General features: G+C 54.7%; 10 protein-coding genes and 1 pseudogene across 20 annotated transcripts; 3 read left to right on the plus strand and 8 right to left on the minus strand.

Moving 5' to 3' along the window:
• Positions 1 to 18,275: 18,275 nt before the first annotated feature.
• Positions 18,276 to 30,685, minus strand: LOC125113900 (40S ribosomal protein SA-like; annotated as a pseudogene).
• A 3,095-nt stretch (positions 30,686 to 33,780) lies between these two features.
• Positions 33,781 to 38,007, minus strand: ASGR1 (asialoglycoprotein receptor 1). Its single transcript, XM_047757701.1, has 9 exons — positions 37,441 to 38,007; positions 37,122 to 37,234; positions 35,454 to 35,570; positions 35,244 to 35,339; positions 35,094 to 35,165; positions 34,774 to 34,860; positions 34,527 to 34,678; positions 34,333 to 34,439; positions 33,781 to 34,196 (listed from the first exon to the last, which is right to left on the minus strand). The coding sequence occupies exons 2-9, from the start codon at positions 37,186 to 37,188 to the stop codon at positions 34,034 to 34,036; spliced, it is 861 nt and encodes a 286-aa protein (XP_047613657.1). The 5' UTR covers positions 37,189 to 37,234; positions 37,441 to 38,007; the 3' UTR covers positions 33,781 to 34,033.
• Positions 38,008 to 47,468: 9,461 nt separating this feature from the next.
• DLG4 (discs large MAGUK scaffold protein 4) lies at positions 47,469 to 72,270 on the minus strand. Of its 7 annotated transcripts, none has more exons than XM_047758855.1 (20): positions 72,230 to 72,270; positions 63,363 to 63,428; positions 59,644 to 59,697; positions 59,449 to 59,499; positions 59,118 to 59,242; positions 58,850 to 59,019; positions 58,599 to 58,735; positions 58,303 to 58,447; positions 53,892 to 54,187; positions 53,669 to 53,771; positions 53,412 to 53,526; positions 51,767 to 51,943; positions 51,458 to 51,494; positions 51,336 to 51,363; positions 51,157 to 51,204; positions 50,980 to 51,081; positions 50,503 to 50,675; positions 49,469 to 49,578; positions 48,572 to 48,663; positions 47,469 to 48,397 (listed from the first exon to the last, which is right to left on the minus strand). In XM_047758855.1, exons 4-20 carry the CDS (start codon positions 59,476 to 59,478, stop codon positions 48,291 to 48,293), a joined length of 1,995 nt encoding a protein of 664 aa, XP_047614811.1. In that variant the 5' UTR covers positions 59,479 to 59,499; positions 59,644 to 59,697; positions 63,363 to 63,428; positions 72,230 to 72,270; the 3' UTR covers positions 47,469 to 48,290. The 7 variants fall into 7 exon arrangements, with proteins under 7 accessions (XP_047614811.1, XP_047614809.1, XP_047614808.1 ...); XM_047758853.1 differs by lacking the exon at positions 72,230 to 72,270 and adding an exon at positions 71,193 to 71,703; XM_047758852.1 differs by lacking the exon at positions 72,230 to 72,270 and adding an exon at positions 71,193 to 71,384 and having other exon boundaries at positions 59,449 to 59,508.
• A 1,816-nt stretch (positions 72,271 to 74,086) lies between these two features.
• ACADVL (acyl-CoA dehydrogenase very long chain) lies at positions 74,087 to 79,301 on the plus strand. The gene is made up of 20 exons (XM_047758859.1): positions 74,087 to 74,256; positions 74,331 to 74,406; positions 74,661 to 74,717; positions 74,802 to 74,874; positions 74,964 to 75,028; positions 75,136 to 75,270; positions 75,635 to 75,779; positions 76,031 to 76,160; positions 76,256 to 76,381; positions 76,670 to 76,868; positions 77,128 to 77,232; positions 77,653 to 77,739; positions 77,824 to 77,886; positions 77,985 to 78,086; positions 78,161 to 78,258; positions 78,337 to 78,409; positions 78,513 to 78,585; positions 78,673 to 78,745; positions 78,840 to 78,915; positions 78,998 to 79,301. Exons 1-20 carry the CDS (start codon positions 74,195 to 74,197, stop codon positions 79,136 to 79,138), a joined length of 1,959 nt encoding a protein of 652 aa, XP_047614815.1. The 5' UTR covers positions 74,087 to 74,194; the 3' UTR covers positions 79,139 to 79,301.
• A 76-nt stretch (positions 79,302 to 79,377) lies between these two features.
• DVL2 (dishevelled segment polarity protein 2) lies at positions 79,378 to 88,064 on the minus strand. Of its 2 annotated transcripts, none has more exons than XM_047758857.1 (15): positions 87,573 to 88,064; positions 85,033 to 85,102; positions 84,569 to 84,714; positions 84,321 to 84,430; positions 84,060 to 84,195; positions 83,856 to 83,946; positions 83,671 to 83,740; positions 83,433 to 83,572; positions 83,256 to 83,332; positions 82,453 to 82,520; positions 82,119 to 82,247; positions 81,884 to 82,015; positions 81,578 to 81,757; positions 80,518 to 80,736; positions 79,378 to 80,414 (listed from the first exon to the last, which is right to left on the minus strand). In XM_047758857.1, the coding sequence occupies exons 1-15, from the start codon at positions 87,764 to 87,766 to the stop codon at positions 79,966 to 79,968; spliced, it is 2,211 nt and encodes a 736-aa protein (XP_047614813.1). In that variant the 5' UTR covers positions 87,767 to 88,064; the 3' UTR covers positions 79,378 to 79,965. The 2 variants fall into 2 exon arrangements, with proteins under 2 accessions (XP_047614813.1, XP_047614814.1); XM_047758858.1 differs by having other exon boundaries at positions 84,333 to 84,430; positions 87,573 to 88,015.
• A 501-nt stretch (positions 88,065 to 88,565) lies between these two features.
• On the minus strand, positions 88,566 to 92,976 carry PHF23 (PHD finger protein 23). Of its 2 annotated transcripts, none has more exons than XM_047757760.1 (5): positions 92,732 to 92,976; positions 91,113 to 91,144; positions 90,842 to 90,934; positions 89,471 to 90,308; positions 88,566 to 89,366 (listed from the first exon to the last, which is right to left on the minus strand). In XM_047757760.1, the coding sequence occupies exons 1-5, from the start codon at positions 92,763 to 92,765 to the stop codon at positions 89,152 to 89,154; spliced, it is 1,212 nt and encodes a 403-aa protein (XP_047613716.1). In that variant the 5' UTR covers positions 92,766 to 92,976; the 3' UTR covers positions 88,566 to 89,151. The 2 variants fall into 2 exon arrangements, with proteins under 2 accessions (XP_047613716.1, XP_047613717.1); XM_047757761.1 differs by lacking the exon at positions 92,732 to 92,976 and adding an exon at positions 91,700 to 91,757.
• An 891-nt stretch (positions 92,977 to 93,867) lies between these two features.
• On the minus strand, positions 93,868 to 95,925 carry GABARAP (GABA type A receptor-associated protein). The gene is made up of 4 exons (XM_047757769.1): positions 95,706 to 95,925; positions 95,085 to 95,163; positions 94,827 to 94,945; positions 93,868 to 94,357 (listed from the first exon to the last, which is right to left on the minus strand). The coding sequence occupies exons 1-4, from the start codon at positions 95,793 to 95,795 to the stop codon at positions 94,292 to 94,294; spliced, it is 354 nt and encodes a 117-aa protein (XP_047613725.1). The 5' UTR covers positions 95,796 to 95,925; the 3' UTR covers positions 93,868 to 94,291.
• A 1,035-nt stretch (positions 95,926 to 96,960) lies between these two features.
• Positions 96,961 to 103,585, minus strand: CTDNEP1 (CTD nuclear envelope phosphatase 1). Its single transcript, XM_047757766.1, has 8 exons — positions 103,042 to 103,585; positions 100,324 to 100,390; positions 100,111 to 100,229; positions 99,826 to 99,897; positions 98,763 to 98,879; positions 98,430 to 98,541; positions 97,860 to 97,944; positions 96,961 to 97,604 (listed from the first exon to the last, which is right to left on the minus strand). The coding sequence occupies exons 1-8, from the start codon at positions 103,141 to 103,143 to the stop codon at positions 97,544 to 97,546; spliced, it is 735 nt and encodes a 244-aa protein (XP_047613722.1). The 5' UTR covers positions 103,144 to 103,585; the 3' UTR covers positions 96,961 to 97,543.
• A 582-nt stretch (positions 103,586 to 104,167) lies between these two features.
• On the plus strand, positions 104,168 to 110,011 carry ELP5 (elongator acetyltransferase complex subunit 5). 2 transcript variants are annotated; one of them, XR_007131812.1, is made up of 8 exons: positions 104,168 to 104,418; positions 104,578 to 104,638; positions 104,725 to 104,805; positions 106,714 to 106,934; positions 108,152 to 108,333; positions 108,762 to 108,892; positions 108,993 to 109,093; positions 109,644 to 110,011. XR_007131812.1 is itself a non-coding variant. In XM_047757765.1 (8 exons), the coding sequence occupies exons 1-8, from the start codon at positions 104,373 to 104,375 to the stop codon at positions 109,756 to 109,758; spliced, it is 903 nt and encodes a 300-aa protein (XP_047613721.1). In that variant the 5' UTR covers positions 104,168 to 104,372; the 3' UTR covers positions 109,759 to 110,008. The 2 variants fall into 2 exon arrangements, 1 of the variants encoding a protein (XP_047613721.1); XM_047757765.1 differs by having other exon boundaries at positions 108,762 to 108,857; positions 109,644 to 110,008.
• Positions 110,012 to 110,274: 263 nt separating this feature from the next.
• On the minus strand, positions 110,275 to 115,887 carry CLDN7 (claudin 7). 2 transcript variants are annotated; one of them, XM_047757767.1, is made up of 5 exons: positions 115,814 to 115,887; positions 111,939 to 112,168; positions 110,952 to 111,116; positions 110,750 to 110,834; positions 110,275 to 110,656 (listed from the first exon to the last, which is right to left on the minus strand). In XM_047757767.1, exons 2-5 carry the CDS (start codon positions 112,159 to 112,161, stop codon positions 110,494 to 110,496), a joined length of 636 nt encoding a protein of 211 aa, XP_047613723.1. In that variant the 5' UTR covers positions 112,162 to 112,168; positions 115,814 to 115,887; the 3' UTR covers positions 110,275 to 110,493. The 2 variants fall into 2 exon arrangements, with proteins under 2 accessions (XP_047613723.1, XP_047613724.1); XM_047757768.1 differs by lacking the exon at positions 115,814 to 115,887 and adding an exon at positions 112,463 to 112,544.
• Positions 115,888 to 126,784: 10,897 nt separating this feature from the next.
• On the plus strand, positions 126,785 to 133,217 carry SLC2A4 (solute carrier family 2 member 4). Its single transcript, XM_047757762.1, has 11 exons — positions 126,785 to 127,044; positions 128,355 to 128,471; positions 128,584 to 128,756; positions 128,843 to 128,967; positions 129,079 to 129,194; positions 129,297 to 129,459; positions 129,548 to 129,735; positions 130,173 to 130,277; positions 130,416 to 130,517; positions 131,084 to 131,287; positions 132,101 to 133,217. Exons 1-11 carry the CDS (start codon positions 127,012 to 127,014, stop codon positions 132,302 to 132,304), a joined length of 1,530 nt encoding a protein of 509 aa, XP_047613718.1. The 5' UTR covers positions 126,785 to 127,011; the 3' UTR covers positions 132,305 to 133,217.
• The last annotated feature ends 283 nt before the right edge of the window (positions 133,218 to 133,500 follow it).

The raw sequence follows: 133,500 nt of genomic DNA on the forward strand, positions 1-133,500 counted from the left end.
AAAAAATTAAAGCAAAAAAAAATTCACAGACAGAGTTCCTGTTATGGTGCAGCAGAAACGAATCTGACTAGTATCCATGAGGATCTGGGTCTGAGCCCTGGCCTCACTCAGTGGGTCGGGAATCCAGCATTGCTCTGAGCTGTAGTATAGGTCGCAGACGTGGCTCAGATCCCAAATTGCTGTGGCTGTGGTGTAGGTCAGCAGCTATAGCTCTGATTCGACCTCTAGCCTGGGAACTTCCATGTGCCTCACGCATGGTCCTAAAAAATGCAAACAAAACAAATTTTTTTAAAATTCAGAGAACTTTTGGAAGATAAAATTTAGGAAATCATAAAAAAAAAAGGACAAAGGTTTTGTTTTGGATTAGGAGGGAGGGGTTGGCCATGCCTGCAGCATGCAGAAATTCCCAGTCCAGGGATTGAACCCGCACCCCAGCAGTGACCTGAGCCAAAGCTTTGACAACACTGGATCCTTAACACTGCACCACAAGGGAATTCCACAGTCTTTTTTTGTTATTATTAAATCAGAAAACAAGTTGCTAGGGCATTCCCTTCATGGCTCAGCGGTTAGCAAACCCAACTAGTAACCATGAGGATGCAAGTTCGATCCCTGGCCTCGCTCAGTGGATTAAGGATCCAGCGTTGCCATGAGCTGTGGTGTAGGTCACAGACACAGCTCTGGTTCAATCCCTATGCTGCAGGTGCGGCCCTAAAAAAAAAAAGAAAAGAAAACGCATAGCTAAATTGGGGGGAATTTTTCCCCTGGCCTCGTGTTTGCTTCTGTGTATATTTCCCACTACAGAAACCCTCCGGGGCTCTCTCCAGACACCCCCCCAATGCACTCTTCCCCAGGGGAGGAAGCTTGACTTAACTGAGAATGCCTGGCTCAGCCCCGTGGGGTTCTTCGGCATCTCCCTGCTCAGCTTGTAACCTATTTTCTGCCAGGTGACACTGAGCCCGCCCCTGCAGAGAAAGCCTGCTTTGCCCAGCTCTGCCTGTGACTGGGTAAACATGCTCCTAATTCTTGGATGAAATATTAACACATCCTTTTGATTAAAGGTTCTAAGCCAAATCCGGGGTTCCTATCATGGCGCAGTGGAAACAGATCTGATTAGCATCCATGAAGATGCAGGTTCGATCCCTGGCCTCGCTCAGTGGGTTAAGGATCCAGCGTTGCCATGAGCTGTGGTATAAGTCCTCAGATCCCTAGTTGCTGTGGCTGTGGCGTAGGCTGGCAGCTGTAGCTCCAATTGGACCTCTGGCCTGGGAACCTCCACATGCCGCAGGTGCAGCCCTAAAGACCAAAAAAAAAAAAGTTCTAAGCCAAATCCTCCTTTGCTGCTCATCAGCAATAAAGCTAATGTCCTAACATCCCTTATCTGTCTGCTCTATTTTGATTTTCAGTTGGGTTCAAACTTCAGAGGAGAGGAAAGGGCTCTTTCTGAGCAGCTTTGCAAACTCTGCACCAGTAGCGTGAAAAAGCAATTTGGAGAACCAACATCCAATTGATAGTTCTAGAAACAGGAAGTTAAAGGGAGAACGTTCTCAAAGAAATAACACAAGAATGTGACTTAGAATGGAAAGGACGAGGCTCCAAATTTTGACAACCTACTAATTGCCCAGCTTTTCACTGAAGAATGACAAAAGGACACAATCATGAAATTTCAGAATAATAGCAATAAAGATTCTAAAAGTTACTGGAGAGGGAGAGAAGTTCACCTGTAAAGAAACAAGAATGGTGGGGATCCCATCATGGCTCAGCGGTAATGAACCAGGCTAGCATCCAAGGGGATGCAGATTCGATCCCTGGCCTTGCTCAGTGGGTTAAGGATCTGGCGTTGCCGTGAGCTGCAGTGTAGGTTGCTCAGACACGGCTCGGATCCTGAGCTGCTGTGGATGTGATGTAGGCCGGCCGCTACAGCTCCGATTCAACTCCTAGCCTAAGAACCTCCATGTACGGCAGTTGCAGCCCTAAAAAGACACACACACACAAAAAAAGGGGGAAACTACCCAAATGCCTCTCAGCAATGGAGCGGATGGACTGGGGTGTCTTCACACAACGGGACAGCACACCGCCAGTTAGACTGTGCAACAATTCAGATGATTCTCACAATAAGTGAAAGAAGCCAGACTCAAATGAGCGCATCTGGCCTGCTTCCATTTACTGAAGTACAAAAACGAGCAAAACTAACCTATGCTACTAGAAGTCAGAGAGGGAGCCAGGCCTGGAAGGGGAAATAAGGGGATTCCGGGGTGCTATGTTCTTTTGAAAACCGGATTGCACTTTTGTTTTCGATTTGTGGAACTGGACCTATGCGTGTCTCTGGGAAACTTTTTTTCTTTTTTTTGCCCGGCCCATGGCACGTGCAAGTTCCCCGGCCAGGGATCCAACCTGCACCACAGCAGCAACCCGGAGCCACTGCAGTGACAAAGTGGGATCTTTAACCCGCTACCCCACAAGGGAACTCCTCTGGAAATTTTCTTTAAGTTGCTATAATAGACATGAAAAGTCATTTCGTTTTTGGAGGGTTTTACTTTTTCTCCATTGAAGAAGCTAGGTTTTTTCTTTCTTTTTTCCGCTTACGTTCCCAACTTCCATGAGGGCAGCGCCACCTTGTGGTCACACCTGCAGGATGCGCCAGTCTCCGAGAACGGAGGCTCCATCACTTCCACCGGATCCCCCAACATTTTTTTTTAGCATCCTGCCTCTCTCCAAATAACTGAAGCAAAACATTAAATAGTAAAAGGATCATTCTCTTGTTTTCAAGTGTTGGTTTTTTTGTTTGGTTGGTTGTTTGTTTTTGCCTCACGCGGAGGCACGTGGAAGTTCCCAGGCCAGGGATGGAACCTGCACCACAGCTGCAGCAATGCCAGATCTGCACAAGGGAAGTTCCAGGGGTCATTCTGCTAACTAAAGTTTTCCACAAATCAACTCCTAGGTGCAATTTGGCGACTTTTTCCTCTGATCATTTTTCCTTTATTTACTTTTATGAACTTATTCCAGCTTGACAACACGGTAAACAACTATACTTCAATTAAAAAAAAAAAATTATTCCGGGTCGAATCCTGTACACTTTCTGGTTATTCTGACTTTCATCTGAGAGTCAGTAAAGGCTTGCAAAGCCCCTGAAGGTGTCAAGATGGCATCAAACAGTGGTAGTTTCTCTCCGTGTAATGACCAGACCTATTGAACTCCAAGTTCAAAAGCCAGGACGCCTGCGTTTATAAGCCCCAGGTTTCTAAGGGCTGGGAGGCGGAGGAGGGGGGAAAGAGATGGGCCTCTCGAGTTTTACCTTCCACGAAAGCGTTTAACACACCGCGCAGCTTCTATCAGATCTCTGCTTCATTCCTCTTAGTCAAATTAGGAAATGGGGACAGGGAGGCGGGGGGCGGAATCTGCACAGTCCACTGTCATCTTATCCGCTTCTTGCCGAAAGCAGGAGAGAGCAGCGTGCTCTCGGGTCGGGCTGGAGGAGGACGGCCCCTCCCACCAGGCAGGACCACCCACCTCCTCCGCAGCCCAGGGGCCCCCGCCCTGCATCACCCGCGGATGTCTCGGATGCGGCCCGGCTGCGTGACAACCTGCCCCAAGGAATCCTCAAACTGTTCCCTTCAAGGTTAAATGCAAGCATATCTTCAGCGGTCGTGCTCTTTGAAACCCCCCCCCCCGCCCCCGACACACACACCCTTTTAGCAAGTTACTGACACGGAAGGCCCCTCCGATTTGGCGGTATGCAAATCCACCTGCAAGCGCCCGAGCCCCGGATGAAAAGGACCGCGCCCTGGGAGGCTCTGGGACCCTCCCAGGCAGGAGATGCCCTGCTTGCCCGCTCCGCCCACCCTGAAAGCGTGAGGAAGGGCCTGGGCTGCACCTGCCAGGCCTTCTGGGGCCGGCGGCCCACTCCCTCCATCACCGCGTTTGGCCTTTGCTGGGGTCCCTTGGTTCCCACCCCCCACCCCCGCCACCCCCGCCACCCCCGCCACTCCCGCCACTCCCGCCACTCCCACCCCCGATAAGCCCCGCCCTCCCCTCACCTGGGCCTCAGGTGGGGCCTGAGTCAATCTTCCTCCTGGGCCGGTTCTGCGTGTGTTCTGTCCTCCCGGCCTTCAGCTGTTCCGTCTGCAGTTCACGTAAGGTGAGCTCTCCCTCCTGGTTCTGTCTTTGACGGATATCCCAGGTGTTGCCCAATCGCCTCACACCACACACACCTCTAATCTCACCCCCACCCCACCCACCCTCTGGCAGCCCCAGCCCAGCCCCCTGCCTTGGCGGGCGCCCACCCCCCATCAGGGCCGCCTGGCTGCCTGCGATCCATCCAGGCAAGAGCTTTTTTCTAACTAACTATTGATGAAGAAAGCTGGTTCCTGATTCAGGTACCTGTAACCTTGTTTTGTTTCCCAAGCTGACAGGTAAAACTTGCTAACAATTTCTCTGCAAGTGACTTTGCAGCAGGCCGCTCTGCTAGAAGCCTTGCAGCCTCTCCTCAGAGGCTTCAATCAGCTGCGCTCCAGGGGAGGGGACACAAAGCCTGTCCCCGGGGCTTGGCCAAGACTGCTCCTCTCACAGGCCTTGGTGCAGGGCTGGCTGCTGAGAGGACCCGGGCCCTTTTCACAGGGGCCAGGGAATGTCTTTGGAATAGACGGATTTCACTGTACCTCGATCCATTAAAGAAGAAAGATCGAGAACCCCACCTCTTTCCTTTGGGGGATCTGACGTGACAAGGATCTCCTAAGGAGAGCCATGGCTCTGACTAAGGTCTGCTGAAAAGAAAGGGAACCTGAGGGCCCAAGAGGAAGCCATCGGGAGCAAAGAAAGAGCCAGAACAAGGGCCCCTGTGCCTTAGCTCGGCGGCTACAACAGCGTACCCCCCACACACACTGGGTGCCTTAGACAAGAGACACTGCTTTCACGCAGCAGACAGAGGGGGCGCGATTGCTTCCTCTTCTTATAAAGAGCTCCACCCTCGTGACCTGCTGACTCCCCAAAGGCCCCGCCTCCAAATACCATCACCCTGGGGCTTGGGGCTTCGACATCCAAATTTGGGCAGATGCACCTGGTGTCAGTGCTAAAGCCTAGAACAATTTCCCAGAGGAGGGCAAGCTGGGCACAGATGGAAGATGCCTCCTGACGGATAGATGCTAGAAGCTGTGCTTTGGGGACCATCGCTGAGCAGGTGCTACGAACTAAAGCGCTGTGCTGGGGGTTCCCGCCATGCTGCGGTGCCTTAAGAAGCTGGGTTTGATCCCCGGCCGGACACAGTGGCTTAAAGGATTTGGCGTGGCCGCAGCTGTGGTGGAGGTCTCAGCTGTGACTCGGATTCAGTCCCTGGTCCAGGAACTTCCCACATGCTGCGGTGCAGCCATTTAAAAAGATAGAAAACTGGAGTTCCCGTCCTGGCTCAGTGGTTAACAAATCCGACTAGGAACCATGAGGTTGCGGGTTCGATCCCTGGCCTCGCTCAGTGGGTTAAGGATCTGGCGCGGCTGTGGCTGTGGCGTAGGCCGGCAGCTACAGCTCCGATTGGACTCCTAGCCTGGGAACTTCCATATGCCGCAGGTGCGGACTTGGAAAAGACAAAAAATAAAAAGATAAAACATTTAAAAAAATAAAGGGTTGCCTACGAGCCCCAAGGACGCGGCACTCTTGGTCATCAGGACTATGGAGAGGGCAAGGTCGCCCAGAATGAGCCATGCATGGGCAACAGAAGAGCTGAAATTCTCACAGCCCAGGCATCCAGGGGCTTAAGGAAGGTGGGAGCTGAGCACGATGGGGTTGGATGGATGACACAGCCTTGAGCAGGGCAGCCTCAGGCAGCACAGGACCTGTCTTCACCAGCTTCTAGCGGCAACCATGAGCAACAAGGCAGGAGAAAACGGAGCCTGCTGGGGACAGAAGGCCCCTCCAGGTCTCTCTCTGCAGCGCATATGGAGAGAGGTCTGGCCCTTTAAAAGTGCCTACATCTAAATAAATAATTTTAAAAGGAGTTCCTGTTGTGGCTCAGTGGGTTAAGAACCCGGCTAGTATCCACGAGGACTCGGGTTCGATCCCTGGCCTCGCTCAGAGGGTTAAGGATCCATTGTTGCCCTGAGCTGCAGTGTAGGTCACCGACCTGGCTGTGGCTGTGGCGTAGGCTGGCAGCTACAGCTCCAATTTGACCCCCTAGCCTGGGAACTTCCATTTGCCACGAGTGCAGCCCTGAAAAAAACAAACAAACAAACAACTGTGCCTCCCTATGTCTCCATGAGTCCTCCAAGAACTTGGCCGAGGGCTTCCCACCCATCTGGCCTGCTGTGGTCTCGAACAATAACTTGGAATATGTACAAGGATGGTAACTTTAGTCGTACTGCAGGCTGGTGAAGCCAGTTGTATGGGTCGAAATAAATACGTTTTGTCTCCCCTCCTCAAGAGCCTGCGGCAGAGAAGCCCGGAAAGCCTGCAGAGGGAGAGCAAGCCCAGCCTCCCACTTTGGTCTCCAACTGGCTCCATCCAGCTCAACGACCTTCATTAAGTCACTTCCGCTCGCCAAGAGTTCTTCTGCCCTGTTGTGGCTTTGCAACCGCCAGCTGGGCTGCTCTGTCCCTTCTTGCTCCATCTTTGCTGCTCTCATTAACACCTATGCCAGGTGGGGTCTGTGTCCCCCTCAGCCACAGCACCCTGCACCCCCCCCAGGTGTCCTGCTCATGCTCAGAGCCTCCCTGGAGCCCCCCCCCCCCCCCATCTGCTTACTGTCACCACCAGCCAGAGTGTCCCGAGTCTTACAAAACACTTTTTTTTTTACTTTTTTTTTTTTGGCCAAGCCTGAAGCATGAAGAAGTTCCCAGGCCACAGCAGTAACTGTGCCACAGTAGTAAGCCAAGCCACAGCAGTGACAGCACCAAGCCCTTGACCACTAGGCCACCAGGGAACTCTAAGACTCTTTTTTTGTTTTTGTTTATTTTTTTCTCTTTCAGCTGGACCTACAGCATATGGAAGGTTCCAGGCCAGGGACGGAATCTAAGCTGGAGCTGTGACTTAGGCCACAGCTGCAGCAGCACCGGGTCCTTAACCCACTGTGCCACAACAGGAACTTTTTAAATTTTTATGTCTCTTGTCTTTTTAGGGCCACACTTGCAGCATATGGAGGTTCCCAGGCTAGGGGTCAAATCAGAGCTACAGCTGCTGGCCTACGGCACAGCCACAGCAACTGGGGATCTGAGCTGTGTCTGTGACCTACATACAACACAGCTCACAGCAATACTGGAGCCTTAACCCACTGAGCGGGGCCAGTGACTGAACCTGCATCCTCATGGATACTAGTCCGATTCATTAACCACTGAGGCACGATGGGAACTCCAGCAACTCTTTTTTTTTTTTTTTTTAGTGTCAAAATAAATTTATTTAAACTTAAGATGAATGGCTGTGCTTGAATTCCCTCTATAAACCTCCAAAACATTTTCTCTCTCTCCTATGAAGTTTATTGCCTTCTGCCTTCGATTAGTTATTTGTGCCATTCGATATCTGAAGAGGTTGCAAAATGATCATCAAAGTCTGGTGCACATTGGTCACCACACAGTTACAAAAACATGGCTTCCCTATACAAAGTTATAAGATCTAGTCTCTTAGCCACTTTCAAATATGCAATTCAGGTTTTTTGGGTTTTTTTTTGTCTTTTTGCCATTTCTTGGGCTGCTCCTGCGGCATATGGAAGCTCCCAGGCTAGGGGTCGAATTGAAGCTGTAGCCACCAGCCTACACCACAGCTCACGGCAACGCCGGATCCTGAACCCACTGAGCAAGGCCAGGGATCGAACCCGCAACCTCATGGTTCCTGGTCGGATTCATTAACCACTGCGCCACGACGGGAACTCTGCAATTCATATTATTAAGTACAGTCACCACGCTGTACATTAAGCCCCCAGGACTGAATTATTTTATAACTAAAAGTTTGTGCCTTTTGTCCCCTCACTCATTTCACTCCCTCTATATACAAACCTGCCTCCGGCAACTACCAATGTGTTCTCTGTACCTATGATTTCGGTTTTTGGTCTTGAGGGTTGTTTTTTTTTTAAGATTCCACATCCAATATTTGTCTTTGTCTTATTTCACTCAGCAAAATACCCTCCCTGTTGTTGCCAAAGGCAAGATCAAAAGTCTTGCTCTGTTTGAGGAAAGGATTGTTTTCTTAAACACACAGCTCAATTTCTTTTTTTTTGTCTTTTTGTCTTTTTTGTCTTTTGTTGTTGTTGTTGTTGTTGTTGCTATTTCTTGGGCCGCTCCCGCGGCATATGGAGGTTCCCAGGCTAGGGGTCGAATCGGAGCTGTAGCCACTGGCCTACGCCAGAGCCACAGCAACTCGGGATCCGAGCCGCGTCTGCAACCTACACCACAGCTCACGGCAACGCCAGATCGTTAACCCACTGAGCAAGGGCAGGGACCGAACCCGCAACCTCATGGTTCCTAGTCGGATTGGTTAACCACTGTGCCACGATGGGAACTCCCTCAATTTCTTAATTAAAAACAAAAAAAATGTCCGCAATGGAAGCCATGATATAGTTGGCCTGTCTGCATAGGTTGCACTTCTGCTGTGAAATTCATATTTTTAAGTGTTTCTAACAAGTTCGTTTGTTTTCACATGTGCTCTCTGCCCCCATCCCCAAACCCAGGAGGTGCTGATGGTTCATTTGTTCCTAAAACAAACCTGAGTTTTTATTTCCCCAGTGGGAACTGGATCCTCTGCTTTTTGAACTCCTTAAATGTTTGCAATAAAAATACAACTAGTGAGTATACCTAAGTGACATGTTTGTTTAAGGACCTCGCCCCTCCCTTGAACCACAAAACTTACTGTTCAATTGAAAACTGTCCTCTTGTTAAGGGATGTTGGAACATCTCGGTTTTTGTTTTGTTTTGTTTTTGGTCTTTTAGGGCCGCACCTGCGGCATATGGAGGTTCCCAGGCTAGGGGTCGAATCCAAGTTGTAGCCCCTGGCCTACACCAGAGCCACAGCAACCCAAGCCGCGTCTGCAACCTACACCACAGCTCACAGCAACGCTGGATGCTTAACCCACTGAGCAAGGCCAGGGATCGAACCCACCACCTCAGGTTCCTGGTCGGGTTCGTTAACCACTGTGCCACAAAGGGACCTCCAAGATCCTAATTTTGTATTTCAGATGTGTGAGTTGTTCTCTTTTCCTCCATAAAAAACATAAAGCACAGCCCTGCTGCGGTGGGAGGTGGGGGGGAGTGAATGTTGCTGGGAGGGCAGGAGGGTCTCCCCTGGCAATAAAGCTGCCAACCCCAGGGAAGAGAGAAGGAGCTTCCAGAAAAGGAAGGCTACCCAATCCACACCAAAGCTAAAAGCTGGACTTTGGCTCCTTTCACCCCGGAAATTTCTTCACAGACAAACAAACTACTGAAAATACCAGGCAAGCTTGTTTGATGGCAAAGCCCTGCATCCATCCATCCTTCGGGATGAGGCGTGCAGGTCGCTATGACGATGGGAGTTCAGCTTGGAGGAAAGAAGGCATTTCCTCCGATGCGCAGCCTAGAAATGGCAGAGGGGGCCAGAGGGAGCCTAAAAGGGAGCCGGGGTGGGGGGCCTGGGGGGTGGGAGAGAAGGTCAACATCAAGGTTAATGCTCCTGGCAGGTTTTTCGCTGCTCAAAGCAGTGCTATCCGTTTTACACTGGACTTCTTTGCTGATACTGAGGCAATGCAAAAGGAGGGAGTTTGCTTTGCTTTCTCTCTCTCTCTCTCTTTTTTTTTTTAAATGAGAGTTCCCTCTCGCTCTCTTTTTTGCTACACCCTGCAGCATGTGGAAGTTCTCAGGCCAGGAATCAAACGTGTGCCACACGCAGCGACCAGAGCCACGGTGGTGAAAACGCCGGAGCCTTAACCAGCTAGGCTATCAGAGAACTCCCAGGAATTTCCTCCATCACACTGGGATTCCAAAACAGGAACCCACTGGCACAAATCTCGCTGGAGTGCCTTCCTCCCCTGCAGGACTCGACGCCTTAATCATCCTAATTGGTTTGGGGAGAGATGGTCACGGGTGGCCTTGGTTATTTTGTCGCAGCACTGGTTTTCAAAGGGGACTCCGAATTTTACATGCATCCACCCAGGAAGGGAGCTGTCTGCGTGGGCTCAAGCAGCAAAAATTCATTTCTTGTCGTCCTGGAGGCTGGAAGTTACAGGTCAAGGTGTGGGCAGGGTCTCTTCCGGCGTCTCTCCCTGCCTTGCAGGTGGTTGTCTTCACCGTGTGTCTTCGCATCATCTTCATAATGTGTGTTTGGGTCCACAGGTCCCTCCCCGGTGCCGTGGATTAGAGCCTAGACCACATCACCTCTCTTCAACTTAATTCTCTCTTTAAGGTCCCTCTTGGGAGTTCCTGTCGGGGCTCAGTGGTTAATGAATCCGACTAGAAACCAGGAGGTTGTGGGTTCGATCCCTGGCCTTCCTCAGTGGGTTAAGGATCCGGTGTTGCCACGAGCTGTGGTGTAGGTTGCAACTTGGCTCGGATCCCCCGTTGCTGTGGCTGTGGTGTAGGCTGGTGGCTACAGCTCCGATTCGACCCCTAGCCTGGGAACCTCCATATGCCGAGGGAGCGGCCCTAAAAGGCAAAAATAAAGACAAAAAATAAAGTCCCTCCTGCCCAACAGGGTCACCTTGTGAGGTACCGGAGTTTAGGACAGTAACATCTGCATATCAGGGAATGCAATGCAGCCCATAAGAAGAGCAGAGCACAAAGCTGAGATGGCCCCCGTGAAGACTGGCTTTTGGGACACACAAAGCCTGCCTTTGGGGACTGTTTCCATATTTGTACGCAGGTATGGGCTGGCATCTCAGAATGTATTGTCCTTTCCGTGGCTTTACACCCCCAAAGAAATGGACCCCCCAAAAAAAAAGCAATTCATTGCACTTGCAATGATTGTGGTAATTTTTCTTTAGGGACGCACCTGCAGCATATGGACGTTCCCAGGCTAGGGGTCAAATTGAAGCTGTAGTCTCTGGCCACAGCCACAGCAATGTGGGATCCAAGCAGCGTCTTCAACCTACACCACAGCTCACAACTCTGGATCCTTAACCCACTGAGCAAGGCTAGGGATCGAACCCAAATCCTCGTGGTTCCTCGTCAGGTTTGTTACCTCTGAGCCACGATGCGAACTCCCTGATTGTGGTAATAATGACATTTGGTCTCTTGGGCTCAGGGAGGCCAGTCTTAATATCTCTGGTCATAAATGTCCAGAGTGAGACAGGACATCCCTGAGAGACGCACGCCTGCCTTCTCCCCGCCTGTGCCAGCCTCTCTCGGCATCCACGCTATGCTCCTCCCACTGCCGAGGCCCGCCTGTGACCACCCTTAGGTGCTCCGGGGTGACCCACAGCCAACACAATCTGTCCAGGAAGCTGTCCTTGGTCTGCTCAAGCTGGAGCATCCCCGGCTATGATCTGGCCAGGCGGCCCTTGGCCACACACTTGAGACTTAAACCATTGCCCATTTCCAGCCATAGGCTTACAGAGACAAGTCTCTGGGGGGAGAGGAGGACTGGGAGTTTGGGCTTGGCAGGTGCAAACAGGAATCTATAGGATGGATAAACAGCAAAAGCACAAGGAACTCTACTCAGTATCCTGTGCTAAACCATAATGGAAAGAAGATGAAAAAGAATATATGTATGTATAACTGAGTTGTTCTGCTGGACGGCAAACATCAATACAACATTGCAAATCACGTACCACGAAATTAAAAAGAAAGAGGTCTCTGTGACACCTAGTTATTTCACTGATGTAAATGCTTTTTTTTTTTTTTTGTCTTTTTGCCTTTTCTAGGGCCGCTCCCGCAGCATATGGAGGTTCCCAGGCTAGGGGTCGAATCGGAGCTGTAGCCACCGGCCTATGCCAGAGCCACAGCAACACGGGATGCGAGCCACATCTGCAACCTACATCACAGCTCATGGCAACGCTGGATCCTTAACCCGCTGAGCAAGGCTAGGGATCGAACCTGCAACCTCATGGTTCCTAGTCGGATTCATTAACCACTGAGCCACGACGGAAACGCCTATAAATGCACTTCTGAGAGGGTCTGGATTCACGGAGTCAAGCAGCTGAGAGCAGCTGTAACAATTTGGCTGACTGATTGAAATCTGGGTCCGGGAGTGGTCTGTACTGGTTAAGACTGGGATGATACCCAAACTTCCCAGGTATCATGTAGAAGAAAGAAGCTAGACCTCATGGTAGCGGGGTCGGGGGGAGGGATGGAAACCAGCTAATCACCCACCTCGTAGCAGTTTAGCAGGCTAATGGTACTGGACATCGCAGAGGGGGCAGCACATAGACTTAGTCGCTATTTGGCATAGAGATTGGTCTTCACTGCCTGCACTGTTCAGCCAGCACCACCATCCATGCCTGGACTCCCGGAAAGCCTCATTCACTGTCGTGGAGCCACACCAGCAACTCATCTGACAGCAAAGGAAGTACAGCCTTGGCCTCAAGCCCCTGGAGGGCACTGATTCTTCCTGGGACCTCGTTGCTCAGAGGTGCCTGGTCTGCCTTCTGGTGGAATGCCTTAGTCAACCCTCCATCGCTGTGCCAGCTCGGACAACACCCTGGAAGACAGGGGTCCATCCTACCGGCTCTCTATAGACGTCGATGGCTCCTGAATTCATAGCCTGAATTCCCAGGTCTAGAAATCAAAGCATTCTTTCCCCCACTGCATTTAATGACCCACTCGTGTTTGGCTCCTGTTCTACCAACTTTAGACGTCTTGGGGGTTTTTTGGTTTTTGTTTTTTTGGTCTCGCCCACGGCATGTGGAAGTTCCCCAGGCCGGGGATCGAACCCGCACCACAGCAGTGACCTGAGCCGCTACAGTGACAATGCTGGATCCTTAACCCGCTGCCCCACAGGAGACCTCCCAACTTTAGAAGTCTTCATTCCCATGGGTGCAATGCTTCCATGGGGGGACGTGATTGGGTCCACTGAACCAATGAGATACGCCACGACCATCCTGGGCCCCTCTGGCCACCCAACCACAGGGAGGTGACTCAATGTCCAGAGGGATTCATCGTGGTTCCCAAGGTGGAATGGGGTTGCTGCGACACCACGGGGGCAAGGAGGCATCTCTCTAGAATGGAAGGGGCTCCCGGGCAGCCCTTGGTCCATCCATGCCTTAGAGTAATGCTTCATAGAGGATGGCCACAGCCTAATAAGGCGTAGAATCCAGGGGCTCAGACCTTCAGGCCTGCAGGTTTGTATCCCCTACCAGAAAATGATGCCCTGTCTGCCTGCTTGAGGGCTCACCGGGGACAGAGGGAGGAGGTAGTAGGTAGTGGAAGAATGAAGTTATAAATAGAACGATAGCTCTGTAGCCATAACAGAAAAAAGGACTGCTGCAGATATATGCGTATCTGCCTTGCTTATTACTGATCTGAATGCATTAACCGGTTATTTGCATTTTCCCCTTTTCCTCACATTTCATAGGAAGACTGTTAGCGGTGGTTAACGTTAATTTGTATTTCTCAGGTCACATGACATCCGGGCGTGGTTTCGACTGAACGAGAGGAGGAAAGACTATCACCCAGAGATGGGGAAGGGGAATGATAGGGCTTTCTGTCTCCCCCTTTTGGGGACATCTTCATTGGAATAAAAATTGTCGCCCCATGTTGGGTAGAGGTGTGATATCGTTATTATTGCATGAAAGTTAAGCTTACGTAGAAGGTTAGTGATGCTGAACCCTCCTCGCATCTTTTAATGTGTTGCTGGCTTCCGTTTGCTAATATATTATTTAGTATTTTCGCATCCATGTTTGTAGCTAGAAGAAGTAAATAATATTTATATAATTTTGATCAAGCTTTGGAATTAATGATGTATTGCCTTAGTTAAAATAATTAGGTAAGTTCCCATCTAGGCTCAGGAGTTCTCGTTGTGGCTCAGTGGAAACAAATCCGACTAGCATCCATGAGAACACAGGTTCGATCCCTGGCCTCACTCAGTGGGTTGAGGATCTAGCATTGCCATGAGCTGTGGTGTAGGTCGCAGACGAGGCTCGGATCTGGCAGCTCTAGCTCCGATTCCACCCCTAGGCTGGGAACTTCCATATGCCATAGACGTGGCCCTAAAAAGACAAAAGACAAATAATAATAATTTGGAGATCTTTGGCACCTCTTTTTCTGTGCCCTGGAACAGTATCAAATAATCTCCAAAGGTTTGTTAGAATTTCTTTGCAAAACCATCCGACCTGATCCTTTTGGGGGAAGATATTGGCTCTTTGAAATCTTTCCTTTATTAGAAATGTCTGTATATATTTTCTCTATTCTGGGATACTTTTTTTTTTTTTTGTCTTTTTAGGGCCACACCTGTGGCATATGGAGATTCCCAGGCCACCTGTTGAATCAGAGCTATAGCCACCGGCCTACACCGGTAACGCCAGATCTGTGCCGAATCTGCAACCTACACCACAGCTCACAGCAATGCCAGATCCTTAACCCACTGAGCAAGGCCAGGGATCAAACCCACATCTTCATGGATACTAGTCGGTTTCTTAACCCACTGAGCCACAAAGGGAACTCCTCTCCTGGGATATTTTTATTAAATAATTTTTTAAAGAAAATAATGCAGGAGTTCCCATCATGGCGCAGTGGTTAACAAATCTGACTAGGAATGATGAGGTTGCAGGTTCGATCCCTGGCCTTGCTCAGTGGGTTAAGGATCCAGCATTGCCATGAGCTGTGGTGTAGGTCATAGATGTGGCTCGGATCCTGAGTTGCTGTGGCTGTGGTGTAGGCTGGCAGCTGTAGCTCCGATTCAACCCCTAGCCTGGGAACCTCCATATGCCGAGGGAACAGCCTTAGAAAAGGCAAAAAGACCAGAAAAGACAGAAAGAAAGAAAGAAAAGAATGCAGCTTTTCAAATTGGTTTCCTATGAACAACAAATAAATGAGCTTATAGCCTTATTTTCTCTCCTTCCTTCTCTCAACTCTACCACCAAACTTTTGTTTTTGTCTTATTTCCCTGTTCAATGTATTCAACATTCACTGCCTCCCTTCCACTGGAAGTCACTCAGTTATCCCTTGGGTGACTCAATTTCATCCTCTAGTAATTTCTTCACAAATATCGTTCATGAGAACAATTATGTCCTCAGATCATGCCTGTTCAAAACTCTCCATGGTTTAGAAGATCAAAAGGCAAGCCACAGTCTGAGGGAAAAAAAAAATTGCAAAACATCGCTCTGATACAGGACTTCTGTCCAAAATCTACATAGAACTCTTAAAACACAGCAGTTAAGAAACAAACGACTCAATTGAAAAGATCTGAACAGCTGCCTCATCAACGAAGACATATGGATGGCAAAGAAGTATCTGGAAAGATGCTCTACATTATATGTCATTAGGTGATTTTACATTAAAAAAAAAAAAAAAAGTGGGAGTTCCCGTCGTGGCGCAGTGGTTAACGAATCCGACTAGGAACCATGAGGTTGCGGGTTCGGTCCCTGCCCTTGCTCAGTGGGTTCAGGATCCGGCGTTGCCGTGAGCTGTGGCGTAGGTTGCAGACGGGGCTCGGATCCCGACTTGCTGTGGCTCTGGCGTAGGCCGGTGGCTACAGCTCTGATTAGAACCCTAGCCTGGGAACCTCCACATGCCGCGGGAGCGGCCCAAGAAATAGCAACAACAGCAACAAAAAAAAAAAAAGTGGGGTGGGGAATGTGCTTGGGTTATGGGGTGGAAATCCTGTGAAATTGGATTGTTCTGATCATTATACAACTATAGATGTGATAAATTCATTTGAGTAATAAAACAAATAAATAAATAAATTTTTTTTAAAAGTGGGTACCCACACACACCCATTAGATGGCTACAATCCCAAACACTGGAAACAAATGCTGCCAAAATGGAGCAAAAGGAACTCTCTTCATTGCTGGCGAGATGCAAAACAGCACAGCTCCTTAGCCGGACAATTTGGCAGTTTCTCACAAAGCTAAAGGAAGCATAGACTTCCCTTACAATCCAGTCGCCGCACCCCTAGGTATTTCCCTAAATGAGTTGAAAGCGTATGTCCACGCAAAAGCCTGTACACAAATGTCAACAGCAGCTTTATTCCTAAGCACCAAAAAATTGGAAGCAACCAAAATGTCCCTCTATAGATGCACGGATGAGCAAATTGTGGTACTTCCAAGCAATGGAATATGTTCAGCAACGAAAAGAAATGAGCTACAAACCACGAAGGAAATTTATTTGCACAGTGCTGAGTGAAAGAAGCCAGTCTAAAAAGGCTACATGCTGGAGTTTCCTGGTGGCCTAGCACTGAAGGATCCGGCCTTGTCACCACGGTGGCTTGGGTTGCATCCCTGGCCTGGGGAATGTCTGGGTGCCATGGGTGGGTTCAAAAGAAAATAAAAAGGTGACATACTATATGATTCCAACCATGTGAAATATTCGGGGAAAAAAAGCTATTGAGGCAGTAAAAAGATCAATGGTTGCCTGGAGGAGTGAGAGGAGGAAGCAAGAAGCCTGCCAGCGGCCTTTTAATAAAATCCTGACTCGTGTTTTCTTTCCTTAAACATCTTGTGCCATCTCTCCTGGCATCTGATGTGGGTATGCAAACACCCCAGGCTAGCCTGCTTTGTATCTCCTTATAAGTGACTTAATCTTTTTTCCTGGCTGCTCGAAAAACTCTGTATTTTTAGACTTCCCTAACTGGATTAGTCTCCCCCAGCACATCGTGTCCTCTCTCACTATAGAATGTCAGGTCTCTTTCATCGCAGATAACATTTCTTGAATTATATATTTATTTATTTCTGTCTTTTTTTTCCCCCCCCTAGGGCCGCACCCGCAGCATATGGAGATTCCAGGCTGGGGTCTAATAGAAGCTTTGGCTGCCGGTCTACACCAGAGCCAAAGCAACGCAGGATCCAAGCCGTGTCTGCAACCTACACCACAGCTCACGGCAATGCCAGATCCTTAACCCACCAAGCGAGGCCAGGGATCGAACCTGCAACCTCATGGTTCCCAGTCGGATTCATTAACCACTTCGCCACGATGGGAACTCCTTGAATTACATATTTAAATGTGTGCTCTATTGGGAGTTCTCTTGTGGTGCAGCGGGTTAAGGATGTAGCATTGCCACTGCAGCAGCTAGGGTCACAGTGTGGGTTTGATTCCTGGCCCAGGAAATTCCATGTGCCTCAGACATGGCCAAAAAAAGAAAAAACAAAAAAACAAAAAAACAACGCTGTGTTCTATCAATTGTTTGGGGGTCTTTTTGTTGTTTTTTGTTTCTGTGTTTTTCTGTTTTTTGTCTTTTCAGGGCCACACCTGTGATGTATGGAAATTCCCAGGCTCCAAGTCGAATCAGAGATGTAGCTACCGGCCTACACCACAGCCACAGCAATGCTACATTTTTAACCTACAGAGCGAGGCCAGGGACCAAACCTGCATCCTCATGGATACTAGTCTGGTTCATTACCACTAAGCCACAATGGGAACTCGTGTTTTTTGTTTTCTTCAGAGATTCCACCTACACATCTATTGGGTCATCTTTGCAAGTCATAATTCTACATCTTACATTATAGACATCATATATATCTATACGACAACAATGTACACGGTTACATGCGTGTAGTACATTGCCCTGTGCGCACAGAATCTGATAATCTTTTTAGCTCTGCTTTTATTTCCATTTTGTTCATTCACGTTTCTCATTTCGCTCCTTTGTCCTTGGCTGGGTTTTCCGCAGTGTCTATTCTTTATTCTCCTTTTCATTTCTTCGTTTCCATTTCTCCGATGCCTGCGAGGTGTTTCTTCCATTGCTTCCTGAAACTCAGCCCGCTCTCACTCCACCTGCCCCGGATGTCCCACCACTGCTTTTCTGAGCACTTGCATTTCTGCCTTATTATCTTCCTTCGCCTGGAGGATTTGCTCAATTAAATTGCTTAAATTCCTCGCACAGTCTTCAGGGACCGTTTTCAACGGCTCCATGGCAAAACTTTTTCGGTGAGCACTCTCCCCCTCCTTGTGAATTTTACAGCCATTTTCCACATCCCCCCACCCCCACCCCCTTGGTCTACGGCCTCAACGCTGTGCTGGTTACTTTTTGGGACTTGTCACAAATGAGCTGGATTTTCCTAGGCCAGTACTTGCCCAGTGTCCTTGCCAGCGTCACAGCCCAAAGGCTCTCTGCGTGTCTGCTTCCTTGAAGTAAGGCTCAAGGGCGGGGTCTCTGAGGACCCCCAACTCCTCCGCTTCACTCAACAGACAGTGGACAGAATAACGACCCTCCAGTTCGGGTCCCTCCAGTTCCGGCTTCTTGCTCTACTCAGGATGCAACTGCATGGCCCGCTCACCTTCCAGAAGCATCTTTGTGCTTCCAGAAAGCTGCAGCCCCTCCAGCTCCTTGTCATGGTCCCACACCTTCCCTTTCTCCTAATCACCGGCCCATGGACAGCTGGAACTGTGCTATCTGTGGCTACGTCTCTTTTCCAGGTTTATTTAAAATGGAATTTTCCATGCTCTTTTCGTGATTTCACAGGAAAGCGCTTGAGGCTGACTGCTGTCTGTGTGTTCGTCCTGGAAGTGCCTTTTGGAGAATTGAGGACGTTAAAACAGAAGGGCCAGCACCACGGCCATGGGCCTCGGGGACAAGTGGGCCTGGGAGAAAGACACCAACAGGCAGAAAAAGAATCCTCATGGTGTTTGGGTTTCTTCCAGAAGCTTCAAAGAGCAGGTCCGCCCCTGTCCTTCACCAGGTTGGGCTTTATGAGTCAAGAAATTCTCCTTTTTGTTTCTGTCACCTTCCAACAGGGCGTTCTGATGAATACAGAAAGTAGCCCCGTGGTCTGGTGATCTTTTCTGGCTTTGCTTGGCTCCACCAGATCCCGCTGCCCCAACCTGATACATGACACAAGGTGACTGTCGTGCATCGCAGGTGCACAAAACAGGTCACCTGCTATAAACCAGCATCACACACGTGAGAAACGGTCAACCGCTGGACGCCTTACATCCTTCACCTGGTCCAGCCTGTCGAGTCCCTCCTCCGCGCCACGTTCCCTTCATCCTCACCGGGATCTCTGCCCTGTGTTTCTGTTCCACTCTGGGCACCATTTCCAGCCTTGGCTGCTGCTCCCAAGGCTCCATCCACGTTCCTAGAGGGATGTACTGGCCAGTGATGCTGGACCCACAGAAAGAACACTTCAGAGATAGAAGGGCTCATTATAAATTTTTTTTTTTTTTTTTTTAGGGCCACAAGTGTGGCATATGGAAGTTCCCAGGCTAGGGGTCAAACTGGAGCTGCAGCTGCCAGCCTACACCACAGCCACAGCAACTTGGGATCTGAGCCGAGTCTGCGACCTACACCACAGCTCAAGGCAACGCAGGATCCTTAACCCACTGAGCGGGGCCAGGGATCGAACCTGAATCCTCATGGATACTAGTCGGATTTGTAAGCTGTTAAGCCACAATGGGAATTCCGGGCTCATTATAAAATGATGAAAGATTCAATTACTTGAAAGATAGAACACTTGTAAAATTAAATGAATGCAATGAGTAAAATTATATGAACTCAGTGAAATAACCTCAATGAATGTAGAGGAAAAATGTGATAGGACTACAGAGAGAAACTGACAAATTCACCATCAGGGTGGGAGACGGCAACATGCTTCTTGCAATTACTGGTGGATTGATCACCACCTCCCCCACCAACAGTAAATAAATCAATAACAAAGATATGGAAGATTTGAAAAAATCCAAGTGTAAAATTTGATTTTTTTTTTTTTTTTTTTTGCTTTTTAGGGTCACACTCATGACATATGGAGGCTCCCAGGCTAGGGGTTGATTCGGAGCTGTAGCCGCCAGCCTACACCAGGATCCGAGCCTCATCTGTGACCAACACCACAGCTTATGGCAGTGCCAGATCCTTAACCCACTGAGTGAGGCCAGGGATCGAACCTGCATCTTCACGGATACTGGCTGGATTTATTTCCACTGAACCACAACGGGAACTAAAAACTTGATTTAATGTCATGTAAAGCCCTGCTCCAAAGAATTAAAGATTACACAGTCTATTCGAGCATACGGAATCTATATTAAATTAGCTGAGGGAGTTTCCCCTGTAGCACTACGCCTTAAGATCTAGTAGTGTCACTGCTGTGGCCCAAGTCACTGCTGAGGGGTGGGTCAAATCCCTGGCCTGGGAACTTCCACATGCTGCAGGCACAGCCAAAAAAATAAATAAATAAAATAAAATAAGGCTAGAGGCAAGTCTCAACAAATCTCAAGGAAGGAATATCATATAGATTTCTCATCAAATGACAATCAGTAAGAAGCCATTGATAAGCAGATAAATGTAAACATTCCTGAACAGTTGGAAATTTTAAAACCTACTTCTAACATCGTATCAAAGAAAAACCATAACAACAAATTTTAAATCTTTAGAATTGAGCAATATTGCAAACATTACGCATCAAAACTTGTAGCATGCAGCAAAAGGAGGACACAGGAGAAAATTCATATTCTCACATCTTTCAAGTAGAAAAGCATAAAGATTAAGTAGCCTTCTTTAAAAGTTGGAAAAAGAAGAGAATAACCTAAAGAGAGCAGAAAAGTGGTAAGAAAGATGAGAACTAAGATGAATTAAACAGAAAACAGACTATTAGCAAAGCCAAAAGGTGTTTCTTTGCAATTGACCTTATCTGAAAACACTGGTCACAAAAAAAAAGAAAAAGAAAAGGAATTCAAAAGAAGCTATAACTCAAGGTATGGCAGAGATTAAAAAGAAGTAGACTACTATAAATAATATTGGGACAGTATTTGAAGATGGAAACAGAATGGACAAATTAGAATAAAGATAACAGGAGTTCCCGTCGTGGCGCAGTGGTTAACGAATCCAACTAGGAACCATGAGGTTGCAGGTTCGGTCCCTGCCCTTGCTCAGTGGGTTAACGATCCGGCGTTGCCGTGAGCTGTGGTGTAGGTCGAAGACGCGGCTCGGATCCCGAGTTGCTGTGGCTCTGGTGTAGGCCGGTGGCTACAGCTTCGATTCAACCCCTAGCCTGGGAACCTCCATATGCCGCGGGAGCGGCCCAAGGGATAGCAACAACAACAACAACAACAATAACAACAACAACAAAAGACAAAAAAAAAAAGATACATGAAACCCCCTGTTCACTGCAGCACTATTCACAATAGCCAATAAATAGAAACAACCTAAATGTCCATCAACAGATGAATGGATTAAGAAGATGTGGTACATAGACACAATGGAGTACTATTCAGCCATAAAAAAGAACCAAAGAATGCCATTTGTGGTAATAGGGATGGAACTAGAGATTTTCACACCAAGTGAAGTCAGAAAGAGAAAGACAGATAGCATGTGATATCACTTATATGTGGAATCTAAAATATGGCATGAATGAACCTGTCTACAGAACAGAAACTCATGGACATAGAGAACAGACTTGTGGTTGCCAAGGGGGACGGGGAAGGTGTGCCAAACTGGGGGTTTGGTGTTAGCAGAGGCAAACTATTGCGTTTGGAGTGGGTAAGCAGTGAGATCCTACTATATAAATCACTTGTGATGGAACATGATGGAAGATAATATGAGAAAAACATGTAAATGTATGTATATATATGTATGCATAACTGGGTCACTTTGCTATACAGCAGAAATTGACTGTATAAATCAATTATAATTGTAAATCAACTATAATTTAAATTATAAATCAACTGTATGAAAAAATTATAGGCATTTCCATTATGGCTCAGTGGTTAACGAATCCAACTAGGAACCATGAGGTTGTGGGTTCAATCCCTGGCCTTGCTCAGTGGGTTAAGGATCTGGCGTTGCCATGAACTGTGATAGAGGTCACAGCCGCGGCTTGGATCCTGTGTTGCTGTGGCTCTGGCATAGACAACGGCTACAGCTCTGATTAGACCCCTAGCCTGGGAACCTCCATATGCCGTGGGTGCGGCCCTAGAAAAGACAAAAAATAATAATAGTAATAAAATAAATTAACAAAAATTGTAAATCAACTATAATTTTTTTTAAATTTTAAAGATACATGCACCCTAATGTTTATTGCAGCACTATTTACAATAGCCACAACATGGAAGCAATTTAAATGTCTATCGACAGAGCATTGGATAAAGAAAATATGGTACATATATACAATGGAATATTACTCAGCCATAAAAAAGAATGAAATAATGCCATTTGAGCAATCTTGATGGACCTAGAGATTATCGTATTAAGCAAAGCAAGCCAGGCAGAGAAAGACAAATATCATATGATATCATATGTGGAATCTTACATACATCTATATAATATGTATTTATATATGTAATATTATACACACACACACACACACACACACAAATAAAGTTTATGGTTACCAAAGGGAAACATGGGGTGGAGGGATAAACTAGGAATTCGGGATTAGCATACTCACACTACTATATAGAAAATAGGTAACTAACAAGGACTACTGTATAGCACAGGGAACTCTCCTCAATATTCTGTAAAAACCTATGTGGGAAAATAATCTGAAAAAGAATGGACACATGTATATGTAAAATTGATCCACTTTGCTGTACACCTGAAACCAACACAACACTGTAAATCAACTATACTCCAGTAAAATAGTTTTTTAAAATAAAATATTTCAGGATTTCCCATCATGACTCAGTGGTTAATGAACTTAACTAGTTAGTATCCATGAGGACATGGGTTCCATCCCTGGCCTCGCTCAGTGGGTTAAGGATCTGGCGTTGCCGTGAGCTGTGGTATAGGTAGCAGACACGTCTCAGATCTGGCATTGCTGTGGCTGTGGTGTAGACCAGCAGCAGTAGCTCTGATTCGACTCCTAGCCTGGGAACTTCCATATGCTGCAGGTGCAGCCCTAAAAAGACAAAAAGACCAAACAAAATAAAAAATAAAATATTTCGGAAATCATGCAGCAAATATTAAGATCTGTGAACACTAGATGCTGGGTATATGGGTAAATTTTTTTCCTATGTTTTCCTATAGGTTTGAAATATAATATCATTTTTATTAAAAAAGAGGAAGTGAGGAAGCGAAGACAATGAAAAAGACAACTCTTCAAGAGTTTTGCCCTCAAGAAAAGCTAAAGAGTTCCCATTGTGACACAGCAAAAACGAATCCAACTAGGAATCATGGGGTCGTGGGTTCGATCCCTGGCCTCACTCAGTGGGTTAAGGATCCGGCATTGCCATGAGCTGTGGTGTAGGTTGCAGACGTGGCTCGGATCTGGTGTTGCTGTGGCTGTGGTGTAGACTGGCAGCTGTAGCTCTGATTCAACCCCTAGCCTGGGAACCTCCATATGCCGTGGGAGCGGCCCTAAAAGAAAAAAGCAAGAAAGAAAGAAGGATCAGAGTTAGCTAAGTAGTGGGTTACATCGCCATAGCTGCAGCATAGACCACAGCTGCAGCTCGGATTCCATCCCTAGCCTGGGAACCTCCATATGCTGCGGATTCGGCCCTAAAAGGACCAAAGAAAAAAAAGGAAAAGAAAAGCTAAGAGGCTGGGAACTCACTGAAATGGTTTGTGTTCCAGAGACTGGGCGTCTGAGATGGGGGGAGACTTGATTCTAATTTGTAGGGGATGATTCAGGAGGGAGAGAGAACTCATGGGTACCGAGGGCCGGGAAGCCCTGCACCCACACTGTGTGTGTGTGTGTGTGTGTGTGAGTGTGTGTGTGTGTGTGTAGATGCGGGAATGGTAACTGGGGTGAGAAAGTGAGCCTCCTTAGCTGCCTAACACCCACCTGGATGGTTTAGCGTCACAAAGCGTATTTCTCACTCACCTCACAGTCCCAAGGAGGACAGGTTTCCTCACTAGTGTGACCCGGGGTCCAGGCTTCTCCCACCCTCGGCTCTGCTGTCCATCAGGGCCTCCTCGGGATCCCTTCCATCTAGCCAACGGAGGGGGAAAGAGAAAATGAGAAGGACCCAGTGGGACGCGTCATGGCCAGACCTGAGCCAGACAGGAGTAGTACAAGCTGGAAGCCAGTCACCTTGCCCCAACCTACCTGTAAGGCAGGTTGGCAGGAGGAGAGGGGATGAGTGGCCTAGGAGACCAGGTGTGGTGTTCACCAGGGAGGAGGGGGTGGGGGGACGCTCACTGACATGAGGCATTTCTTCAGTGAAATAAGAAAGCAAGGTTGGGAGTTCCCTGGTGGTTCAGTGGGTTAAGGACCTGGCATTGTCACTGTTGTGGCTCTGGTTACTGCGGTGGCGTGGGTTCAATCCCTGGCTCAGGAATTTCTGCATGCCACAGGCGTGGCCAAAAAATAATAATAATAAGGAAGGCCATCAACCAAAAGTAAGGAAGATGGAGAGAAAAGAAAATATGAAGCAACGATCTTGGATGGAAGGATGGCAGACTGATTAGCAGAATCTGTAGGAGTGTCAGGCAGTGCTGAAGAGTCACTTGAAATCGGTCACAATTTTTAAGCCAGACAGGTCATCATGCCGTGGTGGTGTTGCTATTGGAGCTGCTTTCTATAGCCTGTTCACCCACCCAGGTGTAGGAACAGAGCAAGAGGAAAAGAAATTAACTGGAGAGAGAGTTCCCCGGTGGCCAAGCGGTTAAGGACTTGGTGTTGTCACCACCATGGCTTGGATTCCATCCCCGACCCAGGAACTTACCCAATGCCACAGGCGCAGCCAAAAAAGATAATTTAATTGATTAAAAATGAAAAATAAAGAGTTAAACTGGGGTTGGAGTTTTGCCTGGTGAGAATGACAGAGGGAAAGAGGAGCAAGGAAATTCAGGGTATGAAAGGACTATAATTCTAATTTTAACTATAGTGACTTCAGGTGGCTCACCGAGAAGGACAGGGAGCATGACAAGGGAAGGATAACGCCAAAGCAGGAGCCCCTGCAATGTCCTCGGGACACAAGCCCGTCTACATGGCTGTGCCCAGGCAAGGAAACTGAGCAAAGTTTGAGAACTGCTGGACCTTGAAGAATTTTCTAAGGAACAGTGGTGCCTGGGCAGAGCAGTCTAGCGTGATCACCCCCCATGACGAGGGGAGGTATCCCCAGACGGCACAAGGGGTTTGTTTTCCTGGAGGTTGGGGAGGCAGTGGCCACAGCTGTGGGAGGGATTTTTTTCCTCCTTCAACCTGCCAGGCACACTGGGCGCATCTGAGCTTCCTGGCAGGGAGTAGAGAAGGATAGGAAGCCCAGGAATGGCTGCAAGTCCCTGAGAGCAACTGGGTACCTACTTGGAGTCACAAGCCACACTGAGAAGGTGGCATCATGCATGAGGGAGAATGTTCCAAGACTGGGGATTTTTCCAAGGCTTTTGCCTTGGTGTGGCGTCCTTAGGAGGACAATTCCACGCCCACGGTTCCTCGATGGGGTTTTTTCCTTCTATCGTTCATCAGACGGTGTCAGCTGTGATTCCCAACCAGCAGCCTCTACACTCCATAGAGAGACACCAAGGAGGAATTGGGGGAGAGGAAGGTTTTTGGGTTTTGGGGTTTTTTTTTTGTCTTTTTGTCTTTTCTAGGGCCACACTCGCAGCATATGGAGCTTCCCAGGCTAGGGGTCCAATCAGAGATGTAGCCACCAGCCTCCACCACAGCCCACAGCAACGCTGGATCCTTAACCCACTGAGTGAGGCCAGGGATCAAACCCGCAACCTCCTGGCTCCTAGTTGGATTCGTTAACCACTGAGCCATGAGAAGAACTCCGAGAGAGGAAGTATTTTTTTAAAAAAATAGAGTTCTCATTGTGGCGCAGTGGAAACAAATCTAACTAGGAATGATGAGGCTGCGGGTTCGATCCCTGGCCTTGCTCAGTGGGTTGGTTAAGGATCCGGCATTGCCATGAGCTGTGGGTGTAGGTCACAGATGAGGCTTGGATCCTGAGTTGCAGTGGCTGTGGTGTAGGCAGGCAGCCACAGCTCTAACTCAACCCCTAGCCTGGGAACTTCCATATGCTGCAGGTATTAAAATGCAAAAAAAAAAATATATATATATATATATATGTATGTATATATATAATCCACAAACGTTTTCCACAAGCATTTTCCACACAGGTGGAATGTGTTCCACAGTTGTTTCAAAAGAGTTTATTTTTGGTAAAACACAGGACTTCAAACAGAGGGAAGAAGCTTTCTGGGTTTCACTTCATGGCAAGTATTTTAAGCTTTGAATTTTTTTTTTTCTTTTTGCCATTTCTTGGGCCACTCCCGCGGCATATGGAGGTTCCCAGGCTAGGGGTCCAATCGGAGCTATAGCCGCCAGCCTATGCCAGAACCACAGCAGCACGGAATCCGAGCCGTGTCTGCGACCTACACCACAGCTCACGGCAACGCCAGATCGTTAACCCACTGAGCAAGGGCAGGGACCGAACCCGCAACCTCATGGTTCCTAGTCGGATTCGTTAACCACTGCGCCACGACGGGAACTCCTGAAATGTCATATTTAAACCCATATTTTTGAGAAGTAGCATCCCAGGCATTCAGAATTTAGGGAGGTAACAAATAAGAAATAAATTATTGGGAGTTCCCATTGTGGCTCAGTGGTAACAAATCTGACTGGCATCCATGAGGACACAGGTTCAATCCCTGGCCTTGCTTAGTGGGTTAAGGATCCTGCATTGCCATGAGCTGTGGTGTAGGTCGCAGACGTGGCTTAGATCGCGGGTTGCTGTGGCTGTGGTGCAGGCTGGCAGCTGTAGCTCTGATTCAACCCCTAGCCTGGGAACTTCCACATGCCACAGGTGCAACCCTAAAAAAAAAAAAAAAGACAATAAAAAGAAAGAAAAATGATTCCCACCATCAAATATTTTTTAAGTGATGAGGCCAATGATTTGGACAACCGGCCTGCTGCTATTCACTGCATCTTTCTGCTTCTGATTTGAAACTCCACAATTATTAAAACACTGGTTTCCTCTATTCACACTTCTGACACCAAATGGGGGTGCACTTCTCTGCTCCTCTCCCCCCTCCCTCCCTCCTGCTTTCTGGAACCAGCTCCCAAGAAAACCCTCTTCCTCAAGGCTTTCTCCCAGGCAGAGATCCTTCTGGGAGACCCTCAAGCCGAGACAGGCCTCCTGGGGGATTCGGACTCCGCTGAGACAAGGGAATCTTCTAAGAGGATCCCTTGAGCTGGTTGGTCTTCCTGCTGCCAAGAATCATCACTCCAGCCTCAGGCAGCACGAACAGGGCTGGAACCAGTCTGCCCTGTGTCTCTTCTGGTGAGAGTGGTCCCGAGGGATGGAATGAGGTCCTTTGGGAGGCAGGGTGGTGAGGGGCAGGAAGGGCTGAGCTCGGCCTCCGGAGAGCCAGGGCAGGGGAATCAAACTCCCACGGGGAGTTGCCTGGTGGCTCAGGGGGTTGAGGATCCAGAGACATCAGTGCTATGGCATGGGTTGGATCCCTGGCCTGGGAGCTTCCACATGTCCCCAGGCGCAGCCAAAAAAAAGAGAGAGAGAGAGAAAAGAAAAGACCAAAAGAAAAGAAAACTCCTGATAGACATGGTCCCCTTTCCCTGGACTCTCCTTCCCAGCAGGCACGTGCGTGTGTGTGCACACATATGCAAACACGCACGCATATATCCACAGACACACATATATACACACAAACACACACACACACGTACAACTACCCACAGACACATGAGCACACACACTTGTGTGTCGGTCTGTAAGCCAAATATTTCCGAGTTCTCCTACCCATGGCGCCTTACCCACCTCCAATCACCCTGACAAGCCTGAGCTCCTCCGAAATTGTAAGATCCCAAAGAGCCCCTCCCTTTATTCCCCCAAGCACTGCTAGCCCGAGGAGGAAAGAGGAAGACAAGACAATGGCTTAGAGAGGGGCCCGAAGTTCAGGTGGGGAATTTGTGTCCTTTTTTAGGGCCACGCCTGCAGCATATGGAAGTTCCCAGGCTAGGGGTCGAATCAGAGCTGTAGTCACAGGCCTACACCACAGCCACAGCCTCGCCAGATCTGAGCCACATCTGTGAACTACAGCACAGCTCAGGGCAACACCAGAACCTTAACCCACTGAGCAAGGCCTGGGATTGAACCCACATCCTCAGGGATGCTAGTCGAGTTTGTTAACTTCAGAGCCACAAAGGGAATTCCTGCAGGAGTTCTTTGTACTCCAGATATTAATTACTTGCTAGAAATGTTGCAAATAAGTCATCCGAGTCTATTGCTTGTTTCCGATTTTAGTGAAGTCAAATCTGCCCATCTTTTCTGTAAAAGCAAAATATTACTTCCCTACATTACATTTGTAAAAATCGATTATGCCCCATATTTCTACTAAGTCATATCTGCAGGCCCTGCTTTTTTTTTTTTTTTTTTTTTTTGTACTTTTAGGGCCACACCTGCAGCATATGGAGGTTCCCAGGCTAGGGGTTGAATCAAAGCTGTAGCCACCGGCCTACACCAGAGCCACAGCAACGCCAGATCTGAGCCACATCTGCAGCCTACACCACAGCCCACGGCAACGCCGGATCCTTAACCCGCTGAGCGAGGCCAGGGATCAAACCGATAATTTCATGGATACTAGTCGAGTTCGTTAACCACAGAGCCATGACAGGAACTCCCTTTTGTTTTTCCTTCTTTTTTTGGATTTTTGTTTTGTTTTGCTTTTTAGGCCCGCACCCAAAGCTTAAGGAGGTTCCCAGTCTAGGGGTCAAATTGGAGCGGCAGCTACCACCTACACCACAGCAACTCGGGCTCCAAACCGTGTCTGGGCCCTACACTACAGCTCACGGCAACACTGGATCCTTAACCCACTGAGCCAGGCCGGGGATCGAACCCACATCCTTATGGATACCAGTTGAATTCTTTTCCGCTGAGCCACAACGGGAACTGCGGCCCTGCATTTTCTGATTGAGCTGGAGTGAATACAACATGCAGCAAAGTTAAAACAAGTGTGAACGCCGACGTACCGTGGCTGGTCTCAGCAATTGCCAACATGTGACGGGTTTCATTTCTTCTGCATCCATCCCCGCCTGTGGCCCCCGCACCACCCTACACACTGCCGAATTATTTCGGAGCAAATCCTAGACATGTAATTTCACCTGTAAATATCTCAGCATGAATCTCTAAAATAATCTGCCATTTTTTACTTCACCAAGACACATAATAGTTTACCAAAAAATAATTGACAATAATGCCTTAACCACGTAGTATTCAAAATTACCTGATATTCCTGTATTGCCTTTTTACAATTGGTCTGTTCCAATCAGCATCCATCATTCCACACGTCGCACAGAGAGGATCCGCCTCTTAAGGCTCTTTTAATCTCTAAGTCCCTCCCTCTTTTTTTTCCTTGTCATTTATTCGTTAAAGAAACCGGAAATTGGCTGTAAACTCCTCCTGCTTCCGGATTTGACAGAATGCACACCAGGGGAGGTGCTCCCCTCTCCACTAAATTGACAATGAACTGGTAGTTAGCAGTTGAAGCTTAATTAGATTCAGGTTCAAGGTTCTCGGAGAAAATTCTTTCCCAGGTGATGCTGAGTAGCCCCCATTGCTTCAAAATGGGAGCCCCGTAATATCTGCAACTTTTTGTTTCTCTGTCTTTTGAGGGCCACACCCGCGGCATATGGAGGTTCCCAGGCTAGGGGTCCAATCGGAACTGTAGCCACCAGCCTACACCACAGCCCCAGCAAGGCAGGATCCAAGCTGCATCTGCGATCTACACCACAGCTCACAGCAACTCCAGATCCTTAACCCACTGAGCGAGGCCAGAGATCAAACCCGCAACCTCATGGTTCCTAGTGGGATTCGTTTCCCCTGAGCCACGACGGGAACTCCTGAATTTTTTTTTTTAACTGTTTATTTTACACCCACGCATTTCTATTTTAAGAGTTTGTGGAAGAACTTCAGACCACTCAGTGGTTGTTCCTACCCATTCAGTGGCCTGAGCAGTGGGAGCTGCAGACCCGTCTGCAGCAGGGACCTGCTGGATGGGCGCAGAGGGCACCTGCACGCCTTCAGACCCATCAGGTTGAGTAGCAGGGAACCGAAGAGCTGGCGCAGTCCATTCACCCTGAAATTCCTCCTTGGTCACAGCCTTCTCCGCCACTGCCTGCTCTTCCTCTTCAATCTCTTCAGGGTCTCTGTAGCAGGAAGAGGTCAGGCCACCTGGCTTCTCACGGGGGTTCACCGGTGATGGTGCCACGCATGCGCAGAACTTCCCAGGCAAGCATCCACCACATCGGACTCACTGAGTGAGCTCCCTTGTGGTTGCTGGGGATGGCGATGTCCACATAACGCAGAGGCGAGTCTGTGTTACACAGAGCAATGGTAGGCAGGTTAACACAGGAGGCCTCTGTGAGAGGCTGGGGGTCAGCCCTGGGATCGGTTACCACCAGAAGTCTTGGCTCCCAGAAGGCTGCCTGGATCTGGTTAGGGAAGGTTCCAGGAGTGAAGCAGCCAGCAATAGGAGGGGCTCCAGTGGCAGCAGCAAACTTCAGCACAGCCCACTGGCCGGTATTCCTAGAGGAGGTGACACTGACCTCAGCTGGGTTTGCCATGGCAACAATGGCACGAGCTGCCAACAGAAGCTTCTCCCAGGTTCTCTTCCGATTTCTGATGTAGATGCCATCGCTTTTCTTTTTGTGGAGGTACTGTTCCACGTGGAAGTCAAGGTTGGTGCCAGCAAGGTGGGTTCCTGCTGTGAGGAACCTGCAGACATCCTCCGCTTTCATTTGCAGGACATCCAGGGCTGCAGACATTGCGAAAGTTTCCCTTTTAAGTTACCACGGGAATCAAGAACAACGCTGTGTGGACCCCGGTCTGGGCAGCACGGAAAGCTTCTGCAATTTTTTTTTTAATTGACTTTCTCCTTTCTAATCATCCTTTTTTTTTTTTTTTTGGCCCCACCCACACCATGCGGAAGTTCCTGGGCCAAGGATCAAACCTGAGCCACAGCAGTGACAACCCCGGATCCTTAACCCATTGAGCCACCAGGGGACTCCAATTTTCATGCATTCTGAATTCCACTAAATACCTTGCAGAATGGTTACTTCAATTTATACTCTTCCCAGCAGGTGCATAAGTTTCTCATTTCCCCCACACCCTTGCCAGCGTTTGACTTCCTCTCTAAGTTTTGTCAACTGAATGGGTGTAAAGAGACGACACAATGGTGTTTGTTCTAATTGCATTTCTCTCCTTACTGGTGATTATGAGCATATCTTCATAGGCCCATCAGATCCCTGGGCTTCCTCTTCTGTGAACCCACCGTTTGTAACCTTGGCTAATTGTCTAATAGGTTTCCTATCAATGTTTTCGCCTCTGGGCTCCTTCAGAGCTGGATGTCTTTTTTTTTTTTTGGTCTTTTTGTCATTTCTTGGGCCGCTCCCGTGGCATATGGAGGTTCCCAGGCTAGGAGTCAAATCAGAGCTGTAGCCACCGGCCTACGCCAGAGCCACAACAACACCAGATCTGAGCCACCTACACCACAGCTCACAGCAACGCCGGATCCTTAACCCACTGCACAAGGCCAGGGATCGAACCCGCAACCTCATAGTTCTTAGTCGGATTCGTGAACCACTGCGCCACGACAGGAACTCCCAAGAGCTGGATGTCTTCTCTTGGTCCCTCTGCATCCACTGTCTCCACGTTGTCTTGTGGCCTCAGAGGCTGAGCTGCATGGCTCCATCAAAGCGCTCCCTTGCCATCTGGCTTCAGGCTGGGGCAGGAGATCAGACGGAGGAAGAGGAGGGGAGGAAAGGTACTGACTCCCCATCTCCCTCCATGGGCTAATTACCTCCTGCGAACAAAGGTCACAACAGACTGATAGTCACAGCTGCAACGGGAGACCCCATCCATGCCGCTTTCTCTCTCCCTGGGTTCCTGAAGGTGCTGCCAGCTCCCCACTGCCGGGACACCTGGGTCCCTTCCCTGTTTCTTGTGGCTTCCCTAAATCCTGCTCACACAGGATTTTGTCAATCGTCCCTTTATTAAAACGTCTCCCAGGAGTTCCCCAGTGGCCTAGTGGGGTAAGGACCTGTCGATGTCCCTGCTGTGGCTTGGGTGACTGCTAGGGCTCAGGTTTGATCCTTGGCCTGGGAACTTCTGCAGCCCACAAGTGAGGCCAAAAACAAAACAAAACAAGACAAAACAAAAAACCCATCTGAAATTTGTACTTTTATTGCATTGAATTTATATATGAATTTGGCAGGGGTTTTTTGTGCTTTCTTTTTTTTTTTGTCTTTTTGCCTTTTCTCGGGCCGCTCCCGTGGCATGTGGAGGTTCCCAGACTAGGGGTCTAATGGGAGCTGTAGCAACACGGGATCTGTGCCGCGTCTGCGACCTACACCACAGCTCATAGCAACGCTGGATCCCCAACCCACGGAGCAAGGTCGGGGATCGAGCCCGCCACCTCATGGTTCCTAGTCAGATTCGTTAACCACTGAGCCACGATGGGAACTCCGGGATGTTTCATTTTTTTCTTATATGCTCTTTATACATCATTGCAGTGTGGGTTCTACTCATTAGGGTGTTCTCTTCCATGGTATTTGTGGGTTTATCTCTGCGTTGGTTACCTATCTACGGATGCTGCTTCCGTTCGCATTGGGGTGGTTCTGTTCCTGGGGACGTTGCTGGAGGTAGGATGGTCCCAGTGACACCAAGCAGGACCCTGCGGGGCCTTCCCAAGTACAAACCCCTCCACGTCCCCTAGCACTTGTTTGCAAAGAAACATTTTTTTTAAATGCTGTCGTTTCCCAAGCCTTTCCTGAATCACAAAGGAGCCAGCTCAAGCAGTTAAAGATAAGGACAACAGAATTACAGAATCTTTTTTTTTTTTTGGCTTTTTTTTTTTTTTTTTTTTTTTTGCTATTTCTTTGGGCCGTTCTCACGGCATATGGAGGTTCCCAGGCTAGGGGTCGAATCGGAGCTGTAGCCACCGGCCTACGCCACAGCCACAGCAACGCGGGATCCAAGCCGTGTCTGCAACCTACACCACAGCTCACGGCCACGCGGGATCCTTAACCCACTGAGCAAGGGCAGGGACCGACCCCGCAACCTCATGGTTCCTAGTCGGATTCGTTACCCACTGCGCCACGACGGGAACTCCAGAATTACAGAATCTTTAGCTCCTCCCTGAAGGACAGAGATGAGTGTCTGATGCACATTCCCAAGTTGTTTTTCAGATACTAAAACCACCACTAAATGGAAAAAACTAACTGCATCACGTCTAGACTAGTCACGACAGAAGCCACTCCATCTTGCCCAATTCCAAGAACTGGCCTCCAGGAAACGGGGACAATTGGGTTTGTTACCGCTGAGCCAAAACGGGAACCCCTCAGTACCAGATTCTTGAGAGCTGAGCCGCTGAAGCCGAGTTCAGCACCAACACTGTTTCACAGCTTAGACGCGGAGAGCGGAATCACTTGCTCTAACTCACATACCTGTAAATAGCACCTCCTGGGGCCACCCGGCCAAAGCCCAGAAAGTTCTCAGAATGGGAGCTCCCGTCGTGGTGCAGCGGTTAACGAATCCAACTAGGAAGGCTAGTTGAGGTGGCAGGCTCGATCCCTGGCCTTGCTCGGTGGGTTAAGGATCCAGTGTTGCCGTGAGCTGTGGTGTAGGTTGCAACTTGGCTTGGATCCCACGTGGCTGTGGCTGTGGTGTAGGCCGGCGGCTCCAGCCCCGATTAGACCCCTAGCCTGGGAACCTCCGTATGCCACGGGAGCGGCCGAAGAAATGGAAAAAAAAAAAAAAAAAAAGTTCTCAGAATGACCTGCTGCCTGCCCAAGGCTTCCTAGCATCACCCAGCCCGCTCCCAATTCCTAATCCCCAACAACCAAACAACTCAGAATATTTTGTATATTGCACTTCTTTTTACTCTTTAAAAAAAAAAAGTTGACAATAATACCCTGCAAACTACAGAAACGGGCAGGCATTTCAAACTCCCCAAGCCTCCAAACATCATTCTCCATTCCTCAGACCCCACCCTTCTCCCTTCCCTCAAAATCCGAGGTGAAAATCCTGAAGCACCCAGAGAGGAGGGTCCCCCAACCAAGACCCCCGTGGCAGGTAAAAGCATTGAGGACATAAATTAGAGGGAGAGGAGACTCCTAGCTGCCGCTGTCCCTGTCCCGCTGTGTCTCGCACACCCAGCGATAGGGCCTCTGGCAGACGTCATCGTTCCAGCCGCCGTCCTCCGTAAAGTGGGCACAGTCCTCGCCACCCCCGAGCCCATGCCCGTACCAGTCATCTGGCTGCTCGGGTCTCCAGTTCCTAAAGAGACCAGACGGACGGGGGCCCCAGGGGGCCAGAGCCTCAGCCGAGGGGAGCAGCCTGGGCGCCCCTGGACCCACCCGCCGGGGAGGGGGCGCAGTTGGAGGGGCAGAGCCACGGGGCGCTGCACACTCACTTGAAGCCCGACTCGTAGTCGGTGCCATCCACCCACTTCCAGGGCCCGCTCTGATCAGTGAGGCCGATCCAGGAGTTCACAGGGCCCACGTGGTGCTGGATAAATTTCTGGGGACAAAGAAGGGGCTGGAGACCTGGCCTTCAACCTGCCAGCCTCCCAGCTGAGCCCCTCCTGGGGTGGAGGGGGGCCCTCACCTGCTCCTCCCAGGAGCCCACCACCACGAGGTGGGCATTCTCCAGCTGGCAGTACTTCTCAGCCTCCGGCCAGGGCTTCCCAGAGCGGGAGAACCAGTAGCAGCTGCCTTCATAGTCCACCCAGTTAACCGGGCAGCAGGTCCTTTCAGAGCCTGCAGGGTGGCAGCAGGGGTGGGGGGACAGAGGGAAGGTGAGGGGCTGAGGGGAAGTGGGCAGGAGAGAGGGGCTGGGCACCCCCACTCCTCACCATTGCCCTGGAGGACAGCCATCTGACAGCTGAGGCTCCGCAGATCGGACACAAACTGCTTCACGTGGAGCAGCAAGCTGGAGTGATCTAGGGGGACAGCGGGGCAGAGGGGGCACGGAGATGGGCATGGGGGAGGGAAAGGGGCCAGGATGTACCCTGAGAGCTGGGAAGGCTCTGTCATCTCCGCGCTGAGGCCAGATCACAGATGCTCCTGCCACAAAGCTCCCTGGTTTGGCCCGAGACCCCTGTATCCTGCGCACGCACGCACACACACAGATGCACACTTGTGCACACTCGTGTACACAGGCTCCCTCTCTGACCTTCACTCAGGTCCTGCTGCTGTTTCTCCAGCTGGGACTCCAGGGACTTCATCTTTCTGCCCACATTTCCTCCTGGAGGAGACTCGCTCAGTATCCTGATGTTGCTTTTTGGTCCCAGCACCCCCCCCACCAGGCCCCAGCCCTCCTCACCCTGCATGCTGAGGGTCTTGACCTTGGCGTCTGTGCTCGCAGTGAGGTTGCTGAAGGTCTCTCTCAGGGCCTGCAGCTCCTCCTGCAGCTTGGAGTCTGGGCAGGAGAGGGTGTGGACAGGACAACATGAGGAGCCAGCACTCCCCCCGCCACTGTCCCCCATCCCACCCCCAACAATGCTCCCTCCCCAGCCAGCCCCAGGGAACTCACTCTGGGATCCGATCACACAGACAACTACCAGCAGCAGGAGGCTAAGGCCCATGGAAATCAGGAGGAGGCAGGGTCCCGAGCAGAGACGCCGAAAGAGTGACTGTTGAGGAGGTGGCCCTGCAAGAGGAGAGGGCGTCACGGCCTCAGGGACAGAGGGAACCTGGGGCAGGGCAGCTCTGGGGTCCTAGGAAGAGAGCAGCCTTGGCCTCCTCTTGTAGGCTAGCAGGAACCTTATAGATTAAGAAACATGGGAGTTCCCTGGTGGCTCGGTGGGTTAAAGAGCCAGCATTGCCATGGCAGGGGTTCAATCCCTAGCCCAAGAATTTCTGCAAGTAGACACAGCCAAAAAAGAAGGAAGGGAAGGAGGAAGGAAGGGAAATGAAGGAAAGAAGAAGGAAAAGACAAGACAAGAAAAGAGGAATGGGGGAGGAAAGGAAACCTAGGCAGTGGGTGAAGCTGAGGAGCCAGCGGTGACCTGGAGCAGGGGAGGGACGGAAACTTTGACCGGCCGGAACCCTACCCAGTTCATGGGCTTTTGCTGACATCTGGTGGCTGAACCTAGTCACTGCAGCTGATGAACTCAGCCTGGAGGTCCGAGTTCGTGAGCAGGAAGACTGGGGGACTGGGATGGGGGCCTCTTGCAGGTGAGGCAAGAGAAGTGGATTTCTTGCTCTCCCCGTGAATCCCACTCCTCTTTGGCTGGGCCCAGGGACAGGAGGCAGAGTAACCAGACTTCACTTCCCCCAAGTCGCTCTCAGGAACCCTGTCCCCCATGAGCTGGAATGTGGGGGGCCCCCCTCCATTCTCACCAGCAGCCCCTTCCCCCATCAAAAGGCACTGCCCTCTCCCATCCACCAAGAACTTCATCCTGGCTCAGCCCAAACATCCCTGGTCGCAGGAGGAAGAAAGAGGGATTGGTTTTTGATGTAGGAGGGCCTCATCTCCCCCACTCTCAGGGATCCCTTGGCCTCTTCAAAGACATCTTACCCCTTGACCAAACTAATCCCACACACTAAAAATAATAATAATAATAATAATATATTTCTTTTTCCTTTTTTTTTTTTGGTCTTTTTAGGGCCGCACCCGCAGCATATGGAGGTTCCCAGGCTAGGGGTCTAATCAGAGCTATTGCTGCCGGCCTACACCACAGCCACAGCCGTGTGGGATCCGAGCCCCGCCTGCAACCTACACCACAGCTCACGGCAACACCGGATCCTTAACCCACTGTGCAAGGCCAGGGATCGAACCCGCAACCTCACGGTTACTAGTCGGCTTCATTAACCACTGAGCCACGATGGGATCTCCAATAAATAAAAATTTTTTTAAAAATCCCAGACACCTGTGCACTCACACTCACACACTCGGCCAAAGCTCGTGGGGTGCTGGAAGAGGAAAGAAGGGGGTCTGACTTCTTCCGCTTACTCCCACGCCCCTGAGCACCCCTCTCCCCAGGGTCCTGAGAAGCTGGTGACAAGGCGAGGGACAGGAGGGTCAGGAAGAATCCTTGGAGCACCCGTCAGCAAGAAAGGGACTGCAGCCCTGCACCCTGCCCTCCTGTAAGAGGGGCGGCTTAGACCCCAGGGAGAGTCAGGGTCACAGGAGGAAGAGGAGCCGAGGCGAGGGGGCAGGGCGAGAGCCTTCTGGAAATGGCCGGAGGCGGCCCCTCACCTTTTCTGTGCTGCTGGTCATTCTCCTCATTGTCCAGATGCTGCAGATCTTGATATTCCTTTGTCATGCTAAGGCTGGCTAGACCTCGAACCAGGTCACCGCCAAGGTTAAGGCTGAGGTTGGGGTTGAACACACTTGGGTGTGGGGGGGCCCCGTCCCTTTCTAAGGGATCAGCGGCTACGCGGAGACCCTTCTTCTTTCTCCCCTTCCCTCCCAGACCCAGCATCCAAAAATCTGTCTTCTGAAGCTGCGCGGGCCCCATCGGCACCCCAGCCCCCAGGCCCCCCCACCCCCGCCCCCGCCCTTCTTCCCCTTTTACTTGCTGAAGGTCTCAAGGCGGACTCCTGGGTCCCTCACTGCTGTGCAGATGCCCGGCTAGGAGAGCGGCCGAAGACTGGAGAATTAGGGTGCGCGGACAGCCCTGGAAAGTGGGAGCGGAGGGGGCAGGGTCCATACGCGGGCCCTGAGCCCTGTGCGTCTGCGTGTCTGTGTGTCCGCACACACCAAACCTGGCATCCCCAGTGCCCAGGACTTTGGACGTAAACAGAGGCAGAAATGGATTTGGACCTCGGGGGCGGGGGGGGGGGGGGAGCGGGGGATGGGTTGTCTCATCTTGGCTTCCCAGGGACAGGGAGTCACCTGGGCTGTCCTCCCCGCCCCAACCTCACTGAAGGCACAGTTTGGGAGGGGGGCCAGGCCCGGAGCGGCCAGGGTGCCCTTTGCTGTTTCCCCTCCGCCCCTCCCCCTTCACTTCCTGCCTCTGAAGTTTCCAGAATTTTTAGTGTCTCCAACTGTCTCTGGACCGGGAACAGAGGGGCCGATCTCTGCTCTGCTCTTACCCAATCTGGGCCTGTGACCCTGGCATCTGAACCTAAGGCTGGCTTTCTGGGGACTCTCTCAGGGGAGTAAAGCCCTGCACGCTGTTGGGGGTGGGGGAGGGCAGGCTTTCCCCCCCCTTGGCCAGGATTGGTGCCAACCAGGCACCAGTGTGGAGATGAGGAAGCCGAGGCCCTGCGTGGTAAGAGCTTACCCAGGGTCACACCGCAAGGAAGAGCAGACAAGGACTGGAATGTGAGCAGTGGGACTCCAGGGCCTGTGTGCTACCCTCAGAGCCAGAATCCCCTCCTGTCACCACAACTGGGCCCCAGGGTCCCAGAGATGCTGCAAGTAATCCCTCACCACCCCATGGAGGGTTCACGGAGGACTGAGGCCTGTGCAAATTGAAATTAGGCTAAATTAGAAGTTGGGTGGGGAGTTCCCCTTGTGGCTCAGTAGATTAAGAATCCAGCTAAATCATTGAGGTTGTGGGTTCGATCCCTGGCCTCGCTCAGTGGGTTGAGGATCTGATGTTGCCATGAGCTGCAACATAGGTTACAGATGTGGCTCAGATCCTGTATTGCTGTGGCTGTGGTATAGGCCTGCGGCAATAGCTCCAATTCAACCCCTAGCCTGGAAACTTCCATATGCTGCAGGTGTGGCCCTAAAAAGAAAAAAAAAAAAGAAGAAGAAGAAGAAGAAGAAAGGAAAAAGAAAGAAATTGGGCAATGTTACATTGTAAATCACCAATACCTTAATAAAAAAATTTTAAGGAGTTCCCATCGTGGCTCAGTGGTTAATGAATCCGACTAGGAACCATGAGGTTGCAGGTTCAGTCCCTGTCCTTGCACAGTGGGTTAAAGATCCGGCGTAGGCCACAGCTCCAATTCAACCCCTAGCCTGGGAACCTCCATATGCTGTGGGAGTGGCCCTAGAAATGGCAAAAAGACCAAAAAAAAAAAAAAATTTAAGAGAATAACAAAATTAAAAAAAAAACAACACTGTAAATCAACTAGATTTTTTTGTCTTTTTTTTTGTCTTTTTTTTTTTAGGGCTACATCTGCAGCATATGGAAGTTCCCAGGCCAGGGGTCAAATCAGAGATATACCTGCCAGCCTACACCACAGCCACAGCAATTCTGGACCTTTAACCCATTGATCGAGGCCAGGAATCGAACCCTCAACCTCATGGATACTAGTTGGGTTGGTTACAACTAAGCCACGATGGAACTCCCCAAAAAAAATTTTTTTAAGGTATTTGTTTATTTGTTTCAGCTTTTGGGTATTTCTGCTGATTCTCAGCTCTGTTTCTTTCTTTTTTTTTTTTTGGTCTTTTTGTATTTTTTAGGGCCACACCCACAGCTTATGCAGATTCCCAGTCCAGGGGTCCAATCGGAACTGTAGCTGCCAGCCTATGCCAGGGCCACAGCAAGTCGGGATCCAGGCCGCACCTGCGACCTACACCACAGCTCACGGCAATGCTGGATCCCTAACCCACTGAGCAAGGCCAGGGATCGAACCTGCATCTTCATCAATGCTAGTCGGGTTTGCTAACCGCTGAGCCATGACGGGAACTCCAAAAAATTTTTAAAAGAAAATTAAAAATTTAAATTAAAAAAAAAAAAAGGAGGAGTTCCCATTGTGGCGCAGTGGTTAACGAATCCGACTAGGAACCATGAGATTGCAAGTTCGATCCCTGCCCTTGCTCAGTGGGTTAAGGATCCTGCGTGGCCGTGAGCTGTGGTGTAGGTGGCAGACGCGGCTCGGATCCTGCGTTGCTGTGGCTGTGGTGTAGGCCGGCGGCTACAGCTCCAATTCGATCTCTAGCCTGGGAACCTCCATGTGCCACGGGAGCGGCCCTAGAAAAGGCAAAAAGACAAAAAAAAAAAAGGGAAATTGGGCAATGTGAAAGACATGAATATGTCTCAGTTTCGCCCCAAGTGTGGAGTCACGCAAATCCTGTGTTGCAGTTATTCCATGAGAAAACGCGACCCTGAGTTAGCAGAGTTTACATTATGAGACATGCATACAAGAAGCAGCCCTGCCTGAACCCTCTTGTGTCTGTGTCTTGAAAAGCCCCATGTTGTTCTCGTGCACTGGGACTGTGGCCAGTCATTTGGATGGCTGTTAATTTGGCTTCTCTGATATTATCACTTAACAATCTGGTTTATTCAGGCAAACAAACCTACGCTGTTTTGGTCAGAATAGCAGTCACCCCACAGGAGCAGTGCCTGGAAGGGAGCCTCTGAGCCATGGAAATATTCCACGTCTTGGAGTTTCCCTTGTAGCCTGGCAAAAATGAACCCAACCAGTATGCGTGAGGCATGAGGATGAAGGTTCAATTCCTAGCCTCACTCAGTAGGTCAGGGATCTGGCGTTGCCATGAGCTGTGGTGTAGGTCGCAGACACGGCTCAGTTCCCACATTGCTGTGGCTATGGCAAAGGCTGACAGCTACAGGTCCCATTTGACCCCTAGCCTGGGAACCTCCACATGGCACAGGTGCAGCCCTAAAAAGCAAAAAGAGAAAGAAGGAAGGAAGGAAGGAAGGAAGGAAGGAAGGAAGGAAGGAAGGAAGGAGAGAGAGAGAAAGAAAGAAAGAGAAAGGGAGAAAATGTTCCCCTTCTGGATCTGGATGCTGATTGCAAGGGTGTGTTCAGTTTGTAAAGCTGCTGAATGCTGTCCACTTAAGATCTGTGTGTTCTTCTGCTTGTATCTTATACTAGAACAAGACTTTTGTGCAAGCTGGTTCTACTCTATAACCATTTCCCCAAACCCATTGATTAAGGAGCGGTACTTGGACCAGTGTCAAAAGACACCCAAAGCCAACAAACTTGGGAGTGAGAGCTGGAAGTGATGAAACAAAATGAAGAAAGCCAGACAAACAACATGATATGTCAGTGGCTGATTTACGAGCCAGCCCTCTGTACAATGGCAGAAACAGTCCTGAGAAACTAAAAAGTAGCTAAAAACAAAACAATGCCACCTGGTGGTAGATTTACGCATTCTGAGAACCCTTTGCATGTATCCCTTTAAGAACAGATACCCAGGAGTTCCCATCGAGGCGCAGCAAAAATGCTCCAACTAGGAACCATGAGGTTGTGGGTTCGACCCCTGGCCTCGCTGAGTGGGTTAAGGATCCGACACTGCCACGAGCTGTGCTGTAGGTCACAGACACAGCTCACATCCTGAGTTGCTGTGGCTGTGGTGTAGGCTGGCAGCTGAAGCTCCAACTGGACCCCTAGCCTGGGAACCTCTACATGCCGCAGGTGCAGCCTTAAAAAAGCAAAAGAAATAAATAATAAAAGAACGGTTACCTAGGAGTGCCCCAGCGGCCTAGTGGTTAAGGACTCAGCATTGTCACTGCTGTGGTTCCAGTTTGATCCCTGGCCCAGGCACAGCCAAAAAAAAAAAAGAACAGATACCTGGAATTATGCAGTGTCATCCAGGACAGAGCTGCGTGTATTCCTTTTCCATGGCTGAGTAACAGCGTACCCCAAAGTTAGCAGCTTAAAACAATACCCATTTATTAGCTCTCAGCTCCGAAGGGCCGAAATCCACACAGAACCCCAGCTGGGTCCTCGGCTCAGGGTCTCACAAAGCCGAGACCGAGAAGCTGGCAGGACCGTAGTCCTTGCGCGAGGCAACGGAGAAGAAGAATCTGCTCCCAAGCTGGTTCAGGTCGTGGACAGCACCCAGTTCCTCACGGCTGTAGGACTAAGGTCCCCATCACCTTGCTGGCTGTCGGCCAGGGGCCACCCTCTGTTCCTCCAGGCCACCTGCCTTCCTCACCGCAAAGTGACCCCGCCACCTGCAAAGTCAGCAACAGTGCCCGGCATCTGCCTCGCGCTCCAAATCTCTCGGACTCCCCCTGTGCTTTCCGAGGGGCTCGTGGGATTAGAATAGACCCGCTTGGGTGAACGTCGTGTCCTAAGGTCACCTGCGCACACATCATACACGGCAACTTTAGAGTGGGAGTCAGGGGTGATGAAACACTGCGGAGGAGGCCAGACAAATAACATGATACACGGGGTGCTGGTTCACAAGCCAGTTCCCTGCACCAGACGTCCAGCCAGGTGTAAGGGTCACTGGGTAAAACAGGACACGTGCTCACGGGTGCAGGGGGTGCCAGCATGGAACCTTGGGGCCCCTCTTAGACTCCGCCTTTTCACACAAAGCGACCCTGTCCCTTCCGCGTACGCTGCCCCTTGGGAAACGGAGCCCGTTGCAGAGAAGCCGGAGTCCCGCCACCAGAGCGATAGGGAAAGGCTCCCTAGAGGAGGTCTGTGACTCTGGCCTGAAAGAAAGGGGAGGATTTGATCAGTTGTCCTGAGCAGGTGACCCTGGGAAGAGGAGACAGTGGAGGAAGAGAAATGGCCAGAGAGGTAGGGGGGGCCACGGCGAGGCCGGCCTTGAATCTCAGGGTGAGGTGGTCTGAGCGTCATTCAGAAGCACAGAGGTCTCAGAGTTCCCTTGTGGCACATGGGGTTAAAGATCTAGCTTTGTCACGGCAGTAGCTCGGGTTAGTGCTGTGGCCTGAGTTTGATCCCTGGCCTGGGAACTTCCACAGGCCTCAAGCACTGGCAAAAAAAAAAAAAAAAAAAAAAAGCAGCACAGAGGCTCCAAAGTGGGAGAACATGCACTCCTGCAGTCACAAAATCATCCACTAACAGTGTGACAAGAGGAGTTCCCTGGTGGCTCAGTGGGTTAAAGATCTGTCATTGTCACTGCTGTGGTGCAAGTTCAGTCCCTGGTCCAGGAACATCCATGTGCTATGGGTACAGCGCCCGCCCCCCCCCAAAAAAAGAGTGTAGCAAGAAAACATTAGAACTTTTAATTAATTTGTTTTGTTTTCTGTTTTTTGCCTTTTTAGGGCCGCACCTGTGGCATATGGAGGTTCCCAGACTAGGGGTCCAATGGGAGCTGTAGCCAACGGCCTACACCACAGCCACAGCAAGGCAGGATCCAAGCCGCAACTGCAACCTACACCAGAACTCACAGCAATGCTGGATCCTTAACCCGCTGAGCAAGGCCTGGGATCAAACCTGCATTCTCACGGATACTAGTCGGGTTCTTAACCTGCCAAGCCGCAACAGGAACTCCCAGAACTTTTTTTTAAATCCCTTTTCTTTAGATATCTATGTTTGTTTGTTTTTTAAAGGCCCTGCCAAGGGCCTATGGAAGTTCCCAGGCCAGGGAATGAATCTGGGTCCTAGCTGCAGCTGCAACACAACCAAATTCTGGGGTTTTTTGGAGTCACACCTGCAGCATATGGAGGTTCCCAGACTAGGGGACTAATCTGAGCTTTAGCTGCCAGCCTACACCACAGCCACAGCAACGTGGGATCCAAGCCATGTCTGCGACCTACGCCACAGCTCACGGCAACGCCGGATCCTTAACCCAGTGAGCAAGGCCAGGGAATGAACCTGTGTCCTCACAGATCCTAGTTGCACCACCAGATTCTTTAACCCACTGCCCTGGGCTGGAGATTGAACCTACGCCTCCACAGCCACCTGAGCCCCTGCAATCAGATCCTTAACCCACTGTGCCATGGCAGGAACTCCATGCATGGGGCTGTGTTGTATAATGTACATTATAAACGTGGGCTACGTGGGTATCCACGCTCTATTGCTATAAAACGACCACTTCCAAACTGAGCAGCCTAAAACGAGGAACAGCTATCATCTCAGTTTCTGAGGGTCAGGAATCTGGGTGCAGGGGAGCCGGGTGATTCTGGCTCAGCGTCTCTCATGAGGTTGCAGTCAGGAGGTCAGTCCGTGTCACATCCGCTGGAAGCCTTGACCGAGACTGGAGGTGACGGACTCGCTCACGTGGCTGGCAGGTTAGTGCGGGCTGTTGGCCTGTTGGCGGGAGGCCTCAGCTCCTCAGCACAGGGGCTCCTCCACAGGCTGCCTGAGTGTCCTCACAACATGGCAGCTGGATGCCCCAGAGTCAGCGATCAGGCAGGTGACAACAAATGAGCCAAAGTGCAAAGAGGAGGCTCAGGGCCTCTTTCCAAAGAGGGTGACCTATGCTTCCCCAAGTGATGAGATGAGATGAGGTGGGAGAGGTTAGCAAGATGCACCGGGGCTGGAAGGCTCAGCACGCAGAGCAGCAGCCAAGAAAGCCAGGGCTCTGAGCAGGAAGGAGGCGACGCCCCACGCACACATTTCAAACCTGAGCCAATAAACTACCCAAAGGCTGGGGCCTCCGCTCCCTGGCACTGGGCAGGGACTTGCTGGAACATTCTGTCCCTCCCTAGGCTTTCTCCATCCTGGCTCTCCCCTCCCCAGCTCCACCCTCTCCACCCCAAGCACGCCCCAGCTTTTCTGTGCAGGGACAGCCAGGATCTTGTGACCCGGGACTCACACTACTGCTCTTTCCTACTTCGATGGGGAGGGTGAGATTTTTCGAAAATCGTAAAACTCCAAATGTTTCCATGTTTACCTGGTAACGGAGAACAGACCAAGAGGCTGAGAGCAAGCCTCGTTACCGCTTTCTAACTGTGCTGGGCTGAGTACCAAAGGCGTTGCAGGCATTTTCCCTTTATGCTTCACGGGAATCCCGGGCGTAGATAGCTATTGTTCCCATTTATCAGCTGGGGAAACCGAGGCGCAGAGAAGTCAAGCTCTTGGGCCATTTAGGGACACCACAGCGCTCACCTTAACCTCACAACCAGGTGCCTCATTCGCGCCCCAGGGAGCGCATCCGTCCCCTAACCTCACAACCAGCTCCTACCTGGCGCTCTGCCGCCCCCTACCGTCCTGCCCCGTCCTCGGAGCCCTCGGGCAGGACTTTTCCTGGCTCCTAGAAAATCCGCGGGAAGCCGCAGGCCTTGCTGACTTCCCCGCCCCACCTCCCACTCACCTTCCTCCCCCAACCCTGCCCCACTTCCGGGACCTCCGTCCTGCGAACATTACAAACGTCTGACAGCTTTGCTTCCTCGCTCCCCCTGGCGCACGCCCCCGCCCTGAGCCGTGCCATCGTTCAGGCGTCCCCGACCACCCCGTGCAAAGGACACACACCCAGGACACACACCCAGGGGTCACTTTCTCCGCTCAGTAACACCAGCATCATCATCAGTCACCCGCATGCCTTTACTTCCTAGGGTGGTCTCCCCCGTGGGCCCCCAAGTTCCTGGGGCATTTTCACACTGCAAACATTGCCCGGCACCAAGAGCCAAGTCAGTATTGCTGAACGTAGAGGGAGCAGATCCCACTGTGGCGCAGCAGGTGGATAACCCGACAGAGTGTCCCTGGGCTTGCTCAGTGGGTTAAGGATCCCGCATCGCCGTGAGCTGCAGTGTAGGCCGGCAGATGCGGCTTGGATTGGACCCTTAGCCTGGAAACTTCCATAAGCCACAGGTGTGGGCTTAGAGAAGAAAAAAAGAAAAAAAAAAAAAAGAAAAGAAAAAAGTAGAGGGAATGGAGAGTCAGGCCCTGAACCCCAGTGTGGGAACCCAGCGCGCCTGTCCCCTCAAGCGCTGGCAAGCTCCTTAAACGGTCAGGGAAGAGCTTTTTATAGATTCAGAAAACATCCCGAACTGCTAACAGACTTCCTTCCCTCTAAGGACTACGTGGAAGGAACTTTTTTTTAATCCTATGTATTTCTCTATTTATTTGAATTTTTGTAAGGTACTCGAATAATTTTTGCCATCTAAGATGCAACGCGTGCAGAACTAGGGGCTTTCCCTCCCGTGGGCGACCTCTCCTTAAGCCCTTAGATGCAAGTGCATCACCTGCACACAGCTTCCCCAGCTCACAGCTTTCTCCCTTCGGCCGACGGCAGGGAACCCTGAGCACAGCCTCAACCCATTTGCTCCTACGCAGAACCGCGCTCAAAGAAGGGTTACTGGGGAAAGCACCCTCAGAAGTGGTGCTTCTCCACCCAGCAAGACATGAGAATCACCTGGGAGGTTTCCAGAAAGTCAGAGCCTTGGCCCCACCCCTGGGGATTGGCCTCCGCTGGTCAGTGTCTGCACAGAAAACTGTAGGGCAACCCCCGAGGACCACAGGTGAAGGGCCCATCTCTGGGGATCTGTCTCTAGCCTTGGATCCCTTCCAGCCAGGGAAGCCATGCCCACTCTTCACCAGCCCCCACCCTCCCCACCTCCGCTGAGGCCGCTGCCCCTCGGTGGTTGGTCTTTTGCCTCCAGCTCTCAACTTCTGTCAGCGGTGGCTACAAACAGTTCAGGATTTAACCGTCACAACTCAGTACCCCCTCCACCTCTTCTTCCTGGGGTTCCTGAGTCAGAGAAAGGGGTGGGAATTCCCCCAGCTGGTACCCGCGATGGCTCTTCCATGCTGGAGCTGTGGCAGGCGTGAGGGGAGCCCATCAAGTATTCGATCTGTGGCAGGAGAGCTGGGAACCAGTATTCTATGCAGCAGCACTGGTATTCTAGGCAGAAGCTTCAGTTAGGACTTAGGGCCAGGAAAACCTGACTCCCAAAAAGAACCAGAAATTTTTCTCATTCATAATATGTAGGAGCAACCTTGTGGCACAGTGGGTTAAGGATCTGGCACTGTCACTGCAATGGCTCGGGTGGCTGCTGTGGTGTGGGTTCCATCCCTGGCCCAGGAACTTCCACATGCCTCAGGCACAGCCAAAAAAAAAAAAAAAAGACCCATAATAATATGATGTAACATATGTAACAGACCACTTCCCTTTTTGCCCTGTCTACCAGGAAGCTCAGAAATCATAACTACCCTGATAACTACCACATCTGTTTCTCCTACTTTTTTTTTTTTTTTTTTTTTTGCTATTTCTTGGGCCGCTCCCACGGCATATGGAGGTTCCCAAGCTAGGGGGTCTAATCAGAGCTGTAGCCGCCGGCCTACGCCAGAGCCACAGCAACGCGGGATCCGAGCCGCGTCTGCAACCTACACCACAGCTCACGGCAACGCCGGATCCTTAACCCACTGAGCAAGGGCAGGGACCGAACCTCATGGTTCCTAGTCGGATTCGTTAACCACTGCGCCACGACGGGAACTCCTGTTTCTCCTACTTTTATCTTTGGTATTGCGTCCTACTCTTACCCTTATCATTTGCAAACCTGTCTCAAACATTTCCTATGAAGGTGGGGGAGACCTAAAGAAATCCAATAAACACACAGCATTTCTTCGCAAACCTCTAGAAAGGTCATTGCCAGAGCCCAGGTCTGCCCACAACTCCTTGAACACGGATGAAGGCTGTACCATCTCTGCTCTCCTTCGGAGACCACTGTGCTGCCTGACAAGACCGAGGCTGCCCAGGGGAGTGGTCAGGGCCGGGCTACCTTGGCAGGGCCTCTTTCTGGGTCTGTCAGTGACCTAGGACCAAGCTCCAGCCCCTCACCCCCAAGCCCATTCTTCCTCATGATGCGGGAGCTCTGCTGTGGAGGTTCCCTTCAAGGCCCCCCCTTTCGGGCCACCCTCTCCTGTCTGGGGGTGAGGGGCCAGTGGGTAAAGAAGGATCTGACTTCATCGGACCCAGCGCCATGCTGCCACCCTGCCTCCCTCCTCACCCGGGCCCCAAATAACCAGGCCACACACCAGGTTTCAAGTATCTGTCTCTTCCTTTCACTCTCTCGAAAGAAAAAATAAATAAATTGCAGAAGGCGGCAGCATTTCCAGTCGTCCCCTGGCTCCCGGACACCCGACCCCAACCCTGCCCCCCTCCCCCCCCACATTCCCACTCCCTAGACCCATCCCTCCCCGTTCCCCAAAAAAATCCCAGAAAAAAAAAAAAAAGCCACAGTTAGACCTTCCACTCATGCAAACCGGCAAAGAAAAAAGGTGGGGGGCGTGTGGAAGGCAGGGGGCCCGCAGTGGGGTCCCCCCACTTATCCCCCCAAAAACCACCTTTGAGAGGAAAAAAAATGGAAAAAAAATAAATGAGAACTCAAGGGACGTGGGGAGTTATGATGGGGGCAGGGGTGACCCCAGACCCTGCCTCGGGAGAGCACGGAGCCCTGCAGCCCTGCAGCCCTGCAGCCCTGCAGCCCTGCAGCGGGCGCTCCTGAAGGGGCCCTGACTTCTGGAATGTGTGTGGGAGGGGAGGGCAGGCGCCCCCGGGGGGTCTGTGTGTGCGCGCTGGGGGCGGGCAGGGCTCAGGGGTCCTGAGGAGCTCGGGCTCGGGACCAGGCGCCCGGCTCCCCCACCCCAGACCCCAGGTTCCTGGGGGCTCAGGAGCCCAGTTCTGGGGAGCGGGGATACATGCAGAGGAGCGTCCCCCCTCCAACGGGCTGGATCCGGTTAGAAAGGAAATAAATAAGAAGGGGTAGGAGGGAGGCTGGGTGCGAAGGGCTTGGGCAGTTCAGTCCAGACCAAGGGCCCCGGCGATGGAGGCAGGGCAAGTCCAGCCAAGCCAGGGAAGGAATCAGAGTCTCTCTCGGGCTGGGACCCAGATGTAGGGGCCTGAGAGGTCCTCGATGACACGCTTCACCTTGTGGTAGATCTCCTCAAAGCTGTCGCCCTCCACGATGGCTGCGGCGGAGGGAGCGGGGCGTCAGGCCCAGGGAAGGGAGGGGCACCTCGGCCTCACTTTCCCATCCAGGAGCCACGGGGCTGCACCAGCCCAAAGGCGGCAGCTCTTTCTACATCACCCACCCAGAGGGGCCTCTGTTTTGACGCCTGGCGGCGGGCTCGCCGCAGCCTCACCTGAGAAGCACTCTGTGAATTCCTGCTCCAGTTTGGAGGCTCTGTCGAAGGCTTTGCGGGCTTGCTCCTCTGTGATTCGCTTATTGATCTCTCTGCGGAGCAAGAGCCACACAGACCTCAGGGTGGTCCCTCAGCCCTCCGTCTCCTCCGTCCAGGGATGTTATGTCGCAGCCCTATTTTCTTTTCCTTTCCTTTTTTTATTTTTTTATTTATTTATTTTTTTGCTTTTTAGGGCCACACCGGAGATACATGGAAGTTTCCCGGCTAGGGTCGAATTGGAGCTGTAGCTGCCAGCCTACACCACAGCCACAGCAACTCGGGATCTGAGCCGCATCACTGACCTACACCACAGCTCACGGCAACACCTCAAGCAAGGCCAGGGATCAAACCCGCATCCTCATGGATACTAATCAGATTCATTTCCCCTGCACCACAACGGGAACTCTGCAACCCGTATTTTCCTAGTTGGAGCTCGATGCCAAGAGCACAACTTCCAAGATCCTCTGGGGCCACAGATAGGCCCCCTCCCCGTGACCCACCCCAGCCAGGTGTGGCCACTTCAGGGACCTCTCCAGCACCTCCTCCTTCCAGCCCGCACCCCAGTGAAGGGATTCAGCCTCTAACTCCCGAAAGCCCAGAGGCCTTGGCTCGCCCCAGCAGGTGTGTGCCCCAGGGGTTGCTGGGAGTTGTAGTCCTGCCTAGACCAGAGCAGGGAGGCAGAAAGAGGCCTGGGAGTCCCTGCATCCTCTGGGTGCCAACTCCAGGTACAGACCCCCCTCAAGGGCTGCTGGAGCCACTGTCCAGGGTTCTGAGGGGAGAGTTCAACGCAGAGGCCTTCTGAGGCCCAGGGCCCCAGGTGCGGGGAGCAGAGGGGAGGCCCCCCGGGACCATACTCACAGAACATTCTCCAGGGAGCGGGGGCGGATGAAGATGGCGATAGGATGCAGGTGGGCCGCCTGCAGCCGCCGCACGGCATTGGCCGAGACGTCGAGGATGCAGTGCTTCCCCTGGGGGGCGGGCAGGGCGGGCGGAGGGGGGCCAGCAGGTGGTGGGAAAGGACAGACAGAGGTGCCAGGACAGGACACAGTATGCCAGAAGGTGGGGAACGGGAGATTCGCCAAAAGGGAAATGACATGGATGTCAAAAGACACGTGGGCAGAGAAAGTTGAGGCAGGAAAGGTACAGACAGAGCGAGGGACAGAAAGGGAGGCGGGCAGACAGAGAGCAAGGGAGGGGCCAGCACAGGAGGGAGGGATTGGGGGAATGGGCAGAGGGGTGAGGAACAGGCAGGGAGGGGACCCAAAAGATGGGGCAGAGCAAGGCAAGAGCGGGGCGGCGTCGACAGGTCGGGGAGAAAGCCCAGAAGGAGAAGGGAAGGAAGTGGGGTGGAGGGAGGAGGGCGGGGAGGACGGACAGAGGACAGACAGATGGAAGGAACAAGGAGAGGCAGATGGAGGGAGGAGAGGCAGATGGAGAAAGGAGCCGTGGAGGGAGAGAGGGCAGGGTGGGGGCATGGGGAAGAAGGAGGTGGCAGAGGAGTGGGAGACGGGAGCCGGGACCCCAGGGATGGGTGGGGGGAGGGGAGAGGACCCGAGGGGAGCCGGCAGAAGGGAGGGGCCCAGAGCGGGGAGGCCGGGCCATCAAGGCCAAGGCCACGGGAGGAGAGGCAAAAATGGGGCAAGGAGGAGGGGAGGGGAGGGGACAGATGGCAGCGCGGAGTTTGGGGTCAGGAACCGAGGGAGGGAGGCGGGGGCGGGGCCCGGGAAAGCAGGCAGGCGACAGAGTTGCCCAGGAGGAGGAGGAGGTGGAGGAGCGGAGCGGAGACCCAGCAGGGAAAAAGAGACAGAGAGAGAGAGAGAGTTAGAGACAGCTGGAGGAAGGCCACAGGGCAGGGAGAGGGAGGAGGAAGAGGACGGGCCGCCGGCTCCTACCTGCTCTGCCACCTCTCGCACGGACTGGACGCTGGTTCCATACAGGTGGCTGTTGTACTGGCCGGCCTCGATGAACTTGTGTGCCTGGATGTCCTTCTCCATTTTCTCCCGGGACGACACAAAGTGGTAATCCCGGCCATCTATCTCATACTCCCGCTTGGGCCGTGTCGTATCTGCCGGGAAGTCACCCCAGCCCCCTAAGAGCTTACCACCATCCGTCTAGCTTCAGCCCTGCCTTCGGCGCAGCCCCAGATGCTGGCCGAGGGGGGCAGAGCTGCCTCCCCCCTCCCCACCACCGCCGAGTCCTCCAAATCCCTGCCCTGGGATGGTCACCCCAGGACGTGAGGGTGACTTGAGAAGCGCCCTTCTCCGAGAATCCTCATGTCCAGCTGCACCCCAATCAATGCCCAGAAGGGGCTCTGCCTGGGACCCCTGGGCCCCGCCCCCAGCCCCTCCATCCAAGGCCTGGGCACTCACGAGGGACACAGGATCCAAACTTGTCGGGGAACTCGGAGAGGAGATCGTCGTTGGCGCGGTCCTTGGTGGGCCCGAGGATGATGATGGGGCGAGCGTAGTGCACTGACGACAGAGGGCGGGATCAGGGGGGGCTGGGTGGGGGCGGGAGGGGCTGTGCAGGGGCGGCCCGGGGCTCACCTTCCATCTGTGTCACCGTCTCGTAGCTCAGAACCGAGTCTTCTCGACCTAGCGGGAGGCAGGGCGTCTGCAAGGGGCTCCGAGGCAGGGGACTCGGGGCCCCGCGCCACCTTCCTGAGGATGTCACGAGACACTCGGAGCCCTCTCACCTCAGCTCCTCCCAAACCGGCCCCACCTACCCTGTGATCCGGAGCTGGAGCCCCAATCCTAGGAAGAAAGAGCAGGCCGTGCAGTTGGTCAGGAGTCCAGCCCTACAAGCCACCCCCCTCTTCCGCCCAAGCTCACGGCCTCCTCCACGTACCTTGGCCTTTAACCTTGACCACTCCCGTCGCTCAACCCTGTGGGATACATGAGGGATGGATGGGGTAGAGAAATGCCCAGGCAGGGGCCCTATGGCCCCCTAGGCCGGCAGACAGCCCCATCTCCCAGCAGCCCCTGGGCGTCTGCGCTCCTAAGGGAGCTGTCTGCCCCTAAGGCTCATGGGAGTCATGACGCCCTGGGGCCCCCCCCCCCCCCGCAGACAGACCCCCAAGAAGTCAGAGGGCCCATGGCCTCCATCCTGGCTGCCCAGCCTGGGGACCTTGTGAGCTTCAGTGGCAGGAAGGCTCACCGTCGTTTGCTGGGGATAAAGCCGATGTCATCGGTCTCGCTGTCAGAGTGGACCCGCCGCGCCTGCCACCACTCCTCGTCACTGGCGTCGATGACATGCAATACGTCCCCAAAGCGGAAGCTCAGGGCCTGGCTCAGGAAGCCGCAGTCCTTGGTCTTGTCGTAGTCAAACAGGGCCCTGGAGGGCACGCGGCCTTCGGTCAGAGACCGGTGGGGACCCCGCCCCCCTGAGCCCCAGCCTGGAGGTGCTGCCCAGGGGCCTACAGACAAGCAGGGCTGCTGCCGGCTCTCCCACAGGTGCCGTGGATTCTGAGGGACCCAAGAACAGCATGGGGACCAGGAGCTCTACCAAAACTCATAATCGCCACAATGGTGAACCGTCATCCAGTCCACGTTGTGTCGGGGATCAGGCTGTGGACTCAGTGACGTTTCTAGAGGAAGATCTAGACCAGCACCCGCCCAAGAAAGCAGATGCAATATGCACGGGCCTCACAGCCACGGAGGACGCTGGAGTCAAACTCACAAGGGAAAAAAAAGATCGCTCTTGACAAACTCTGGGCACCCTCAGCCATGAGAAATTCCTCAAAGTCACAACCCCTGGGGTCAGGACAGAGGGAGGGAACGACAGCCGAGACAGCAGAGATGCTGAGCAGAGCACAGGGGCTAGAAAGACGGGAAGAGACTCCAGGATCATCCAGCATCGTCTGGGAGTCAGAAGAGACCAGCCCCAGGGGCAAACTGGACCTCGCCATGAGGGGAGGGCCAAGCAAGGCCTAGGTGTTTTTTGTGTGGGTGTTTTGTTTTGTTTTGTTCGGCTGCACCCGAGGCATGGGCAAGTTCCCAGGCCAGGGATCGAAGCCGTGGCACAGCAGCAACCCGAGCCACTGCGGTGATAACGCCAGTTCCTCAACCCGCTGGACCACAGAGGAACTCCAGCAAGGCTCTGGTTTGCACCAGGTGCCCGGGAGGATGGCAGTGCCATTCAGGGAGAGAACACACACTGGCAGGACCGAGCGTACAGGGGAAAGAGGTGAGGCTCGGTTTGGGACGTGTTGAGCGCGAACGCCTGTGGGACGTCCTGAGGGACATGTCCAGAAAGCAGATGGCCAGAACCGCAGGTCTGGACCTCCGGGAAGAGGCCAGGCCAGAGCCGACAGTCTTGAGGACCATCTGCAGGGCAAGTGACAGGTGAGGCCGAGGGGGGAGGGTGCGGCGCCTGCACCTGATGAGGATGAGAAAGAGCAGCCCGCGGGAGGAGCAGCTCTAAGAAGGTAGCGGAAGGTCACCGGAGAGACGGAGGACAGCGCTGTGGTCCCCTCCCCTGGACTGTGTCCTCCCACAGGGCTGGGAGGACAAGAGCCCCTGCTCTGCTCCGCGTTAACCTCTGAGTGAGCAGAGTGGGAGGCAGCTGGGCGTCCTAGGGGAGGTGCCAGGGGGCCCAGGGGCTGGGAGGCGGTAGGGACACCTGAGCCAAGGCTGTTTTCCAACCGCTTGGTGTGTTGCAAAATGCTAACCCGCGCAGGAAGCCAGCTGAGTGTCAGGCCCGGGGATGGGGGCGTCAGGCAGGGTTCCGGGGACGAGCTGGCTGGGGGGGTGAGGCGGGCACAGAATGAGAGAAACCCAGCCCGGGCGGGGGGGCGTCTGACCTGATGTAGAAACCCCTTTTGGGGTTGCTCCGCAGGGAGGCAGTCCCTGAGCCCAGGCTGCTGTTCATGAGCTGCTCCCGAAGGTCGTGGATCTTGGCCTCGAATCGGCTGTACTCTACGAAAGGCCAAGAAGGCTCCTGAGCCCCGGCCCCACGGTCCTCCCCCCGCCCCGCCCCCACTGACCCCAGGAGCCGAGGAGACGGGGCTCTGAGGACCATCTCACCGCACAAGAGAAGGGGGAGCGGCAGGCGCGGTACCTTCTGGCTTATACTGCGCGATGATGGTGACGGTTTGCCCTGCGTTCTTCAGGGCAATGGCAGCCTGCTCGTGGCTGGCATTGCGGAGGTCAACGCCATTGACCTAAGGGAGGAGGAGCGGCAGAGGCGCTGGAGGTGGGGACCAGGCGCCGGCCCACGAGGGCCCCGACGGGGTGGGTTGGCGGGGGAGGAGGGCGCGGGCCGCGGCCCGGCCTTCGCTCACCGAGAGGATCTGGTCCCCCTTCCGCAGCTCGCCGCTGAGGTCCGCCGGGCCCCCGGCCAGGATGAAGGAGATGAAGATGCCTTCACCGTCCTCGCCGCCCACAATGTTGAAGCCCAGGCCCGTGGAGCCCCGGTGAATCACGATCCGCCGCGGTTCCCGGGGAATGTCCTCCTCCCCGAGCAGGTCCTTGGCCACGGGGGAGTAGCGCCGAGGGGAGGTGGGGGTCATGGCTGTGGGGTAGTCGGTGCCCAGGTAGCTGCTGTGGCTGATCTCATTGTCCAGGTGCTGGGAATAAGCTAAGGGAAGCCGTGGGCGAAAGGGTGAGATGGAAAAACACGGAGGGAGACGGCACCCATCAGCCCCGGCGCCACCCTGGGGAACCCGCAGCGCCAGACTCAGGGGAAGGGAGCCAGAGAAACTAGGCTGGGGTGGCTGGTGAAGGGGACAGCAGATCACAGCAACGTCAGGAGGCAGGAATTCATAGGTGACGTGAGGGGTTGGTTCTCCTAGGGGACAGTGGATATGAAAGGGATGTGCCAGGGAACAGGAGGTCAAGGGGAATGTTAATAGCAAGCTTTGGGGGGCTTCGTTTGGTTGCAGCACCTCCCAAACTTCACCTACAAAATTCCTCTCCCTGTCCCTTTCCCCCTCTTGGCCATTCATTTGCTGGAAAAAACTGGGTCATTCTAAGAGGTACCTCACTGCTCATATCCCTGCCCCTGGGGTGTTAACTGAGCCTCTGTTCCGTGTCTCCTGTGAACGGGTTATTGGCATAGAGACTCAAGTTCAATTTCTGGCAAGAATATGTCACAGGTGGTGCTGCCTGCTTTCTGCATCCCCACGGGATGTGATAACGTCTGGTTGTCTTTGGGGTGAGGTAAGAGGAACCCTAGGTCCAGGTATGGTCAGCCTGATGCATCCTGTATAAAGCGCCCCATCAGCCTTTCACATATGACTTGCAGCAGCCCCCCGAGGATCACTGCCTGGTCCTGACAGTTCGCTGGGGACAGCAAAACAGCGAGCGCCCACTTTTTTTGAGAGAGAGAGGAATTGTCTATAAAAAAGAACGTCCCCCCATCAACCAGTAGGTTATTCGGAGGTGCAGTTTGTACAGGAAGGGAGAATAAATGCTTGACGCCTTCCCTTTCCCGATTTTCAGAACGGATGGGTTCCCTCGCATCCTCCAGAGGTACTCGATTGTTTTGAAGTGTCCTTATGCCCCGTAGATGTTAACACGCTTGTGATGAGTTTTGGCTGAATGGCCAGCTGCCATCTAGCTCCGGGGTCTGACAGGACCCTTGATGAGCTTCCTTGCTTACGGTATAAAGGATGTTACAAGCTCGCCTCGCTTTTTTTTTTTTTTTTTTTTCTTTTTTAGGGCCGCACCCGCGGCACGTGAAGGTTCCCTGGCTAGGGGTCGAATTGGAGCTGGAGCTGCCAGCCTACACCGCAGCCACAGCAACTCAGGATCCTTAAGCCACTGATGGAGGCCAGGGATGGAACCTGCATCCTCATGGATGCTAGTCTACACCACAGCCACAGCAACGCAGGATCCTTAAGGCACTGATGGAGGCCAGGGATGGAACCTGCATCCTCATGAATGCTAGTCAGATGCGTTAACCACTAAACCACAACGGGAACGCCTCACCTCCCACATTTCTTGCTCAAGATTTGGGACGGGCCCTTTCTCTAGGCAGTCAAGGTTCCTTCTGCTAGGTAGTTAGGTAGTTAGAAACAAGACCATGTGTCTTTTGTTTGTTTGTTTTTTCCCCCTTTTTTGGCCACCCAGGTCAGGAATCGAATCTGAACTGGAGCTGCAACCTGCACTGCAGCTATGGCAACACTGGATCCTTAATCCACTGTATGGAGCCAGGGATTGAACCTGCATCCCTGCTGCTACAGAGACACCATCTATCCACAGCAGGAACCATGTGATTTTAATACGGTTTTACAATATGACTTCAGATTTGGATGAAGCAGTCACATCTCGTTATTCTTTTCCAAAAATTTCTTAGCTATTCTCCCAAATGTATTTTTCCAGCTGAACTTTAGAATCAACCTGCCAAGTTCGGCGGGGGGTGGGGTGGGGGGGAGAGCATTAAAATTCTGATTAGGATTGCATAAAACATAGAGATTAACTTGGAGAGGACTGGGAGCTTTAAGCATATTTTCATCCAGCAACACGATGTGACTCTCCAATCCTTCTTTTATGCCCTTCAGTAAAGTTTCATTTTTCATCATTTTCTTCATATAAATCTTACACACTTCTTGTCAAGTTTATTTTTCTAAGGGCTTTTTTTCTTCCTTCTTTGTGCATTTTAGGGCTGCACCCGAGGCATATGGAGGTTCCCAGGCCAGGGGTCTAATAGGAGCTACAGCTGCCGGCCTACGCCACAGCCACAGCAATGCCAGATCCAAGCTGTGTCTGCGACCTACACCACAGCTCACGGCAACATCAGATCCTTAACCCACTGAGTGAGGCCAGGGATTGAACCGGCAACCTCATGGTTCCTAGTCAGATTCCTTTCCGCTGCACCACGACGAGAACTCCTTACAGAGCTTTTTTTCTATGGCGAAAAGTATCTTTTTACCCATCACATGCTGGGAAGTTACTAATTCTTGTTTGTTGAATCTTACATATGGCCACGTTCTTAATCCTACATATTATTTCTAAGCTTTTCACTTGATTCATTTAGATTTTAATCTAGATGGATGAGAGCATAATTTACAAATAAGGATAAATTTGTTTCTCCTTTTTCTTTTTTTTTTTTTCATCTTTTTAGGGCCGCACCCACAGCATATGGAGGTTCCCAGGCTAGGGGTCAAATCAGAGCTACAGCTGCCAGTCTACACTAGAGCCACATAGATGCCAGGTCCGAGCCGCATCTGCCACCTACACCACAGCACAGCTCACAGCAACGCCGGATCCTCAACCAACTGAGCGAGGCCAGGGATCGAACCCGCACCGCAACCTCGTGGTTCCCAGTTGGATTCATTAACCACTGAGCCACTACGGGAACTCCTGTTTCTCCTTTTTCTTTTTTTTTTTTTTTTTTTGGTCTTTTTGCTATTTCTTTGGGCCGCTCTTGCGGCATATGGAGGTTCCCAGGCTAGGGGTCCAATCGGAGCTGTAGCCGCCGGCCTACGCCAGAGCCACACAACGCGGGATCCGAGCCGTGTCTGCAACCTACACCACAGCTCACGGCAACGCCGGATCGTTAACCCACTGAGCAAGGGCAGGGACCAAACCCGCAACGAATCCTAGTCGGATTCGTTAACCACTGCGCCACGACGGGAACTCCTGTTTCTCCTTTTTCAAAGGTAACATCTCTTTATTCTTTTTTTCCTGCTACCTGAAACCGCCAAAACAGTGATCCTCAGGCAGGCTCATTTTGCCTCCTAGGGGACTTCAGCAACGTCTAAAGATCGGGTCGGGAGGTTAGCACATTCATCAGAGTCCAGGGCCGCTGTTAAATACCCTACTATGCACAGCGCACCGCACAACGGGAGAATTTATCAAGTACAAAATGTCAACAGTCCCAACATGGAGAAACCCTATTCTAAAGCAACGCCGAGAGACTAAGAGAAGCAGAAAAAGGCATCTCACTTACTTCCTAACTTAATGGACACACGGCACGGATTTTACCGTTATGTTGTACAATCATTCCTGGTTTCTGATAAACATTCTTCAATTACGTTAGGGAAGATTCCCCTGTCTCTTGTATACTAAATTTTCCTCTGAAAATAAGGTGCTGATTTCATCAAATACCTTTCCCACATCTATTCGAAATGAAGTTACCAATTTTCTCCTTTACCTTTTGTTTTGGGCCACACCCACGGCACGGGGAAGCTCCCAGGCTTCGGATAGAACCCTCGACACCACAGCAACTCGAGCCACAGCAGGGACAAAGCCAGGTCCTTAACCCAGTGTGCCACCAGGGAACTCCAGAAACCTTACTTTGTGACAATGCTGTGCCTTTAACGTGCTGTTTGTTTTGCAACAATGTCACTGCCAGTCATTCTCTCTCTCTTCCAAAGTAAAATTCACCTCTCCTTTCCTTCTTCTATGTTATCGTTGTGATTATTTTCAAATGCTCTTATAAAATTAACTATGAAACGTTTTGCCTTTTCCTATACTCAGAAAGAGCAGAAGAATTATCTATTCCGTGAGGATTTGAGAAAGTTAGCCAAAAAACCACCTGGGCCTTGCGCCTTCTCTGGGGAAGAAACCTATCGACAATCTTTTCTAGTTCCGCTGAGGTGACCAATTTTCCATCTATTCTCCTGCCACAGGAAGTGACAGAGGTTGTAGCTGGCTCGTGGGACGTATCTGAAGAGGAACGGTCGCCAGCGATGTCACGGGGGGAACCGGGCCGGGCACAGGGAGCTCTGGGGTTTGGAGGGCTCTCACAGCTTGTGATGTCTGGGGGAGCATAGCTGTCACTCAGGTAGGCACTGCTGGGCTTGGCCACCTTCAGGTAGACAACATCATACGTGTTCTTCAGGGCTGCCACGGCATCCTCATGCATGACGTCCTCCAGCCCCACGCTGTTGACCTGGGGTCAAGGGAAGCAGAGCTCAGACAGAACCAGAAATAGCCTCAAGACAGACGCCCTGCCGCTGAGCCGCAAAGGGAGCCTGGGCCCTGCTCAGGGCCCAGCACACAAGACCCGGGTGTGGGCTAGAAGAGCGATGGGGGGTCCTCACCGCCAGGATCTTGTCTCCAATCTGCAACCTCCCATCCTTGTGGGCGGCACCCCCTTCGATAATCTTGGTTACATAGATGCTGTTATCTCCAGGGATGTGCTGGTTCCCTACACCGCCTGCGATGCTGAAGCCAAGTCCTGGATGGAGCGGAGGGCAGAGGTGGGTGCCCAGGTACCTGGGGAGCAGGTCTTGGGGCTGGGGATGGTTGGCATGGGGCGGGGGGGGGGGGTGGAGGCAGAACAAGTTACTACCTTTAGGCCCCTTGATGAGCTTGATCTCCATGAGCTTCTCGGCGGGGGGCTTCCGGCGCATGACATAGAGGCGGACAATGGAGCCCGCCTCTTTGAGGGCCTCCACCGCAGCTGAGTGTGTCACCTCCCGCACATCCACTTCATTCACAAACAAGATGCTGTCGTTGACCCTGAAGACAGCAAGGCGGGCCTGAGCCAGGAGCTTCCTGCCGCCCTGGCCCTCCCGGTCAGGGGCTCCAGCATCCTAACCCCTGTCTCCTCCGCCCACCTGAGGCGGCCATCCTGGGCCGCAGCCCCACCGGGAATGATCTTGGTGATGAAAATGGATGGGTCATCACCGATGTGTGGGTTATCCGTGCCACCTGCGATGCTGAAGCCCAGACCTGAGTTACCCTGGGCAGAAGAAGGGGAAGAGGGTCAGCTTCCTGCACAGCCCACTCCAGCCAGGGCGAGCGGGGGGCGGGGGGGGGGGGTCCAGGAAGCTGTGAGCCGAGCAGGAAGGGACAGGGTTAAGAGGCTCGCCACCTAGAAAACACAGGCCCAGGGAAGCACAGGCAGGGAGCGAGGGGAGAGGACCTCAGGGGGAGGAGTCTGCTCACCCTTTCCAATGTGATCTCCTCGTATTCCATTTCCCCCTCCGTCCCGTTCACCTGCAACTCCAGCACCGGCCAGAAACACAAGAGCAGTGAGACAGACTTCCTCCCTGAGAACCTGGCCCACCCCTGCCCCTGCGGCCTGGGCCCTCCCTCTCTCCCTCCTCCCTACGGAATGGCCCCAAAATCTAAACAACTCACATATCCCGGGGCTTCTAGGGTATCTGTGTTGACAATCACTGGGGGAGAATTGGCCTGTGAGGAAAAAAAGGAGACCCGGTAAGCAAGAGGCCCACCAGCGCGGCTACCCTCTCAGACTGGTTTGTTTGGGAGTTTTTTTGGCCAGGACATGAGGAAGTTCCCGGGCCAGGGATCGAACTCCTGCCACAGCAGCGACTCAAGCTGCTGCAGTGACAACATCAGATCCTTAACCTGCTGTGCCCGGGAGAACGCCTACCCACTTAACCTAGCCTGCTCTGCTACCCTTGACTCCCTGAAGGACTCGGCCTCACTCCACGTGACATACACACACGTGCACACGTGCTGGACCCAACTCTGCCCAGCCCAGGTCCCCTGCATGTGGAAGGAGGTGTCTGAGAAGCAGGAAGGGAGAGACAGCCAGATGGGGGAGCAGCAGATGGTGAAGAGTCGGGGCGGGGGGACCGACGGGGGGAGGGGGGGAGAAGAATCTTCTCACCGGATGTAACACCAGAGAGTGTTATATGCCTTATGCGCTACACACACCCCCCAGGACTTAGGTCCACTGGGTCCGCCCTCCCTTCCTGCCCCCATCCCTGTCCCTGTCTGCCCACATACACTCAGATACCTTCATAACCCTACCTCAGATTTGCCCCTCATTTTCACACACATTTGCCCCAAACCCTGGGCCCCAGAAATCCGGGGATCCCCCAGATGCGGGCCCCACCCTCTCTCTCGCCCACCCACCATTCAATCCACGCCTTCCTCTAGGGACCGTGTTGCCTAGCAACGGTATCTAAGCCCAGCCAAGGCCTAGGGAGACCCACCTCCTGGAGGCCCTGTCGTCAGGACAACGGGAGGGGGAGATGGGGCGTGGCCTGGGGCAACCAGACTCCCAAAGGCCGAAGGGATCCGCTAGCTCCGCCTCTCCTGTCCCGGGGCCCGCCCCCCGTTAGCCAGGCAGAAAGAAGTCCCCGTTCAGGGGTCTGTGGGCGCAGCGCATTCTGAGTAACCTCCTTCCTCCCTCCCCTACGCCCCACACCCTACGCAGTGCAAAGGACGTCAGAAAAAGGGGAGTGGTGAAAGACATCCGGGTCTTATCCTCTCATCTCTTCTCCCCACCCCCACCTCATCCGGGAAAGGGTTAAAGCGGGGAGTGTCCAGGTCCCTGACGTCAGTCGCCTCGGCGCAGCAAGGTCTCTATAGACTTCAGGGCGGGGCCAGCTCTAGGCTGGTCCTAGGGGCTTCCCCCATTGCCAGGGCAACCGAAGCCACGTTTCCATGGCAATGGAGGAAGGCGGCCAAAAGCCGCCTTCCGGGGTCCCCAACCTATCTCCTCCTTAAGCAAACATGTATTTGAAGCCTACCAAGCGCGAGGCACTTGTCACGGATTCCCCGACTCCTCCATCTCTCCCTCCAAAGGGGTCCCTCCTCTCTCCTACTACTTCTCGATACTACGCACTTTCAAACCCTTTAACAGATTTCACACGCACACATCTATCACCACCATCCTCCGACCCTTCACATCCCAGCAGATGCTACCGTCCAGCCAATAGCCGCTGACTGCCAAAATCTCATCCTCAGGCCCATCCTCTACCCCACAGCCTATCCCCAGTCGCCATCCCCATCCTGATCCTAGAACTTCCTTTCCCAGGCCCCGTCCTTCATCCGCAACGACTTCCAGCCGTGTCCCCTCCCCCTCCCTGCCCCGTGTGATATCCTCCATCTACAGCTCTGCCCCACCTTTCAATTTCCATCTTCCAACCCCAGCCTCCATTCCCCATGGCCTTCCCTGTCCTCACCCTCCCCTCCGGCCCCATCCTTTATCAGTCTCCTGCTCTTGGCCTCCATCCTAATTTCTGGCTCCCTAATTTCGGAGAGATCAGCATCACTCTCCCTGACCTCATCCTCAAACCCTCAAGATTCTGTGTGCCCAAATCACGCTTCTTCGTCTTCAACCCACTTTCCCTACCCTCTGAAAATTGAGGCTCTTCCTGGCCCCCCAGCTCAGGGGGCTAAGGCTCCTCCTTAGCCCTCCCACACGTATGACCTCCAGCAGGCTCTCCCTCCACTTCCTCTGTCTCCTGGGCCCAGATTCCACCTCTCCTTCGCGCTGTCCCGACTACCACCCTCTCTCCTCTCCCCCTTCCCCAGGGACTTAATGGCCCATCTTGGGAATAAAGCATCTCTAGTCTTCCCTTCACTCCAGGCAGCCCCCAGAGTTTTACGGGAATACTCTGCACCATCTCCCCAGCTCCAGGGCCTTCCTTTCCTTCCTCTCAGCCAGCTGAACCTTCTGCCCTGATTTCACCATCCCATCCCTGTCTCCTGGCGCAGGACCCCTGACCCTCTGTCATCCCTCCTCTTCGCTAAGTGCCAAAAAATGGTCTTTCCCTCCCTCTCCAATTCTTCTCCTTCTCACCCCAGAACCTCCTGCTGCCCCCTCCCTGCCTCCTCATCCCAGGCTCAGAAAAACCTCCGCCCCATCTTCTTGGTGACATGTCAACAACCTCCCACCTCCCAGGGCACCCCACAAGATCCCGTAATCTCACTCTGGACCCCACAGTGTTCCCCTGAATCTCACAGCTAGCCTGGCACACTCCACCCCCTCCCCTCCAGCCTGTGCCCCCAGAAGAGGAGACTGAGGGGGAAGAAGATGGGAAGTGGCCCAGAACGGAAGGGCTCAGAAACAAGGCCTCCCGGGCCTGGAGAAGAGAAAACATCCAAGGAGCCCAGAAGAGAAGGGGAAACAGGTGGTGGTGAATAGTAATGGGGGGGGGCAGGGGGCAGAGAAATAAATCTGAGTGGAGGTGCGAGCCTGAGAGCAGGAGAGAGGAGAGGAGAGAAGCGGAGTAGGGAAGGGGTAACTGGGAGAGGGGGAGCCGGCTGGCCCGAGGCAGAGGACGGATGAGGCCGCAGAGGGCCTGAGCTGGGGACCAGGAGAGGGGGAAGGAGAGTGCGTGGGAGGAACAGAGAGACCGCATCCAGCACCAGCCAGCCAGCCAGCCAGCCAGCCAGCCAGCCAGCCAGCCGGTGGTGGGGAGGGAAAGGCAGCGAGGAGGGGAGGGAGCACAGGAGGGGTGCAAAGGCCAGAGCAGGGGAGAAAGGGCCCAGACTAGAAGTCTCAGGCCAGACAGATGGAAAGGGCTGGAGAGCCAGGCCCAGAGGCAGGATGTGGGGGGAGGAGGTGGCCAAGGGACAAGAGCGAATGAGGGCAGCAGGCACTCTGAACAGAGCTCTGGACACAGAAAATGGAAACGGAGGTGGGGGGTGTGAAGGAATGAAGAGGGCCTGGGCCCAGGGAGGGTCCTGGGGGATGCACACATCTCAACACACGTACACGCAGACACACACGCACACACACACACACACACACACACGCCCTGGGTGTAAACTACACCCACTCCCACTTGCCTGGCCTCTGTTTCTCCTCTGTGGGAATCAGGTGTATCCAGGGCCCCAAATGTCCCCTCCCCCCCATCCTCAGGAGCCCAAATTCCACCCCCCCCGCCCCGTCCCAGCCTCCCCCCACCTACGGCTCTCGCCCTACCGGCCCTTGGGGATTGTTGTAGCTCCGAGGCTCCGGGGGCCGCACTGGGGAGGGGGCCGCCTGAGTCTCCTACCTTGAGGGGGGAGAAGTGGGCGTGGCCCACGACCCCTTGGACGGCCTCGAGGTGGGACAAGTTCCTCTCCGCCACGTGCACCAGCTCGGGGGCGTTTACCTGGTTGGGGAGGTGGGCCGGGCTGTGCTCCAGAGGGGGCGTGTCTTCATCTTGGTAGCGGTATTTCTGGGGACGGGGACGACGGAGGCGTCACGGGGGCCGGCCCAGCGCCTCGGGCCCCAGGCTGCCCGCCCCGGCGCGCCTCCGCTTCCCCCGCCAGTGCGGTGCGCCAGGCCCCGGGGCCTGACCAGCTCCTCCCCCTCCCTGTCCTCCAGCCCATTGGCTCCCCTCTCTCCACCCTCCCCACAGCCCCCTCTCCCGCCCGGGCCTGGGCACCTGCCGCTGCTTCCCAAACCCCAGCCTCATCCCGCAACTCCTCCAGCCCACAGCCTCGGACCCCGGCCTGCTACCCCACACGCTCGCTCCTCTGGGGTCCGTTGCTTTCCCCCTTTCCCAGAGCCCCAGCCCCTGCCACGTGCGCCCCCCCACCACCACCTCGTTCTCTCGCTCCATCCCCAGGGTCTCTGCTGCCCTCAGCAGCTTCACCCACGTCCTCTCTACCTTAATCCCACACCCCATATGTAACTCCCTCCTCCGTCCAGTGCCCCCTTCACCCCCCGCCCGGTCCATCCCACCCCACCCCGCCCTCCCTGCCTCCACCTCCCGCCTCTACCCCGGAAGTGAATGGCTCTCCAGCATCTCCCAGGCGGGAACCGCAGTCAAGCCCTTGAACTAGCAGGTTCTCGGCCTCAGCCCCTCAGGCTAAACCCGTCCAGCTCTTCCTCCACTGGCCTCGCTGGTTCCCAAGCCGTCAGCGAAGGGGCCCCAGGAGTCTACCCCAACTCGCCAAATGCCCACAGCCCCGCCAGCTAATCGGATATACTAGAAGAAGAGGGGAGGGAGGGGGAGGAACAGAGGCAGAAGGGCACAGAAGGGGGGCAGGAATGGGTGCCAACTTCCAGGTTTGCTGACTGCGGAGCCCGGTAGAGCCTCAGAGCGAATTCCCAGTCTCTTTCCAGCTTTTTGGAGGGAGAGACCCAATCTGACTCCTGACTCCCTTCCTAAGTGACCACCTGCCATCTCAAGGGCCTCCTGTCCTAGCTTAACAGGGACACCCGTAAATGAGATTAACGGGGCCAGAGAGAGAGAGAGAGAGCAGCTGGAGACAACAGTAGAAGAGGAATGACAGGCAGCACCCCAGCTTGGGTCTTCCCAGGTCTGCCCCTGTCCCCACAGAAGCAAACCCTCCCCAACTCCAGGCTCCATGGAGGAGGGGAGGCTACCATATGCACGGCTCCCTCAGAGACTGCAGAAGCCAGAATACACGCCCCGGTCCTCATGGGTAAAAAGCGAAGGCAAGAGTTCCCTCTCGCAGTATCTTAGAGGCTGAGAAGACCTCAACGTTCACAGAAGAACGGTTAACTAGATCAAACTGGAGGAAGCCGATCAACGTCAATGCCTTAATCGGCTTCCTCCAATAGGTAGGATTCTGAAAATTCGGAGGAGGAACTAAGGCTGAGGATGTAACCCAACTTCGGCCTTGGTTAGGAGGAAGTCAGAGAAGAGGATGAGTTAGATGGTATGACACAGAGATATGCTGGCATCAGGGAGCATCCTGATACATTTGAAGCGCCTTAAAGAAAGAAAGCAAGGGGCTCATCAAGATAGGCTCTGTTTTCTGGCCTTGGAGAGAGACTTGACTTGGAGACAGACTTAGAAAGAGAATTCAGAACTCCAGGTTTCAATACCACAAGTGCAAGAAGTAAAGTTAGGGGGAAGCAGAAGCTTAAATTATCCCCCTCAAGGCTGGGCCATCTAGGAGCTCCCATTGTGGCTGAGCGGGTTACGAACCAGACTAGTATCCATGAGGACACGGGTTAGATCCCTGGCCTCATTCAGTGGGTTAAGGATCCAGTATTGCTGTGGCTGTGGCATAGACTGGCAGCCACAGCTCCAATTCGACCATGACCCCCTGCTGCAGGTGTGGCCCTAAAAAGCCAAAAAAAGAAAAAGAAAAAGAAAAAAAAATCCTGGGCCATCTTGGATAACAATTCCAGGAATTGAAAGAAGTTCTTCCTTCCACACCCTGAAAATGTGGTCTTGAGCCTGGGCGTGCCCAGAGCTGGGGCGGGATGGGGGGGAGAGGGGGAGGAGCCAGGCCCGCCTCTCTCACTTCACCAGGCCCCCCCCATTCCCTACCTGACAAAATGAGGCCAGACCAGAGCTGCAGCTTCCAGTTTTGGAGTCTGGGGGAGAGTTTGAACCCAATGCCCCTCCATCCCCACCCCCACCCCCCCCAGAGAAAATTCCTGAATTTGATGAAGAAATATCAAGGTGCACATTAAAAAAAAAAAAAGAAAAAGGAAGCGTGGAAAAGGACATTTCATGGTTTATTCTAAAGACGAGGTGAAGGTGAAGGTAGCACAGTGAGACTGCGGACACCTCTCCCTGCCCCACCCCCGTGGGGGGCTGTCTCGGACCGAGGAAAAGGCTCCTCCTGCCTGGGAGACAATGTGGACCGAAACGGGGAACAAGGGAAGGAAACCAAAGTTCCCAGAATGTGGCCGAGGGCGCTTGGGCCCTGTCTTCAGCCCCCGGAAATTTTCTAAGTAAATGTAAGGAAAACCTCTGAAGGGGCGAGGGTGGGAGAGAGCCATTCCCAGCCTGCCACCTGGGAGCTGGGGGTGGGCTGGGCACCTCTCCTCCCAGATTGCGGGACAACTCAAGCAGGACTGGCAGGAAAGGAAGATCCCCCTCATTATCCTACTGGGACACAGGGCCTCGGCCGGCGACAGCTCAGATGCTATTGGGACCAAGTCTCAACCCCCAATATGTTAAGGTATAGGACAAGTCAAAGGCCTGGGGGTAGCTGTTGTGCCTTCCCGCTTGGCCCCCTCCTCACCGGACCCCCAGTTGCAAAAATGACCTGGAAGCGAGGCGTGCACCCCCAGAATAGAGGGGTGTGAGTGAAAGTGGGTGATCTTAAGAGGCGCGACCCACTGCGCCTGTCCGCGAGACACTGCACCCCAGAGACCCTGCGCCAAGCAGAAAAAAGAGCGACAGCTCTTGAAGCTTACACCCTGAGATTTGGGGGGTCCGGGAAGAGGGGAGCGGGGCCGGAGCCCGTACCCCGCGGCACGTACCACGCAGAGACACATGGAGGCGAATCTGTTCCGAGCCGACATGGAGAAGGGGAGGGGGACTGAGGGGAGGGTATGGGTGGGAGAGCAAGGGTCCCAGGGGTTGGGGGAGGGGGAGGGGCAGAGGGGCGGGGGCTGCGGCGGCCGCGGCGACTGGAGGCTGCGGCCGGGGGGGGGGGGGGGGGGGGGGTTGCAGGGCGCCTGCGCAGTGCGGGAGAGCGTCACGTTGGGAGAGACGGGGTGCGGGGAGACCCTCCTAGCCATCAACTTCCCTGGTTCCAGCTGGTTCTACATGGACTTCGGCTTCTACAGTATACGTCTCTTCTGACCCCTTTACAAAAAGAGATCCTCCTAAAATTTACCAGTTTCTCACTCTGGTTCTCTGGGACCCCTTATTCTGTCTAATCTCCCACGCCTAAAATCACCAGGCCCCTATTACAAAACCCCACTGGACTCTCTGGAGGCTGGGAAGGAAGCAGCACTTTATCCTCACTTCAGGAGGACCCCCCAAGCGATCTAAACTGCCTTCCCCAATCCCCTCCCCCCAAGCTCCCCAAAGATGGTTAATGTGGTCAAGGTCCCCACGGATGCCAAGACACTGCCTGTTCTAGTCAGCAGTAGAGCCCCACCTGCTAGCCAGACAACGCTCTCCAAGAGCTTAAGGACCACGGATCCCGTTGTACTATCTACCCTTCAAAGCCTCCCTTTAAAAATTACATCTACCCCCCAATCCACTGACAGAGACCTTGAAATTAGTGCAACTATTACCCTTGCTCCAGTTAAATATCCAAGTAAGCAGTCCTCGAATTCGTCCAAATCCTGTGCAAGTCCGCGGTCTAAATCCTTAAACCTAATTAGCTACTTGTGACTTTCTAACATACCCCTCCCCAATACCACCAGCCCCCATTTCAGAGAATCCTTAATCTACCTTAAAGCTGACCTTCCAAATTCGATTGCAACTTCTTCAATTTATTACCACACCTTTAAGTGATATTTCCCTATTCCTTTTCTTTACCCCTTAAATGCATACATTACTTTTCTGGCTGCCCTCCCTGCATCTCAACACCCTCCCCACCCCCGCCATGATTCTGAATTTCAACTTCGTTGGAAGATTACTCCCAAATATATCTATCTCCTCCACACTCAAGTCTCAAAAAACATTCATCAAAATAAGATCTGGCCTGCCATTTGCAGTGACCCACGAATCTCCCAGAAGACCCCAAAATGACAGCCTCAGATCTCTTCAGAGGTTCCCATTTTGTCCCAAACTGAACCTGAAAGCATCTCTTCCAAACAGTCTCCCAGTGAAGGCCCATCCTTCCAACTCTTAAAGCCCAGTAGGCAGTCTCCTCAAATCTGCTTCTCTGGCTGCTCTAAAATGCCCACATATGGTAGAGAAGATGGCCTTCCCTAGAACCTCATCCATGCCCCCTCCTTTCCAGGTGAGCAGAATCTATTTCATGCACCTCCAAGATGACCCCCAAGGCCCTAGTTTCATATCTGGATAGAATGCTTGGATTCTCAGAGGGAGCCAGTGCGCAAGGGGCTGGACTCAAAATTCCTTCTAGAAAAGAAAATGCACAGGCCCTAGTTCTCCGCCAGTGGGCGCTATGGCCCACTAAGACCCTCCCCCATCCCCCATTTCCTTTTTCCCTCCATTTTCCGTTTCCCCGTTGCCTGGCAACTCAGCAATCAAGGACTTTGCTGTCGCTTAGCAACCGTCTCCCTGGAACTTAGAGCCGAGGTAGGAGGTTGTGCTCTGATGAAATCTGAACAGGCCTCCATCTTAGGAAAATTGAGACGTCAGATCGCCCAACCCCCGGATTCTCCTTTCCAAAGACCCCTGCGCCCCGCAGTTTCTTAGACAACAAGCCCCTCAAACCCCGTCTCCTTTCGGCACATGGGACCACGCCACGCCCCTACCAGGGCAACCCCGCCCTCATTTCGGGCCGGTTACCCAGCCCCAAGGCCCCGCCCCTTTTCGAGGGTAATTGCCCGCCTCCCTGGATGGAGTACGCCAGACCCCGCCCACCTGCCTCTAGGAGACCACGCCTCCGTCCACTTCCCGCCCATTCGCTCCCCCGGCCTCGCCCACACTGTCCCTCCGCCCCGCCCCAGTCGGCCAATGAATGAGGCCATTGGCCACACTGCCCCGCCCCCGGCGTCTTAGCTTGCCCAATAAGGACCACCCGGAGGGTTTAACCGCTTCGCCTCCGGGACTCTGGCCAAATGCCCCCGGTCTTTCCCCACTTTTCCCCCCTCCCCCACTTGTTCTGCTCCGCCCTCCGCCACCCTCGCCCGGCCCTCAGGCCCGCCACGCAACTTCAGTCGTCGCCGGTTACCATGGCAACGGCGGCAGCAGCGCGGGGAGAAGAGGGAGGGACGGGGGCGGAGTGGGAGAGAGAGATGTTCAGAGACGGAGAGACACCGGCAGAGAGATAGACACGGAGTAAGACTAAGTGATAGCTGTAGAGGCAGAGCGAGCACAATGCATAGGGTCCGGCACAGAGTAAGCAATCAATAAATGTTCCTTAAATTACTGCGGCAGGAGTCTAAATATAGGCAGTGAAAGATGGAGGACTCAGATGGAGCTGGGAAGCTCAACGACCGCAAAGCATGAGCACCCTCTACCCCACCCAGCATTTGGGGGGGGGACGGACAAGTGCCATGTGCCCCCTGCTGGCTCCTCCTAGGCTAACCCTGCGCTGCCCTGAATAGAGATGAACCACAAGTCCCAACAGCCCCACGGGCAGCAACCCTCTAACACTGAGGGAACTTGTGCCTCAAGGCCTTGTGGGACTTGAAGTCCCCGCCATCCCGAGACAGACAAGTTTTGCGGCCAAGGAATGTGGCAAGCCTGGGTCTCCACGCCTCTGTAAAAGCCCCAAAATGCATGATCCTCTCTGCGTAAGACTCCTTCCTTCGGGAATGCTCAACCCTGGGCTCCATCGGAGAAGCAGGGTTCTTGAAGGAAGATGAATAACCCCCCCCACCCCCCCACCCCCCCGTCCCAGAATAGCTGCCAGTGCAGGCAAGCCCCTCACCCTCGCTGGCATATGTGTGTTCACGTGTTGGAAGCAGAGCCCACACATTCCAACTGGCTTTCCGTATACACCTGCACATAAGGGACTAGAGCCAGGGAGCCTAAGGCTAAGGGGCAGTCTAGGGGCAGGAGACCACCGGGGGAACTGAGGATCAGACAGACATTAAAGGAGAGCAGCCCAGAGAAACTGAGGCACAAAAATCCACGGAAACTACAGGGGATGAGAGGAAGCAGCAGCATGGGAGAAAGCCCAAAGCCCGCAGAACAGGGGATAAGCAAGCAGCTCTGGAGAGGGGGTCGGGGCTCGGACCTAAAGGTCCTCCGCTCCCAGTCGCCTCTGTCCAAGCTCACACATGAGCGAGGCATGTATAGACGCATGTGTACACACATGTGTGAGTTTGTGGCAGGGAACATGTGTGTCCTCAGCTCCCTCCCCTGAGAATCTGCAGTTCCCACTAAATATAACCCCCTCCCCAGCCTGTGACTCACCCAGACCCCGCCTCCCCGGCCCCCACTTCCTGTCCCACCCCCCAACCCCCAGCTGCCTGCCACCCGCCCAAGCCTCCCTCCACACACCAGGCATCCAGCCTCCCAGTCCCAGAGTCCTAGAGCCAAGACCAGGGTATTCTGCATCCCACCAGGAGCTTGCTAGCTCTGCCAGCCAGGATCTCTGGCACTCCAACCACAGGGATAGCCTTGTACGGATCTTCCCGGCTGCCAGCCCGGCCCTCCTCTGACTCCTTCTCACCCCAGTAACCTTAAATCCAGGTGTCCTCCCCCACCTTTATCCCAAGGGTCAGGGGTAACAGGAACATCCCCTCCATCTGCTCTTCTCCCTCTTTCTCAACCAGGGGTAGATATTGTGTGGGAGGAGGTGGGGGTGATGGGCATCTGCCTGGGCCACCCCCAAATTCTGCACCATGCACCTGGTCCCCCTCCTCAAATCCCCTCTCTCCCCAAACCTCTCCTCCTCCTCCTCAGGAGCTGCCAGCCTCAGCTGCTGCAACCTTCCACCACCCAAGGGAGCACCCCCAATCCTAACCTCACCTGGTCCCTTCCCTCAGGTGATCCTATGTCAGGCCCTAGCTCGCTGACAACTCCCAACTATCCCCATTCCGTAAGCTTGAACCCTAAATTAACTGCTCCCCCAAAATGAGAGCACCCCCAAATGTATCTACCACAAGACGCTTCTTCTATAACCTGAAGGCCTTCCCCTTCCATGCCAGCTGACACCCCCAGACCAGTCAGGCCCTCACAACCAGTAACCTCCTACCCCCAAGCCAGGAGCCCCCTGAAATTGGACAAGACACCTGGAGGCCAGTTTGTCTCCCAGGGGAGAAGGGGACCCCCCACGCAGAGCCCCTCTTCTAACACACACCGGGCAGGACTCCCATGTGAGCCAGGCTTCTCCTTAAATAAGTCTCCCTCAAACATCACTGGTGAAGCTCAGAATCCACCAGCCCCCAAGTCACAGAATACCCCCTATTTTCCATTTCTCCCCAGGTACAAAGGGATCACTCCAGGGGGCACCTGTGGCCAAACCCAGCATTTTCTCAGCCGTGAACCCCCAAACTAAATTATGACCCCCAAATCCATCTTCGGATGCTCTCACGCCAGGGCCCCCGGGCGGCAGATTAGGCCTGACTAACCCCTCCCCACAAACTCTTACCCTCCCCCCAGGTGACTGGCCCCCCCATCACGGCTTACCTTGGTTGTCACTATACAGAGACAGTCCATGTTGGGGGGCCTGGCCGCGGCGGCGGGTAAGGGGCTCTGACTTCATCGGAGTTTCGTTCCTCCCCTCCCTGGGTTCTCACCCCTCCCCCCTCCGCACCCCACTTTTGCAGGGGGGGCCAGGATGGGGGGAGGGGTGAGAGGGGAAAGAGGGGGTTGGAGAAGGGGAGGGGAGGGGAGCGTGGGAGGGAGGGGAAGGGGGCCCTAAAAGGGGGTCCCCAGTGGAGGGGAGGGGGCTTGGGGAGCACACCCCGATTCTCAGGAGGGGCGGGGGCACCGGGGGCTGGCAGCCCCGGAGTTCGGGGGCTGGGGCATGAGCTGAGGTGGGGGAGGGGAGCTGGATTTCGGGGAGCCCCGGGGTAAGGGGGGGTCTTGCCTAACGGCCAGGGGCTCGGGGCCGTGGCGGGGGAGTGGGGTGGGGGGGGTCGGAGGCGGCAGCGGCCGAGGGAGCCGTGGAGCCGAGGAGGGAAGGGGAGAGAGGAGGAGAGAGGAAGCAGGGGGAGGGAGGGAGCGAGCGAGGAGCAGAATGGGGGGTGCCTTGGCAGGCTTAACTCCTTCCGCGCTGGCAGGAACCCGGATAATGGGAAAGGAGATGGAGGCAGGAGCGGAGAGGCCCTGAGGCCAACATGGAGGCCTGGCCAGAGCCACCAGCGCTGACAGCAGAGCCAGGGAGGAGGAAGCAGCCCGAGATGGGCTGGGAGCCGCCAGGGTGGCGGGGCGGCTGGAGAGAGGCTGTGCTCGGGGCAGGCAGGGAGGGAGGGCCAGGCACGAGGGAGTCCCTGGGGGCCTCAGCTCCCTCAGACGCACAGGAGGAAGCCTCAAGAGTGACTGAGTCCTGGACTCTTTGGGGCCTGCAGCTGGGGCAGGTGAAGAGGGGGCTGCAGGGGCGCCTGCCTCCGGCCGTGGTCCCAGGGCCCCCAAGTCTCAGGGTAATAGGAGCAGTGCTTTGCGCACCCCTCCAGCCCTGCCCGCTCCCTCGGGAAGTCGGGCCCCCACCCTCACCCCCTTACCTGGCTCTCTGAGATGGAAGCCTCATAATAGTCCAGGATGTCTGTCACAGGAACAGAACCACCGAGTTACCTCGCCCACCCCCTGCCTCCCTGGCCGCCCCTGCCATCACCTCACCTCCGTCTGCCCGCTAAGGGAGGAACCCCTCCAGCCCGGGCTGGTGGACGCTGATGGAGGACCCCTGCCTGGGGCTCCTGCAGCTACCAAAAGATCTCCAGGCTCCCAAGCAGCCCCCAGGCCAGCCCTTTCCACGGCTGCCCCTCGGAAAATCAGGGCTACTCACCCAACAAGGCCTGGAAGAGGTCACTGTGCAGCACCGTGAGGAGAGGGGGTGCCCATCGCAATAGTGGGGGGGCCAGGAGCCAGAGGGCTGACCTGGGAGCTGGTGAAATGCAAATGAGGGAGGATTGGGACAAGGGAGCCAGCCACGAGGGGCCAACACATTCACCTCCGCCTCTTATCCCTGCTCTCTCACCCCAGACTCTCTGGAAAGGTCCAGGACAAGGACCCCCAGGCCCGCCCTCTCCCCCCAGGCCTCTCCTTCACAAGGACTCCTGTTTTTCACCTCTGGGTCCCTCGGACATCTCTCTCTTCTCTCACTTTAATCTCTCTAATCCCCCCAGGGTCAGAGGAGCTGAGCTGCCTCCTCCCGACCCAGCTGGACCTGCCAGGCAAAGCAGGCAGCCTCCGACCCGCCCGCTGTGCCACCATCACCATCACCATCTTCCTCCTCACACCCTGGCCCCTCCCCAAAGCCAGGTGTGACCGCTCCACTTTCCTGAAGACTGGGCAAGGGGGTCAGCTGCTCCCACAGCTCAAAAGGAAAGGAAACTGTCACTCTCTTCTGGGCCTGGCCCCAGTGAGAATGGCAAAGGGGCATAAATTATCTGGGACTTCTGGACCCAGGGTTAAACATGTTTGTGTGTGAGAGAGAGAGAGAGAACCGGACCCGACAGGGACATGAGAATTCCTACGGTTCCTCTGGGGCCTGGGAAGAACCCATCTGCCCAGAGGTCTGGCCTGAGCACATGGTCTCAGCAGAGAGCAGAGGGCGGAGACAAAGATGTTCAAGAAGGTCTCAGAGGACCCAAGGGGGAGGACACAAACCTGGCTCCTTCCTATTGTCAAAATTTAGGTGTTTCAGGAGTTCCCCTTGAGGCTTAGCGGTAATGAACCTGACTAGTATCCCTGAGGGTCAGGTTCAATCCCTGGCCTTGCTCAGTGGGTAAGGATCCGGCATTGCCATGAGCTGTGGTGTAGGTCACAGATGCGGCTCGGATCCTGCTGTGCCCTGTGGTGTAGGCCAGCAGCTATAGCTCCGGTTTGATTCCTAGCCTGGGAAGCTCCATATGCCGCACCTGTGGCCCTAAAAAGCAAAACGAAAAAGCTGACGTGTTGCTGGAGTTAGGGACAACTCCTGGGCTTCAGGAAAACATTCCCGGGGCACCCACCCCACATCCACCTTGAGTCACCCGCCCCGCCATTTCACTCCCTTCCGTGTCGGTAGAGACCAATTTGATGAGACACCGCAAAGAGTCGTCTTTCCACGCCCCTGCCTCTGGCCTCTATCTTAGGCTTCTCTCTTCTCACCTCTCCCTTCTAATTCCACCTGGAAAGTCCTCCCGTCATTCTACCCTCCCTCCCTCTGGCTGCAGTCTCCTAAATTCCTCTCTCAGCCTATCGCATCACCCCTTTCTAGGGCGACACTCTAGTTCGGACAGGCGAGATGAAGGAGTCTGGGTAGGTAAGGAACGGCTGGGGATGACCCTAGGTCATCCAGCATGCAGGTGCTGGGTGCGCCCCGGAACTACAGCTCCCAGCGTGCCCTCGGCGCCCGGAAGCCCCGCCCCCCGCCTCCCGGTGCATTGTGGAGGATGAGTCAGGGCGCGGGTCCCAGACTTTGGCAGATCTGGCAGGAGCGCTAGGTCACAGCGCTCAGGGCAGCGGCAGCCGTCGCGGGTTCGGAAATGCAGGCGGCGAAGATGACCCCGAACGTGGGGCGGCAGCTGCTGAGGTTGGGGGGCGTAAGGTGTGTGTACGACAGGAGGAACAGGGGCAGCGGGCCCGGGGACCGGGCCAGCCCTGAACCCCTACTTCCCACAGCTCGAGACTCTCTGCGCTCCCGGAGCAGCCCCGGCCCGGCCCTGCCTGGCGTCCCTATGCCCGTGGGGCCGCCCAGGTAAGGGACGGCGGCTTTCGGGGGGAATGGGGGCGGTGAGAGCGGCAGTTGGCCTCGGCTGGCTCCCACCTCCGACCGCCAACAGCGGTCTCCCTCTGGGTCCCAGTCACCTGCCGACTGACTGCCCCGGCGCAGAAAGTAGGGGAAAGGGCAGACAAGGTGCCCTAGAATGGAAATAACTAGGGGAAAAGCTGCGCCCTCTCCTAGCAGCCAGCTATAACCCTTTGCTTTCTTTGGCGCTTCGGAATCCCAAGACCAAGTCTGATGCCCTCTCCTCTGAGGCTTCGACCAGAGAAAAAAGGGTCCAGACGGTATGTGGCCTCGAGCCTGGGAGGAGTTAAGCGGAGGCAGACCCAGCCCGTGCCGCCTCGTGAAACCTCCTTCTTCTTGCATAGGAATCCAAGTCCTTTGCTGTGGGGATGTTCAAAGGCCAGCTCACCACGGATCAGGTGTTTCCATATCCGTCTGGTAAGGAATTGGGTGTCGCAGCCAGGCAGGGGCCCTGGCCTGGCCTTGTCTGACCTGTCCACCCCTCTTGACACCCTCATCCCCCGCAGTGCTCAACGAGGACCAAACGCAGGTTCTCCAAGAGCTGGTGGGGCCCGTGTCCCGTTTCTTTGAGGTGAGCGATGCCAGCCTGAGTAGAGGGCTTGGTCCCTGATGGAGTGGGAGGGAGGTTAAGGAGTCTGATTGGAGGAGCCTGGACGTAGGGCCCTGTGTCTTCTCCAGGAGGTGAACGATCCTGCCAAGAATGACATGCTGGAGCGAGTGGAGGAGACCACTATGCAGGGCCTCAAGGAGCTGGGGGCCTTTGGTCTGCAAGTGCCCAGTGAGCTGGGTGGCGTGGGCCTCTGCAACACTCAGGTGAGGGCGCCCCCTCCGTCACCTCCAGTGTGTCCTGGTCCACTCCTTTCTTGCCCCCTGGGGGCCTGTGGAATGTTGACTCTTAACATCCGACTACATGCAGTCCCTGAAGGCCGGGGACCTCACCCAGGTTCCCAGGCCCTCATGAAGCTCTGGTGGGGACCACCCGACCGTAGGGTAGGAAACCTCCCTCCCATCAAAACCTGGAGCAGCCCCACCAGTCCTCTGCCGTGGTCCCACCTCCTCTGTCCACTCACTTTGTGGGGATGTCCAGGTCAGGCCCTGTCCTGCTGTCTCTGCTCTCCTGCCGAGGGCAGTGCCCCACATAGCGAGTTTGAGCCCCAGCTGCCTGTCTCCCCGGCAGTACGCCCGCTTGGTGGAGATTGTCGGAATGCACGACCTCGGCGTGGGCATCGTCCTGGGGGCCCATCAGAGCATTGGTTTCAAAGGCATCCTGCTTTTCGGCACAAAGGCCCAGAAAGAAAAATACCTCCCCAAAGTGGCATCAGGTGAGGCAGCCTCAGGAGGCCCAGGGATTGGGAGTGTCCTGGGCTTGGCACAAATCAGGCTGTTGGTAGCTGGGTTCCTGCCCCGGGGGAGATGCTGGGAAGGCATCAATCGCAGCATGCTGGCAAAGCAATGTGAAAACACTGTTTATCTATTGCCAGAGTGTTTAGAGCGAATGCCAGGGGTGAGGGTGGCACTGTGAGGCTTTTCTTGCCCAGAAAAACCCAGTGTAAAGGAGCTCTCTCTCCAACAGGGGAGGTCATGGCCGCATTCTGTCTAACTGAGCCCTCCAGTGGGTCGGATGCAGCCTCCATCCGCAGCTCAGCTGTGCCCAGCCCCTGTGGAAAATACTACACTCTCAATGGAAGCAAGATTTGGATCAGGCACTCTTCCTCCTCCCCTTTCTCCCTCTTTCCCGCTTTTCCAGGGCCCCGGTGCTCCGTCCTCCGGGCCCTGACTGTCTCTCGTTTTTCCGCAGTAACGGAGGCCTGGCCGATCTCTTCACAGTCTTTGCCAAGACACCAGTTACAGATCCAGCCACAGGGGCAGTGAAGGAGAAGATCACAGCTTTCCTGGTGGAGAGGGGCTTTGGAGGTGTCACCCAGTGAGTGGCTGGGGAGGGGACAGTACCGAGCTCCAGGGCAGATGTTCGTCACAGGTCACGGGGCCTGGGGGGGATACCTGTGCAAAAGCCAGAGCCTCTGGACCTGATACGTAAGGAACTGACCTAAAGTCTGGCTCCAGTAGCCAATAAGCCTAACACGGGGCACCAAGTGAGAGCCAGGCTTCCTCAGCTCTCTGGGTGTGCCGGGGACTGGCCTCGGTGCCTTACGGGCCAGCTCCCTCCCCCACTGGCACACACACCTCTCCGTCTCCTCCCTGCCCATCACAGCGGGCCCCCCGAGAAGAAGATGGGCATCAAGGCCTCAAACACGGCGGAGGTGTACTTTGACGGAGTGCAGGTGCCCACAGAGAACGTGCTGGGCGAGGTCGGGGGCGGCTTCAAGGTCGCCATGCACATTCTCAACAATGGAAGGTTTGGCATGGCCGCGGCCATGGCCGGCACCATGAAGGCCATCATTGCCAAGGCGGTGAGTACCTGGCCCAAGCCCCCAGCTAGCCTGGATCTAAGTCACACCGTCCCCCTTTCCGTGTCCCTGCTCTCTTGCAGGCCCTCCCTCTACCAGAGACCCCTCCCCTGCCAGCAGCCCCAGACTTGAACTCTTAGTCTCTGTCCAGCCTGGGCCGAACCCTTGGCTGTGGCCAGAGCCCATCCCTCCCAGTGCAGCGCAGCCCCGTTCCCAGAAGCAGGAGGCTGAGACCAAGTGGAACAAACATGCCCTCTTCCAGGTGAATCATGCTGCTAATCGTACCCAGTTCGGGGAGAAAATTCACAACTTTGGGGTGATCCAGGAGAAGCTTGCCCGGATGGCAATGCTGCAGTATGTGACTGAGGTGAGGGCCACCCCCTGTCCCCGGAGCCCTGAGGCCTTCTTCTCAGTCGGGTCAGACTACAACCCCCAGCAGCACCTGGGGCAGTGGGTCTCCAGCTTCACACCAATGCCCTAGGGGATGCGGGGAGGCATAGTCAGCTCAGCGCCTGCAGGACCTGGAGAGCGGTGATGTTCCCCCGTGGTGCTCCCAGAGGTACCGGTGTTTATGGCATGCCCCCCACCCTTATCCCTTCACCCCGTTTAAGAAGTCAAATGCCTGCAAGCCCCTGATGCACTGACCAGGGGACCGAATGTCTCGAAGGGCCTGACACGTGGTGTCGGAAAGCGAAGGCAGGGCCGCAGGGAGCCAGGGCAGATCTGGGTGGTCAGGGTGAGTCTGATGCAGCCCTGTTCCATTTCCCCTCGCACGTCCCGACCTCAGTCCATGGCCTACATGGTGAGCGCCAACATGGACCAGGGATCCACGGACTTCCAGATAGAGGCTGCCATCAGCAAGATCTTTGGCTCGGTGAGGTCCCAGGCCTGCGAGGAGGGAGAGCTGGGTTCAGGAGCCTGGCTCCCAAGCCAACCTTAGGTGCTTCTTTGTCCCTAGGAGGCAGCCTGGAAGGTGACAGATGAGTGCATCCAAGTCATGGGGGGCATGGGCTTCATGAAGGTACAGGAAGCTTCTCTGCTGGGGGGGGTGCAGCGGGCCAGGAGGAGCAGGCAGCCGCCTCCCTGCGGGGCCCTAAGATCTGTCCTCCCCCGTGGTAGGAGCCCGGGGTAGAGCGTGTGCTCCGAGACCTGCGCATCTTCCGGATCTTTGAGGGGACGAATGACATTCTCCGGCTCTTTGTGGCTCTGCAAGGCTGTATGGTGAGAAGGAACAGAACTGGGGGGAGGAGGGCGGGAGGACAGAGTCCAGACTGTGGGACCCTCCTTCCCCACAGGACAAAGGAAAGGAACTCTCTGGGCTGGGCAATGCTCTCAAGAATCCTTTTGGGAATGCCGGCCTCCTGCTGGGAGAGGCCAGCAAACAGCTGAGGCGGTAAGCTTGGGGCTGCGCTTGGGGCCGGGGCGGGGCCGAGGATGGCAACTAACCCGTCCCCCTGCCGCTTCCTCTAAGGCGGGCAGGGCTGGGCAGTGGCCTGAGTCTCAGCGGCATCATCCACCCAGAATTGAGTCGGAGCGGCCAGCTGGTAAGTCAGTCTAGTCAAGGTCAGGGGACAGCCCGCATCCGGGGTCAAGGGCTGCGGAGGTTGGCCGTTCTCTGAGCCCCGGGCACCTTCCCCACCTCCTCAGGCAGTTCAGGCTCTGGAGCAGTTTGCCACCGTGGTGGAGGTGAAGCTGATAAAACACAAGAAGGAGATTGTCAGTGAGTGAGCCCCCCTCCCCACCCCTGCTCCTTTTCCTCTCCCTCCACCAACGCCCCCCCACCCACCCGATGCCATCTACCTGACAGATGAACAGTTCGTGCTGCAGCGCCTGGCAGATAGTGCCATTGACCTCTACGCCATGGTGGTGGTTCTGTCCAGGTGAGGCGGCAGCGGCGGTGTGGGAGGCGCGAGCTGCAGGGGGGCCCCGGGCCAGGGTCATAGCCCAGACTTTCCGTCTCCCGCTTCCCATCAGGGCCTCCAGGTCCCTGAGTGAGGGCCAGTCCACAGCCCAGCACGAGAAAATGCTCTGCGACAGCTGGTGCATCGAGGTGAGTCCCCAGGTTCCCAAGCCTGGGGGTGGGGGGCTGCTCAAGGCACAGGCCTGAACCCCGCCCTCCGTCCCCTCCCCAGGCTGCAGCCCGGATCCGGGAGAACATGGCTGCTCTGCAGTCTGACCCGCAGCAGCAGGAGCTCTTCCGTAACTTCAAAAGCATCTCCAAGGCCTTGATAGAGCGGGGTGGCGTGGTCACCAGCAACCCCCTTGGAGTCTGAATACTCCCGACCAGAGCCTGGCCCAGAATGTGCCTTCTCTCAAGCCAAAGCCCAGGCCCCTTTCCTGCCCGTCCCGGTTCTGCCTTCAAAGGGGCCTCGGCTCAGAACGGTGCCTGCTCTCGGAGGGCGTGCTTACTGCCTCCCAAATAAAAAGTCTCTCTCAGGTCCTGCTCTGCTGCCGTCTGTCCGTCCTCTCCCTCGCCTGCCTCCCTCCCAAAAAAAGGAGCCAGAGGCGTGGGGAGTTTTCCCCTATTGCTTTATTTGGTGTTTTATACAAATGACTAAAATAAATAAAGTTAACAAAAGCAGCTACACGGCCCCCAAATACCCAATACCCCAGCTTCCTCTGCTGTCTAGGGTAACCGAGCCCCTTCCAGTTCCCAGGGTACCGCTGACTGCCCGCCCCCCACCCTGCACGGGACCACTGACGGGGTGCACGGAGTAGGAGGTCACATTTTGGGCTTAGAAGAAGGGGCCTAAGAGGAGGTACAAAGTCTTCATATAAAAGAGAAGATGTCTACTAAAAAAATAGTCCAAAAATGTAAGAAAGTCTATTTCAGCCCCCCAAAAGGCTTACAAAAAACATTAAAGCTAAAAATAACCAAATGTCCCTGCTGCCCCCTGAGGGAAGGGGAGGAACCAGGCACTGCTGGTAGAGTCACAGTGGCAGCAGCCTCCCAGCAGGCGGCAGCCCGCAGGACCAAGCTGAGCCCGGGCACCAGAGGAGTACCGAGCACACATGACCCACAAGACACCCAATCACAGGAGGGAGCACCGAGGCCGGCCAGGCTCAGGCCGGAGATCGAACCCCGCCCCCACCTGGGGCCCTACATAACATCCACAAAGAACTCACTGGGGTTGCCCATGGCCATGTGGAAGCTTTGGCGGCTGGCTGTCAGCTCTGGGGGCACGGAGCCCAGGTCTCTGACTGGAGGGGCCCCCGGAGGCTGCACTGCTGGGGGGACGGGGGGCGGGGGGGGCGGCACCATGACCACCATCATGGGGTTATACGGGAGGGCCACGCCAGGGGGTGGGCCGTAGGGGTGCAGCCCCGGGTGGCCTCGGACATGGGGAGCGCCTCCTGATGAGCCCCTGGAAGGCGGAGGGCCCCCATCACCAGTCCCACCGGATTCCCCGCCCCGCCGAAGGCTGCCGCCCCGGCTGGAGGGCTCGGACTCACTGCCGCTGCCGGATTTGGACTCAGGGGCCCGATCCTCAGGCCTCCCTGTGCGCCCTGCCCCCCCATCGCTTCGTGTGGACCCGCTGCTCCGGCTCCCTGTGGGGGCGAGAGGGGGATGGAGCAACTGAGCCCTCGCCCAGGGGCCCTCGGCCTCCCCGGTCACCTGCGCCCGCACCCCCGGACCCCGGCGGCGACTTACCCTCGCTGTGCTGACTGCTGGCGCTGCCTCCGCCGTAGGTGTAGGACGAGAGCTCGTGGTAGGGTGGGGGCTGAGGACTGTACGGGTGCGGGGCGGGGTACTGATAGGAGAAGGTGGGCAGCAGGGGCCAGGGGGTGGCCCCAGGCAGAGGAGCCAAGGTGTCCTGATCCGAGGCACCACTGGAGCCATCGTTGTCGTTCAGCGACAGGTTGACCAGGTCTGGGAGCCAAAGGCAGAGGATGAGACTTGCTGCTATGAGAAGCCAGGACCCCAAGACATCGAATGAAGAGGAACCAGAAGCCATTACCCCACAACCATCCATGACGCGGGTTAAAACGAGGATGTCTAGGGAGTTGCCCTGGCTGGTGCAGTGAGTTAAGGATCCGGCCTCTGCCACGCTTTGGGTTTGACCCCTGGCCCCGGAACTTCCAGATGTGTGGCCAAACACACACAAAACTCCCAAGGGCTTCTGACAGGGAATTTCCCCCTGCTACAGCCATCGGGGTAAGAACTCAGCCAGAGACCCAGTGCAAGTCCCACATGCCTCTTTTTTTTTCCCTGTCTTTCCGCTTTTTCTAGGGCCACTCCCGCGACACATGGAGGTTCCCAGGCTAGGGGTCCAATCGGAGCTGTAGCCGCCGGCCTACACCACAGCCACAGCCACGCCAGATCCAAGCCGCGTCTGCAACCTACACCACAGCTCACGGCCACGCTAGGTCCTTAACCCACTGAGCAAGGCCAGGGATCGAACCCGCAACCTCATGGTTCCTAGTCGGATTCGTTAACCACTGAGCCATGACAGGAACTCCCAAGTCCCACGTGCTTTCATGAGACTCAGTAAAAGCTCCACACACACACCCCCGCCCCCCCGCCCCCAGCAGGCAGACAAAACTCAGCTTGTCCACAGAACGCAGGTGCACGTCGGCCCCCAGGGGCGTCAGCAGCCAGGGCAGGAGGCGCACTGCTCTGAGCCCTGGTGGCCCCAGCTGGTTTCTGGGGTCGGAGAGGCAGGATGAGGCAGCCAGAGCCACGCTCCCTGGGCCAGGGCAGGGACACTCACAACTCTCACAGCCGCCGCTGAGGTCTCCGAAGACGTAATAGCACTGCTCGGAGAAGGTGATCTTGTTCACCGTGTGCCGGATGAGGCCCGCCTTGAGCAGCCCGCTGGCGTACTTCCGGGCCTCGCGCCGCTCCGGAAAGCCCTCCACGTGATGGTAGAGCCAGTCGACCACGTCCGAGCCTGCGTGGCCCAGGGCAGAGAGGCCTCAGATCGCCTCCTCAGCCCCTGCCTGGGCCCTCCCCAGCCTTGGCCACCTCTTCCTTCTCCTCGTCCCCGGGACACCACCTGCCCAGGGCCCAGCCATACCCAGAAAGGCATTAGGGATGGTGATCTTGAGCCACATGCGGTCTCGAACTTCCAGTCCAGACTCGGGAGCTGCCATGGCCTTGGTCACAGACGCCATGTCCGTATGGATGGAGAGGCCCCGGCCCTCACAGCCTGACAGAGGAGAGACGGGGAGATCAGGGGCACGGCCCACTCCCAGGGAACAGTGGGGTCACACCGTGCCGGGGGTGGGGTGGGGGGGGTTCTGGGGGCGCACCGTCAGGAAGAGAGGACCCAGATGTGATGGTGCTCATGGATGAGGAGCCCGGATAGGCTGGGAAGGTGCCGGTCAGCGCAGCAGAGTGTGAGACCCAGGCGGCAGGGTCGATCGGCTGGATGGGCTCATCTGGGTTGGAGAAGGCCACCCAGACGGTCACGTCCAGGTCCCGGCGAGCCGGCCCTGGCCCTCCCTGGCTCACAACGCCTGTCCCACTGTGGACTGACACCCCCCCACACCCCCGCCCCCAGCCACCCACGCCCCGTGGCCTGGAGACCGAGGACACGCCGCCACACCCTGTCCTCCCGCTGCAGGCCTCCTGGGCAGCACTCACTTCGTGGCAGAGTGAAATAGGCCTGGGGAGAGGGGTCCCAGCACTTGGCCACGGTCAGCACGATGGGGCTGCGGGCAAGAGGAGGCCCAGTCAAGCGGGCATGAGGGGAGAGGCCTCAGGAAGCAGGAGGCCTGGAATGGGTGCGAGACAGAAAGCGGGAAAGACACGGCAGACACCGCCGGGCCAGAGGGTTGAGCGGGGAAGGCTCCCCAATGTGGGTGACTCACCACCACGGGCACCTCTAAAAATTGTACCGCTGAGTAATTCAAGAGACCCGGTCCCGCTCAGAGCAAGTCCCAGAACAGGGACAACTAAACTGTGCTGTTGAAAGGTACGTGCAAGGGCGGTGCAACAACCAAGCAAACTGAAGCTTTGCTGTGTCCTGCTGCTCTGGTGACGACCAACGAATCAGGAGTGCAGTCACCTCTGGGGTGGGAGGAGGGAGGGAGCGGGAAGGGACGCTTCGGGGCTCTGCGGGGGTCGGCAGCTTCTAGCTCACGACCTAGGCGGTAGAGACACGGCGCCCTTCCACGCCACAACCACTCGTTACGTGCGTGACACCTGATGTACTTTTTTTGTTTGGTTGTGTTTTTGGCTGGGCCCATGGCATGCGGAAGTTCCTGGGCCAGGGATCGACCCTGGGCCACAGCCGTGACAACATGGGATCCTCGACCCACTAGGCCCCTTGGAAACTCCCTCTTTAGGGATCTTCTGAGGGCCTTACACATCACCACTTTTTAAAATAAGAGAGAAAAAACGCAGAGAAAGGGGGCTGAGGACCCAGGGCCAGCTCGGAGGCTCACCCGGGCTTGTGCACGATGTCCCTCAGCACCCGCACCGCGTCATCGTTGCTCATGTTCTCGAAGTTCATGTCGTTCACCTGCCGGGAGGGGCAGGGATCAGAAGCGGGGGAGGGGCCCGGGCCCGGGCAGAAGGGAGGGGAGGTCCCCCGCCGCCGCCGCCGCCGCAGGGCAGCCCACCTGCAAAAGCATGTCCCCAGGCTCGATGCGCCCGTCGGCGGCCACAGCGCCCCCCTTCATGATGGAGCCGATGTAGATGCCACCGTCTCCCCGCTCGTTGCTTTGGCCCACGATGGAGATGCCCAGGAAGTTGTACTTCTCTGTGAACGGAGGCCAGGTGATGAGGGGGTGGGGGGGTGGGGGGGAGCCCCGACCTCCCAGCGGGCGCCCCCCACCCCTAGGCCCCCCCCCTTCGTACCCATGTTGAGCGTGACGGTGATGATGTTGAGAGACATGGTGGAGTCGGTGACGCTGCTGAAGGACGAGGTCTGCGGCGGGGGGAAGGGGGAAGGAGCTGGACCGCCTTCCACCACCCACCGCGACAGGCACGAGGACCCCTTTAAGCCGACGCCTGTGCCCCGACTTCCCCGAGAAGCCCCTCACCCTCTCCAGGCGGGGGGGCCGCTGCTTCCGCCGCCGCCGGTGCCGCTTGAGGAGGCGGGAGGCGCTGCTCTGCTCCGTGGAGCTGCTGAACCTGCCGGGGGAAGGGGGGGGGGGGTTCGGGCGAGGAGCCCGCCAGGTGGCGGTCACGGGACCGAAGGGATGGGCAGGCCGGCGGGCGGCCCCGGGGAGGGCTGGGAGCCCTACCTGCTCAAGGTGTCGTCCTCGTCCGAGTCCCCCAGGCTGGTGCTCTCCAGCTCGCTGGTCAGGAGGGTGGAGGAGCTCTCATACCCGGCCAGGTGGCGCTCCAGCCGCGAGGGGCCGCTGGGCCTGTGGCCTCCAGCTGCGGAGGACCGGGAAGCTCAGGCGGCAGGCCTGGCGCGCTCCGCGCCTGCCCTCGGGGCCCCGGGGCTGAGCCAACCCTCCCCAGCTCCCAGGCCGGCCAGCCTGCGGGCCTGGCCCCCTCACCGCCGTGCTCACTGCTGTCTCGCCTGCGAGGCCGCTCCCGCCTCAGAGACACAACTGACTCTGTTTCCGTCTCGGGCTCCAGATTCTCCCGGCTGCTGGACACGTTAGGGCTAGACGGGCAGACAGGGTTTCCAACCCACATCAGCGGGACAGGGCTCTGAGACTTTGGCTTCCCCTCCCAGGGGCTTGGATTCCGCCCCCACCCCACCCCCCCGCACACCCCCGACTCAAGAACCCCAAGGACTCACTGGAAGGATGGAGGCCTGGAGTCCCCAATGCCACTGGTCCTCTCTGGAGGCAAAGGGGGTAACGGTGGGGGTGGAGGTGCCAGGTCTGTCCGAGGTTCATGGGCCGGGGGGGCCATCTCAGGTTGGGGGTTATCTGATGACACCAGCTAGAACGGTGCAAGTGATTTAAAAAAAAAAAAAAAAAAGGCTCAATGGGGAAGTGAGGCATAGGAGATGGAATCAAGAGAAAGGACTAGAAAAGGAGACAGCGCCTGAGCGAGCCTGGAGAAAAGCACAAAAAAGAAGTAGTAGCCCTAGAGGCTCCAGAAGGAGAAGGCGGAGGGGTTCCACTGGCTGGCTCTCCAAACAGGTACGCAGGCAAAGAGCCAGCACTTCCAGCACCGGAGAGCGGGCAGGCACAGGCTGAGCCTTGGAGGAGCTTGGCAGTGCCTGAGGGACTGAGCCTCAGAGCCAGGGCCCCTTACCCAGGATACCACCCTTCCGTTGAAGCAGGGAAGGCGGGCATTGTCGTCGGAAATCTCTTCCTTCACCACCCTGCCAAGAGACAAGAGAAAGGTCGGTGTGACTGCACTGGCGTCCCATTCCCACCCACATTCAAAGCTTCTCTCCATTGGAGTTCCCGTCGTGGCTCAGTGGCTAATGAATCCGACTAGGAACCATGAGGTGGCGGGTTCGATCCCTGGCCTCGCTCCGTGGGTTAAGGATCCGGCATTGCTGTGAGCTGTGGTGTAGGTCACAGACGTGGCTCAGATCCCACGCTGTTGTGGCTCTGGTATAGGCGGGTGGCTACAGCTCCGACTGAACCCCTAGCCTGGGAACCTCCATATGCCACAGGAAGCGGCCCTAGAAAAGGCAAAAAGACCAAAAAAAAAAAAAAAGTTTCTCCCCATCTTTACCCAGCTCAAGGGTGCTGATGCTCCACCACCCTGTCCAAGTTCTCTTCTTACACAGAAACATGTTGCTCTTACACCCAGGAAATCTCCAAACTCAATTCCCTTTCTTTATTACTCCTTCCTGCCCCAGCTCATCCTCAGAGGTTCGGTGCTGATCCAAAGATTTCCCAGCGTCTGATTCAAACCTTCCCTTAAGGTTGCCCCAGGTGCCCCACATACCCACCTAAGCTTAGGAGCCTCAGGAGCAGCCTCCCCCCAACTCTCACCTGACCGCTTGCACAACTTCCCCCAAAGAGGCACTGATCCTCATCTGAGTCTCTACTCATGCTCTCCTTCGTTTTCTCTCACTTACTTCCAGAGCAATGTCCAAATGTGCGGCCTTCCCCTTGGCAAATGCACCCGTTAAAGCAAAGAATGGCGCTTCCTCACTAGACTGAAGGCTCCCAAGGAGAGCTGAAGCCAGACTGCCATTCCCCTGAGCCTCACCTGGCACAAAACTGCACTAAGCAGTCTGTTCCCTGGACGGCCTCCAAAACCCAACCCTGGGGGTCATCCCTCCCATGGGTTCCTCTGATGGACTGGACTTGCTCCTTTTTAATGAAATCATTAAATCATGAATGCCTGTTTTGTTCAAAACCAGGTCCCCAGCCACATAGCAAAGCCCGTGACCCTTCCTAAGCATTAACAGCTATCTGTTGACGACACTAATAAACACATCACTAGGAGGCACACTTGCCCTGAACAGACTCTCATACCCACAAATTAGGACATTATGTCTGATGAACCCTTTAGCCTAATGTGGTTCTAAGAGCTGAGATCGCTGTCATTTTAATCCCATTTACTATCAGCGTGACAGCACAGTCCAGTCATCAGCGATCTGCCTCAGCGTAAGGGTGTATTCATAACACAATCCAGCCTCAACAGAGACCAGCCTGCCAAGTGATTCTGTTCTGCATCATCGCAGCCTGGTTTAAGAATTAGATTTGATACTAATAACGATGACGTCCGCTTACCAAAAACATCCCCTGCCCCATACATCCATAGTAAACGTTTTACTCTAGCCGACTCCATTTCAAAGATGCAACCAAGGATCAAAAGTTAAATAAACTGCCCAAGGTTACAGTGTTGACGAATAAAAAAAAGAACCTTGATTTAAACCCAAGGTAACTTCCAAGGCAGTACCACCTTCCTAACACCCAACGACCTTTCCAGGACAAGCCCAGTCCGCTCAGCTTTCCTAGAATCCAGGGTATCCCAGCTTAATCCAGTATCCCTTTAAGAGCTGAGATTGAGGACCAAGAGGGCACAGTCTCAAAGTACATACACACAAAAGGGCTCACTCTGCATTATTTACAGTCCCAGTCCAGCCCAGACTATCCCAAATTACCTCAGGATAGCCCAATCTGTTCTAGCGCAGCCTAGCATGTCCCCACATGCAGCTGTCTGCACCAATATAGACCAGAATATCCCAATATAGCTGTCTGCGCTATGTTATGTACTAACATAAACCCGGTCAGCCCTGTCTGCCCCTGTTTTGAGTGTCCCAGTAAAAACCAGGCCGCAAAGAAACTAAGATCAATCAATAGAACCCAGCAGAGATGATAACTGCATCCCGACACAGCACTCTGCATTAGCACAGACTAGAACGTCCCCAAACAATCCTGTCTGCCTTAGTAATAGGACAGAACACCTCAGTTGCTCCTTTATAGCCCAATCTACACCGGCAGATTCCACAACACCCCCACCATAGCCTTTGTGCCTCAGCGCTGCTCACAATGTACTGGACTACCAAGGAAAGATCGATCCAGCTCAGCACAGTCCAGAACATCCAAAATTAAACCAGTGCGCCCTACAGTATGCCAGTATAGCCTAATCGCTTTTAATCTTGTCTAATAGAGCCCAGTCTGTCCTCCTACAGATTCTTGCGCCTCAACCTGGCCAGGCATAACCTTGTCCGTCCTGGGATAGCCAATCTACACCAGCATAGTAAAATCTGCTCCACTACAGCCCAGAAAATCGCTGTATGTCCCAGAACAGACCGGTGACCCTCGGTAGTGCCCAATCCACAATAGCACAGCCCCCATCGATCCTAGTCTAGGCCTCGCGCTCACCCGAAATCCTGATCCATAGACTTAAAAAAGTACTTTGCGCCCGCGGGCCGCTGCAAGACGCTCTTGAAATCGCCGAGGGTTATGCGCTCGGCGGGGACAGGGATCTTCACCAGATAGGGAGTTTCTTCTTCATCCAGGTGGTAAATCACCTTCGTCTCCCCGACACCACCGCCCCCCGCTCCGCTGCCCGCCATGGTCTCGCCCGCGCGCTCCCGGGCTCTGCCGCCCACCCAACGGGGCTGAGCGCCCCCGCCGCGCCTGCGCACTCCTGCGAAGCGACGCGCAAGCGAGGACAGGACCGCCTGGGCGCAAGTAAGGTGCAAAAGGGAAGGCGGCACTGGTCAGCGAGGTGGCGGCGGTGGGAAGGGGCCGGGCCGTGGGACGCGACCCAAAGCCCCGGACTCGGCGGCCGCCGCCGCCGCCGCGCGCCACCGCCGCCGATGTCGCGAGCGCCCTCCAGCGCCCCGCCCACCCCTCCCCATGTCACGTGACGCGGGCCGGCCCGCCCCGCTCCCCGTAACGCCCCCGTCATGTGACGCTGTCCGGATCACGTGACCGTAGACACTGCCCAGCGCCTCTGCCACATGATTGCTGCCTTCAGCAACCGTCTCGCAACCCTGCCCCCAAAGGTGTCCGCACCCGCGTCCTGGCTATCCTGGCTCTGCTGGCCTCCACCCTCAGGTGGCAGGCAACTGATTCCGCTTTAGTCCACTGAGGGGGGTCGCTCCAAGCAACTCTCATCCGCGAGAGCGTGCGCCTGGGAAAAGAGTCGGGATGGGGGGTGGGAAGCGGCGGCGGCGGCGGCAGCGGCAGCGTGTGTGTCCTACGCTAAGGGTGAGATGGGGCAAAGCCAACTGGGGCCGTAGGGTTGGGGGGGGAAGGGGTAGAGCCAGGTCATTTTCAGTTTGGACTTTTAAAGAGAAGTGGGTTCCTGCCCCATCTCCAGCCAGCTTTTCCAAAGCCGCCCTCCCAAGCAGGACAGTCAGTGAGGGCTATGAACACAAAAGAGCCCACTCTGCTTTATTTACAACTCACAGGCTGTCTGTACAAACAGCTGGCCGATATTATGAAAAACAAAAAAGGTGAGTTAGAGAATCGTCACCTTTCTGTTTTCCTTCCTCACTCGGCCAAGCTCTGGCTGGTACCCCACCTCTGAGCTGCCATGCTCAAAAGGGGAAGTCCAAAATTAAAAACACAACCGGTGTAGAATAAATGGGGAGTGAGAAAGATGAGGGAGGGGAATGCTGTATTTACACTAGAGTTTTATAGACAATTGTCCCATTCCATCCCAATTCCAACCCTGCCCAGAAAGTGATCGGTCACAGGCAGGTCCAAGGGACAGAACTTAAGTGTCTAGGGACCCAGCCAGCTTCCCACCAACTGCAGTGGGTCTAAGTTCAAGTCCACAAGGTGGGAAGGAAGGGTAGGACAGGAACATGACTCATTTCCAAACCAGTCTCCCTTGGAAATTTCGGCTTTGAAATGGGACATCCAAGCTCCAGGGGATATGTCAAGGACCCTGAGGCTCAGTTTCCCAGTCATGTTGCCATTTGAAGTTCCAGCCTAGACATGGCAAATGTCAGGGCTCTCCAGACTTCGGAGGCCCCCCTAACCGCCGGGCCTCTGGCCGCAGTTCCTTGCATTTCTGGCAATAAAAGAAGTCAGGGACATTGGTCTTCTTAATCTTCGCACAGGAGAGGTGGATCCACGTCCCACACAGGCTGCACTCAATCATGGGCCGGCCCGCAAAGGGCTTTCGGCAGTAACACGTAATCAGATCCCATGAGTCATCACCTGGGGAAAAGAAGATTTGTTTGGTATTCTGCCTGGGCTCTGGGATCCCCAACACCCCCAAACCCATCGATACAGCTGCTGAGGTGGCCCCCCCCACTTCTCACCCGATTCTACCATGATGTCCTCATCCATGACCCGCATCTCGCCTTCGCTGGAGCTGGCATCTCCATCTTGGCTTGTCTCAGTGCTGCCCACCTCTTTGCTTTCACTGTCAGCGGGAGGGGCTCCTTCCGGGTGCGCTGGCGCAGGGGGCCTAGGAGCCTCAGGAGGTGCTGGCAGCACAGGGGCTGGGGCTTCCCCCACTACCATTGCTCCCATCTCTTCCTCCTCCTCCTCCTCCTCCTCTTCCTCCTCCTCTTCAGAGTCTGTATCACTGGGAGGTGCCCGGGGAGGCCCAGGAGGTGGGAGTCTATCCCCCCGCTCTGCCTTTTTCAACTTCCGCTTCTTGCTCTTCTTGATTCGAGACCTCTTCTCCCCATCCCCAGGGGCTGGCCGAGGCCTCCGAAGCACCCCAAAGCCCGCCCCGCCTCCTGGCCCCAACTTTCGGTTCTTTCGGTCCTTCTTTCGAGAAGGCTGGGAAAGGTCCCCCTGGGAAAGGGGCACCGGGGTGAGAGCAGCAGGGGGCCGGGGGGCATGTGTCAGGGATGTGGGGGACAGTGGAGATGCCATTTTGGGCCCATCTAGATCAAAGAGCGAATCCTTGAGTTTCATCTTCTCAAGCAGGGTGGCACTGTCAGGGGCCTGCAGACGAGGGAAAGCGGACCTTGGGGGTCCGGTCTGGGTGGGACCTGCTTGAGCCGCCCTTCTCTTGGATGACTTTGCTTTCTTAACAAAGGTCTGGATGGTTCTGAGATCTGAGGGAGCTGAGTCCCAGCCATCGCTGTCTGCCGCACTCTCGCCTCGCAATGGAGAGCTGGAGCCAGAGGCTGGCCAGTCGCTTTCCTTGAAGAGGAGAAGAGACCAGGGTCAGCGGGCGGCCCAGTGCCGTCTCAGCCCCACTACCAACCCAGCTGAAAAACCAAAATATCCTCCCCAAACCGCCTCGTCTGCTGTACTCAGAAAACGTACCCCCCCACACACACCCCAGCTACCTTATGCATCTCATCCTGAACACTCTTCCATGTTACCTCTGACCTCAAATTCCAGCCGCCTCCCCAATGCCCACTGCCTTCACAGCACTGGATACCCCAGAGCAGAGTGAAATTTCTTTAGCTCGTTCTGCGTGGTCTCATTTGTTACCGTTTTCAGCTTGCTAAAATGTGCCAAAAGCACCCTCCATTAAGAGCACCCCAAGACCATTCGCTGTGCGCAAGCCGCGTCTCTCTGAGTCCCACCCGCACTCCAAATACTGGTAGTCACACCCGCATTTCCCTTTCCCTAGTCTTGCATATAATAAGTAGCAGTCTCCCCTGCTCAACAGCCCATCTACAGCCCTTAGGACACCACCCTCCAGTCAGTTGTCCTCTTGACCCTACCTCTTTGCTTGGGGGGATGTAACCAGCATAAGCCAAGACAAAACTGCAGAATTTGTTGAAATCCTCAATTGTTCTCCGACGTTTCTCTGGTGGCTGAAAGGAAGAAAATAGGTATCACCAGGAGTTTAAGCGAGGGCATTCCCGAAGGCATAGTCCCTGGAGCGAGAAATCTGGAAAAGGGAGGCGGGAGAGGGAGCGAGGAGGGGCAGGGAGCGGGGAGGGGCAGGGGTCCTGCAGAAATGCTGGGCTGCAAGGGAACTGTGAACCTCACCTGAGTCTCCGGCTTAAGGGTCGGAGGTGGATCTGTGAAAGCAATAAAAGCTGAGTCAAGGCCCTGGCAAAGAGGCGGTGGAAAACCTCACCTCTCGATCTTGGAGGCCTCAAGTGAACCCCCTCCCCTCCAGGTCCCTCGGCAAGGCGAGCAGGCCCCCAGCTGTGCGGGACCCGCCTCTGCCCCCCCTTCCGCCCCGCGAGGGGCGGAGCCTGGGCGCGGCGCCCTCTCGGGCCTCCCTATAGCGCTCCCCTTCCCCCCACCCGAGGCCTGGCGCCCCGCCCCCCCCAACTCACGGTTTCTCTAGACTCCGGGCTCCGCGGCTCTCTCGGCGCCCCACCCCGCCATACCGCTCCCCGGACCTACCCTGGCTGCCGCCTGCCCCTGTCCTTCACATGCGCCCAGTGCCGAGAGTTCCTACCCCGCCGCGCTCCGCCGCCCCGGGCCCTCCTCGACCGCACACGCCGCCCGCCGGCCCCCAGGGTCCGGGATGACCACGCCGAACCGCTCCCCGCCCTCCGGCCCCTTCTCCTCGAGCACGAGGCTCGGCGCGCCCCTCACCCCCCCCCAAACACACACAGGCTCACACATCCAACGCCACTTCGCGGCCGGGACAGACCAGAGCGCTCTAACCCGGACGCGGCCCCACCTGCCCCCCCATACCGCGCTCCCCACAATTTCGCCGTCCCTCCGCCCCCATCCGGGGCTTTGGCCCCTCCCCGTCTCGAGCTCCTGGGCTCCCCGCCGGGCCCCCGGGCCCAGTTCTGCGCTCTCTCCGGCCGCCGCCCCCCCTCCGCCCCCGGACTCACCACCAAGTCACTAGGCTACAGACCCCTAAACTCTAGCCCCCCCCATCCAGCTACTCTCTTCCTCCCCAGCAAGCCCTGCTACTGCCGCCGCTGCCCCCTCACCCTCCGCAACTCCCAGGCTCTAACCCTCGCCGACCAACCCCCCCCCCCCAACCCCGCGCCGCCAGCGCAACTCGCCGGTCTTAAACCCCCACCCCTCCCCACCCCATCGCCCCCCAAACGACCCAGCTCTCGCTGCTTTCCGGCTCCCTCGCCCCACAACTACCCCCCCCCCCGGTATAGGTCCCTCTACCACAGACAATACCCAGGCCCCCTCTTCTCTCCACAACTATCTGCCCACCCCACCAACAATCAACGGGCTATCTCCGGCGGCAACTACCCGGAGCTCCGGCCCCACCGCCACAAACTCCCCCACCTCGGCGAACTACCAGAGTCCTCACCCAATCCTCTCCTACATCCTCCCTCCTCAACAACTCTCTGGCCCCCAGATTTCCCCAACCTCCTAGTTCCAGGGCCCAAACCTACCGGAGGCCCTTTCGGTTCCTAACCCCCGAAGCTTTGGGTTTCCAGCTCCCACTACCCCCACCCTCCCCCCACATACAGCGTCTGATCTCCAGCTACCCCCCGATCAGTCTCCCACTCCTCTTTCTCCAAGGTCTCTCAACTCGTCGCTCTCCCACCTCCAGGGGCAGGCCCCCGACCCCTCCCCGCGCTCCCCCGCTGGGCTCCCGGGCTCGACCTCCAAGTTTGCCAATAGATTCCCCGCCCGCCCCCCGCCGGCTCAGGGCTCTGTGCCGGTCGAGAGCTCACCTTCGGGACTGGGCTCCGCCATGGCTTCCAGCATCGCCCCCTCCCCTCCTCCCGGTCCGGCGCCCCCCTCCCCCGAGCCGGGGATCCCGGTGCCGCCTCCGGTGCTCGGTGCTCCTACTGCCTCGCTTCACAGAGGTGTCTGCCTCGGCCTGGTTGTGACTCGAGTCCGCTAGCCGCTGCCGCCACCTCCCTTTACCACTGCCTCCCGCACTCCCGGACCGGGCCCCCTCCCCCCGCGCCGCCGGCCGCCTGCTCCCTCCTCCTCCTCCTCCTCCTCCTCCTCTCCTCCCTCCTCCTCCCTCCCTCCTCCCTTCGCGGGCGCCGACGCGCAGTGCATCAAGGGGATTGTGGTCCGTCCGGGGAAGACGGAAAGGGCACTTCATACGCCTCCGGAACTTCAGTTCCCAGCAAACCATGGGTTGGCGCAGGCGTACTAAACCGCTCTCCTCCCCCGGGGAGTGGCGGGGAGATTGGGAGCAGAGGGGAAAGCGGAAGAGTGCGCGTAGACCTCTGGGAAACGTAGGCGGGGCGGGGCTAAGAAAGAAGGGGAAGAAGGGATTAGATCTCTCGGCCACCATACTGCCTCATTCTGCGGCTTCTTTTTCCACCAGGGGACCGCCCCACTTCCGGCTACGCGGAGACTTGGCTGCTGGGAGATGAAGTTCTCCTGGTAATAATGGCTCCCTCCTCCCAGTCTTCTCCCTAACTTGTATTCCACTCTACTGGAACCCGCACGCCGGCAGAGTCTGGCTAAGGGACATGTACCTGAGGACAGAGTCCTTTTACCAGCTCCACACTTGAAAAAAACCCTTCCTTGATTCAAAAGGTTATGACAAACTTGGATGGGATATCCAAAGCAGGTACTTTCAAACTTTCTCCACTGGAACCCACAGCAGAAAACCAATTTTTTTTAACCTCAAGCCCCTATCTATACACGGGTACATAAAACTGAACTTTCATGAAATGATACTCAGAGTATTCCATCCATCACAACAAAAGCACACTTTCTCTGCACAAGGAAAAGCCCAACATAAGGAGAAGAAATAAAAATATATTACTATCCCTCCAACCTCCCTTTCCCCCATCATTGAGTAGAGAACAAAAGGCAGAGGGCAGCAACACAAAGCAAAATCCAGTTCAGCTTGGTGGTTTCCTCTTTATTGATGTGCCTCCTACCTTCCCCGCCACAATTCAGTCCCTTCCATCTACCCCCCAAAAAGAAGGTAGTGAAAATAAGGGATTGTTGGGATCCTGAGCCCCCTGGGCAGTTAGAAAGGAAACAGAAACCAAAACGATCACTGGATGTGACAGAGATGGACAATCAAGAAGTCTAAAGCTGAGTGGGAAGGTGGTAGAGAAAGGGAAGGAGAGGAGTACTGGAGGCCATCTCCCCCATTAACCCTTGTTTTAAGAAGGGCTGGAGGAGAGTCTCAAACATTAGGAAGTGTAGGTCCTGAAGAAAGGAGGTGGTGTTTGAGCCTCAAGGAAGGATAGGTCGAGGAAGGTGGGCCACCTCTCTCTGTCTGAAGAATGGGACCCCCGACCTTAAGGGCAGCAGCTTCACAGACCATAGACACTTTCATCACTGTAGGCAATGTACAGAAAGAAGTCTTCTTCATGGTGTTCCTGGGGTGAAAGCAGAAAATGACAGTGCTCAGGCACCTGGGCTTTAATTACTTGAACCAACCACCACCCAGGCACATTCTTCCAAAAACATTCTTTTTGAAGACCCCCAAAACCAGTGCTTTGACTCTCCCTCTCACTTGCTCCAGACCCTAGCGGCTGAGCAGTATTATCCTAGCAGCAGTCCTGGGCATAAAAATTACACATTGTTCTCTGCTGCCTTGAAATGGGGAGGGGCCTGGGGAAAGTCCAGATCACAACAGTTGCTCCAACTCACTGTTCTCTCTTTTCTCTCTACTCCCACTGCCCTGTCTAAATCCCCAACCCAGAACTATAAGGAAATTTTAAAGCCAAATTTAAAACTGAGAGCTAAGTAAGCCAACTAGTCCAAGACCTGCTGACTTAAAACTTCCTGCCTCTCAAGTGCTTCCAACTCCTCTCCAAAGCCTCCACTACTTCCCAGACACTATACCTGGTACAGCTGACCCATCGTGGCACTGGTGGGTGGAATGACATTGTTGACAAAGAAAAACAAGGCATCCTCAGCTCGGAGATGAATTCGCTTCCGGATCAAGAAGTAGAACTGACCAACTGCCAAAGAAACAAGGTCTGAGAAAGTCTGAGGTCACAAACGCCTTCAAAAGAACAGCTGCTATGTGGAGCCTCCTCCAGCAGAGACCACATTCCCACCCCCCAGGAAGCAAACCTGGCTACTGGGTCAGGTTCTCACCTGTGAGATCAGAAGGCACCAGGTATTTCTTTTTATCTAGGTCTCCTATCCGAGCTTTGGGAGCCTTTTCTACTATCACCTGATGAAGAGACGAAAATTAGGAGACATTAGGTATACAGGCCCACAGCTCCACCTGTCAAGAACTCAACATTCCTAGCATCCCTACCTACCCCAGACTCATTTCTCTTTGTCTCTGAACACGCGGCGCAGCCCTGAGCAGGGATTCTGATCCCACTGACTCAAACTCACCTAAACCTCCAGAATCCCTGAATAGGACGTCATAACAAACAATGATTTTAATCAAACGGGAATGCCTTGTCTGGGCTGACTAGAGCTTCAATCTCAAGCATCCCCTGTGAAGCTCGGAATGTCAAACGCCCTACACGAATCCAAGGTCTAGCTCTCGCGCCTACATCCCCTTAAGCCTACATCCCCTCGCCCCCCAGTTCTAGTGCTACCCCACTCCTTTCACCTCCGGTCCCACAGACAGCAGTTTCGGGCTCATTCCCAACCCTGCCACAGCTGGCAGCCTGATGCCCGCGCTGCGGGTTTCGGACTCAAGCCCAGGTTGTGGCGTCAGCGCCAGCGCCCCGCGCCCTCGGCCCTGGCTACTGTCCTCACCGGCACCCGGTCCGGGTATTTCTTTCGGATCTTCTCGCCCTCAGAGCGGCGCTTCTCGAACGGATGCTCTTCTTTATACACGAACTTCATCCTCCCGGGAACCGGGTTGGACCGGGCTGGGCTGAGGGAACCCGGGGGGGGCCGGGATGGGGGGCGGCGGCGACGGCGGCGACGCGCGGGCGGATTCAGCGGAGCGATCCCGGACCTTGCGCCACTTCCCTATTCACCAACCCCGCCCCCGGCCGTCAGAGGCCGCCCCACTCGCTATGTTACGCTCCTAGCTCAGTGGCCCCAACGCCACTAGCGTAGCGCCACCTACTGACCTCCCCCCTCACGCAATCAGCGTAATCGCTTTGGAATCAATTTACAGGCTACGCAGGCGACGTAGGAAAGGTGGCTGGCTTTTTGCTGTGGTAGAAAATAACTGAAAACCCATTTCCTGACTTTTTCCACAGGATGAAAAGGGCTCGGAGATGGTAATCATAACTTGAGACTTGGTTCTCCGAAAGTGCTTTTCAAGAGTAACAGAGGTAAAAGAGCAGATAATTACAAGGACAGCTATTCAGGAAAGGTGCTGGTACGCTGAAGGCGGCGGTTGACACCAAAACAAAGTAGTACCCCAATGGAGGAAGCGGTCCTTGGAAACAGAGGAGGGCAGAAACGAGACCTATGTTTGGAAAGACGCTTATGTTTCCAGAATGCTTAGGTTCCAGGAATGAGTGGACGAATAGGGACTGGAGAGGTCTGAAAGGTAGGGACTACGTCAGCGCGGAGGAACACAGTCTTCGCGGCTCCTGGAGAGATCATGTGATCGCAGAGAAGGGCGGGGCGTCACGTGGCGAGTGCGAGGAAGTAGAGCCGGCTGCGGCTGGGGGAGCCGGGCCAAGGGGAGGGAGGTGGGGCGCCAGGGGCCCGGGCCGCCCCCCCCCCCCCGCCCCGCCCCCGGGGGGCTGCGCCCGCTCAGCTAGTCTACATGAGGCCCGCAGACGAAGCCAGGCCTCTCCCAGCGTCCAGTTCTCTTTTCCTTTCAAACTTTTCTGTGTTACTGCTCGGAAGCTCACATTCCCTCTGGACACAGGGCTGTTCTTTCGCTCCCGGCCAGGGTACCACCCTGCCACTAAGACCCTCCCCACCAGGGTGGCCAACACCCTCCCCTCAGGTCAACAGCTTGCTCCTTACCCTCTGCCCAGAGTCAGGGTGGGTGTGAACAAAGCCCCTTCATTTCCCCCAAACCCAGAGAAGGACCTAGGGCAGCTTTGGTTTCAAAGTTATAATGCATGGTTTAAGTAGACGAAAGAAAAAAAGAGAAAGCTCGTTACAGGTCTGAGGGACTCTAGGAAGAAGGGAAGCTGGAAAAGGAAGGGAAGGGACAAGTTTGGGGAAAATCCAGTGGCCCAAAATCCCAGTTTCCCACCCACAGCCCAGCCCTTGGAGTGAAGAATTAGATCAGTTTTGTACAAGAGTTTTTAAAAAATCAAATCACAACAAAGCTGGCTTGGCTTCTCTTTGAGCCTCCCGGATTACCGAGTGTCTTTCGCTCACTCTGGCCAGTCCTGTCTCCACCAGACAATGTTTCAGCTCTCCCAGGCCTCCGCTTTATGTCCCAGTCTGGGGTTTCCGGGGAGTGCGAACACGAAGTTAGAGTGAGGCTGCTTCAGAATCTGGCCCATGTGTCCATCCAGACTCCATACGGAGTGCAGGGCTCCCAGGGCAGAGAGGGGTGGGAGGGGCAGACCCTGCCCAGGCAGTCCTCACCGTTGGCCAGGGCACCAGACGGCCTCCCGAGGGCTCACCCTCCCTTCCCCCCCACCCCAACTCAGGTGGAGGGGGAGCAGCTGTCACCAGAGCCTATGTTGGTGAAGGTTTCGACTCAGCACAGAACGAACATCCGCGGTGAACCTGGGACGACAATTAACTTGCATTGGTAGAGCCCTTACGCTGACCTCCTCACCTTAGCGTGAGGCAGCCTCGCTGAAGCCGGGCGGTGGAGACTGAGCTGCAGTTTGCCCAACACCCACTGGCTAATTGAGCTTTTGTAAGAAGACCTGGCTTCAAATGCTAAGTTCTTAAGGGAAAAGAGATAAGTGAGTAAAACAGAACACATTTTTATTCTCTCTTGGGCTCCCCCGCCTCCTTGGTGTCTCGCTTCCTTACCTGAGGGCATCCAGCATAGGAAGCAGGTTGAGGAGGGCGGTATCGCTGGGGTCACTGAACCAGGATTTGATGGGGATGGCATTGTCTGGGGAGGGTGAAAAGGCACGTGAGAAGAAGCAGAGGATTCAAGACAGGCTGCTCTTCCTTTTATTTGGGGCTGGGGATCATTACTTTAAAATACATATGCCCCCCCCCGCAACTCAATGACCTGACTAAAACCTTCCAGATGTATGCTGTTACAGCAGTAACTGACAGAACACTGTAAATCCACTATAATAAAAGTGTTTTGTTAAAAAACCTTCCTTATTTATCCTCCAAAATAAAATTTCATCACTGTACTGCATACCAGTGAGAAGCGTCTAGTCAGACTTACTGCCACTGTGTTTTACCTGAAGGAGATTTCACGTGAGAAATCTGAGTTAGGTGGGGGAGGGCCGGACAGCTCACCGAAAAGCGAAAACACCGTGCATCCTGACCTACTGTAAGCCAGGGAATCCCAGCTCCGTGCATTCAGATCTCCGCCTCAGAACCAGCTCCTAGTCCTGCCAGACTCACCACCTTCCCCCATACCTGGATGGCTCCTGTAAGCCCCTGGGGAGTTATCCAGGATCACAATGCTGGAGAGGTCACTGTGGACCACAGAGAGGTCCTTGATGTAGCTGCCCAATTCCAAAGTGCAGTGCTGGAAGGCAGGGTGAGCTGGGCATCAAAAGGAGACCCGCCCTCTGTGACTGCTCCCCCGAGCCCAACAACGCCCATAGGCTGCCAGTTCCTCAGCAGTGTGCCTCCCCCACGACCCAGGAGGGCCCATGCCAGGGCAGCTACCTCAAACTCAGATCCCCGCCCCCGCCCGACGGCGTGTCTCCCAAGCCTCACTCTTCCACCTGGACTCTAGCCCCTTACCTGTCTGTAGTATCTCCTCTTGAGAATGCTTCTGCTATTGTCCAGTTTATCTGCCACGGCAGAGCCGTAAATCTCCATGCTTGCTGTGAACACGACCAACTCGTACCACTGGCTCACCTGAAACAGATTGGAGAAGAGGACGGTGTCGGAAGAAGTGACCTCCATTTAGACATATAGTTCCCTTTATCAAGACCCCAGCATTGAGGAGTTCCCGTTGTGGCTCACTGGTAACCAACCCAACGAGTATCCATGAGGACGCAGGTTCGATTCCTGGCCCCTGCTCAGTGGGTTAGAGATCTGGCGTTGCTGTGAGCTGTGGCGTAGGTCACACACAAGGCTCAGATCTGGCACTGCTGTGGCTGTGGCGCAGGTCACACACAAGGCTCAGATCTGGCACTGCTGTGGCTGTGGCGCAGGCTGGCAGCTGCAGCTCTGATTCGACCCCTAGCCTGGGAATTTCCATATGCTGTGGTTTCAGCCCTAAAGGAAAAAGGACGGGGGCGGGGGGGGGGGTGTAGTTCCCATCATGGCTTGGTGGAAACGAATCTGAATAGCATCCATGAGGACGCAAGTTTGATCCCTGACCTCACTCAGTGGGTTAAGGATCCGGCATTGCTGTGAGCTGGGGTGTAGGACGTAGACATGGCTCGCATCCCGTGTGGCTGTGGTGTGGGCCAGCAGGTACAGCTCCAATTCAACCCTAGCCCGGGAACCTCTATATGCTGTGGATGCAGCCCTTAAAAAAAAAAAAAAAGACTCCAACATCAAATGTCACAGAGAACACAAAATTTTGAAACTGTCCTCAAACGCTGAGTCCTAGGCACCATGCGCCCTTAAGATTCAGAGACACGAGAACAAAAGAGCAGGAAGGCTGTGGAAGAGGAGAACGACAACAGCAGGACACATGAACCCAAACTACCCAAAGCCATTCTTCAAGCGGTCTACAACCGCAACGGCCTAATCTGTTTCTCCTAATCCCTGACTTCCTCCAAACCCTCTAAACTCCCAGAGCCCTGAAACCCTTTCTTCATCACAGAGCTCCCTTTAGTTTCCGCAGACTCACCACTTCCAAGAAGAAATCCACATGGGGCCTCTTGTGTACAAAAAACCGGACGGGATGTTTGTCTATCACCACCTGCAGAGGAACAGAGAGGGGCTGGGAGACGTCCTGAGCAGGCCTAAAGGACACCCCGCCCCGCCACGGCTCTACTGCCTGCCTCCCTCCTTCAGGCTGCGACTGGAGCCAGGGGATGCGCAGGGAGCCGGGGACCAGATGCTCTGGGATACGGGGAAAGAGTCTGAGCAGAAGAGCAGACATGCCTGTTCCATCCCTTTGCACCCCACACACCTTGAGAATGAAGTCAGGAGGCGTTCCGGGCCGGACTGTGGGCCTCAGGACCCCATCGTGATGGGAGTGAATAAGCGTCTCATCCAGATCCAGCACCAGGATCTTCCTCTTCACCTGGCCTGAACCACAGCAGCAAGGGATAACACCCACCAACCTCCAGCAAAGACCTGGAACCCTCCCTCACCTCGGGTCCTTCCCAGCCGGCATACTCACTTAGCCGATTTCGGGACACGGGAGATAAGGGAAGGATATCATATCGAACGGTTTGGTACTGAATTACCTGGGAACATCAAGAGAGAGAGTTAGAAGCCTTGACAAGGACAGTGACCAGAGGCAGCACATGTTGAACATTTACCATCCGCTGGCCATCGTGTAATTTAGGGCCATGTTATTTAATTCTCAAAGCAACCTAACAACAACAACAACAACAACAACGCCATCTCCATTTTAAGGATGAAGAAACCAAGGCTGGGAGAAGTTAAATACCCTGCCTCCGACTACACAGCCAGGAACTACCTTCAGTTGTTTGCTCCTCCAATTTCACGAAGACTCCATGAAAGCACGGGTTTTGTCTGCACTGTGGCTGTGTTCCTAGACCCCCACGACAGGGGTGCTCAGCTAACATGAGAAACAGTGCAGTGGCGGAACCCGCGTTGTACCTGTGCAGGCCAACCTAGACCCTGCCCTCTTAACTGTTAATATCATCCTGTGACGTGGAACAAAGAAATGCATGGCCCTCACCCCCTCCGCTGCAAGAATTCCTTGCGACAACTCCTGTCACCTCCTGTTGGGAGCTGAGAGCCTCAGACTCCTTGGTGGAGAGGGGGCAGGAGTCAGAAGGGGAGGTTCTTGGGTCACTAAGGGGAACGGGGGATGAGGGAATCCAGGGGTTGTCAGGTCAGCTAAGTTCCTCTGGCTGGGAGCCACCAGGCCTATTTTAACCATCCACCTGTCCTTTTCTGCCTCTACGAGCCAAGTCACAAGTTGCAGAGAACCTCAGCCCTCTGAACGGCCTCCTTATCCTGGTACCCAGGGCAAGGCAGAGAACACTGGAAAGCCTCACTTGCCAAGCCGACTGACAGAGTATCAAGAAGGCCAGGGAGCAGGAAGGGATGTGAGTGGGAGGTGAGAAAGGCACAAGGGTGTCACCAGGGTGGCCTTCCAGCTTCTCCAAGCCTTCTCTAGAGGCCCCTAGTTCCAGCACTCAGATCTCTCCCTTGCAAAGCCGGGAGATTCCCTCCTCTGCTCTTTTCTTTTAGGCAGAGACAAATGCGCGACAGTCCACCCCTGGGCCTGAAGCCTCACCAGAACCAGGCTCCCCACTTGCACACCCAGGGGCTCTGTCCCCCTAATCCCAAAGGCATCTGCCCTTCCTTTCTCCCAGGGCCGCCATGAGGGCCGCAACAGCTCCGGTGTCCCGCCTGCTATCTCGGGTTGCACATGCTGGGCATGTAGGGAATGCTGGAAGCATCTGCCAGAAAGGGGGTGGGGGGGGAGAAACCGGATTGGAAAGGAAGGAAGGGAAGACAAAAGGCTGTCTGGGGTCGGTACTGCCCAGAGGAGAGCGAGTCTTCGGGGCACCAGTCTCTGCCTGGGCTGGAGCGCGTCCCTGCATCCAGAAAAGAAAGCTGATGTCTCAAGGGAAGAAGGGATGCTCCCAGCAAAGCCAGGCAGAGAGGACCACAGCTAACATGCCAGGAAAGGCCCAGGGGCTAGCCGCACACACGTCTCAGCATCTCTGACCCCAGACTCTTTGTGGCTTCCGACCCTTGTCTCGGGGAAGGGGCCTGCTGACAACCATGACCACCCAGAACAATCCTCACCCCAAATCAGCAAGTGGAACGACCGGACTGATAAAGAAGACACTGAATGCAAGGCCAGGCCCATTTCCCCAAACCAGCAAGTCAACCACCACGACCACTCAGGGCTTTTCGAGAAATCCCTTGACCTGGGCAGGCCCTACTTGGTTTTAACTCCTCAGGCTTTACGGAGCTGTGCCGGAGTACAGATGCGCTGCATCTCAGCTCGCTGAATCCTCCCCCATCTCCTCCAGAGGACTCTTCCCCCCGCGGTGGTGAGAACACGGAGCACATTTATCAAATGATGTTGGCCTAAGGAGCTTTGACCTTGGAGATACTCGGGTACACTCCCCACAGTATCCTCCACAATGCTGGGGTCTCCTGGAGACACAAGCGTGCCCTCAGATTCAAGCCTTCCAACGGACGGGCACCGGCTGCTGCCAGGCACACCCAAGCTTTACTGTGCCCCCTTCCACAACCAAAGATGCCCATCACAAACGCCTCTTTTTTAAGTCCCAGGGTCTTAATAAATCCAAATATTCGCATCCACACTATGAAATGAGTTTTCAGGACCTTTGGGGACAGGAATTCCCTTCATTTGGGCTTCTCCTTCACATCCAGGGCTTTTCCCAAGTTCCCATCCTTGTTTGTCACATATGCCTTCCCACCCACCCCCACACCCTTGGCACATGAGCCTGTCTCTCCCCGGTTCTAAGATCAAACACACACGGAGGTTTCAAATAATAGGAGGGTCTCTAACAAGCCCACATCAACAGATCTGCTGCCATCAAACAGGTGTTCCCCGCCTCTCGGTTTCTTTAGCAACAGCTCCAGCTTTCTTAAAGAGCGCCCCACCCACCACCCTATCCCCCAAGAATTGCCAAACCCTGTTCTCGTCGAGCCCCCCCCCCCCCGCGCCCCCACACTCCCCACGTCTGTTCTGCTACAAGGGTCTTCTTCCTTCGGCCCATCCCACCCTAAGCCCAGCTATGGGTGCTCTAATTCTCTAGCGGGAGAAGCCGCCGCCAGGACTCGGTTCCTAGGCCCAATCACAGGCCCGACACTTTCCGAAAACCCCAGAACACAGCTGACACAGAGGTCCCCACCACCACCAGCGCCCACCCAGGCTCACCGTGCGGATCTGCCTCCGCAAAAGGTAAATGAAGAAGCTCCAGAGCTTGGCGGCGAAGGCCACGAACGTGCGCAGCCCCAGCAGACACTGCGTCCGCATCATCCCGATGACCCCGGCACCGCCGGCCCCGGGGCCCCCGCGGCCCAGCTCCGCCAGCCCCCCGGGGGCAGCCCCCCGCCACCGGGAGGGGGAACGGGGGCCCCGAGTGGCAGGAGAGGCTGCAGAGAGGGGCAGGGAGCGGGCGGCTCAAAAAGCCACCCCCGACGAGGGGAAAGCCCAGCAGAACGGGGAGCTGGGGGACAGGCGTGGGCAGCCCGCGGGGGCCCACATGGGCGGGGAGTGACACCGACGGCTTCGCGGAGGTTGCGGGCCGAGACAGGTTGGGCCACGACGGGGTCCTCCGAGACCAGGAGGGAAGGGGATGGAGAATTGGGGGAGGGGGCTGTGGGGGAGGGGGCTAGGGAGAAGGGAGGGAGGGAGAAGGAAGGGGGAGGGGAAGAGGGAAGCGGAGGGTGGCCCGCTGCGCACGCGCGCTAGGGGGCTGCCCGCGGGAAAGGGGCGGGCGGGGGCAGCGGCGCGCGAAGGGCCGCGCCAGCGGCGGCGAACGGGTCGGCTGAGCGAGAGAGCAGGGAAGGAGGGGAGGGGGAGCCGAAGCGCGCGGATTGCTGGACCGGAGCGGCCTCCCCCTCCCCGAGATCGGGGGTGCCTCAGCCGCTGGGGAGAGGGGCTGCAGCCTCTGCAGCTGGATTTCCCACTCTGACAGGCGCCATTTTACCGCCCAAAGGGCTCCCTCCTCCTTTCTTCCCCCCTCCTCTTCCCCTCTGACACTACTTCCGGTGGTGACGTGTATTCGCTTCACCGGGACCGAAGTTCTCCGGGCTCGGTCTATAGGGGTGGGGATAAAGGAAGCGGAGGTGCCCCCACCAAGGCCCCAGTATGGCGCATGCGCGGAGGGTGGCAATGGGGCGGGGCCTGGAGCAAAGCAGGCCCGCCTCGGAGGGCGTGGGCGGGGCAGGGTGTCGTCACTTGCCCCCGAGGCTCTGACGGCGGGACCTGCTCCTGCGGCCACCTCCCCCTCCCACAAACAACTGCCCCAACGGCTCTTCCTGCCCTGGTCACGGTAAAAATGTGGAGAGGGGCGTCGTCCCTACATCTGTGCACCAGGGCTCAGGAGGGGCCGCTCTGCGTCAGTGCCCCCGAAATAATGAACCTAATCACCTCTCCAGACTATGCCTGGTCTTAGCCTTGGGAGGGATCATTTATAGGGGGCGGGGCGGTGGAGCGTGACGCCATCAGAAGGCGTCTGAAGAGGGTCGGGACGCGTGTTGGAGATGTTGGAGTCGCTGTTGGCTTTTGGTGGCCTGGTGCTCCTGCGGGGTGAGGATCACAGGGACAGGGCCTTCCGAGTAGGGCACAAGGGGCGGAAGTGGAGAGGAAAGACCGTGGCTCACAGCCAGGGGTGGAGGGCGCGACTGGTTCTTGAATGCTAGAAACCTCAGTGTTCTCCGGTTGCTTATCGTCCCTCGCTCTCCCCAGACTCCGTAGAGTGGGAGGGGCGCAGTCTCCTGAAGGCACTTACCAAGAAATCTGCACTGCGGTGAGTATCCCGCAGAGTCTCGCTGTCCTCCCCGGAAAGGGAGCGTGGGCTCCACTCTTTGACGCTCCCCCTTATCTCTGCCTCAGTGGAGAGCAAGTCCACATCCTGGGCTGTGAAGTGAGCGAGGAAGAGTTTCGTGAAGGTTTTGACTCCGACGTCAACAGACGGTAGGTACCATTGGGAGGGTTTTGATTTAATTGGATTTGGAACCTCTTTTGCTGAGGAACGTCCCTTTCAGCACCAGTATGTAGTAGTTGCTACTTAAAATATTTATTGAATGGATGGATGTGGGTTTTTTCAGGAGATGGGAATTAGTAAGAGGAATGATAAAGAATGGCATCTGGGAGTTCCCGTCGTGGCTCAGTGGTTAATGAATCTGACTGGGAACCATGAGGTTACGGGTTCGATCCCTGGCCTTGCTCAGTGGGTTAAGGACCCGGCGTTGCCGTGAGCTGTGGTGTAGTTTGCAGGCGCGGCTCAGATCCCACATTGCTGTGGCTGTGGTGTAGGCCGGCGGCTACAGCTCCGATTAGACCCCTAGCCTGGGGAACCTCCACATGCCGCGGGACCCGGCCCTAGAAAAAGGCAGAAAGACCAAAAAAGAAAAAAAAGAAAAAAGAGAGAGAGAGAAAGAATGGTATCTGGAGGTCATAGAAGATGAGAGAAATAGAATAATAAGCCGACAAGGACAGGTTAGCACCAGAGGCTGGACTGGAGGATAAGAATAAACATGTTCTGCCTTTTGAGTTACTGAGAATCTGGTGGACCATACATAGATTCCAAACTTGGATCAGCACTAACTGCAGGGTACATAGGGATTTGTCCTTCAGGCGGAAGTTTATGCAGAATTAGGGAGGTACGGAAGGCATACATGGGAGATGGGAGAGCTTTCTGAGGTCGCACAGAGGTACCTGATACTAAAAGATCTTATAGTGCGAGAAGAGTTATCCTCAAGGCAGTGAGGGGGGGTGGTCATTTGAAAATTTGGGAGGAGAGTGATCACATCGTACCTGTTAGAAAGACTCTTCCGGTGACCCCAGTGTGGAGAATGGTTGGGAGCAGACAGCCTGGGCACAGGGAAACCAAGCGGGAAGGCTGCTGGCAGTAATTCAGGGTCAGTCAGATGGATATATGAACCAGTTGAGCAGTGAACAAAGCAGACGCAATTCCTGTTCCAGTGAAGCTTGAAGAATACTGGTAGGAGGTGACAGAGGCCTGGTTTAAGGCAGTGGCAGTAGGGATGGAGCGTTTGGGACAAGTGTAAAAGGACTTTAGCAGGGAATTTCCAGGACTTAAAGATTGATGTGGGGTAGAGGAAAGCACCCAGGTCGGGAGGTCCCTGAATCCACCTACGCTGGCTGGTTATGAAAGATTTCTTCCTGGTCTGCTTAGCTAAGTGGAAGCGGGTAGTTTACATTTGTCTGTTGAGCCTGCCTTAATTTTGTATCAGCTGTTGTAGTAGAGCTGGATGTTACGATGGCATCCGCAGAGAAGCCGAAGGTGGGGAGGAGGGGTCTGGGAACACGTTCTGCCACCAGGAAGTTCCCGAGGGTTTCTGGTCCATGCCAGTCTCTTTTCCTGCATTGCTTTTATTTGTAGTTAGTACCACAGAAGATTCCGGATCTTTTCTAAGCCGTTACTGTGTAAGTAGAAACTCTGTCTCAGGTCCTTTCCCTTTATCCATCCAGAGAGTGATACACTTTAGGCACCACTCAGGAAATATTTGATAATGGTGATAGCTAACATCTCTCAAGCATTAGTATGTGTCAAGCCTTGTGCTCGATGTCAGGAGGTCAGTATTTCCATTTTACAAAAGAAGAAACTAAGTCCTAGTGGGATGAAGTAACGTATCAGAGGACCTTGGGCAAGTAGCAGACCCAAGCTTGGAGCTCAAGGCTGTCTCACTCCCAGAGTCTGTGCTCTCAATCACTGTATGCTACCTCTTAGTAAAAACTTTTCACTAACATTGAGACTCTTAGTGACAGTGGAGAAAACAGAGCCACAGAGATCGGAAGCTGAAGTCGGAGGTTCGAGGAAGGGGCAGTATAAAAATGTCTCTTGTTTTCTCCTTGCAGGCTGGTTTACCATGACCTCTTCAGAGACCCTCTCAACTGGTCAAAGACTGGGGACGCTCCTCCTGGGGGGCCCCTGGAAGCCTTGAGAGCCCTGTGCAGGAGGACAGTCCCTGGCCCTGTCACCATTGCTGTGGATTCTCTCAGTTGGCTACTGCTTCGCTTTCCCTGCATCGCAGTCTGCCAGAGCCTGCACGCTCTGAGCCAGCAGGACTCCGGCCGTGGTAGAAACAGATTGGGATCTCCAGTCTTTCCGCTCTTTAACCTTGATTCGGCGTCACGATTTCTCCATCATGCTACCTACTAATCACACTTTTTTTTCTCTTCCACGTTCTTTTCTCCTCCTTCATTTCACTCAGCCATCCAACAAACACTAGAAACAGAGCAGGAGTTCCCATTGTGGCTCAGCAGTACTGAACCCAGCTAGTATCCATGAGTTGCTGTGGTGTAGGCTGGCAGCTGTAGCGCCGATTTGACCCCTAGCAAAGCATGTCCCATACAATTCTAGATAATGGGAAGATGAAGGCTAACTCTAGTCAGGTCTTTGCCTTCCAGGAACACAAAGTCCCGTAAAGGGTACAGACAAGTAAACAGGCCATTACAAGATGGTCTGACAAGGACCGTGGTGATAATGGATGGAGCAGAGTTCCTTACGGAAGGAATGTCTGAAAGAGGAGTCAGCCATGGGCACTGGGACTAGCCTGAAAGTACAGTGGGCACTAGAATGGGCTTTCGAGTCTGATACCCAGCTTTGTGTGAAGATGTTTGGGGAGTTTCCTGGTGGCTCAGCAGGTTAAGGGTCTGGCCCCGGAATTTCCACATGCCACAGGCACAACCAAAATTATTAATAGGTATTTGGTTTTTCAGTGCTTCCACCTTCTCTGTAAAAATCAGGGGGCGAAGGGTGGGTAGGGAGTTTATGGTATTAAGATGAACCACTTGGCATTGCAGTTTTTGTAGATCAGATATAATCAAGTTTCAGCAGCTGTGCAAGTCTACCTAAAAACGCAGGTGTTTTTGTGTAGCGCCTGACACCCTGTAATTGTGCTAAAAGGGGAAGGAAGAACAGAGGGGAGCTAAGGCACTGGCTGGGGTCTTAGCAAGTTGCAAACATTGTAAGCAGTTCCGTGAGTGAGAGATGGGGCTGGAAAGCAAGCAGAGACCAGATGCTCCAAGTGTAAATTCCCTCCTGAAGGCCTCGCAGAGCAGCTGGGGATTGAGGTCAGAGTGGTGCCTCGATCGGGCGTCCATTGAGTAAGAAGGTGGTAGAGGTGAGGGCAGGGCAGGGCAAGGCGGTGACCCTGGCCCGGGTCCCCGTCGGGGTTGTGGTTCTGATGGAATGAGGGCCTCTCCTTCCTTTTGTCCTTTTCACTATTCCGTCCCAGCCCAACCCCTGAATGTTCCCTCCTGCCCTTCACGCCCTGTGCTTGATCCTCCCCAGGTGACAGCTCCCCAAGAGAGCCGGTGCGTGTGCTAGGCCTGCTGCATGAAGAGCTTCATGGCCCAGGCCCCTTGGGAGCCTTGAGCAGCCTCGCTCAGACCGAGGTGACCCTGAGTGGTACCATGGGCCAGGCCTCGGCCCACATCCTCTATCGGAGGCCCCAGCAACGCCCAGCCCGCCAGGTCAGGAGAAACTGAAAGCTCGGGAGGCCTGGAGGTTGGGGTCACACAAAGAGGAAGAACAGTAAAGAGCTGAGACAGTGGAGCACTCTCCCGGGCTCTCGGCAATTCCCTCCATCTCCCCAGGCCCCTGCGAGGCAGATTGTTTTTTTTATCCCCATGTATAGCCTGGAAAGCCCAGATCCTATGAGCTTATTAACCAATGAAAGACACTGCCTTCCGGGCAACGGAAAAGGAGAAAAGGCCAGGAGTGGTTCCTGGAGGGGTGAGAAACCAGTCCCTGGGAGGTTTGAGGGGCTGAAAGGCAGAGAGCGGGGCCCAGAGCAGCCTTTACACGGGTGGCTGGGAGCAGGGGCTGCAGGTCTCGGTTCTCTCCAATTTGTTTAGTAAGATGGAAAAAGCCTTTTTAATACTCTTCTTTCTTCCCCCAGACTCAGTGGTTCGCCATCCTTCCTGACTTCAGCCTGGATCTCCAAGGGGGGCCGCCGCCCGAGTCCCAGCCCCACCCGGATCCTCACACTCCCCCGGTATCTGAAGAACCAGGCCAGCACAGGGGCTGGAGGTGGGGGTCTGGAAAAAGGAGAGGAGGCTAAAAACTGCAGAGGTTGGGGGTGGGGTCAGGGATCCACAGGGCAGAGCGGCAGCATCACTCGTACCTGCAGGCGGACCCCACGACTCATTTGACCTTCAACCTTCACCTGTCCAAGAAAGAGAGAGAAGCCAAAGACAGCCTGACCCTGCCCTTCCACTTCAGCTCGGAAAAGTAAGGTTGGGGCTTCGGAGCCCAGGTTCCCGAGTTAAGCCCAGCATCTGGGCCTGAGAGGTGGGGTGACAGCGGGTTGTTGATTAACCTATGACTTTATAGGGGCCGAAGTCCACCTCTAGTGGTTCTCCACCCGTCTAAATCCCTGCAATGGCAAAGGGCCTTAACGTCTCTTCTCGGTTAGAGTCTTGGGTCCCAGCTCCACCACCCGGTCCCCAGAATAACCTGGCCTGGGTTGAGCCAGACCACACCAGACCTTGGGGAAGCAGCTCTATCTCCGACACCATTGACGGGAAGCTAAATGCATTGGCAGAGGCAGGTTATTAAGAGCTTAGTGAGGCCTGTTGTGTGCCCAGTGTGTGGGCGGGTGAAGCAAGACAGCAGGATCCTTGCCCTGGAGCTGCTAAAAACTTGGAAGAGTATCCTTGCACCAAGTGGTGCTTCAGTGCTGAGAGGCCAGACAAAGGGACTTGGACCAAAGAGGGAGTCCAGGCACGGGGAAAGAGGGTATCCGGACATGACTCTCACTGCCACCCTTGTTTTTGCTCAGGCAGCAGGCTCTGCTGTGCCCAGGGCCAGCCCAGGCTACCAGCCGCATCTTCTATGAGCCGGATGCTTACGACGACCTGGACCAAGAAGACCCAGATGACGACCTAGATGTTTGAGTGGCCGGGAGAGCTGACTGGACTCTAATGGGGGGGGGGGCCTTGGGCCCATAACCACCCTTCCTTTGTCTCTGGTGGCCTCACCCTGTCTCTGCCCCGACTTTGTTCCCTGAGTCTGAAGGCCCTGCCCTGTGACCCATGAGCCAGGCAGCAGCTTCCAGTTGGGACAGAATGCAGGCGGGGGTGGGGGGGGCAGAAGGGGAGGTGAGAGGATAGGAACAGCCCCATGCCCTTCCCCAGCCTAATAAAATCTTTACTTTTTAATTAAAAAAAAAGACTCCTTGGTCACTATTTAAACAAGAGTTGGGAGCGAATGGGACTGGAGGCTGGCAATAGCCCCTTTCATCAAAATGGGGGGCCTGGGTGCCAGAAGGGTGGAGCTGGCAAGGCCTTGCACCCCATTGGCGGCAGGAAGTGATTTTTTTTTTTAAACAAGTAGGTACACTTTAGGTTCTAGGCTCCCTGCAAGTACCTGAGTTGAAAGAAAGCAGATGCTCTGAAGGGAGAATAAAAGCCTACTTTCCAAAACATAGTTTTATTACTGTACAAAAAGCACACACTCTCCCCTTTTGGTCCCCCCTCCCAACCCCCCAGGAACTGTACACGGTGTGCCAGGCTGGAGTGACCGCAGGCTTCTGCTCCGCACTCTGCCCACGGGCTGAGCTCTCTGCCCCAGGTCCTTTCAGATGTCTGGGGTGCCCTATAGGCTGCCAGGCTGGGGCAGGGCAGCCCAGCTCACACGTACTCCTTGGCAGAATTGGGCTTAGGGTAGGAGCGGGGTGCACGGTACCCAGATGGGCCCTCACTCCCAGGACAAGAGCAAGAGAGCAGCGCACCTCCCAGGAGGACCAGAGAGGACCCTGCCCAGCCAATGAAGATGGCAGGGCCAAACTCATACCTGTGGAGAGATGGGACTGGGGTCAGAAGCCCTGGCCTGCCTCTCCCAACCCCAGGACCCCAGACCCTTAGAAGGTAGGGCTTCCATACTTACTTCACGTTCGTGGGGACCAACGGGTTATAAAAGTCTGTGACAATCTGGTGGCCATACCAGGAGCAAGCTATCAACGCACAAAGACCTGGAGAAGGAATGAGGATTCAGACATTGTGAACGCCCCCCCCCCCCGCCAATCCAGTACCACGCCGGCCCTCACCACCCCCCCAGGATGGGGCCGGAAGAGAGTCCCTGGGCCCACCTGCCAAGATGAAAATGATGCCTCCAGTCATGGCTATACGGGCTTTCTTCACTTTGTCGTCTCCCCCACAGTTTGTACACTTCATGCCCATGGTTGCCACGAACATGGCCATCAAACCCAGCACCAGGGAGACCACCATTAGGGCTCGGGTGGCTTGCAGGGCCGCTGCGGGGAAGGCAAAAGGATGCCATCGTTGCTGGAAATGCCAGCGGCCCTCGGAGGGCTCCAGCCTCCTGAGTCGCTGACCGAGCCCCACTGGTCGCTAGTCTGGGGCCCCCTTGGCTCCCGGTCCCGGGCCAGAGCCGGTGGATCCCGCCCCTCCTGACTCCGCGGCCTTCCCGCTCCGCCCCGCCCTTTCGGCTCTAGGATCCGCCCGGGGCGCCAGGGTTTCGATGAAACTGCCCCAGGGAGGGGGAAGGGTGAAAGGGGACGTCGAAGAGGAGGCGAGTTGGTGGCCGCAGCCCCGGAACCCCGGCCGCGGATCCCGGCCCTCGTCCCAGATCTGACCCCACTATCGAGGCCACGGTTTGTGGCTTTGGCTAATCGGCCGATAAGATTAGGAGCCGCAGGCAGCCGCCCAGGCCCGACAGGGCGCACAGCTCCTCGGCCCTCGGTCCGACCCGGCGGCCTCCAGCCCGACCCGGCGGCCTCCAGCCCAAGCCGCCTTTCGTCCGAGAAAAGGGCGGGAGAAGGCGGAGGCCGTTGCCTCCTTGGGGCGGGGGGAGGGGGGAAGGCCCGGCTCCCCGGGAGGCGCTAGGGCCGCCAAGCCGGGGACGAGGCTCCTCCAGGGCCAAGAGGGGACGCGCGCACGTGCAGCCCCAGAGGCCCGCGGCCGGCCGGCCCCACGGCTCCCGCCCGACCGCTTCCGCTTCCTCCTCTCCCACCTGCTCCCAGGCAACCCAGGAGGTCGGGCCCTGGGACCCCGCACGCCCCCCCACCCCGACCTCGGCCCTGGGCGCGTCCGCCCCGTCGGTCCCACGGCCTTACCGGACAGGGCGAGCACCGAGTCGTACATTTTGCAGCTCATCATGCCTGTGCTCTGCGTGACGCAATCCATCCATAGCCCCTTGTACATGGCCTGGGCCGTGATGATGTTGTCCCCCGCGTACGAGCTCATCTGCCACTGCGGGATGGCGGTGCAGGCCACCAGGCCCACCCAGCCCAGCAGAGCCATGGAAAAGCCCAGCAGTTGCAGGCCGGAGTTGGCCATTTCCGCCCTGAGAAAAGACGAGGGGCGCCGGGTGGGCGAATTTTCAGTCAGTCCAGGAGACAAAAAAAAGTTGGTGGTCAAGTGCCTGCAAATCTAGTCACCGAGGTAGACACAAATCGACCCCTGGGGCCGGGGGGCGGGGGAGCGGCGAAGGCCTCACAGAAGAGGGAACAGGGTTGGTGGCCGGCGAAAGCGATCCGCGAAGACCAGGCGGTTCCCTCCCGTGCGCTCGGCGACCCTCCCCAAACAAAGGTTGGAGGGGCCCTAGGGGCGCGGTCCCGGAGTGGAAGTCCCAAGGTACCCTGGGCTCTCGGCCCGAGGCTGCAGTGCGAGGCCGAGGTGGCTCGGCGGGGAGCAGGCAGGTGCGGGCGCACAGGTGCGGCGCACCTGAGTATATGTAGGGCGTCGGGGGCGCGCCCCCGCGGGCTCTGGGAGCGCGAGGGGGGAGGGGCCGGAGGGGCGGCCGAGGGTGACCTGACGTCACCAAAGGGACACTCACCTGAGCCGGAAGTCCTGGCCCCCACCCCTCCCGGCCCAGGTAAAGAGGAAGAAACCTGAGCACCAGGGTCACGCCCCTCGACTAGCCGGGCTCAGACCGCCGGAGGGGAGGAGGCGGAGTCTGCGCCGGAGTCCCCAGCTTAGAGTAAGCCCCTCTGGACTGGAGGTCCCTGGGGCTCTAGGTTGTCCCTTGCCCTCTCCCCAACAGGTGCGCCAGGAACGCGGTGGAGCCGGAGCGGGGGGGATGCCCCGAGCCAGCCTTGATGCCGCCTTTCCCGCCCGCGGGGACTCTCGGTTTCCACCCTAGGCGCTCTTTGTCCCGCCCTACTTTCCGCCCTCATCCTCTGTGCTTCTCTTTTTCCCTTCAGTGTCCTCTCCTAGCCAATCCCACCTGCAGGGGCTCTGGCTCCAATCCTTCAGAACTGCCCACAGCAGCGGTGTTGGCGTCCCCGTCCCTGCCTGAAGTGACAGCGTTTGGGCCCATGGCACCCCATGTCCCCAAGGTCACTGTCCCACCCTGCCTCAAGGGTGCTTCTAGCAGAAGGAAGAAACCACTGAGCCGGAAGCCAGGCAAGGGTGGGAGCAGAGAAAGGCTGGGTCAGAGTCTTGGCCACACCTGTCATTCCCCTCCCTGGAGTCTTTGCGGGCTGTCCTCACCTTTTCTCTACCTCCTCCCTGAGCCCTGCACACGCTTCTCTCCTTCCTTCTGATCCTGGACCTGCCTCTTTGTGCGTCCCCCCAACCCCCTCACCTTCGGTCTCCCAGGACGTCTTGGCTCTAATAGGGCCTTTAATTCAGCCCGCAGACTCCCACCTCACCCTCGGGTTTCTTCTCTCTCTCCGCAAGCGATGGCCCCACCCTTGCTCCCATCTCCTGCAAGCATCCCCCATTTATCCATTCCTCTCTCTTTTTTTTTTTTTTTTTTTTAGGGCTGCACCCGCTGCATATGGAGGTTCCCAGGCTAGGGGTCAAGTCGGAACTGTAGCTGCCAGCCTACACCAGAGCCACAGCCGCTCGGGATCCAAGCCATGTCTGCGACCAACATCACAGCTCATGGCAACACCAGATCCTCAACCCACTGATCGAGGCCAGGGATCGAACCTGCAACCTCATGCTTCCTAGTCAGATTCGTTTCCTCTGCGACACAACGGGAACTCCTTTTTTTTTTTTTTCTTCATTCCTCCTTCATCTGTTATCATCTCCCCTTCCTGCCTATTCTGTTTCCAATGTCATGCCTCTCTCTTTTAGTCTACCTTTGTACCCTATCTCCAGTCCCCTTGGGGCCCAGCATCACCAAGTAGTCTTTCTTTGCATCCTCCTGTGCGAACAGCGCTGCCAGCCTCGTCCTGTTTCCTCCCAGTCTACCTCCCTTCCAACCTCCTGACACCTCAGGCTCACAAGCCTTTCTTTCCTTTTGGCCCCACTCATGGAACATGGTATACACCACAGCTACGGCAGCACCGGATCCTGAACCCAGTAAGTCTTTCCTTCTTTTATTCAATAAAAATATTAAAGGGGGGGAGTTCCCTGGTAGTCTAGTGGTTAGGATTCAGCACGGTCACAGCTGTGGCCTGGGTTCAGTCCCCAGTCTGGGAACCGAGATCCTACACGAAGCCCCTGCTCGCTTCCGCCCAAATAAATAAATAAATAATGAAACAGCCCTTCGCACTCAGCTAATTAACCTGCTTTTCTATAAAATTCAGCCTTTATAAACTCTTCTACCTTTTTTGTCTTTTTTGGGGATTTTTTGTTTGTCTGTTTGGCCTTTTAGGGCTGCGCCTGCAGTATATGCAAGTTCCCAGGCTAGAGGTCAAATTGGAGCTGTAGCTGCTGGCCTACAGCACAGCCACAGCAACACCAGATCCGAGCTGCGTCTGCGACCCATAGCACAGCTCACAGCAACACCATATCCTTAACCCACTGAGCAAAGCCAGGGATCAAACCCACATCCTAGGGATACTAGTCGGATTAGTTTCTGCTGCACCACAATGGGAACTCCTAATTTTTCTACTTTTTTTTTTTTTAAGGTGCTTTCCAGCTCAGAAATTCCACAGTCTCATTACTTAAATATATCCAGCTTCTTTCCAACTGAGACCATCTCAGCCCGAGCCATCGTCACCTCTTGCCTGGACACTGCAACTGCCTCCAAACCAATCTCCCTACTTCCCTGCTTGTCATAAAAATCTGTTCTCCGGAAGTGACTTTAAAAAAAAAATAATGGGAGTTCCCATCGTGGCGCAGTGGTTAACGAATCCGACTAGGAACCATGAGGCTGCAGGTTCGATCCCTGGCCTCGCTCAGTGGGTTAAGGATCCAGCATTGCCATGAGCTGTGGTGTAGGTTGCAGACGCGGCTCGGATCCCGCGTTGCTGTGGTTCTGGTGTAGGCCGGTGGCTACAGCTCCGATTCAACCCCTAGCCTGGGAACCTCCATATGCCGCGGGAGTGGCCCAAGAAATAGCAACAACAACAACAACAAAAAAGACAAAAAAATAATAATAATAATAATGAGGAGTTCCCATCATGGCGCAGCGGAAATGAGTCTGACTAGGAACCATAAGGTTTCGGGTTCAATCCCTGGCCTCGCTCAGTGGGTTAAGGATCCGGCGTTGCCATGAGCTGAGGTGTAGGTGGCAGATGCAGCTCGGATCCCGCGTGGCTATGGCTGTGGTGTAGGCTGGCAGCTACAGTTTCGATTCGATCCCTAGCCTGGGAACCTCCATATGCCACGGTGTGGCCCTAAAAAGCAAAATAATAATAATAAACTTAGATCTTGTCACTTCCTGTTTAAAATGCTTAAAACGTCCAATGGCACCCTTTTGCTTCTATGGCCCTACCAGATTTAGCAAATAAATGCCATGTTATGGCTTCCCAGGCTCTGAGTCAGCCACACTTCCTGAACTGTACTATATCCCTTCCCAGGGTGCCTTTGCACTCTGTCCCCCACGCCTGGGTGCTCTGCTTCGTCTACCCCACCCAACCTTCCTCTACCCGGCTAACCAACGCGTCCTTCAGCCATCAACTCAAATAGCACTTCTCCCAGGAAGCCGGGCCTGACCCCCGACGCCAGACTGAGTCAGATCACCTTGCTGAAAGCTCACTCCGCTACTTGTCCTTTGCTTTCAAGGCTCTTATCATAGCCTGAAACTATTTACCTTGTGTGGTAATTTATTCAACGTCAGTCTCCCCGCTGTACTGCCAGCTCCAAGAGGGCAGAGATGTGTCTGGGTTTTATCACCAATAAATCTTTGACGAATGGATGACTGAAATGGCAAATTAACAAGACTTTCATCCACTTATTCGACAAGTATGTTCTGAGGGCTTCTAGAACACACCATGCTTGACACTGGGGCTGCAGCTGTAAGCCAGAGAGATAAGGACACTGTGCTCAGACAACTTAGATTCCAGAGGGAGGAAGCAGGCAATAAAGACATAAAGCAAATGGTGCCTGTCTTGCAGGCAATAAAATAGGGTAATGTCACGAGGTTGGGTCCCCTCCAGAGGGAGGTCAGGGACACCTTTCTAAGAAGGGACTGTTAAGTAACAAGCCACTCACAGAGTTCCCGTCGTGGCTCAGTGATGAATGAATCCGACTAGGAACCATGAGGTTACAGGTTCGATCCCCGGCCTTGCTCAGTGGGTTAAGGATCTGGCGTTGCCATGAACTGTGGTGTAGGTAAAGCAGGATCTCTTGGGAAGTTCCCTGGTAGCCTGTGGTTAAGGATTCGGCGTTGTCACTCCGGAGGCTCAGGTTCAATCCCTGGCCCAGGAACTTCCACATGCTGTGGGCATGGCCAAACAAGCAAACAAACAAAAGCCAAAAGGAAACAAAATAAAGCAGCACCTCTCGACCTCAGCCAGGGACCCGCGCTGCCACAGAGACAATGCCAGATCTTTAACCTAGGGGGCCACCATGGAACTCCTATAAGTCAACAACAATAATGAGAACACAGAGGAAGATGATAAGCCGGATGCAGAAGTTGTCCAATTCCACCCTAGTCAGGAATTTATTCTTGGGCCTCAACTGCCTCATCTAGAAAACCAGAGTGATACATACCATTATGCCTGCTTAGGAAACCGGAGGCTGGTCTCGATGCTCTCCTCTGGTTCCGCCTGGAGTGCATTTTGAGATCCGGATCTGGAAAAGGAGGTAAAAAGCGACAAACTCATTTTATGAGACTACGGTACTTCTGCCACTGAAGTCAGTTACGGATTATATTAGAAAAGTATTATAGACCCATTTCGTCTATAAATATATAGATGCAAAAATCATGAATAAACTATCACTTAACCAAAAGTAACAATATATTTAAAGAGTAATACATCTCAACAGAACAGTCTGTCCCAGGAATGTGAATGTTTCAATTAGACAATCCATTAATGTAATTCACTACATGAATAGATTAAAGAAAAAACATACATAGTTATCTTAATAATTAAAAAAAAAAAAACAGGAGTTCCCGTCCTGGCGCAGTGGTTAACGAATCCGACTAGGAACCATGAGGTTGCGGGTTCAATCTCTGCCCTTGCTCAGTGGGTTAACGATCCGGTGTTGCCGTGAGCTGTGGTGTAGGTTGCAGACGCGGCTCGGATCCCGCGTTGCTGTGGCTCTTGCGTAGGCTGGTGGCTACAGCTCCGATTGGACCCCTAGCCTGGGAACCTCCATATGCCGCGAGAGCGACCCAAGAAAATGGCAAAAAGACAAAGAAAAAAAAATACATAAAAAAAAACATATGAGGGAGTTCCTATGTGGCACAGTGGGTTAAGTATCAGGTGTTGCCACTGCAGTGGCCCCAGCCCACTGCTGTGGTGCAGGTTCCATCCCTGGCTTGGGAACTTCTGTATGCCAAGGGTGCAGCCAAATTAAAAAAAAAAAAAAGCATTTGATAAGGTACCTACTTATGATAAGAACTTTTAAAAATTTTTATGGCCATGCCTGCAGCATATGGAAGTTCCCCGGCCAGGGACTGAATCCAAGCTGCAGCTACAACCTACACCACAGATGCAGCAGTGCCAGCACCTTAACTCACCCCTCCAGGGACCGAACTGGCATCTGCACAGAGACAAGCCAGATCATTAACCCGCTGCGCCACAATGGGAACTCCTATGACACGAATTTTTAGCAAAAAAGATTAAGGAGGAAATTCTTACACTTGATGAAGAAATTTTTTTATTCATTTGCTTATTTATTTTTGGCGGCATCCATGGCATGCAGAAGGTCCCAGGCCAGGGATCAAACCTGAGCCACAGAAGCGACAATGCTGGATCCTTAACCTGCTGAGCCACCAGGGAACTCCTCGTCTCTTTTGTGATTGGGAAAAGAACAAAGATGTCCACCTTTATCCCTTTTGTTTGACATAGTTCTGGAAGTCTTGGTCAATACTACAAGGAAGTGAAAGAAATACCTAGTGTGAAGAGTGCAAAGGACAAAATAAAACTGACTTGCAGATGACAGAATCACCTACTTAGAAAATCAAGCAGAATCAGCAGAGAGACTATTAGAACTATCCAGGAGTTCCCATCGTGGCGCAGTGGTTAACGAATCCGACTAGGAACCATGAGGTTGCGGGTTCGGTCCCTGCCCCTGCTCAGTGGCTTAACGATCCGGCGTTGCTGTGAGCTATGGTGTAGGTTGCAGACACGGCTCGGATCCCGCGTTGCTGTGGCTCTGGCGTAGGCTGGTGGCTACAGCTCCAATTCAACCCCTAGCCTGGGAACCTCCATATGCCTCGAAAGCGGCCCAAGAAATAACAAATAGACAAAAAAAAAAAGAACTATCCAGGGTGTTCAGTAAGGTTGCTGAATACAAGATCAACCTACAAAAAGAGTCACTAGTACTTCACTACACCAGCAATAACTAACTAGAAAATGTAATTTAAAAAATAACACTTGATTTCCATCACCGACAAAAATTATAAAGCATCTAGAATTAACCAAGTATTCATAAGACCTCCATGCAAGAAAAATTTTAATTCTAACAAAGAACAAAGAAGATGACTTAAAAAAGAATCGGCAAAAAGTCCATGCTTTTAAAATGGGATGACTTACCATTATAAAGATATAAGTTGTCCCCAGAATAACTTATAATATGATATCTTACCAATAAAAATCCAATTGTTTTTTTTAAAAGGTCGTGATAAATGTACCCCCCAAATTGTTTGGAGCAATTAAAAAAAAAAACACACACAAATGGTCAGGTCAGCACAGGAAGAGAAACAAGAGGGGTCTTGCCCTTCCAGAAATTTAAACTTGCTACAAAGTGTCCAGCAACAATAACAGTACAGGAGTTCCTGCCTGGCGCAGCAGGAACAAATCCGACTAGGAACCATGAGGTTGCGGGTTCGATCCCTGGCCTTGCTCACCAGATTAAGGAACCAGCTTTGCCGTGAGCTGTGATGTAGGTCACAGACGTGGCTTGGATCATAGGTCGGCAGCTGTAGCTCCAATTGGACCCCTAGCCTGGGAACCTCCATATGCCATGGGTGCAGCCCTAGAAAAGACAAAAAAAAAGAAAAAAGAAAAAATATGGCTCAATATGAGAAAAATAAATTGGATCCCTAACACCCAAAATAAGGATGAATTCCACGTGGATTAGAAAGACTAAATGTGGGGGCGCCCGTCCTGGCTCAGAGGTTAATGAACCTGACTGGTATCAGTGAGGACTCGGGTTCCATCCCTGGCCCCGCCCTGCTTGGTGCCGGTTGCCAAGAGCTATGGTGTAGGTTGCAGGCGCGGCTCGGATTCCAAGTTGCTGTGACTCTGGTGTAGGCCGGTGGCTACAGCTCCGATTGGACCCCGATTGGACCCCGATTGGACCCCTGGCCTGGGAACCTCCATGTGTGGCGGGCGCAGTCCTAAAAAAAAAAAGAGAGAGAGAAAGACCCCTTCCCCAAAAAAGACTAACTGTCAAGAGCCAAACTATAAAGTCATTGGAAGAAAAGATAAATTTGTGCGGCAGAAATGAAAAAGGACATATGCAAGATTTCAAAAGTGCAAATCATAAGGGGATGACTGGTCATTGTGAGTACATCACATTTCAGGATTTCTATGAAAAGAAGTTCACTGAGGAAAGATTAATAGGCGGACGACAGAACTAGAGAAAATATTGGCAGTGTGCAAATCTGACAAAGAAGTGATATTATTGGTTTAAATGTCTTGCCAATCAACAAGAAAACTATTCCAGGGGAAAATGGGTAGAGAATATAAAGGAATTGGCAAAAGAAAGAAAGAAAGAAAGAAAGAAAGCAAGCAAGCAAGCCAAAGCACTACCGAGTATTTAAAGGGATGCTCCAAGCCATAAGTAATCACAGAAAACAGCAATATTAGGTATCACATTTTACCTCTTGAGCTGACACACGTTAGAAATCCAAACAAATTCTCATTGGATTAAAATCTCATATAGTCCATTCTGGATTTTAAAAGAGTGACTGTCTGTTGGTGAGGGAACTGGGAATTTCAGACCCTGCTGGTGCGGATGGAATATGGACGAGCCCGCTTTGGAAAACAGTTTGGCCGATTCATAAAAAGTTACAGGTACACCCATCTGTACCATTCTGGATAATACGATCCAGCCATTCTACTGTTAGACATTTTCCAAGAGGAATGAAAGCTTATGTCCATATAAAGATCTATACATGAATGTTCCTAGCAGCTTTATTTGCAATGCCCCCACACTGAAAATAACTCAAATATCCATCAACAGGTGCATGGGCATTCAAACTGATTAAGGTTGATAATTAAATCAATAATACCTAGCAATCAAAAGGGGAAAAGTTGTAACACATGTAACAAACAACATAGATGAATCTCAAAATAATCAAGTAAAAGAAGCCCAGACAGGGAGTTCCCTAGTGGCTCAGTGGGTTAAGGATCCGGCATGGTCACTCCTGCGGCTCGAATTCGATCCCTGGACTGGGAATGTCCTGATGCCACAGGCATAGCCAAAAAGAGAAAAGAAGCCCAGACAAAAGGAGTTACTTCTGTGGGATTCTGTTTACATAAAATTCTAAAAAATGCAAACTGGTCCATCATGACCAAAAGCCTAGGGGATGAAAGGACTACTTACAAAGAGGTACCAGGAAACACTGGAGGTGATAGGTGTGTTCATTATCTTGACACTGAGGACAGTTTCATGGGTGTAGACATATGTCAAAACTTCTCACATTACGGATGTTAACCAGCCTCACTACGGCAATCATTTCGCAATACCCACAGACATCAAATCCTTACGTCGTACAACTGAAATTAATGTAAGGGTACATGTCAACCCTACATCAACAACAATCTTCTGACTTATCAAAGTGTACATTTTGCACCTTTTATTTATCTACTTTTGGCCACACCCACAGCATGCAGAAATTCCTGGGCCAGGGATCGAACTCCCGCCACTGCTACGGCAGTGATGACACCTGATCCCTGACCCAACATGCCACCAGGGAACTCCTGTATATTGTAAATATGTACAATTATAGCTCAATAAAGCTGTTTAAAAAAACTCAATTAACCACCCTATTCGAAGCCTTCATTATTTGCCTTCATTAAAACTCGAGGAAGTAGATACTATTATTATCTCCCTTCTCATTTTACAGATGAGGTAAATAAAGCACAAAGGGCTTAGGTAACTTTTCCAAGGGCACAGGGTCAGTAAGGAGCAGACCTGGGGCTCAAACTCAGGCAGGTTGGGCCCTGAGTCCATACTCGATCTTAACTGTGCTGCTTCAGGTAGATGCTGCCTCAGAGGGTGTGTGTGGTGGTAGCAGAACCCTCCAGAGCTGCTGATGGACGTGGAGCTGAAAGAGTCGAGAGCTAGCTGGTAGTACTTAGTCAAATTAGATATAAGTATACCCTATGACTCAGCAATTCCACGTGGTGGAGACAGATATAAATAAAGACATAGGCAGAGGCCGAGAGAGAGCTCCCGAAACGAACCTTTGTGTAAAAATGTCCATTGCCACGCGGTTGAGAACTAGAATTGACCTGGATGCTCATCAATGAGAGGACTGATAATTATGGCACATTATGCAACAATAAATTATGCAACCGTAAATTGGATCATCACAGAACATGAATGGGGTTTTTTTGTTTTTTGTTTCGTTTCGCTTTGCTTTTGAGGGCCGCACCCTCAGCATATACATGGAGGTTCTCAGACTAGGTGCCACAGACCCAAGCAGTGTCTGCAACCTACACCACAGCTCACGGCAATGCTGGATCTCTAACCCCCTGAGCGAGGCCAGGGATCGAACCCACAACCTCATGGTTCCTAGTCAGATTCGTTTCTGCTGGGCCACGATAGGAACTCCTGAATGGGTTTTTATTTAAAAAAAAACAAAAAAAAAAAAACCTCCCTGAATGGGTTTTTAAAATGTAGTGCTTCCTGGAGTTCCCATCGTGGTGCAGTGGTTAACGAATCCAACTAGGAACCATGAGGTTGTGGGTTCGATCCCTGGCCTTGCTCAGTGGGTTAAAGATCCAGCGTTGCCGTGAGCTGTGGTGTAGGTTGCAGATGCAGCTCGGATCCCGAGTTGCTGTGGCTGTGGCGTAGGCCAGTGGCTACAGCTCCGATTAGACCCCTAGCCTGGGAACCTGCATATGCCGTGGGAAGTGGCCCTAGAAAAGGCACAAAAAAAAAAATTGCAGTACTTCCTGAAGATCAGAGTGAAATATATAGCCAGAAGCTGTTTACATAAATGAAAAACACGTGCACACAAAACGATTCATATTTTGCAAGAGCACAAACAAAAGTGAGCATTAAATGCATTGGAAGGGTTGCCTTTGAGGGAGGACGAATAAGAAATGGGTATTGGAAGTTCCCTGGTGGCTCAGGTTAAGGATCCAGCATTGTCACTGCTGCGGCGCGGGTTCCATCCCTAGCCAGAGGATGTCAAACATGTCGTGGGTGCAGCCAAAAAAAGAGAAATGGGTATGGAAATAAAGGAGAATAATTGGTAAAATAAAAACAAGATTAAGACATAGCCTAGTGAGGCTAATAAGCGAAAAACTCTGTCATGAATTCAATCCTCTGTACCTGAGACCCTCATAGAGAGGAAAAAAAAACAGCGAAGGGACAAAGGGAGGAGAGGGCATTGCGGGAGCTCAGGGGCCCAAGGTTTCCCTCCAGAAACTGGAAGCAAAGTGGGCCTGGAGCAAAGTAGGAGCTGGAGGCAGAGAAAGAAGTGTCCTGGCTTTCTCCGCCCCCAACCTCTTCCCTACCGAGGGCTGCACCCGGCAAGAAGGCAGGGAACACAGGAGCTGACAGCAAAAGCCTGCAAGAATCAGCTGCCCGAGACCTAGGGCTGAGCTTGGGAAGGGCTACAATAGCTTCTGAGAGCGAAGGATTCATCTCTCCGTGCAAGGTCAACAAACACAGGCTCCAATGGGAAGCGCTCACTTGTGTCTCGGGTGGCTCTCCTTTTCCCGTTCTCTCTCCATCGACCGAGAAGAGGTTGGGAAGAAGACCCACGCTCCAAGGCGTTTTCCTTCCTCCCTCCCAACTCACTCGCCTTATTCCTATTGTCTCTTCCACTCTCCCATTACTTTTTTTTTTTTGGCTTTTTCTTTTTTTTAAGGGCCGCACCCGTGGCATACGGAAGTTCCCAGGTTAGGGGTTGAATCAGAGCTACAGCTGCCAGTATACACCACAACCCCAGGAACTCGGGCTCTGAGCCTTGTCTGTGACCTACAGCTCACGGCAACACCGGATCACTTAACCCACTGAGCACCCAGAGATTGAACCCACATCCTCATGGCTACTAGTTGGGCTCATTACCACTGAGCCACAACGAGAACTCCCCCCATACTTTTTTTTTTTTTTTTAGGGCTACACCCATGGTATATGGAGGTTCCCAGGTTAGGGGTCGAATCAGAGCTACAGCTGCTGGCCTATACAACACAGCCGCAGCAATGTGGGATCCAAGCCACACCTTCAAACTACACCGCGGCTCACAGCAATGCTGGATCCTTAACCTACTGAACGAGGCTAAGGATCAAACCCACATCCTCATGGGTACTAGTCAGGTTCATTTCGGCTGCACCGCAACAGGAACTCCCCCACCCACACCCAACACTTTAATGGCCGCACCTTCGGCATGTGGACGCCACAGGAGAGGGATGGAAACTGCACCACAGCTGCAACCCAAGCCCCAGCTGCAGCAAAGCTGGATCCTTAACCCACTGCACCAGGGATTGAAACAGCGCTGCAGAGTCAATGCACGATCCTTAACCTACTGTACCACAGTGGGAACTCCTTCCCCGGGCTTAAACTCTTAGAAGCATCCCTGACATGCATCAGAATAAAGCATCTAGGAATCCCCCGGTGGCTCAGTGGGTTAAGGATCGGGCATTGTTACTGCTGTGGCTTGGGTCACAGCTGTGGCATGAGTTCAAACCCCAGCCCAGAAACTTCAGAGCATCTAAATGAGAGCAGGAATGTGCCTTGCCCCAAGTGGAAGGACTAGACCCCAGCCCTGCACCCCCTCTGCTAGATTTGTCATCCGCCCCCAAGTTTGCCTCCCTCTACCTCTACCGTTTTCCCTTTTGTCCTCTTGGTACGTTTCTCGACTTTTCCTCTTTCCCTGCCTTCTCCCTTTGTGGTATTCCAGCATCCCTGGTTTTCCTTTTACCTTCCTGATTGGTCCCTCTCTGCTTCCATAAATCAACTCTGCTCCTTTATGCGCATAAATGATTAGTTCTGCTCAACATCAGACCTTGGCTCCTCATCTACACCGCCTTGAGCAGATATGTCAGCCATTCACCAAAGGCTGCCCCCACTTCGTGTCTGCTGCTCCCCGATCTGTGTTCTTTTCTTTTCTCTTCTTTCTAAGGCTACACCTGTGGCATATGGAAGTTCCCAGGCTAGGGGTCGAATTGAAGCTACAGCTGCTGGCCTACACCACAGCCACAGCAACACTAGATCAGAGCTGCATCTACAACCTACACCTGTGTCTTGCAGCAGGGCTGGATCTTTAACCCATTGAGCGAGGCCAGGGATCAAACCCACATCCTCATGGATACTAGTTGGATTCTTTTTTTTTTTTTTTTTGCTTTTGCTTTTTAGGGCCACACCTGCGGCACATGGAAGTTCCCAGGCTAGGGGTCAAATCAGAGCTGTAGGTGCCAGCCTACACACCACAGCCACAGCCACGCCCAATCCTTAACCCAGTGAGCAGGGCCAGGGATCCAACCCACATCCTCAGAGATACTAGTCGGGCTCTTAACACACTGAGCCACAACGGGAACTCCTTGATCTGCAATCTTGGCCATCAGGAACAGACCCTCATTTCATTCATTCAGCAAACATTTACCGCGTGTCCCCCCCTGGGCTGGGTGCTGGGGAACACGGAGGTAAACAACATCGCTTGTCCTCAAGGTTAAGGGACAGAGAAGAAATGAGGACAATATACTATATTGGAGACACGTGGCCTTCTGGAGAAAAATCAAGGAAGTTTTCACAGAGGGGGTGGCCTTTTTCGAGGAGGAACAGGACTATTCCAGACTGAGGCATTAGGATGGCGAAGGCACCAAGCAGTGAAAGAGCACAGTGTGTTTTGGGTACAAGAAGTAGTTAGGAACTGACGAAAACTTGAGTGGCGCGTATAGAAGGTGAGGAAGAGATAGGAGAGGAGAGGCAGCAGGTTTTGTTCACTCTGAAAAGGGGTTTGAACTTGACAGTGGGCAACAAAGACCTGTAGGGCAGGCCTGAGGAGGCTGAACTTTTGTATGGGACTCTGCCTTCCCTGTAAGACAAGAAGAGGAGCAGGAAGATGAGTTGGCCACGGCGGTCTGGACCAAAGTGGCAACAGTACAGGCGGAGAAAATCAGATGAACGTGAAAGCCGAGGAACTCAAAACATCAGTGCTGGGAATGAACTGGATGGGGGGGTGGGGGGCGGTACAGGAGAGGAGGGATCAAGCCGGACCTGATAGGAGTGACAAGGGTGGCTCTTAGGGCCATTCACTGAGATGAGGAAGTGAGCAGGAGGAGCTGGTCTGGACATGCTCATCACGTGAGCTGCCCACCCAGGCGGTAACGGAATACTCAGATCTAGAGCTCCAGAAGGAGGTCTGGGATGGGCCTGAGGGGCACCTTGGAGTGGGAGAAGGTCTGGGACAGTGGCTCGGAGACCACCTCGGCCCGATCCGCTGCGGATCCGCGCTCTCCCTCCAGATGGCACTACAGCACCGCGCTTCCGAGGCCCGTTTTCCTAGCCGCGTGCGCTCCCCTACCCAGTGTTCTGCTGCTCTCGGGACACGCCAACTCTAGGTCGTGCCCTCCTCCCTGGGCAGGATTTAGCCGGGGATTCAAACCCAGAGCGGCCTCCAGGGAGCGTGTCCCAAGTCGTCCACGCGGCTAGCACATTCTTGGCAACTCAGGGGCCTCAGGACTGGTGACGTGGTTGGTGTGACCACCTGTCCCTTGGGCTGCTTCCAGTAACCAACGTGGGCGACGGGTGTAGGGGAAGGACCAGATAGGCAGAGCCCGGAGCAGGGATGTACGGAAAGAGGACCACCAAGTCCAGTCACCCGACCCGCTAGGAACGGAATTTCCTGTCCCCCGGGCCATCGCCGCGTGGGGAGCGTGTCGCGGACCCTTTAAGGCTCCATCTCCCTGCCACCACCACCCCGCCCGGGACAGGCCAGGACACCGGGGACCTGACATTTGGCGTCTCCCAACGTAGGAGCTAAAAATAACCGCCGTGGGTTACTCTAGGCCATTGGCCCGCACCCACCCCGCGCGCCGCCTCGCGCTGTCTCGGGCCGCCCGCGGTCTCTCCCGGGCAAGTGTACCTGGCCCATCTCCTCTCAGACCTCGCGGTTCCGAGCCACCGCGCAGGGCTTTGAAGTCGCATCTCCGGCCCCCAAGCTTGGCAAGTGGGCGGAGTCTTCGCACTTAAGGCAACGGAGCCGCCAGGTCTCCCAGGACCCTTTTCTCAAACACTTCCCGGCGGAAAGCTGGCGGGAACCCGAGGGGCGTGTCTCGCCGGGCACGCTAAGGGGCGTGGCCTCGCCGGCCAACCCGACGGCTGGTGCCAAATTCCCAGCCCGAGCTCAGGGAGGGGCGTGGCCTTCTGGGGTGTGCGGGCTCCTGGCCAATGGGTGCTGTGAAAGGCGTGGCCCTGGGGGCTGCGGGGGCTGCTCCTCGGGTCTTTTCCCCCCAAGCCAGGCTCCACCAGATCCCTGGGAGCTACACTCTGGCTCCTCGGCTTGTGGCTGTGGGTCCGACCCGGCCTGCCCTCCGTACTGCGCTTCGGGACCCCCGTCGCCCCTGTGCCCTTCTGCCCGCCAGGGTGGGGCCACAGACCCCCAGTCGCCTCCCTCCGGTCTCCGGCAGCTCCTGCGCCTCCAGCTCCTAAGACAAGATGCCGTCGGGCTTCCAACAGATCGGCTCCGAAGTAGGGCTTAACATTCAGGGGCGGGATGGGGACACGGGTCCCGCTTTTTCTCGGGCTGGGGTCGCAGTTGGGGTCAGCGAGGGGGCGGTCCTTGCGCAGGTGCAGGGGGTGGGGTGGGGGACTGGCTATTTATACCCGGGGCTTGACAACCCGTGACTGTCGGATTCCAGTCCCTCGTGGAGGCAGAGTGGGTCTGGGGGAACTTTCCGGGGCAAGGACTACAGCTGCATTCCGCGCGTCCAGGGTTCGCCCCTCCTCGCGCTGCGCGGGGATCGGGGACACCCTGCATTCAATCCAGCTTGAGCAAGCAGACCCCGGCGGGTCTTGCCCTCCAGGAGCTGTCCGTTTGTCCCGGCTCGACCGCAGTTTTTCGAGGACCAGAGGCTTCTCCGTTGGCCCCCACCCCCACACTTGGCAGTCCTCCTGGACGCTGAACTTTCCCTCGGCCCCGCGGTTGGTGGAGGGGTAGAGGGGAGTGTCGGCCCTCCCTCCTCCAGCTCAGGTTTCCGTTTGGAGACAGTCTGTGCCGCCAGCGATCAGCCACCACCACCACCACCACCACCGCCCCTCACACCACCTTCCCGCCCCCATCCCCTGGGCAAGTCTCTCCCAGGCGAGAGCCGCCAGGGCCCCCTGCCCTTTGTCGCAGCTTAGAGGGGGAAGGGAGGCTGGGGCGGAGACAGAGACGGCCACAAGGCTGGGAGGAATGACCGCGATGTCCTTTTAGGAAATGCCCTTCTTGAACCTGTTGGGGGCTTCCAGGAGCCGGCTGCCAGAACCCCCAGGGAGGAGGGAAGAGGACAGAGGCTGCTGATGATAATGCACTTGTCACTTTATAAAGCCCGTATAGTTGGGGACACAATTAACATTCAATTTTGATTTTCACACTTTCACTGACACATAGACAAAGCAGGCAACATCATCCGTATCTCCCCAGTTCTCCCCAGTTCAGAGAGGGGAAGTGACTTACCCAAGGTCACACAAAATCTGAACTCAGGTCTTGTAAGACCAAGGCTGTCCCAAGGTCACAGAGGAATTGTGAGACCCAGGTCCTCAAACATTTCTCTGCCTGCTGGACTCAAACATCGGTTCCCCCCACCTCCCCGCCCCAAGCCCGTCTGCCCTCAGGTTCTTCCTGCTCTTGTTTACATTGAGATCTTCAAGGGATTCCTAATAAGGCCCACTTTCCTCACCCAACGAGCTGGATGGAACCCAGCACCTTAAGGCTCCTGCTGGGCCCAGGCCTCAGAGGGAAGGGAAGAAACCATAATTCCACGTGACAGGTCCCCTCTCTGCTTCCGCCTGCCCAGGATGGGGAGCCCCCTCAGCAGCGAGTCACTGGGACACTTGTCCTGGCCGTCTTCTCCGCTGTGCTCGGCTCCCTGCAGTTTGGCTACAACATCGGGGTCATCAATGCCCCCCAGAAGGTGAGCTGGCAGAGTGGGGCTCCCAGACAAGGCAGGGGAGGAAGGGGGTGAGCAGAGAGGGACGAGTCTGCAAGCATCACTCCTGTGCTTCCCCCCCCCCCCCCGCCCCCAGGTGATTGAACAGAGCTACAATGAGACGTGGCTGGGCAGGCAAGGGCCCAATGGACCCGGCTCCATCCCACCAGGCACCCTCACCACCCTCTGGGCTCTCTCCGTGGCCATCTTCTCTGTGGGTGGCATGTTCTCTTCCTTCCTGCTTGGCATCATCTCTCAGTGGCTGGGAAGGTATTGGACTGGAGGGCAAGGCTGGGGGAACAGGAAGGGAGCCAGAGCACAGCTGCCCTCTGACGGCCCCACTTTTTGCCTGCCAGGAAGAGGGCAATGCTGTTCAATAACACCCTGGCAGTGCTGGCGGGTGCCCTCATGGGGCTGGCCAAGGCGGCTGCCTCCTACGAGATGCTCATTCTTGGACGGTTCCTCATTGGCGCCTACTCAGGTACCGAGGGCACTGCAGCCCCGCCCAGTGCCTTGCTCTCCTTCGCTGTCCCTGGGTTTGGGGGTCAAAGTGGGCAGCCGCCTGAGAACCTCCCTCCTTCCCTCTGCCCAGGGCTGGCATCTGGGCTGGTGCCCATGTACGTGGGGGAGATCGCCCCCACTCACCTGCGGGGTGCCTTGGGGACACTCAACCAGCTGGCCATCGTCATTGGCATTCTGATCGCTCAGGTGACTGGGCCTGGCCTCATGGGAGGTTAGGGAGGGGTGGGGGTGGGGCTCTGGGGAGGGCTGAACGGCCCACCCTCTCTCCCTCCCGCCCTTCTCCCGCAGGTGCTGGGCTTGGAGTCCATGCTGGGCACTGCCACCCTATGGCCACTACTCCTGGGCATCACAGTGCTGCCTGCACTCCTGCAGCTGGTCCTGCTGCCCTTCTGCCCAGAAAGCCCCCGCTACCTCTATATCATCCGGAACCTAGAAGGGCCCGCCAGAAAGAGTGAGCTCCCGGGCCGTCCTGCTGTAGCACCTGTCTTCCTCCCAGGCCCCCTCCCTGTCCCCTCAGGCCTGACCCTCCTCGCCTCCAGGTCTGAAGCGCCTGACAGGCTGGGCCGACGTGTCTGGAGCGCTGGCTGAGCTGAAGGAGGAGAAGCGGCAGCTGGAGCATGAGCGGCCACTGTCCCTGCTCCAGCTCCTGGGCAGCCACACCCACCGGCAGCCCCTCATCATTGCAATTGTGCTGCAGCTGAGCCAGCAGCTGTCGGGCATCAACGCGGTACATACGTGGCAGCCTCCAGGAAGGGCAGGGGTTAGGGGAGAGCCCGAGAGAAGGGAAGAAGAGAGCGAGCCCCTCTCCATTAAAATTCAGGGTCAAGGAGTCCCTGTGGTTCAGAGGGTTATGAACCCGACTAGTATCCATGGGAATGCGGGTTTCATCCTTGGCCTTGCTCAGTGGGTTAAGGATCCGGCGTTGCCACGAGCTGTGGTGTAGGTCACAGAGGCGGCTTGGATCTGGTGTGGCTGTGGCTGTGGCGTAGGCTGGCCGGCAACTGCAGCTCAGATTCAACCCCTAGCTTGGGAACGTCCATGTGCCACAGGTGCAGCCCTAAAAAAAAAAAAAAAAAAAAAATTCAAGGTCAAGTCCAGCTTGGCGCAGCCGCGAGGGAGCAAAGGACACCCCTGCCATCGTCTTTTCTTCTCGTCCACCTCTAGGTTTTCTACTATTCAACCAGCATCTTCGAGACGGCGGGGGTGGGGCAACCAGCCTATGCCACCATCGGAGCCGGTGTGGTCAACACAGTCTTCACCTTGGTCTCGGTAACTGCTGGCCTCTGGAAGGGCCCCCACTGTTGGCCTCACATCCCTGGGCCCTGCTCTTGGTTAGCCCCACCCACCCAATGCCTCCCACATCTCGAGCCCTGAAGGCCCCCTTGTAAGCCCCCACTCTCCCCACAGGTGTTGCTGGTGGAACGGGCTGGGCGCCGGACACTCCATCTCCTGGGCCTGGCAGGAATGTGTGGCTGTGCCATCCTGATGACTGTGGCTCTGCTTCTGCTGGTGAGGCCTGGGGAGAGGGAAGGGACCAGCGGTCCAACCCATAGGAACTGCCCCAAGAGGCCCTCTTAATACATGCCTTCCTTGGACCCCCTGGAAAGTCATGTGCCAGGACCACGCTCCCTAGGGACCCCTGGCCACACTTCCCCTGCTCTGGGAAGAAGCCGTAGCACGATCCTGGCGGCCAAAGAGGAGAGCCCCGGTGGAACCTCAGGAACATAATTCCTAGGGACCCAGCTCTAGGACCCAAGGGGAATCACAGTCATAAGAGCTGAGAGACCGGAGATCCCAGAGTGGCTCAGTGGGTTAAGAGCCAGACATAGTGTCTGTGAGGATGAGGGTTCGATCCTTGGCCTCACGCAGGGGTTTAAAGATCCGGCGTTGCCACTGTGGTGCAGGTCATAGACTCGGCTTGGATCCCGCATGGCTGTGCCTGTGGCGTAGGTCCGCAGCTGCAGCTCTAATTCGACCCCTAGCCTGGGAACCTCCATGTGCCGCAGGTGTGGCCTTAAAAAGAACAACAGAACAACAACGGAAAGAGAGACCTGAATTCTCCACTCTCCCTTCAGGAGCGGGTTCCAGCCATGAGCTATGTCTCCATCGTAGCCATCTTTGGCTTTGTGGCCTTCTTTGAGATTGGCCCAGGCCCCATCCCCTGGTTCATCGTGGCTGAGCTCTTTAGCCAGGGACCCCGCCCGGCAGCCATGGCTGTGGCAGGTTTCTCCAACTGGACGTCCAACTTCATCATCGGCATGGGTTTCCAGTATGTTGCGGTAGGTCCCTGCCCTGGTCCCTCCCCATCTCCCAGCCCATCAGCCCGAGGAGGGCAACTCACAGCTAGCCCAGTTATGTTCTGGCCAGCCCCTCCCTCCCCACCCCCAGACTGCTGGTCTGGGGGTCACTCTGGGGGGCCACGTCGGTCCTGAAGGCCACCAGCTCCACCAGCATCAAAGCAAAGAAAGTGCTGAGCCAGAGGGGACAACGACAGAGGTGTCTTCAGGACAGACTAGTGGTGGAGTTCCCAGTGTGGCTCAGTGGTTAACAAACCTGACTAGGATCCATGAGGACGTGGGTTTGATCCCTGGCCTTGATCCGTGGGTTAAGGATCCGGCGTTGCCGTGAGCTGTGGTGTAGGTCACAGACGTGGCTCAGATCCCGTGTTGCTGTGGCTGTGGTCGTGGCTCAGATGCCGCGTTGCTGTGGCTGTGGCCAGCAGCTACAGCTCCCATTCGACCCCTAGCCAGGGAACCCCCATGTGCCACAGGTGCAGTCATAAAAAAAGACAAAAAAAAAAGACTAGTGGCATAACTTACTTAGACCAGGAGTAAAATTACAAACTTCCTGTCACTTCTGTAAATGGCTGGGAACCCACTCAGTGTGGTAACTCCTGGGGTGACAGAGAGGGGGCCAACACCAAGAGAGCCGGGTTCAGAGAACCCTTCCTTCTCCTGGTGATGCCCATTGCCCCGCAACGAGGCACCTGCTGTGTGCAGCCTCCAGCTCCCTAGGAGGGCCTGGGTCCCCGGCTTGCCTGCGACCACCCATTCCCTCCCCTCTGTCAACACCTCTTTCTCCACCTGTCCCAGGATGCTATGGGGCCCTACGTCTTCCTTCTCTTCGCGGTCCTCCTGCTTGGCTTCTTCATCTTCACCTTCCTAAAAGTGCCTGAAACCCGAGGCCGGACCTTTGACCAGATCTCAGCCACCTTCCGCCGGACACCCTCTCTTTTAGAGCAGGAGGTGAAACCCAGCACAGAACTCGAGTACTTAGGGCCAGATGAGAATGACTGAGGGGCTGGGCAGGGGTCGGAGAGCCAGTTCTCTCCACCTGCCAAGACCCCCTCCTTTCCTCTGCAGCACTTTAACCCTCTCTTCCCCGTTACTTCCAGGGTGGAGAAAACCCCTGCAGCCTGGCGGGATGGGGAGCTAGAGGGAAGGGTGGTCTGAGCACCCCCTCATTCCCCTGTGTGACTCTTGGATTATTTATGTGTTGTGGTTAGGCTCGGGTCGTGGGGTGGGCCATTCTCCTCTTGTCCCCTCCTTCCTCTGGAGCCCACCCCCACCCCATCTCGGCTCTGGAAGACTTCCAGCCCCTGCAGCCAGGGAACGGGGAGGCGGGGAGGGGAGGCTCTAGGACTGACTTTTGGGGGGAGGTTGACGGAAGCGGAGAGAAGGACTGGAGAGGAGAAATCCAGTTCCTGCCACTGGGGACTCCTCCCTCTCTGGCACTTCCTCTGAATCCTGGCCGCACAGACTCTGGGTGAAAGGGGGTCTGTCTTGACCCTCCAGGGCAGAGGAGGCAGCCCCGGGTCTAGCCTCACGTCTCTCGCTGCAGGCTCAGTCCTCTCGCTCAGCCTTCCCAGGCAAGAGGGGACAGCGGGCTCCCCTCTCGACTCAGGGCTCCCGGCCCCACTCCGGCTGCTCCCCAAGGCTGCTGGGGCAGCGGTGGGCGGGGTGGGGGGGGGGGGCGGAGAGGGACGACGGACTCTTTCGTCCTCGCCCATCCTGGGAGGGTGTTGTCCCCACAGGCTTTGACCAACTAAGGGAAAGAGGGATTTGAAAGGCTGCCTGTGAACACTGGGCTGGGAGGAGCCTTCAGATATTTTTGTATATGTTTGAAAAAGAAGGGGCGGGAAGAAGAAACCTAAGGTCTGCTGTACTAAATGTATAGAGAGAGCTCCGTATATAAAGTCACTGTAAGAGACGAGAGTGCTGTCGTGTGAGGCACTGGGGGACGGGCCCAGACGGCCGTGACCACCACCACCGAGCCGCCTCCTCTCCATCCCCGGCCGTGGCCGAGGCCGCGGAGTCCCGTGGATGCCGTCACTCACGCCCCCACTCGGCCTGCCCGTCGTGGCTTTTGTTAAGGGTGGTCAACGCTCAGTAAGTTGTAGCTGCAGGTGCCAGACGTGAGGCACAAACGCTCCTTCTGCCAGGGAGCCATTAGCCTGGTTTCCCGGATGGGAGAAGTGAATCTTACAGGGATG

The sequence above is a fragment of the Phacochoerus africanus genome, chromosome 14 (assembly GCF_016906955.1).
Source record: "Phacochoerus africanus isolate WHEZ1 chromosome 14, ROS_Pafr_v1, whole genome shotgun sequence".
Lineage (NCBI taxonomy): Eukaryota > Metazoa > Chordata > Mammalia > Artiodactyla > Suidae > Phacochoerus > Phacochoerus africanus.

What these genes read in the sequence shown, in the direction of transcription:
- ASGR1 (XM_047757701.1), bottom strand. Translation starts at nt 37,188, where the DNA reads ATGACAAAGGAATATCAAGATCTGCAGCATCTGGACAATGAGGAGAAT. An exon ending in GCAGCAGGACCTGAGTGAAG is followed by an intron (nt 34,861 to 35,093) that starts GTCAGAGAGGGA and finishes CTGTCCCCCTAG; the next exon opens with ATCACTCCAGCTTGCTGCTC. An exon ending in GGCTGTCCTCCAGGGCAATG is followed by an intron (nt 34,679 to 34,773) that starts GTGAGGAGTGGG and finishes GCCACCCTGCAG; the next exon opens with GCTCTGAAAGGACCTGCTGC.
- DLG4 (XM_047758849.1), bottom strand. Translation starts at nt 71,222, where the DNA reads ATGGACTGTCTCTGTATAGTGACAACCAAG. An exon ending in TGCGAGAGGTGGCAGAGCAG is followed by an intron (nt 49,579 to 50,502) that starts GTAGGAGCCGGC and finishes CCCGCCCCCCAG; the next exon opens with GGGAAGCACTGCATCCTCGA. An exon ending in ATTCACAGAGTGCTTCTCAG is followed by an intron (nt 48,398 to 48,571) that starts GTGAGGCTGCGG and finishes CCTCCGCCGCAG; the next exon opens with CCATCGTGGAGGGCGACAGC.
- ACADVL (XM_047758859.1), top strand. Translation starts at nt 74,195, where the DNA reads ATGCAGGCGGCGAAGATGACCCCGAACGTGGGGCGGCAGCTGCTGAGG. An exon ending in CCTCCCCAAAGTGGCATCAG is followed by an intron (nt 75,780 to 76,030) that starts GTGAGGCAGCCT and finishes TCTCTCCAACAG; the next exon opens with GGGAGGTCATGGCCGCATTC. An exon ending in TGCTGCAGTATGTGACTGAG is followed by an intron (nt 77,233 to 77,652) that starts GTGAGGGCCACC and finishes TCCCGACCTCAG; the next exon opens with TCCATGGCCTACATGGTGAG.
- DVL2 (XM_047758857.1), bottom strand. Translation starts at nt 87,766, where the DNA reads ATGGCGGGCAGCGGAGCGGGGGGCGGTGGTGTCGGGGAGACGAAGGTG. An exon ending in ACGGAAGGGTGGTATCCTGG is followed by an intron (nt 84,715 to 85,032) that starts GTAAGGGGCCCT and finishes GCACCGTTCTAG; the next exon opens with CTGGTGTCATCAGATAACCC. An exon ending in AGACAGCAGTGAGCACGGCG is followed by an intron (nt 84,196 to 84,320) that starts GTGAGGGGGCCA and finishes GGTCCTCCGCAG; the next exon opens with CTGGAGGCCACAGGCCCAGC.
- PHF23 (XM_047757760.1), bottom strand. Translation starts at nt 92,765, where the DNA reads ATGCTGGAAGCCATGGCGGAGCCCAGTCCCGAAG. An exon ending in GGCGGAGCCCAGTCCCGAAG is followed by an intron (nt 91,145 to 92,731) that starts GTGAGCTCTCGA and finishes TTGCTTTCACAG; the next exon opens with ATCCACCTCCGACCCTTAAG. An exon ending in ACATCCCCCCAAGCAAAGAG is followed by an intron (nt 90,309 to 90,841) that starts GTAGGGTCAAGA and finishes CTCCTCTTCAAG; the next exon opens with GAAAGCGACTGGCCAGCCTC.
- GABARAP (XM_047757769.1), bottom strand. Translation starts at nt 95,795, where the DNA reads ATGAAGTTCGTGTATAAAGAAGAGCATCCGTTCGAGAAGCGCCGCTCT. An exon ending in AATACCCGGACCGGGTGCCG is followed by an intron (nt 95,164 to 95,705) that starts GTGAGGACAGTA and finishes TCTCTTCATCAG; the next exon opens with GTGATAGTAGAAAAGGCTCC. An exon ending in CGATGGGTCAGCTGTACCAG is followed by an intron (nt 94,358 to 94,826) that starts GTATAGTGTCTG and finishes CTTTCACCCCAG; the next exon opens with GAACACCATGAAGAAGACTT.
- CTDNEP1 (XM_047757766.1), bottom strand. Translation starts at nt 103,143, where the DNA reads ATGATGCGGACGCAGTGTCTGCTGGGGCTGCGCACGTTCGTGGCCTTC. An exon ending in CTCCTGACTTCATTCTCAAG is followed by an intron (nt 99,898 to 100,110) that starts GTGTGTGGGGTG and finishes GTTCCTCTGCAG; the next exon opens with GTGGTGATAGACAAACATCC. An exon ending in GGCTTACAGGAGCCATCCAG is followed by an intron (nt 97,945 to 98,429) that starts GTATGGGGGAAG and finishes CACCCTCCCCAG; the next exon opens with ACAATGCCATCCCCATCAAA.
- ELP5 (XM_047757765.1), top strand. Translation starts at nt 104,373, where the DNA reads ATGTTGGAGTCGCTGTTGGCTTTTGGTGGCCTGGTGCTCCTGCGGG. An exon ending in ACCAAGAAATCTGCACTGCG is followed by an intron (nt 104,639 to 104,724) that starts GTGAGTATCCCG and finishes TCTCTGCCTCAG; the next exon opens with TGGAGAGCAAGTCCACATCC. An exon ending in CGGATCCTCACACTCCCCCG is followed by an intron (nt 108,858 to 108,992) that starts GTATCTGAAGAA and finishes TCGTACCTGCAG; the next exon opens with GCGGACCCCACGACTCATTT.
- CLDN7 (XM_047757767.1), bottom strand. Translation starts at nt 112,161, where the DNA reads ATGGCCAACTCCGGCCTGCAACTGCTGGGCTTTTCCATGGCTCTGCTG. An exon ending in CTCGGTGCTCGCCCTGTCCG is followed by an intron (nt 111,117 to 111,938) that starts GTAAGGCCGTGG and finishes CCTTCCCCGCAG; the next exon opens with CGGCCCTGCAAGCCACCCGA. An exon ending in CATCATTTTCATCTTGGCAG is followed by an intron (nt 110,835 to 110,951) that starts GTGGGCCCAGGG and finishes TTCCTTCTCCAG; the next exon opens with GTCTTTGTGCGTTGATAGCT.
- SLC2A4 (XM_047757762.1), top strand. Translation starts at nt 127,012, where the DNA reads ATGCCGTCGGGCTTCCAACAGATCGGCTCCGAA. An exon ending in TCCAACAGATCGGCTCCGAA is followed by an intron (nt 127,045 to 128,354) that starts GTAGGGCTTAAC and finishes CCGCCTGCCCAG; the next exon opens with GATGGGGAGCCCCCTCAGCA. An exon ending in TCATCAATGCCCCCCAGAAG is followed by an intron (nt 128,472 to 128,583) that starts GTGAGCTGGCAG and finishes CCCCGCCCCCAG; the next exon opens with GTGATTGAACAGAGCTACAA.